Raw genomic sequence first — 144179 nt, 5'->3', positions numbered from 1 at the left:
GAGGCCGTCTTCGGGTTGAGACTCTGTTGGCAGCAGCTCTGAGAGCAGCTACCTGACAAGAGCTGAAATACGCATGTGAAGGTTCTTTCAAACGAGGCAGACAAGATTTCTGCCGCATTCTGTGCAAGAGCTACAAGGAGAAATGAATGATGGCAGCAGAGACCCCCCCCCCTCCTCCATCTCTTCGTATTTCTGTATCTCTCATGAAACCGCGGCTGCAGGGTTAACATCTTCACTGTGATCGGACGGATTGCTGCGACGTTAGCTCTCCGCTAAGCATCAGGACCAGATCTGGTCCAGATGATCCGGCTCGCCACACCATGAAATTTTGAGTAAAAGCTCTGGTACACTGTTGGATAGAGCTCCATAAAATTTGGTCCAGATATTTTTACCCCACTCAGGAGGGATTGTAATCAACTGATAAAGCTTTCTGTGTTTTATGTAAATATCTTCGCAACATGAGTTTCAGAAGCTGTCCGTCTTCTGCCCCGTCAGCTTCACGGGTCCACTTTTACTTCATCCCTGCGAACGTTTCAGGTCCATGTTATTTTGTGGACGGATTGCAGAGGTGACGTGGACCGAGACTCAGAGAAGGTTTCCTCTGTTTATGAACTCTGCTCTTCAGCGCCTCATAAAACATGGCTGTTTTCAAATATGCCACGGCTCCCAACATCTGTCTAAAGGTTAGAAGGACAAAGCTCGGAGACGAAGCCAAACCATGTGTTGGTCCGACACGCAGCCAGTCGGGGACGGCTGCAGCTGCTTTTCTCTGGCCAAACCAAATCCATTGACTGACGGCTGCAAACCTAAATTGGTATGTTATCGCTTGAGGCTACAGACACCGAACCAACAGCACTAGAGCCTCTAAGTAAGTGGCTCTGCCTGCTTCTCCACCTGCTTTGTGTGGGAAAGCGTCTCTCTCCGGGACAATAATCCTCAGTGATTGTTGGTCTGTTGGGAGAACATGCAGCTTTATCAGCCCCACCAGACTAATCTCACCTCGGGGGCAAAGAGTGCCGGCGGGTGGCCTGTTCCCAAATGAAGGCGAAGGGAGGTCACCTACTTGACCGCTTCAACCGCTCTCTGTCTAGATCCACTGGCCGCAGAGCTGGCCACAGCTGATAGGCCGACCTTTGACCTTACAGAGGGCACATATTTTAATCTGTGGAGCAAACCACTTTCTCCAGCTCCAACTCCTCCGTCCGCAAGCTGGATCCACAATCTCTAACGGCAAGATGGCGATTATGTGTTGGCCCCCTCCCCTGATGAAAGTCCAGCAGGCTATCAGCTGAAACAGAAACCTGGTTATCAGAGTGAAAGTAGTTTTCAAAGTCCCCGATAGAGTGAGATGGACAGACAGCGATGTAAATCGAGAAAGACAGAGGGAAAAAAATAAAAGGAAGCTGATTCAACCCCTTTTTATTTAAAAATTTTTTTCAAGACAAGAGAAACCTACCTTATTTAAAAGTTTGGAGGAAAAATAAGTGAGAAAGAAAAAGGAGGCACCTTGTGACACAACACTCATCAATCATCTGTTGGTTTGAGCCCAACGGTGAGAAAAGGGAGTCGTGATTAAAGGAGACAGAGGAAGCGGGAAACGAGAGAGTCGGGCTCTGGGATTTTCCCCGTTCGCCAAAGCTTTGGCCTTTGGACCGTTGACAGCAACAAGATTCCTATCGCTGCTCACATGTGGGCTGCAAGCCTGCACACACACACACACACACAGCTAAACATATGGACATACGGTATATACTTCCATGTACACACGATCCACACAGTCTTAATCCTCCGTTTCAGCAGGTTGGAGACTGGAATTAAAATAGCAGCCATGTCTGGGCACAATGTGCTGCGATACGATAACGAACAGAGAAACACAACTACAATTTGTCCGTATCTAAGATTTCAAGCCTGACAGGTTTTGTTAACAGGGGATATGTGTGTGTTGGTGTGATACAAGATACTATAGTTTTGTATTTCACATAAAATGGATAACAACCACTACAACAATAATACTGACACAACATGGCGCTAATTCTACCAGAGATTTTTTTTTTATTAGGCCATAAAAATATACCCCCAAATCCACTTGCTAAATTATTTACTATACATTAAAAAAACAAAAGCAAAACAAAAAACAAACAAACAAAAAAAAAACAACTCACAGATAACCTAAGGAGGAAAACAAATGGAAAGAAACATGAGATGTGCAAACATGAAAACAAAAAGTAAAGAAAAAAATGTAATCAATAGCATCTAAAAAGAAATGATGCATAAAATTGAAGCGCAACACAATAAAATTCACAAAATAAATGACAATACAAACACCAAAAAAGCTGCAACTGATCAGTTTATCAAACCAAATATGTTCTCTTATTGTAACACCAATAATCTGCAGCAGATATTATAATTACTTAATGATATATGATCCACAAAGAGCAAAAATGTCCTATATTTAACTTATATTTCTATAATCACGATGCCTTATGAGAACGTAAGCCTGTTTATTACAGATCAAGCAGGTCAATAAATACATTAGTGTATAATTTCAACTCTTTGCTGAAGCTGAGTGATTTTTTTGGTTCGATCATTAATCGACAGAAAAGCTTTGAATCATTTTGCTCTCCCCACATTCCCCCACAATTTAAACACTTGTAGGTTAGATCAGATAGAGGCCCCTGAGGCACAATCTGACCAATCGAGCGTGTTTCCAATCATGCCTCCTGATGCATGCTGGGTAGGCTCCAGCTCCTCGCGACGACGCCCTCATAATCCTGAAGTAGCATTAGAAATAATTACCAATGAATGACTCTGTGAAAAGACACTCCCCGCCACGTTCTTCTCCTTCTCCGCTAATTGGAAATCAACAAAAACGACCGGACTGGAGATCACACGGAGGGACAGAAATCGGACGAGAGGCAGGAAAGTGTTTTTCAGAAATAACAAAGCTCAGCGTGGATTCTTTGGACAGTGAAAATTGAGTGTTCAATAAAACTGTGTAATAAGCTCGTCTGGTAGCCGGCTGCTGTGTTTGCCTGTGTATTTATTTGCGGCTCTTTCATCCGCCCTCCCTCAGCTCGCCTGCTTATATCCCATTTGAAACATCACTCAGTCCCTGAGCCCCACTGTCCCGGCTCCTCCGCCCCCGCCTCGGAGCGAAGGATTCTGGGGGTTGGGCCCGGCTCTTCACCCATACATGACCCCATCGACTGCGCAGCTCTCCACTGGCTAAATGATTGATTCTAGCCTTTGCTAACTAGACTCCCGAGTCCAAAAACAACTAAAGCTGACCGGCCGGTCGGCTGCTGCGAGTGTGTGTCTGTCTTTGTGTGTGCGTACGTATAATCAGCCCGGGAGACAATGTGTGTTTGTGTATGTTTGGGAGAAAACGTACTTGCGGGTATAAAAGTTTAAAATAGCAAACCTTGTGAGTCGTTAAGGTGTATGTATGTACTATGGGAGTGTGTGTTTGTGTAAAGCATTGTTGTTTCAGCTTTGTGTTTTCCCCTCAAATCCCAACAGAACATGCACATTACATGAACTCTTTGGTGTGTGTGTGTGTGTGTGTGTGTGTGCTGACTTAAATTCAGCAGAGCCCGCACAGCATGCACTGATGGAGATGCGGCGCGGCCGTAATAAGGTTACCGTTTGGGCTAATTGAATGAAGGGCTTCATGCTTTGGCTCCCCAGTTAGCCTGCTAGCACTTTTTGAACTCATGACACCAGTCGTACAGTCCATTAAGCAGTTATAAAGGTCCAACAGCAAACATAGAGCGGGTCAAAGGGAGAGAGACGGGGGGGGGAAAGGAGCTTTACCTGGAAATATAAAGGCACAAATAACACGGAGTGACATTAACATGAAACCTGCCGTTCCCTGAAGATTTAACATTTTGGTTATCGGGAGTGTAACCTTTATTTTCAGCTCCGCTCTCCTCCCGCTCCCTGTTAACCCTCAGGCTCTGCGCCTATTAATAACTATTATTGCTGTATCTTTACCATCATTACTGCGGGTCAATGGACCTATCTGGGGAACGTATGGCTAGACGGTTACCGTGGAAACCGAAGCCTTGCCTCCAATTAATTGCCAATTAAACTGGGTCAAGGAACCTTTCTTTACAAAACAACGTAAACCAGCTCCTCGTCCTCGTCCGGTGGCCTCGCTCGGCCTCGTGGGTGTTTGTGATGTGACTGAAAACGCGGTGTCTGGGAGAACGGACGAAGTTTGGACGTCAGGGAGTGGGACGAAGAGTAAAACGCACTAATAAGCATTTTTGTTTTGTTGCTCACGCTGCTTCTTTCCTTTATTCCTTTCTTTCTTTCTTTGAAAAAAAAAAAAAACCCACACAAAAACACACTCACTGGGACAAGGCCTCCTTAGCTTGAATCAAGGATAAAATAAAAGAAGTGTAGCTACAACACAAATAATTCATGTTGAATCTCCTTGCCGACTAACAGGACCGATCCGGTTTGTCGTCATGTGTAGACCGTGCAGCTGCAGCTCTGGTCATTCTCAGCTTTTCTAACCTCGTTTGAAGGATTCTGTCTTTCCTCTGTGGGTCAAGAACGGTCCGTGACCCTCAAGCTGATGTAACACTTTCAGTCGGACGCAGACAAACGTCTTTTCCTGATGTCGTTGGCGGGTCGACGTCTCAACGTGGCTCATTTGGGAACACAAACCACTGACTCATTAGTGTGATTTTAAAATTCCTGCCTGCCTTGTTTTCTTTCCTCTCCGCTCGCCGACCTCTGCTTATTCTCTCCCTGTTGTCTCGGTGTTGTCTAAATAAAGTGTCTGCAGGGTAACTCGGTCCCTGAAACAGAGGAGATTAACATGTCCGCTGAGGACAACAGTGAGTGGAGGGAGAAGGAGAAGAAGAAAGTGTGCTTGCTGTGTGGAATTCAGTTCACTTAAAAATAGACTCCTGGTTTTTCTCTCAGCAGTTTTGTGTTGTGGAACAACAACTGAACAACAAACCCGTCCATCTCTAACAATATTATTAATATAATAATCTGCTGATTTTAACACAATAACCTGAGTGTTTTTTGTTTTTTGTTTCTCATCAGTTCATTCATTCATGAATATCAACATCTTGAAGAAATGTATAAATATAAAGTTTCTTTTTCAAATCTCGAATTTTGTAATTCCTTCGTAGGGGAAGTCATAAAAGGAGTACAAATTAAAATAAAAGCCTCTGATATGGTCCTTCTGATGTGGGAAACAAGTTGTCCAACGTCGGCTATTTTTTTCCAACCCGGAGGAATGTCTCCTGAAATATTGCCCCAACGGTGGCGGGCACACCGGACCTTGGCTACCATGGTCTTGGCTTGGTTAGATTTAGGAAAAAGAGCGTGGTTTGGGATAAAAAAAGTGCTTCCTCAACATTAGGCTACGTTTTTTTGTCTTAGTTACAATAATAACAATGCGGTCAGCTTTGTGTAACAGTCTCAGATAATAGAAGCAACAAACTGCTGGTTTCTCATGGGAATTGACTCTGCGACTCAATAAACGACATGAATACTCTTTTTCCTCCATTGCTGTGGGCACCCAGCAACAAAAATGGAGCTACGGGTCTTAGTAATGTCTTAAATTTTTACAGGAGAGTGTTGATATGGTTGAAATCTCTTTAGTCGAGAGTTCATGATAATCAGCGTTAAACCAAAATACCATCAAGTTTGTAACCGGAGTATTAAAATAGCAGTCTGATCCAGAAAGGCACACGTACGACCACCTTAGTGTGTTCACACTCATCAGCTAAGCCGCCACAGATAATGACATGCTCCCCTCGCCAGGTGTTAAAGCGTAACTTCGACAGAGGCCTAACTGTCGGGGCCGTCTGAGGAAATCAAACAGGCGGCCTGACAGACAATCCTCCGATTTATTTGGCTCTCAGCGTGCTACCGGCGGAAGGCGAAGCTAAAATGGAAACTCAGTAACTGACTTTTAATGTAACACAGCGCCGATGGCTCAGCAAAGAAAGCCTCTCTGGTTGTGTTTGTGTGTGTGTGTGTGTGTGCGTGTGTGCGTGATGAGTTATGACCAGCGCTCATGTCGGCATATGGGAAGTTGAGAGCCAAAGCCAGGTGGATTAGGACAAGTTGCCTCTGTGAGAATTCTCAAAGTGGGCTTCAGAAAGTGTGTGTGTGTGTCAGGGAGAAATAAATAGTGTGTATGTGTGTATGAAAACAGAAATACACAACACACACAGAGACATTAAAAAGACCAGGTCACACAAAAGAAAGCAAAATAAAGAAAGCAAACCGCTGGCTTAACGCTGAAAATAAAAGATGTAGAAAATAATAAAGTCTGGCCATAAAAAACTAAACACAGGCTGCTGTGGGAAAAGGAAACACACACACACACACACACACACACACACACGTCTGCACCTTCACTTACAGGTCACAACCTTTCTAACCTCCAAAACAGGTGTGTCAGCGAGCCCTTATGTCTTCTTTTTTTGTGTGCTGGAAACAAATGATCGTGGTAAACACGCTCTCTCAGTCTCTGAAAGGGAGACAGGAGGCAAAAGGCACCGGAGCGGAAAAAGGGAAAGTTTCCAGTGACTGAGCTCGGAGGAAGAAGGATTGACCCGAGAAGATTCCAGGAGGAAAACACATTCGGGGGAAAAATGAGGACGATTATTTTCACAGTAAAAAAGTATTGATGGTTACTTCGTGTAAAACAATAAAATACACTAAGTGAACATTTCCTGTTGCCTCCATAATGTTTAAAAATTATGTCTGCGATTTCAGTCGAAATGAGTCTTTCGGTAGCGAAATCCAGGAGCGAGCATTTATTCTCCAACCAGCCGTTTGGAGATTCAGCTTAGAACAAAAAGAAACTCCTCCCTCCAACTGAATGAACAGCAAAAATACGGAGGACACAGGGCAGTGACTATGACTGAAGGAAACAAATCGAAGAGTGTTAGAAATCATCACTCCTCAAACGGAGCTCCCTAATAAACAGACAAACTTCCTCTTCCTCTGAAGCCACAACTGCTCAGCAGGAAAGACCCGTCCGACCGGGCCGCAGCCGAACGCCTGATGTCCACGACCTATTGTCTTCTTTTTGTGATGTCCCGTTACCCGGGGCAACTAAACTGTTTCTTCCCCCCCACTTAGAAGAACTGACCTCTGGATGCTTGGAAATGACCCGCGGATGAATTTACCTGCCTGTAATGCCTCCTCTGCCAACATTTGGTTGTGGCCTTGTTTTCCTTGTTTTCAGTGTTGAATAGTGGCTGAAAAAATATGACGTCCTGCCGAAAGTTGACGTTTGACCTTGTGGATTTAACAATGTGGTCACTTAATTCATTTTTTTTTTTTTTTTATGAATACACAATTTATATGAGAGAAGGAGAGTTAAGAATATGGAATGGTATAAAAAACATTTTTAAAAAAGCAATCAAAAGGTGTTAAAGACAAAAATAAAAAAATTGAGAAAAAAAAAGATCAGTTAAACGTTAACTAGTTGGACTTGAGCCTGCGGGTCGACTGTCTCTGCGGCCCGGAGGTCCTCTGGCAGGCTGTTCCAGTGACAAGGGCCATAGAATTGGCTAAAAGGGCAGTGGGGTCCACGAGGGCCTGTAGTGTAGAAGTATTTCAGATAAATGAGAAGGGTTAGGGTTAACCCTAACTAGGGTTAGCTAGGGTTAACCCTAACCCTAGGGTTAACCCTAACCCTAACCCAATACTGACAAGACATTAGTTAACTAATAATAGAACATTAAAATCAATTCTGAAATGCACAGGAAGCCAAAGGAGCGGTTCTAAAACAGGTGTGAAATGCTCTTTTTGGGAAGAGCAGAGAGCAGGACATTACAGTCATCTAAACGACGAGAAATAAAAACATGCATCTGCACCTCCATGCTGGCGAGGGAGAGAAACGGGCGGCCACTGGCTATGTTTTTACATTTTTAAGATGGTAAAATCCTGTTTCAATAATTACAACCTCAGTTTCGTCCCGGCGGAGCTGAACTGAATATCTGAAATACAATTTAAAAGAGCATCAATCTGACCTGAGTCATCAGGAGACACAGGAATGTAAAGCTGCGTATCAACATAAGGATGAAAACTTATTCCACGCTTCCTGATGACGTCCCCAAATGGAAGCATATGTAGATTAAAAAGCATTGGACCTAAAATTGAACCTTGGGGGACCCCACACCTTGAGGAGCATGTGTCCACACTGACAAAGACTCTGCGATCAGAGAGATCGGAATAAAACCTGTTCGGGACTGTACCTGAGAGGCCCACCAGGTTTCTAAGCTACTGCATCAGAACTGAAAGTCTCTGTGTCCCTGATATCACTGACAGTTTTTAAAAGGGCTCTCTCAGGATTGTGATTCGTCCTAAAACCTGATTGGTATTCCTCTAAAATACTTTCCTTATTCAAAAAATCATTCAGTTGAATAAAAACCACTTTTTCTAGGAGATAAACAAATAAGAGTCTTCAAAAAACACTTCTCATAATGATAACACGCTGGAGATTTGCTTAACAGTAATCATCATCTAAATTAAACCTTTGATCGTCGGCTGTAATCCTGAGATTGCACGCCTGTTACGTGCCATTACATCAGGATCTCCGCTTTCATGGGGGGAGAGTCAGTCAAAGCTCCTTTCTTCTGCTTTCAGGCCATGAAGAGAATTTACTTCTTCATCTTTTTCTCTGTTCCGAGCGACACATAAATGCATTCATCAAAGCGTCCCTGTGTTTTGCTCACATGTGTTTTCATAAGCGGGAGTGATGTTGCGTTGGTAAACATTATTATCCGGGGACGGGGGTGTAGGACGACAGTGAGAGAGGGAGCGAGAGACACACAAGGAAGCTGCTTGGGGGAGATATCATTCGTGTCAGTCCGAGTGAACACCTATCGATTTACATCCTGCTCTCTTCTCTCTGCACCACAATGAGATCTCATGCATAATTCATGCCGAACCTACGAAGGAGAGGAGCCATAAATACAGTCGCTCCACTTGCCGGCTAGTTAGCAGAGAAAGTGGAGAGATGCAGGCGTGACAAGGAAGAGAAGATCCACTTGAGGTAAAGATTGAGATGATGAAACGTTCCTGCTCCGTCTCTGCTGGCTTGTGTAGGTTCGGCGTTCAGTGCAGATGCTGACCTTTAACCCTGGATAAGTCCTTTTGTTGGAGGCCCCAGAGTCGAAGCCCCCGCTCTGACGACCAGGAGGATTTACATCTTGCTCCCTCGCAGTAAAACAGCAGCTCGCCTTTCACCCCCCTAACACTAACCCTGCCTTTATGACCCGGAGCGGAAAAGGTGCCTGAGTTATGGGCTTTGTTTGGGACAGAAGAAATATAAAAATGCTATACAGCCACAGCGTGTCATGAATGTCACAGGGGATTGTATCCCTCGCATTTGTGGAGAATTTAAGATGAGGTGATCGTACTCTCCGGTGTGTGTTTTCATCAAACCGTCGTTACCGCCAATCAGATCGACAGTTAAATCAACCGGAGCAACTGTGAATCAAATGTTTTGACCTGAGAGGGAAACTCAGAAGACAGAGTTAGTGAAAGTTCAGGGCAGGAGCCCGTCGACCTTAAGAAGTGAGCAAAGTATAAATGGAGGACGCTCTCTCAACACAAGGCGCCGTCTGTTTTCCTCGGTACGGCTGAATCGGCCTTATACACGCCACTAAATCTCCTCAGTACTGAGGTCATCACCTCGCAATCGCCGTCGACTATCCGCTCAGGCTCGGAGAAAACCTCCCCTCATTCCTCCCCCTCCGTCACCCAGGACACTTTCTCAAACAAACATGCTCACAAATAGAACAAATATTAATTTCAGGCCGACTCCTCTGCACCGTAAAGCACCGAACGACTGCTCTGTCCTTGAGAGTGGAGGAATTAGGAAGACAGACGAGGTGTAGGAGGAGGAGGAGGAGGAGAGGAAGGCACGAGAAGGAAAACAAGGTAAAAGAAAGAGCTTTTTCATAATGACAGTCAGCTTCATGAAAAAGAAGTTAGGGCTCATATATCTGCTGGCCCCCAAGGTTCAGCAGAGCCCCCCGCCCCCCACCTCTCAGGAAGGCCAGCTGGGTTGAGACGTGCTGAGGCCCGGACGGGTGGCGGAGGGTCAGATTCAGCTGAGGAGTACCGAGACAGGGCTGGTGAGGGCGAAACAGAGGCCAGGGAAGGTCGGGGCGGCGTGGGTTAATGAGTGCTGAGCTGGGCTAAGTTGGGGGGGGCGGGGAATCAGGGCGAAGGGAGGGGCTGGGCCGAGTCCAGTCGGCCTTGGGTGCACTGCAGTCGGGCACATCAATCCACAGCGGCAGACAGGAAGGATGGGGAATCAGTCACCGGAGCTGCAAACCGCAGAAGGCGGTGAACAGTTACACACACCGAGGGACTCACACACACACACACACACACACAAACCCACCCAACGCACCACAGAGTAAAACACACCACCACTAATTACCAGCAAACGACGATATCGAGGAGAAGTCACTATCTGTTTGAAAACCTTCTTCCTTTTAATCCATCGGAGCAAATGACTCCGTAACATTCACTGGCACGTGAAACGGCCTACATGGCGGCCATATTGGCAGGCACGAGATGAGCTACGTGCGGATGAACTGGGCCAAGGGTATCTGCTGCAGTCAGATGAAAAGCCATCCGGCGCACAAGGGAGCCGCTACTCACGGAGGAGGAACTCATTTCTAGGCCAAGAAAGTTCGCAGTGTCTGTGTGTGTCTGTGTGTGTGTGTGGAAAATGAAGACAGACAAAGCTTCACTGTGTGAGCAGCAAAACACAAAGTTGGGAGTAGAAATCAATAAATCGTGTTCGTGTGCAGGTGGAAAGGTCTTAATGGGAGGTTCGAGGGGTAATTAGCTCACACAGCGGCCAGCCAAAACAAAATAAGATCGGCTATCTCCTCCACGGCCTTCAGACTCAGCCTGAATTCATTACATCGCTGCAGAAATTCTCAAAAGCATTTCGACTCAGAAAAACACAAGGTTGTGCAAAACTGATTGGTCAACATAGAGCTTTGAAATCTCTTTTGATCATGGAGGCCAAGGCCGGTGGGAGGACGGCGAATACCTCTTTATCGAAAGCGTGCCGTTTGCAGGCAGCAATAAGTAGAAGCAGAGCGGATGGTAGCAGACAGGTATGTCTGGAATGCGTTGGTAAATCAGCTTTCTGTAAACTGTCGCACTTTTTTCATCTTCTTCCACCTTTTTTTCCTCGAGGGTCAGTGCAGCCCCGTCAAAAAGCGGAATCATCCCATTCGGATACTTTCGATTTTATTTTTCCAGCTTATGAAGCTATCTGCTTCTGAAACATGCTGTCTTCATTAGCGGTGTTTAAAGACACGACAACTTATATTTTCAATAGTCACAGCGGAGTTTCTTTCCAGAGCGAGTGTCTGTTTTTGGGTTTCGCAACCTGATCGTGAGCTGACGGATCCAGTTTCAGTCCAGGCTCGGCTCTGCTGAAAGCTGCTTTGTGTTCCCGTCAGAAATGGGTTTAGTCTTTTCCAAATTCATTTCTCTTCTCGGGATGATTGTGCCAGTTGTCTACTCACTTGTAATCTATTGAAGGTTCATAAACTCAACATGGAAGAGCCAAATTGAAGCAGACCTCGGCCAGAGTGTCGTCTTGGGTCGGGTTTGTTTCTCATATTTCAACGAAGGCCTTAAATGAGTCCCGTTGGTCACAAACAAAGGAATAAAAAGTGATGTTATTATAAAGCCCACACGTCAACAGAGCGAGGAGGCTGGTGTGGGCTGACGGGCTGCTGCGCACTTCCCGCCTCAATATTAGTCAGTTTTTCTTCCACCTGCAAACATCAGAGGACACATCTAAGAAGCTGCTGGGTGAAAATAGGCCGCACTTATATAACACTGATGGAACAGCCATCAGAGGCAATCTTGGGTTCAGCATCTTGCCTTCGATATGCAGACCGGAGGAGCCACGGACCAAACAACCGCCTTCAGATTGCTTCCTCTGGTTTTCAGACTCTTTCAAAACATGCTGCGTCCTAACTATGATCAAGTTTGGGGAATTTCACTGATATGTGTGTGAGCAGAAAATGTAAATCAATTATTTATTTCTTTATTTTTTTGTTGGCACAAGCTTCAGCAGAAACCAGGATGAGCATGTGATTTCGGACCATAATGGCTTAGGCGGTGAAGAATACAGACACGACACTCACAGATTGTTGGAGACCTCGATGATGATGAATAAACAGGTTTAAAAATCACATATCAATCAAAACCAGGCTACTGGCAAACAACAAGCCTTCCCTAAATCTAACCAAGTTGTATTTCGTGCCTAAACGTTTCCAAACGTGAAAACAACAGCAACAAAAAAAAAAAAAAGAAAAAGCAGCTTTACGGTTTTGTGGAGGTTTGATTGGGCCTGACAGATTTTGTCAGAAAACCATGCATGCTGTGAGCATCTGGAGGGAAATTACGAGCGTTGTATTTTTGCCGTTTCGTTCGTAGGACTTGTTGAGGACAGCGGGTCTGGTCTGGGTCTCACTTTCACACCTGTGCACAATTCTAGTTCCTGTAACTCTGGATAATCCACAGAACACCCTGTCTACATTTTTCATATTTTCTTGGCAGCAACTAGTCCCACTCAAACACGCTGAAACAATTCCCCACATCCACACTTTACTGGGTCAGAGCCAGATTTTTCTGAGACAGACATAAAAAAAAAAAAAGCTGATCTGCATGGATTCAAACCACCAATGGAAAATGACAATATGTTTGTAAAAGAATTTATTGCTCGTTTCCTGCTGCCTCTCCCTCTTCTCCCCCTCTCCTGCCTCTATACTTGTCTTCATGCACGGAGAGCGTCAGCAATGAGTTTTCCATGCAAACTCCTGCGAAGCAGTCCATTTCATAAACACTGAGTTTCAGCCCGGGCCTTTGCCCCCGTATGCGAGCTATGAAAACGTAGGAGTGCAATAATATGTAAGTGCACAATAATAAACTTTGAGTACATGTCTGGGTTTACACTCCACTCCCGACCCTCGAAACCCGAACGTGTGATAAGACGTAATGAATTTCTCTGGCCTGACATAAAGCATGGCGCTGACTCCGTGTTTACCCTGCCGAGGAATGCCAGATACACCGAGCTGCTCTTTCTCTCTCTCCCTGCGAGGCCGTGCACCACCGCTGCTGCTGCTGCTGCTCATATCGGATGACTGCCCAAAAAAAAAAAAAAAAAAAGGAGCTTTTAAATTCGTCACATTTTATTCACGATCTTTTACAAGGCTGTTAAACCGAGGACAAGGTGTCTGGGTGTGTGGGTTTACATATGCATGTGTTTTTCCACTGTACGTACAGCATGTGCCTGTGACTTTGCTTCCTCCCATATTTGCCTGGGAACGTTTCTCCCAACCTTTATCTTTGGTGTCTTTTGTCTGCGACTGTACGCCATTGTCTCTAAATCAATTCGCCTGTGAGCCGACCTTCAGAACTGACTGTATGTACTTTTTCCCCTGTGCCAGGATTGATAACTGGATTATGGGCTCAGTAATAAGCACACAATGGCCTTCTTTGATAAGAGCAGCGCAGTCAGAACGGGGAGGCTGAGAGAGGAAACTGCCTCAAAGAAACCACTGTGGATTACTAAATAAAAGAGCCATAAAACACAGCCCTTTGGCTGTAGCAGAGGAAAGCTTATGCTAACACGCAGTGGTAATGATTTTAATATCTGCGTTTGGAGTGAGGGACCACACACTGTAAATTTCAAATGCACCTAAAGCCGTAGGATACATCAACACGACTCCCTTTTCTCCGGCCGCCCCGCTCTGGCTTCCCTCCCCTCCCCTCCGGGTCTTTCCCTTCAGTTTTCGAGGGAGAAATATGCAGAATCAGCTCCTGTGTTTCTCTTTATTGACACAGGAGCAGACGATCTTTCTATTATTTATTTCTTTTCCACCCATCGGAGCGAAAATATGGATTGCTTCATAGCCGCATAGGCAGGAAAATCTGACCTTTTCTTCTTGTTTTAAAAATTAAATTTTGCCTTTTAGTCTTAACGTCTCCGATGAGACTTTCTTCTTCTCCCGGTGCTCTGATCAGGAGCAGGCCTGGGAAAATGAATCTATTTAACTCTTGAACACACAAGAAGAACAAATCTTAGCATATCTTTGAAATTATAGGTTCACTTTGGAGGCTGTTCAGGCATCTGGCAGGTCACATCAAACACACCGGAGTGGTCGAAATGTTTTGTTCCAAGCCGTCTTCTATTAGCCCGCAGTTTTGCCAGAATTTGATAAGAAGTGAAATAAGAGCTGCGCCTCCGCTCGCTGCCCTCCGAGTTCTGCCCCTGCATCTGTTCACTGTTAGGCAGATAATGATTTCAGTACCCCTCCTCAGCCAACGCTGTTCTGATCCAACAGTCCAGGAAATGTTAAGATTTTCTGTGTGTCTGCTGATACTGGCACGGATTGTGCAAATAAACAGAACCAAAGAACACATTCACATGAAATTTTCAATTATCAGCTAACACTGAAAAATTGTTATTTTTCATTCTCGGGAGATGTTGGCTTTTTATAAATACCCACACAGACTTGTATTCTATCCAAACTTTCACATCAATCACTCACCGTGTTTGTTGTTTTATACTTTATCTTCCTTCGTTTTATTTCACGTCTTTCCTCGTGTCGCCTTGCGCTGTTCCATTGATTCAACATATTTTTCTAATGTTCTAATGTTTTTTTATTTAGACAAAAAAAAAAGAAAAAAAGCCACAGTACATATAAAACTCTTCTGCTGAAAAAATGAAAAAAATTAAATAACGTGCCATGATAAATATTTAGTTTTAGATTTTTTTACATAAAAAGTGAGGGAAATATTTGTGATGGCTGCGCTGCAGCTCCACAATGAGTATCTCAACACAACACACACGTCTGTTATTTATGCACTTTTTTACACATCATCGTGGTGACGTAACCCACAGCTTTCTCAATCTTGTTGCTTTGTCTGTGTCTGTTGTGTTGATTTTGTGTTACCTGTACGTCACGGTGGTAAAGAAGAGCCAGCGTCCCCAGCCGGGTTAACCCTAAACTGAACCCACTGAGATCTCCTCGTCATTGTTGAAAATATTTCTTCACTGAGTTTGTATATTTCTTATTGTCTTTCTTCCTTTAACCTAGACGTTTGTCTTATGTGCGTTGTTAGTGTTGTTACTGTCTACTCCCCCCTTTGTGGTCAGCCATAATAAAGACCTCAGTGTGTGTGTTTGTGTGTTGCTTAAGGTTGCGATTTGCTTCAGTTCTCTTTAGATGACCTTTTTATGGGCTTATAATTTTTTTATTTATTTTTTTTTTGCCTCATATTTTTTGCCCCATCTCGGGTAAATAAATGCCCCATTTTTCAAACTTGGTCCCCCACAACACAAAAAAAATGAGGGCTGGAAGCACATCTATCTCAGGTCATCATTAAAGCAAGAAAACGAAACATCATCACCAAACGTCCAACTGGAAGGCATCAGAACGGTGCATGTGTTTTGTTTTTATCGTTGTTGGCAGTGCGAGCAGCTGTATTAATGCAGATGGCTGGAGATTCAGCCAAAGGGACGGCTAGCAGCGTTGGCATATTTTTTAATGTCCTTTTGTTCACAAAGTATTAGTGCTTGTGCTCATTTCCAACCCTCCCTCTCTGCTCTGACAAGAACTCAGCCTTATTTTTCCCAACTCCACCATTCCCACAAGTTGATGGTGTTGTTTCCTTGGGTTAGAAATGTATGAATCCTTGGCTGTCTGGCAGGTTTTATGAGAAATATTGGTGTGCTGCAGTTTTAGCCTTGGCGTTCGCCGTCGTATACGGACACATTAACAAGGTTAAACTTGATTTTCTTTTGAGGGCATCTTTAAACGCTGCCTTAAATGTTTGTCTCAAGTTGTGTTTCATATGTTTACAAGTCACAAAATTTTGTATCTGTTTTCATGCTGACATTAATTCCGGCCTGGTTTGTTGTCAGAAGCATTTTGAAGCTGCTTCTCTGAGACACCGAATCTTTATTTCTGTTTTAACTTTATTTAAGTGGAATAAATTTAGCACGTTCCCGGCACAGAGTTTGGCGTCGCGTCACTCTGTGACACTGGTGTGGCAATCTCCCCAGTTAAAGGATATTTAGTGTAATTTCATGAAAATAAAAATATTATTCACTGTCTCAATGTGCTCCTAATGGCAGCTGAACACTTGTAACATTGTGGAATATTTCCAGTGTGAGATTTTGGTCCCAACACGCCGAGTCGGGGAGTCCAAGTCGGACAAATACCCTGATGTGAAGGAACAGATGCGTTGTCATCTCGCTGTTCCTCCAGACTGTCGCTGCACGGTTTCCCATTTCCCCCTCCTCTTCCTCGCTTCCTCCCACAAACCCAGATGCGCGTACACACACTGATGCAAACACACCGACAAACGTGCAAAACCTCACACACAGCACGGCCGCTCCTCTGGCTGTATCTGTCGGTAGTGGTTTATAGTCCGAGTCGGGCACCTCATTAGAGGACAGCTGCTGCTGCATCTCCTTCCTTACCTTCACTTCCTCCATCCTTCCATCCTCTCCCCCTCTGAGCTGCCCTCACCCTGAACTTGTCCTGAGGGGGAAGATGGAGAGTGAGCGAGGAATGAGAAAGGAAGGGAGGACAGAAGAGGAGGGAAGTCATTTCGCCTGTTTCTGCTTGAGTGGGAATGAATGTGAGTGTGTGTGAGTGTGTGTGTGTGTGTGAACATTCCTGCTCTTTATCTGTGTACATGAGGGTCCATTAAACTGTGATGATTAAGCGTCTGCACTGTGAGTCAAACTGTACTGATCACAGAAGGAGATGAATGAATCAAACTGTCGTTCTTTCGAAACACTTTGACACACGAAAGATTGAAAATAAAACAAAAGCAGAGTTTCACACGGACAAAGAGAGAAATAACGAACGTTCTTCTATGAAATTTTATCATGTTTTCAGCAACCAAACACTTATCTGTCCCACCTCTGGAATAAATCCAAGCTGTTCTGCTCGGAGAGCCTCATTTTGTCGAAAATCCTCCCCTGAAGCTGCCGGCGTCAATCCCAGCTCCTCTTTCATGTCTAATCAACTTTTACAAGCCACCGTCCCTCAAAGGCCGACTTTTACAACTTCTGCTCCTGATTGGCCGGATGACTGAGTGTCGCCGAGCGGCACAGGTGCAAAACATTACTCGGCTAATCAGAGCCAATAACAAGCAGGTGTGTCGGCGGCAGGGAAGGTGACTTTCTGAAAACGGGAAGCGGAGCGGCGTCTGAGGCTGGGGAGTCGTTACATGGCTGAACACTCTGGGTGTGTGTGTGTGTGTGTTTGGGGGGGTTCATGGAACAGACTGACTCATTTTAATAAGTTCTGCTTATTTCTGTTTTTACAAAGCGAGCCTGGGCGGACGCCAGCTCTGTTCGGGCGGTGATTTCGGCTCTCGTCCAGATGTGGTCGGGCTCAGGCACTCTGCCGTCGCTGCGGATCAAAATTAAATCAGCGGACGAAGTCGTTAACAGCTGAGGTGGACATTCCTCTGAAGTTTATAAAACCCTGCAGGCTGTTTTCAGACATGAGATTCCTTTTCATTGGAAAAGGACCGAGGCTCGGTCACACTCAGCAGTGTTTTCGAACAACAACATTAGTTATTAACGTCCTTTCTGGGCTCGTTAGCAGTATTATTCAGTTAATTTAGACTCATCCACCAGCGAGCTCACCTTGAAATGTGCGTGCTGGGTTTCAGCCCCGTTGAACAGCTAAAGCCACAGGCCTTAAAAATGCAAAATACGTTTTTTGGTGCACAGCTGGTGACACGAAGAGAAAACCCTCCGGCCCTCGCGGTTTATGACACCTTTGTTTGTGCACTCTGAAGGATCCAGCCTCTGAATCAGGGCGCTGTGGTGGACATAACATCTGTTTGGCAGCTGCATCGCTGAACCGCTGCGGCTCACCGTGTCGCCATGTTAGACGGTCAGTGGCTGCTGGATAACGGCCTGTTTATCTGTCGGATTCGTGTACTTCCCTTTGTTGTAAATTAAAGCCTTTTACTTCATCTAGCAATAAGGATGCCCACATGAATTCACGGCATTAAAATGAGACTCCAGGGAAGAATATTGTACAACAATGTGACTAAAACAAACAATAATTTAGTCAGAGGCCGAAGACAAAATCAAAAAGTTGAAATCTCAGTACGAGCTCTGCTCCGTTGTTGCGTCAGCGGCTTTGTTGATGATAATGAACGCTCCTGTCATTGTTGGTCTTCGAATATTTATGAAACTTCATCATCAGTTCATTTGTTCCGTGTCCATTAACGGCGCCACGAGTGCTCACGGCGGTTTGCGTTGCTGGTGATTTGAGTTATTGACTTTGCTGCCTTTTATTAAAATTGCTGTGGCAGAACACTCAACTTTTTTCTCCCCTCCAGTGTGAATCATCCTTTTTTATTAGTGTTTTTGTGCTTTGTTTTTTTTATGATATTCTTTATATATCACCAACCACGAAATACTAAGAATGAATCACTGAGTGACGATTTGGATGTTTAATAAGATAAAAGCCTTCGTTGAAACACATCTCAATATTGGCCTTGACGACATCAGATGCCAATATACAAATATTTTACTGGAAATAAAACAATAATTCATTAATGTGAATGATCCCACTGTCTTTTCTCAATGTATGATGTATGTTTTTCTACTGTAAACAGGAAAATTCAGTTCAGTGCATAAAATATATGTTATTTAAAGTGAACCATTTAAAGATATTAATTAAGCTCCAGTCCTTTTGTTGCTCACATGTAGATGTTAATAGTCAGCACCTCAGATGAGTCTTTGTGCAGCACAAAGGTTGTTGTGATAGTCAAGTTCAATAAATGATGATGTACTTGTATTGCACACGTCACATTCACTTTCTGCAGAATGGAAAGAAGGAACCAAGATTGATCTGTTTTGAATTGTCCATATTTAAGACTCATTGTTTAGTTGTAAAACATCTACTTACATGGGTTTTTCTTGGCTTTGTCTCTGAATCTGCATTACGGCTGGAACGAGACTGCTGAAAAAACAGCAACACACAAAAAAAAAAAAACCAACAAAAAATAGAAATAAATGGAAGAAATTAATTTTTTTTTTTCTAAATGTGAACGAGTTCTTTTGAATTTGTGTGAGCTGAACTTTGAGCTTCGCTCTTGTGAAGCCTGAAGTTGCACAACAGTGGCGGTAAGCTGCCAGAAAGATGTTCAACATGTTCCTTTTAGTGCTCTCACCCTGGGACGAAACATTCACTGCCAAGAACGCAGAAACTGTTTGTTTTGGTTTCAGAATCCAGATGTAAATACACTGAAGATGCACCCGTAACCTCATCAGTGGCACGTTTGGTGTCATGTGAATCCCATCAGGTGACAGCGAGCTTAGTAAGTCAAACATCTTGATCGGTACTGGAGTGTCGGGATGACACAACAATCATGGCGAGGTGTTTACTGGCTCTGCTTCGGCACGTAAATATTAGGAGAAAAGAAGACAGTCCGTGTTTTGGCGACGGAAGGAAAAATCCAATTTGACCACGTTGGAGGCAGATTTGACTGTCAAACGAAAATGTAATTCAGCTTAAGTAGACGTTCTCCAGATGCACCACAATACGTGCGTTCATGCCAGATAGAGAGGAGGCCAATCCTCAGGAAGGAACCTGAGTCCTGACCAAGAGCTCAGATAATAGAGACATGTGAAAGTGATGTATTATTCCAGTTAAAGATGCATGACGCAGACCTACCACAATGTGGCTGGTTCTGTAAGCTGGGACATCATTTCTGCTGCTCAGACTCTTCTGTTGTTCTACTTCAACACGCTCACTAACTTTTCTGTAACTGCATCTTCTCACCGCCCAGCAGCTGGAAAAATCATGAAGAACATCTGGGTTGACTTCAGACACACTGAAAAACTCTTTCAGGTACCTTTTCCAGTGTGTTCCTGTAATATCATAATAACTGTGCTAACAAACAGTAAAGGATTGCTCTTTTTGATTTCTGACATCCCTCCATGTATAAGTCATTTAATTCTGATATGCTCTCTTAAACTAATTTAAAAGCAATTGGTGGGAAAAAAAAAACAAAACAAAACGCTGCAGTTGAGCTCCTTGTTGGCACAAGCTGATGGTCACGATGGATATGACGGCAGAAGTGGGAGGAATTTGTAGGCAGCATCAGTGAAAAAGAATCAATTCCACAATCGAGTGTCACGGTTAGTCCGTTCATGATGAAGCTTCATTCAGCTGTTGAATGATGTGATGTGTGAGGTGGAATGTATTGATTAGAAAAGGCAGAAATCATCGACACAAATGCGACGCATTCCTCACACTTCTCTCAGAAACGCCGGATCAGTGGGAGCCTGCACGTATGAAGCCAAGTCAAGTTGTTTAACTTCTGAGTTAAACTCTCAACTCAAGCTCAACTCAAAATCAGATCTCTCTCTTCGCCCTCCTGTGTGCGTGGTGGGTTTCAGGATGATGCATGTTCCTCAGTGATAAATTGAATCTCAAACAAAAAAACATGTTGACTTTTCTCCATAATAAATCGCTGATCATAATTCATGCAGTGAAGTGGGTGTTGTTTACACAGCGAAGCGTGACAACATGAAATGTGCTGTCGATTAGACTGATATGGATGTCTTTAAAACGCAGAAGAGGGCATCTGAATCACTGTGAGGTTTTTTTTGGGTGATTTTTATTCGATTTCTTTTTACGTCTCTAAGTCAGAGTGGGTCTTCTCAGTCACGCTGGCTCCGTAGTCAACCAGGACCATTACTTAATTAGTTAGGTACCATACTGTAATTTACTATCCAGCAGATGTTAAATTGTTTTTCTACTTTCAGTAAAGCTCATGTGGAATCAAACAAACAACGCGGTGACTCATTCGCTGACTAAGGCCTGCAGCTGCTTGGAGCATAAGCAGTTTCACAAGATTGATTAATCCTAATTCCTTCACCCTGATCTGACTGGCTTTTAACGCGGAGTCGTACACTGGTGAATGATGTGAAAATGAAAGCTACAGATGAGTGTGTGTGTCTGTGTGTGTTTGTGGCTGGTGTTTGTAAGGCCTGAGGAGACCGGTATGGTTTACACAGAGCCTCAGAAACTTATATAAACAGACCAGTGGCCACAGCGGCTCCCCTGCCAAACACTGGGTTTCTCATTGACCTCAGCCAACTGCACACAAACACACAAACACACGGGGATACGAAGACAATGTGAGAAAACATGAAAAATTGAGCTGCGCACAATGTTAAGCAGGAAAAACACACACCTGCGCTAACAAACTGACCTTGTGGCTCACATCCCATTACATGACAACAATGTGAAATGTAGCAGAAGCCGAGCAAATCACTGTCAGAGTGGATCCAAACTAAACATGAAACCACATCTCTCGCTGACCTTCTGGAAAGCTATCCCCAAAAAACAAAAACAAATAACCCCTACACAAATATACAATATGCACACCCGAATGTACAAGCGATCCAAACCATACTTCACTTTGCACGTATTGGTTTAGACAAAATGAACCACAAACACCACAACGCTAACAGGAGAGAGCAGGTCCGACAGGGAGGAGGGTGCTGAATGAGAGATGGAGGGATTTCCCGTATGTGAGGGATGAAATGTGAGTTGGATCGAGCCAGAAAAAGGGAGGAAGAACGAGAAAGAAGGGGGAGTTATTTGTATCCAGCCAGAAAGTTTCAGAGAGAGAGAAGAGCAGGGAGGTGCCGCGTCCTATCCCCCGACCCCCCGCCTCTGACATTCATTCAGCTGCATCCTGGCCGGCAGATCAGAAGAAAGGGATTGATGCCCAGGGGCAAGAACTCGGGCATTGGAGTCTCATGAGCAAAGCCTGGTGCGACGTCGGGTGTCGGCTGGGCGCGGTGGAGAAACCTGGAGGTGGAGGCGTCGAGAGTTCAGAGAGAGTCCACTTTTTCTCTTCCAGGGTCCGGGGAGACAGATCGGTCGGCGTGCGTATGAATAAGTTGTGTCAGCACTTGTGCTCGGACATTCTCCCTTCAGCCTTCCTCATCTTCGACGGACGCGCTGCCAGAAGTTTTTGGAAATTGGCACGTGCCACAATGCAGCTCAGAAACAACTGACATGATCCTGCACCTACACACGCCGTCATCTGAGAAAAGATGTCTATAAAGATGGACGTAACGTCTGTGAGTTCAGCCATAGGTTTCTGAAGAGCGTTTTTCAAGCTCAGAGGGGGCTGCTGCACCGTCGCCATCTTGGCCAGTCGCAAAAATTGGCAAAGCATCATTCCTGTTAGCATTGTTAGCACAGCAGGGCGCCTGTGTGTCTTGTTGAAGGCTAACACCAAGCTAATTAGTGTGTCGGCTAATTAGCATGACACAGACACTAATTAGTGCTAATGTATGATTGGAATAATGCTCACCCTCTTAACTGCACGCCAACAATTTCATTTTGATTTGATTTTTGCATAAAACATCCTCCACCTGGCAAATACACCACAAACATGGCCGAAGGGGGTCACCATCGGTGATTTGAATTAGCAGGAGTGTTTCAATTTTGGCATTTAAACATAAGAGTGTGTTCATTTTAAGTCCTCAGTTGTTGCCGCCAACTTTAGCTCCATGAGAGAGTTGGAGGAGAAGATAAGGAATAGCCGTAGAGGACCTACCTGTCCCAAATGAGCCCAGCTCTGGAGAACACATCTTGCTGATCCTCCAGGAGGTTGAGTCAAACAGACTCTACGTGGGATGGTGGACATTTCATATCCCCGAATCAGCAGGGTGCCCAGAGTATACATATTTCTTCATGTGATCAACGGCTTAAGTGATTTTTCAGACGATTAAGGTAATAAATTTACTCTACGCCTCTCTGCCATTGCCTTCTGATTTAATGGCCGTGATGTTTGGTTTTGTTCGGTTGTGATGAAAAGTAGAAACCTATCCAGTTTTCTTCTCTTCACCTACGACGGACGAAGGGTGCCCCCTTCCTCTCGCTCTCTCTCTCTCTCTCTGCTCTCAGAGGAAGTGATGCAGCCCATCTGGGGTGTTCGTTAACATGCTCGAAGTGGTTGAACGTTTGGCATGGGACACGTGAAAACATCTTACACGCTGTATCCACAGCAGAACCCAGGGGTCCATTATAATGGGGAAAATCATTTTGTTCGGTGGGAGGGTGGGGCGGGGGGGGTGTCTGGAAAGACAACAAAGCTGTGGGAAATGTCTGTGAGACAACCGCAAGACCTCTTTATTTTCCTCTGGTTTCACCAATTGGAGCAGAAATCGTTCACGGGGAAAATCAAATCATTTAGAAAGTATCATTGCTCCAGTGTCTTTCCCGTGTCTGTGAAAATAAGTGGCTTAGATGTTTACTTGTCTCCTTCTCGCTGCCAGCCCCCTCGATCCACATAAACGCTGCACAGACGCGCTAAGCCGACTGAACCGTTTGGCACAGTAACACTACGTCACTGTCCGGCAGTAAAAACGCCTGCAGACTTTTAACACCGTCTCACTGCACCGCTCAAGATCAAACGACATGACGATGACCGTTTGGCACAGAGGCACACAATGTCTTTCAGCTCCTGGAAAGGTGATGGATGATGAGGTCATAGGAGTTTGTTTCCTTTATTAATCTTTTATGCAGATTTATGCTTATTAAACTTTAGCTTGCCTGCATAATGATCTCAGCGGCGTGTCACACCGGGTGCCAGTATCTGCCGTCATCAACCCACCGGGCCGTCGTAACCACTGCTGCTCTAAACGAAGAAGTGATACCCGACGTTAACATAAATATGCATGCACGTACAAACTACATAAAAACGTTTCGAGCCAAGAGTGTTTTCGTGAAATCTATAAATTTCTCACCAGTTAGCCACTTAGCATCCCATCAGCATCCAGATGTGGAAATGACATTTGCATTTATGTTTACTCATTTCTAAACTCACTCTGAGGAACATCAGTGCAGCCTTGGTTTGAGTAAGTACACATTTTAGTCAAGAAAAAGTCATCGAATTTACAATTCAGTGGGCTACAACTGCTGCTATGTTAATTATTCAATGAGATATTTTGGCTCAAATACAGATTAATTAAAGATTTTGTTTATTTTCACATAATGAAGAAATGTATCACATATCCATACAGAATAAAAGGCACATTCAGCAGCTGCAAAGAGAATCTACAGTTAAAGTAAATAATTTAATTAATTAAAGTCAACCTGTTGATTTTCTGGCTGACTAGAGTTCAAGGCTGAAATGTCTTTTTTAATTATTGATGCAAAAACATGAAATTTAATGCTGAAAATATCAAGTCAGTGATCGTCACCATTCGCAGCGAGAGCGAGCTAGCAGACGCGCTGCGGTTGTGGATGTGGTGTTTATGTTAACGCTAAAGGTGGATGGTGTGTGACACCACGGTGGTGCTGTGCCGGCTACGCTTCAGCTGTGAATGCGAGGTTAGAAGTTTGCATCCAGTGCGCTGTTGGTTTGTCCATTTCAGACGTGGAAAACACCCATCTGCCCGCTGGAGGTGCATGAATGTGCTCTTAATTGCTCAAGACTGCAAGTGTTGTCATTGGGAGAGAACCAAACAGCCTAGAAGTTTATCGAACACTCACAAATTCCCATATTGGGTTTGATTGAACCACACAATAACTCAGGAGTGTAAACGGGCCACGCTTTATTTTATAGCGGTTGCTGGAGACAAGTAGCCTTGAAACTGTCGGTTAAAGTCTTGTCGAATATTCTCTTTTCTTTTTCTTTAACCTCTTATTTTCTCTCCACAAAGCCATTTACTCTGCCGAGTGATGGCGCTCAAAAGATGCCTGATACAGGGGGATACGGGTTTATGTGCGTTCTTACGAGTGTCGGAGGTAAGAGAAGGCTTAATGATGCGTATTAAAATGTAAAACAGGGAAGAAACAGGCTATTTATATGGGTAAAGCAGCTGTAACCGGCAGCTAAGTGATTCATTAATACCGCCATAGGAAAAGCACCGTCTTAGCTTCGGGGAGTTCACATGTAAAGTGTGTGCAAACAGAAACAAGCGCACAAGCCCACACATGCACACAGGCACATTTGGAGGTGTACAAATTAACCTCAAACTATCATTAGTCACAAGGAGCACATTTGCAGCGTGCTACGGAGCGCGCCCGCTGATTAATTTGTTCCCTCTGTCAGAGTAAAATATATAGGTAAACACCAAAGAACCGGGCTGTGGGCGGCCGAGCTGCTACAACAAGAAGAATCATCCTCCATGCTGTGTGCTCCCAGAGGAACCTGGCGCAGGCTAATGCTAATGGGCCCAGTTATCAGTGTCTACTCAAAGCAAATAGGATGCTTAGAGTGATGCAATAACTTGCTAAACATGCATGCAGTAAATACACGCCGCAGTCTAACGAGAAATCTCATGATACTCTGTCACTTATGTGACAGAGGAGTTCTGACTTTTGTTTGTTGCCGGAATAATGAATCATCTGGAGTCAGTGCAGGGCTGGTGGGAGCTCTGAGAATGAGTAATGAGTGAGGTGACCTTTCAACTTGTTTGGCATATAGTTTTCATTAAGGAGAGGCTCGTATGTTATCAGTCTGTCTTAAAACAACATGGAGCCCGACTGATGTGTATTTTGAAAGCGTTATCAGTTTGCTGTTAGTGTTTCTTCTGTTCAGGCTGCAGAGAAAGCGACTTCAATGCCAGTAACACAAAACACCTTTTCTTTAATCTGGAAGATACCAACTTGATCTTTAGCTCCAGATACTAAAACCTCAGATGACCTCCAGGTGAACTTTAGAATGACGGCCAGCACTGGATCTGCTTTAACATGCGACCTCTCTGCAGCCACTGGGGAGGAACAATTACAGCGTAATTCTTGTTTCTATTGAGGGAGACTTGGAAAAAAAGAATGTGCCCAAACTATAACAGACGGAACTTACACCAGGTTCTGATCTGGACCTGATGCAGACCACATCGTCTCCACAACCGGTCCGGCCGATTGGACACAACACTTAGCATGCGATGCTCCTTAGCCGTATAAAGATTGAATTTTACGCCGGCCCACATGAGAATTAGGTCTATACGGTGTGTCTCCTTGTTTTTGAAGTGCTTATCATGTACAATACAGAGAACATACAGGGAAGCTTCATTATATTCTGCCCAGGGACAGAAAGCAAGCATCAGTCCTCCGCTGGAACATTGCAGTGATTTCAGTAAACACTAACATATGTATGTAGGAATGTGCTGTTAGAAGGAGGAAGATGCGTTTTTTTCAAACTAGCCCTCTCCAACTCCGAGTCCCTGAACACCTATTTCCCTGATCATCCTTTCACTCTGAGTAATTAGAGCCTGAACGGATGAACACATGAACACGGCATCGTCTGCCAAAGTCAGAGCAGCTTTGGTTGTTTCACATCAGAGCTCCTTTCACTGGTTTGAAGTGGGCAGCACTGAGCTCAACAAAGATGTTGCTCCATACTTCAGCGCCACAAGCACAATTTGGCAATATTTGAATTAAAAATTAATGACAGTTGTGCTGAATATTTCCAAACCGCTGTCATTCACATGAAACCACAGAGATGTTTTCGATGCTGCACAGAAACGCTTACCAAAGAGTTTTTTTTTAGACTTTTGGTATAAACGCTGCTTCTGTGACGTCTCTTAGCAAAGAAATTTGTGATTATTCCGATTTCTATAATTCCACTGAAGGATTAGCAGACCACCGTGACGTCATCTAACAGTTTGTGTGCTGCCTTTTTGAAGACTTAAGTTTGTAATTTGGGCGTCGGCATCTTATTTTTTCTTTTAAAACCCGAGGAAATCAGATTTACAAATCGAACCCAAACAAAATTTTTCAACCAGGGTGAACACGAGGAGAGGAAAAACCTCCTCCTCTCTCGCTTTGAAATGTTCTCTCCAAACTTCTCCCTTGTTATTTTCTCCTCAGCATCAAGCCGAGCGTTTCTGTGCCACTCTGGCTTAAACAGAAAAAACTTTCAACCTTAATTTGCCACTTAGACTGTGTCACATCTCCTCAGCCAAATCCTCAACATACCCCCCGCCCTCGCTGCCCCAGCGTCCACTCCCAACTGCCTCCACAAATGGTATCATTTAGTAAATCCATATTAAAGCTAGAATTAGTGTCTCCGTTTCAAGCGGGAGCATGACATTTTGAATTAAATCATCGCCGAGCCTCCTCCCATTCTTACTCTTTTCCCCCAAACGTCTTTGTTGCTTTTTTTTTTCTCTGCTTTTATTAGTTTCTGCAACCCCCCCCCCACCCTCACCCCATCCCATCCTGCCCTGCCCCCACCGGCTTCACCACGGGTCCGATAATCTGCTTAAAAACCTCTGGGCTGTGCTGTCTTTGCAGTGCGACCAGCCATGGCCAAACGCACCGAGACAAGGGAGCGAGGGGGCTGAGGAGAGACTAACTGGGGTGTCTGAAATGAATCTGGATTTTCTGCAGGGGGGGGGGGGGGGGGGGTGCAGGAAGATTTCCATTTAAATACGTCTCACTCACAGGATTTGGCAGGTTGTTCCCATGGCAACAGCGCCCCATCTTTGGATCATGTGTGTGTGTGTGGGTCTTATTGAATGTGTGTGTTTGTGTGTGAGTCGTGACCTCTTAGCTTGACACCTTTAGCCGGTTAGTTTCGCCGCGGAGGCCGGGGCCGACCGGTCGCTCTCTCCTCAGACATTCAACATGTCTCCGCTCTGCTGAGTGTTGAGATCCGCTTTAAGAAACACATACTATCCTGCAGTTAGAGCAACTATTTACTTTTCAACGTCGACTATACCGAAGATTAAAGGGGACCACCTGGTGTCAAATCCTGATCATGGATTGGACCTGACAAGCGTGAAAATAAGATGTACGAGATATTGTATGGAGAAACAAAACACCGGTCAATGTGGAAAAGCATCTTCTGAACATGTGCTGCAAATATTAACAAACACTGAACAAGTGTGCGTGGATCCGTTATGACACCAATACAAGTACATCTGCTATCATTTCATCCTCTGTAGAGTTATTTCTTCCAGTAGCGATGGGGAAAGTCGGGGAGACAGAGAGACGTTGACGCAACAAAGCACCACCGTCTGGACTCGAACCTGCGGTCACTGTGGTTTGGACGGCGCTTTCGTAGTATGCACTCTATCAAGTGGGTTACCCTTAATACCTTTTTGTGTTTCTTGGAAACTCTCCGGTTCTGTTGAGAGTATTGAAAGCACATTTGTGCATTTAGTTGTGTTGTGTGTATATTTGCGACCATAAATTTATGGGCCACTATAAAGCAGCATACATGGAAAAGAATATCTGGATGGATTGAAACACGATACCTGCCCAGAAGTGACACTTTCTATTTATTGAGTATTACCTATGCAAACTTCATAGAATACAATAAAAAGACATGATCAAAAGTTACATTAAAACAGTTCAGATAATAAAGAAACCTTTCTGCAGTTTGGAGAATAATCCTGGCAGCCACGTCTTTAGTTGATTAATAACAGGTAGATTTTAAGGGGACAGAAAATATCTCAATCTAATGAAAAAAAAAAAAAAGTTGATGCATGATGGATCTAGCGATCAGAGGTAAATGGTAAAATCTGTGATCTCCTTTGAATGTCGTATTATGAACATTCTTGAAATAACGACCCCGTGCAGCAGATGTTGGAGCATGTAACAGAAACTGACCCGGCTTCTTCTGCTCGCCGACTGAAAAGGCTAAACCAGCCGTACTCTGAGCAGTTCAGCCATGATTGAAACCCGTGGCTGCGAAATCATGAGACGCTGCAAGGCGGGAGGGGGAGGGGGGACGTAGTGATAAAGGCACCAAAATGGAGGCCGCGTGCACAATCTAAATGGATTACTTCCCCTCAGATTGAGAGATCACTGTGTCTCAGGAAACTGGGACCCCATGCTGGCTTTTGAGCCGGGGAGGGGGTGGAGGGGGGGTGGGGGGTGCACTGAAGGCTCGGGTGAGGGTGAGTGAGTGGGTTCATTCATTTACGGACGGAGACAAACGGAGCAGAATCTGACAAATCACATGAACGCTGAGCTGGAAGGGAGCAACCTGATAGAATGTCTCAAACAGAAGAGAAGCCGGTGAAAAATACACAAAGCCGCCCCCCCCCCCCCCCCCATCCTCGATACCCTGCTGTGAGCGTGCAGATGCTGTGCTGGTGCCTGTTAAAAGGCTGCTGAAGAATTGGGGTGGGATGGGGTGAGTTTAGGTGTGAAAGGAAATCTGAGACGATTATGTGTGTGTTGGATGGGAACAGACTTGTTGCAATGCAGCGATATCACAAAAAGGGGCAGTGCAGCAATAATTGCATTAGTTTCATGTGCGAAAAATGAGTTGTGACTTTGGTTATCACGGCTACTTAATGTCAAACTGTAAAATGGCCCCCTGCCCCTCTTTCCCTCATCCTCCCTCATCATCCTCACATGAGTTAACTCTCTTTGGCTGGAGGGATTCTCACTCGCAAGCAAAAAGATGGAAAACTAATAGAAAAATAAGAAAATTTCATCAGAGGAAACAAAGAAATGCATTGCATGAAATTGAAATGTGTTATTTTAAAGGTCTGTAATTGCTACATGCCTAACTTTAGCTCACTTTAACTGGCTTTGTCAACCAACAGCTTGAGCCATTGGTGCATTTACAAAAAAAAAAAAAAGTGTAGGCAGCCACGGACACACTGGATGGGCCACGGCTGTGTGGCAGGGGCAGAATGTCTTGGTTTTCATTTGGGTGTCCATGTTGAAGGGTTGGAGAGGAAGCACAGCAATCATGGCTGAATCACGTGATCTCGAAATTCTGCGTTATTTTTCGAATGGGATGTTTGGCAGTAAAATCAGACCTGTTGATCGTCACACTGCGACCGTAACCGTACCACTAAACCTTCCACGAGACTTCAGCAAGGAGGTGATAGGTGATAGGAGTGTGTTGTTTTCCACCTGGAGGAGCAACAAAATTGCTCCAATCAGTGAAGTCAACAGAACATATTCATCCCTTCATTACCTTTCATTTATAGAACCCTGAGGTCTTTGCTGACGTGCACCTGAAGACCCAGTCAGCTCGCCTCGTTCAGAAAGCCTGATTTGCACGGATCCCTGTTAATTTTAGCTTCTAACAACGACTTTAAGCTATTTGAAATTCCACCATCATCACGGGCCTTTCAGGCACATTTCTCAAGTGCAGCTCCAGGTGTCTCAGGTGATGAAGCTCAGGATGTTGAGTCAGAGCAGCGAGTTTACTGGAACTCGAGGCTACAGCAGCATGACACACCGAAATCTGACTGAACTGAAGAAAATGTAGGATACTAAAGCCATTATCTGTCAGACAGGCGCACGTCTCAATCCATGGAGTGTGGGACGCTTTGTAAGTTGTTTAAAATGAAGGATACATTAATATAAATCAGTTACTAAAGCAGTCACAGCAGTTAGCAGGCTGAACTGACTGCATGCAGCACTTCGGTCAGCAAATCTGACGCACAACATGCACTGTATGTCAGACAACTTTTGTGTTACCAACAACAATAATCACAGCTCCATCTCTGTCCTGAATGACTGTATATTTATAATGTTACATCACCTGAGCCGACAGCAGCCATTCTTATTCCATCCGCCGCAGGTGATTCATGTCTGCGGGCATCATGGGAAACAGCAGGGCTCCAGATAAACTGTGTGTGTCCTCAGAGGTCACGGGGTCACGAGGAGGGCCACCTGTGTGCCATTTCACCGCTCAGCCTCGACACACTCGCATGCTCGCACGGCGGCGCTGAATGACATGGTTCTCTTCCTCCCTGGAATGGCTGCAGACAGCGGTAAATTAAAAAGCTCTTTTCCTAATAATTAGCCCCTCGGCGGGGGCGACCTTTGTGCCTCCCACAGCAGGAGAAGCACACAGGTAATTAATGCCCCCACAACCCCACCCTCTTCCCCTCCTCACCACACACACACATGTAGCCTGGCCTGCGGGGCGAGGGCTGCACGGGCCAATGGCTCCCGCTGAAAACGATACCCCGTCCTCCATGCCCCCCTTCATGCCCCCCTTCATGCCCATGGGCATCCATGGGCAATGGCAAGGAAACAGTGTGTGTCAGTGTGTGCTTATAATGAACTGTCTATGCGAGGGGGACACAAAGATTACTTGCTTGATGGGTTATTTTAGAAATTACTTGGAAAAGAACAACGGGGTGTGTTTATGTGTGTGAGAGTGCGGTTGGGCATGCGTGTTGCAGCCGTTTGTGTCCATATGAGCTGCGTCGGCGTGCAGAATTTTCTTTGCTCACTAAATCTATTCAAGCATACATTCGCATGTGTCGTGTGTGTGAGAGTCTGACAGTGTGTATGTGTGTGTGTAATGGTTTTAGGCTGTCAGAATAGCTGTGTAATGGTGCGTGGTCTCTTTTGATAAGTCTTACAGTTGTGACCGCGGCCCCGTCCTCTTATCTCCAGAGGACAATGTCGCACTCAGTGCAGCTGCCTTCACAAGCTCAACACACACCGCCGCACGCACACTCCTGGCCGCTTCACAGCCTCTCATTCATCTACGCACACTCAGTTTCACACACACACACATAAATAAGCATGTAGTGTAGTAAGAACACAGTCCAACGCTCTGCTGCAACAAACACACACACACACATGCACCATCATCTCTCCAGTCTAAACAACTTAGTTCTTATCTGTTCAACTCTTTCTGACTTCAAATTACTGCGTCATTATCTGGCACTCACCTCCTTAAACGGTAATAATTGATAAAATGAGATTGATTAAACATGCTATTAGTGCAGGATAATTGGCTTGATAATGAGCAGATTGCCTGCTAATTGCTGAACAGATAATAAGCCTCAATGTTGCCTCAGGCGAAAACAGCGAAATAACAGATATGCTCTCAGTGAAAACTATCAAACTACAGGAAAATGTGGCCAGATATTCGCCACAGATTACGCGGCCGCCTTCCACCCGCCCCGGTTCTCAGATTGGACGTAGATTGGCTGGTGTTGCACAGCAGAACCAAAGTGAATCAGCACATCCTACGTTACAGTGAAAGAGGAAGAGGTGAAAACCAAAATACATCCGCACCGAAACATTTTCACGGCTCATTCACGTCAGGAAGCATCGAGCATTAGATCACAATTTTCACTTTACAGACTGCACCCTGGAAAGCCTTGGTATGCATTTGCTTTGGGTGGCTAATGTTTCAAGTTTTCAGGAATTCAAGCCCCCCCCGATTCAAATTTAAAGCTAATGATCCAGATCTGCACTGAACTTTATTGAGCTCCACTTTGGCCATTGTCTCGTCTATTTGTTGTCACTATGCAGCTGACCTTTGCGTTAACAGCTGCAGTCTAGAGGAAATTCAGCATCAAACCTAAAGCCCTTCCGCGTCTTTTCTTCGACTGTGCACCAACTTCACAAACCTCACTGCAGCCACCCATATCTTTAAGGAGCAGTGGAACAATCACCACCACCCGATCTCAGCAGGAACACACAGTCGGCGGCAAAGAAAACTTACAAATAGCCCCTAAATGTTTGTTTCCAGACGTTAACGTTACCTGGGGGGGAAAAAAAAGCATTCATTTCAGTAGCACTCCCTGCTGATGAAGGAGGCCTTTAATCAGCAGGATATCAACCGAAGAGGTGTTACAGAGGCCGATAAACAAAGTGAAGCTGACCTTCATTGTTATAATTAATTGCAAACTAAGAATCATCTTCACTGAAGCCAGCATTCCACATCCTGCAGGCATCTTTAATTAAACAGGTCAAAATATACATGGGAGCAAATAATCGCACGATGCAATTTCAGTTTCAGGCCCCAGAGTTGTTCCCGTCTGTGTTTTTGTGAAAGGCAAGCCGTCATTAACTGAGCTGTTCCTCAAACTAATCTGTTATTCCTTCATTGTGTTTTAGCCGTCAGTGCAGCTCTTTTATTTCAGGCCCGTTATCGGACTAAACACCCGGCATGGCTGCATTTAGACCTTCGGTTACTGGTTTTTCAGCTTTGCTGGTTATCCTGCTGTGCAGAGGTAAAAGCATTTCATAATCATTTAATCTAAAAACTGGCCTCTCACCATCATGTTTAATGGATTATTTAATTTTAGATAGACCTCTTCACAAATTAGTAGCCTATTAACAGGGCTGCTGGCTGATCCCGTTCTCACTGGACATTTATTTTTCCAGACGAATATCTTGTAAAGGAAACTGAGTTCGGGAGATTAAGGTTGGCTCTGCAAGGCTAATTTTAGCACCGCTGATCCCCTAAACCGACCACTTTGTTCTCAGAAACTTGGTCTGTACGTGAATATGTTCAGTCGTAACTGCAGGGACTTTGCAGTACTCATGCCCATGCAGCTCACCCCCCCGCTCCTTTCTCGCTCTTGTGTTGTTTTTTTTTCTACTCCTCCATTGGAAGTGTCTTTCGGCATCCCTGTCAATACGTTGGCCATCAATGGCCCACTGTCCTCCTGCTTGGGCCTCTGTTTGCCTTAGGGCTTCCCCCCCTCGCTCCGAGCTGCCACCTTTTGTGTGGGAGAATCACAGCGAAAGAAAGCAAAGATGACGGAGAAGTGTAAGGGGGTGTTGGGGGGTTATGGTAAACAGAGGCCTGTCACAGCTCAGCGGGAGATGCTATAGCCACTACCACCAGGGAGATTTTTAATCGCCGGGACGTCTTAAAGAGCCAATTAGACAAAGGAGGGTTTTGTGTCGTGTCTGCAGAGCGGACTGGACATTGACAAACAAGTGTGTGAGAACTGAGGGGTGTTTGGGGGGTGGCTGAGAGGGGGTCTGTTACGGTCAAGAGCGGTCTCATTAATGCCCGCTTGTGTACTGTACTGACAGATGGGCCTGGTGAGAGAGTTTGGGTAGAAATCACCTCCAGAAAAAGAATTAATATTTCAGGCATGTCGTCTGTTTCGGTTTCGGAAGCAGAAGCATTTTCCAAGTCGCTAGAAAGAAAAATAGGACACTTGTTCCAGGTTGATTTGACTTAAAAACGGGATAACGGGAGGTTGGAGTTGCTCAGATCATCAGTGCGTACAGTAAAAAAGAAGAGGATGTCAGATGTCCTAGTCTGGATTTCAGGCGCGTTCCCAGACACCAGGCCACTGTGGTCGACACAAGTCTCCACTGTCATTAACCTACATCGCTCTAAATTACCTCCTATTCCCAATGAGGGGGGAAAGACAGAGGGAGAGGAGTGGGGGAGCAGAGGGAAGAAAGAAGGAAGAAAACAGAGGACAAAGGAACAGAGGTAGAGGAGCGAAGGAAATTCAGGAGGTGCAGGCCGGAGAAAGGAGCCCAGGATAGATGAGGACAGTGATGGAACATGACAAGGTAGAAAAAAAAAAAACAAGGAGCGAATGAGAGAAGTAAGGCCTCGAACATTAGGAAATGAAAACCCGGCATAAAACTTTGTCATATTTTGTCACCGGATCCTGCATTAAAAGTGAAAAGTGTGATTTATTAGTGTTGTGTTTTCGCCATGAAAATGTAATTCATCGGATTGTAAATACCGGGCTACTGGCGAGTGTGTGTGTGTGTGTGTGTGTGTGCCATTTTCTCGACATTTGGGATTTCTGCTTTTTAATTAAAATGCTGGCGAGCGAGGCAGCGGCTGTGTGTCCGTGTATGTGTTTCCATTCGTATGTGACTGTGCCGTAGCTCTGCGTATTTCCATGATTCGTGTGTATGTGCGTGTTTGCTCTTTGTCATATTTTTATCAAGTATAATTAATGTGGTGTTTTATTGGCTAGCACGCTCAGGCTGTGCACAGTTTCTGCCACAAAAACACACAGACGCAGACACACACAACGCCTATGAGAGGCAGACTGATAGAGTTGACTAGACTCGGAGAAAAACACACTCACACACCCCACTGCCTCAATTACCAAGCAGAAAAGAACCAAAATGATTATTGAATTCCAAGACAATTGCAACTGAGGCAAACAGTAATAAGTAATGGGCATGTTGTGCAAATTGATTATGAGGGAGAAATGGCCATGAAATTGAAAAACAACAGTAATCAGAGAACACACACACACACACAAAAAAAAAAAAAACTGAGACAAAAGGGAGTCTGTTAAAAAGGCAAAGAAAGGAGAGGAAGAGGTGGAGGTAGTCGAGGGGCAGGATGGGTGACTGGCAGCTATTGACCCAATGATTGGCAGGTAATGAATGGCTCCTGCCCCCCCCAGCCCCTCACCTGTACACCTAATGCCTCTGGGCAGGTGGGCGGGGGCAAAAGGATCTCAGGTGACACTGTGAAGTGGGAGAGAAAGATTCAGACAATGATATACTGACCACACATGTGGGGGGGCGGGGGGGGTCACACATGCCCACACACTTTTCCCCACAAATACAGTTATGAATTGATCGATTGGCAGGAAAGAAAAATAGCTGCAGCTGCAAGTTCTTTGTTTTGCATGCAAAGAAAAAAAAAAGTTGATGGACTCGACCTTTTCTATTTTTTATTTTTATCTTTTCTGTCCCACCGTTGAAGATCGCCAAGTAAACTCAAAAGCGTGTGCCACATTTGAAATATGCTGGAAAACACAGCGCAGAGGTCACAGTTTAAGAGCAGATGTGAGTGAACATGTGTTACTGTGTGTTACTGCTTCACACTGTCGGCTTTGCCCTGAAATGGGATACGGCTTACAAGCAAATGGATATAAACAGTTATCAGAATCTGATATGAGCAGCATGTGGAACGCAGCCTCGTGGGAAGGCTTCCCAGGCAGAATACGCTTACACGTCCATACAACAAATCAGATGCTGTTCCGATTTGCCTCCTTTATACTTTTTTTTTTTTTTTTTAAAGACACCTTCTCCGTCTTTCACCACCTGTTTGGGAGTCCGTGCACACTGTTGGATGTAAAATCAACATGCTGCTTAATGCGCTCTGAAGCACATGTTTGTCAGGCGCTTCAAGAGGCGCTGGGATACCTCAAAGCTAGAAAACAAGCCCTCTGGAGGAAAGCTCCACATCCTCACATCTCCTTCCCTCCAAACAAGTCCCCATCCTTCCTCTTCCGTCCTCGCTCTCTCTCACGCCTCGTCCTTCGCCCTCAGATGTAAATGGAAAACAGTTCTAACCCCAACGCCGGGTTCTAACGTTACACTCGAGTTCTTTCAATCTCCCCCGCTGCTGTTTTTTTGTTCCAGGCTAGTGAGTGAACTCAGCGGGAAGACTTCTCTTACTAATGGTCAGTAGTTAGCTCACGCTGAGGAGCTTGGGAGGCAGAAACTAATTTCAGGGTTGCAAAGTCAAACAAGAACATTGCAGTGAGGACTGATTTCAATAAAATGGCATCTATCCACACACGCAGATGTCAGAATTTATGTTTGACTCCTCCTCCTCTTCCTCATATCAGCTTCACAGAGTCATAACAAAGAACAGTCAGCCACCCCCCTCAGCTGTATGTAAGAAAACAGGCGCCTGGGTCTGGCTATTACTCATATATCACACAGCATATGTGCAGAAGATGGCAGCGCCAGCACCCCGCTGAAGAAAAATAAGAAGGTTAACGGGGATCTTTCAAACGGGGCAGCGCACACACTCTTCCAAGCACAGGCGTCCTGAATCAGTCACATAAATGAATTTGTAAGATATTTGGCACACAGCGGGGAGGCGAATGTGCCGGTGGTGCATTGCGTGTTGTTATTGGGAGTGTTCTTTAAATGCACAGGTGGTGGTGGCGGTGGGGGGGGGGGTCATTGAAGATGACAGTTGGGGTCTGTAAAAAGTCCATAAGGAAATGAAGAGGCGGGAGGAGGGATTTCCTCCTGATAGGTGACTGCTAGCCAAACATACCTGCTGTAAAAGCACTCATAAATCACAAGTATGAAAGGGGAGGAGGAGTTGGGGGTGGGGTGGGGTGGGGTGGGGGTATCTTGACAGCTCACTGTACAAACCCAACACACCACAGTTCAGTAAGGATGATGAGGGCAAGTGCGATGGGAGAGACAGGAGAAGGGGAGACGATGTCAGGAGGTAAAAATAAATAAATAAATATAAAGATAAAAGGAAGATCGGGACGAAGGAAAGCAGGCAGATATGAAAAAGTTTATAAGGATATGAGTGTTAGAGGGCAAACAGAAAAACAGAATAAACAGCAGACAGCCGGTTTGATTGAAGAATGTGGTGGAAGCAGAGAGGGAGAGAATTAAAGGAGCGAGAGGACAGCAAAGGGAGGAAGAGGAGGGAGTGATGGATGAAAACACCGAGTTACACGCCCTCCGAGGACGAAAGGCCAGCTCACTTCATCACGATTTTTTTTTTTTTTTTTTTTTTGTCCGTGCCAAAATCGTGAGAAAAACCTTGACACCCTTTGATCCCACACACACCTCAAAAATCAGTCATGCATCCCCGTCCATACAGCTCTGATCTCTGACTGACCCCAGGTTATAACTGAGGTGTCGTGCTTTAATGGCTCTGTCAGTGCTCTGAAGAGAGATCTAATTCACTCATAAAGACACACAACATAAAGCAAAACGGGATGACGACAAAAACCAAAGTGCCTGTCCCAGTATTACACAATCATGCAGAAGCTGAAGGCGGAAAGATGTGACTACACAACACCTTTTTATTGAAACCGTGGAGGTATCAAACATGAAAGCTGATTACAGATCAGGAACATAACAGAGCAGTGCATTCTGGGAGGTTTCTATTAGAAACAACAACGAAGATTAGCGAGGACGAAGCGAAGATAGCAGTTCAGCCAGTGAAACCAAGGCCACATTATACATCAAAAAGAGTTTGTGCCTTCGGCTTGAATCTCATCTGTCACATTGTAGAGCTGATAATGCTGATGGCAGGCTGGATTAATGACTGTTTAAATACATTATTTAGCTCTCTGCGGCGCCTCCGGGCACCTCGGGCCGGTTCAACGGAGGTCGGGAGCAACCTGTAACATTCTTTGCTTTGTTCTTTGTCTGTTGGATCAGGGACTCCTGAGGTTTAACCTTTGGGAGCATTTATCGTCACAGCGGGCGGAAAGATGAGAAGTTACTGAAAGGGTTTTTGTGCTGTGATTTGAATATTTAGTGATTAACACTTCAGCTACTGAGTCTCTTAAAAAAGACATTCCCTGAGTATAGAGTAAGTTTCGCAGGATGTCAAGAGCTGTACGACAAATGTTTAAATCCTTCTGCAGTTTTGACCCTCCACATGTGATCCAAAAATTAAAAGAAAAAGAAAAAAGGATGTCCACAGCAGCGTGAGTTTTATTATAGTATCAAAGCGCCAGGTGCAATTTTGTTTCAGAAGTCCAGATCAGACAGGAGAGATGCTCAGGATAAATAATAGAACAAGCACAATCTCAGGCAAACAGAGCGGTGAGCACGGGGTCATCGCTGGAGCTGCAGAACAGAAGCCATGTCATTACGTTCCTGAGTTCAGCAGTTTCCCATTGACCTGCCTTACTCAAAGAGGTGCTGTCTTTTCCTGGCTGCTTCAAATAAACCTCTGATTTACTGTACATTTAAGTCTGACAACTCTGAATATGAAATGAGAGCTGCTGCAGATGTTTCATCTTGTTTCTGACGGTTTACCCTCAACTCTGGTGTTTCTTAAGGGCGGCTGAAGGCTTTATTAAATCGAAAAGTTGACCGGCACAATGTAAAAACAGTAGAATAAGTCTATTGCTCGACACCAGGTTAAAAATTCAGAATGTCCCCAAGCAAAACTGGCAGAAGGTAGAAATATGGAGTCATCACAGGTGATACATTTGTACGCCAACACACACACACACACACGAGTTTGGAGTCGGCTGACCACTCTAATGCGAGATCAAACAATGTCAGACACTTTAATCTTTTACATTTGGTGGCGGTGGGCCTCAGGTTGAGTGCCGTTCAAATCACTTAAAAATCATACAATCAACCGTAAAATGTTCGGCCGGTAGACACAAAGACGACCTGCGAAGGTGTTACGCAAGTCTGGAAAATCCACTTTCATCACTGACTTGTGGACTGACAAAACCTCAGCGTACAGACACAAAGCTGCAGACACAAATGCTGTTTGCTGATGCGCCACATCAAACGGAGCCTGCAGATGGGTAATGTGCACACACACACAAAAAAAAAAAAACATTGGAAAGGTGAGCGAGAGCACGGAGGAGAGAAAGCATACAAACATAGGTAAACAGCATGTGGGCTTTGATGTCGTTTGATGTCTCATGCATATCGGCCCATTCTCTGTATGAGGAGAGACGGCTGGAGGCCTGAGATGCAGGGAGATGAAGAGACAGACGACATGAAAGCATCATTAGACGGCGGTGGATTTAACCTCTCACTAAAGGCACATCCGCCGACACAAATCAGTGCCAGCAGAATGTCGGCCAATGGCACGCACACACACACACACACGGAGGGGAAAACGATGCCTCTTCTGTGTGTTCACACGTCGTCGACGATCTGCAGAGGAAAATCTGGATGGATGGATTTATTATCAGGACTATTTTTCCAACTGCCATTGAGACATGAGTTGCAAAAGGCCGCCGGACTGACCAACCACCCGATCACCCCTCCTCTCTGTCTCTCTCACACAAACACACACACACACAGACACACATGCACACAATGACCCTCTGATCTCTGCATCAATCCGTCTGTTAGCAGACCCAGTTGACCTCCACCTGACTGTTGATGCATAAACAAGCCCAGAGATCATCTTCTTCCTCCTTCCCTCCCTCCCTCACTCACACACACACACACACACACACACACACAGTGTATTGGCACATACATTGGCAGGGATTTTATCAATGTGGAACATTCCTGCCGTTCATTCTAAAATAAGGGGCCTCTGAGCCGGGCCGTAGTCCTCCACAGTGCTCCTGCTCAGGCCTTCTGAGCTTTAAGCTCACTGAGGTTGGTGCTACACTGACAGCAGCGGACCTTATGGGAATCTGGTGGCGTATTATGGTAATCCAAGTGCCATACTGATTATGAAACCAGGGCCAAGACCACAATTAGAGTGGGTTGGAGTGTGGGCACACAATCCTTGTATGCAGCCACACACACACTCGAAAGAGTTTCTGCATAAATACATGGAAGCAAATGCTCTGCATGAAGCAGCTGATTACCTAATTGTGAAATCACCGCTGAATTTTGGATGTTGAATATATAATAAAATATCTAGTTTAAATGCTGCTTAATGAATGTCTGTGAGATATCGAGTCTGAATATTCACCTAAATGTTGATTAAAATATGAATTTGATTTTTTGGATTTGACTGGAGGTCCAGGTTTTAGAAACCAGGACATCAGTTATCTGAGTCAGTCGCCCACATTCGACTTCTCACAGACACATGCTCTTATGTTGAAGGGGGAGTCTGACCAGCGTGAGGCTTGGTGAGTTGATCAGCTCCATATCTGTTGTTCTGAATCCTTAATGCACAGCACAACATGCCGTACGTAGGTGAACTGCACTGTAGAGGCTGACTGTGCTTACAGAGAGCACAGTTGGGTATAGCGGCAGAAAGTAGCTATCCAGTTCATCTCAGCTAATACAGATGCATTACAGCTGATGAGACATTTTACCTTGAAAGCTGTCCCAACTTCCCCTCTTTGAAAGAGTCACCTGTCAGTTTCAGGCTGTGCAATTTCACATTAGTGTGGAAAAGTTTTAGGCACTTAAGATGTTGAGATTCTGTCACATAAAAACCAACAGAGACTTCATCCTGCATGATGAGCCGTCCCCAGAGACAAGAAGAACAAAGACACGTGCAACAGATGGTCTGGTGCACACAAAGCCTTGATCTCATCATCACGGAGTCAGTCTGGGATCACTTGAAGGGACAGAGGACACGGAGACATTGTACGTCCTCCAACAGGCCTCAAACAGCATACCCGAAAAACTGTGTGCAGATGTACTGAGGAGAACTGAGGGGATTCAAAACTTTGTTCAGTTTGCTTCCATACAGATGCACATTATCTGTGCACCACACTTCTGCACACACACACACACTTTTGACAGCTCCCCTGAGGCCAACAAACTTTTCCTCCTTCTCCTTCCCCTTATCACGAGCCGATTATCAATGCCTACTGTATTGTTGCAGACGGGCACCCCATTCCCAGCCTAATAGGCTGCTTAAGTGATTTTGTCTTTGTCCTCTTGCGTCCTTGCCTTTCAATCAACCCTGTCTGATTGCAATCTAGCCAACCAGGTGAGTGGATTCGTCAGGAGAGTGACAATTGGATGCCGAGACGGGGCAGATCCTTTATCTCTGTGGGACTTCCTGGATTAATTGAGATGGGTTAAGTGGAACGTGGGAGTGAAATGTGGTGCGGAGTTGAAGTTTGTCGAGTTGGAAGATGATGCTGATGCGGGAAGAAGCTATAAAGTCTTTCAGCATTTCTCAGACAGGGGTCCTTGAAAGTGGGATGGTTGAAATTATTTAAACGTATTGATTTAGTTTGTTCAGAATCGTAGCTGTTCTCGCTTCATGTCCTGCAGTTGTCCATCTGTACCAAAGTCTTCGTACCACTATGAGAGGATTTGTACAGATTCGCAACAAGCTTCACTTGGTCTCGATGAAGTTACTGATAAGAGACTAGTTTTGATCTGTGAAAGTTATATCTCTTCTTCAAACTGGGCACAAACCTTCATTAAGGACCTCAAAGATGAACTTTGGTGGTCAAATGTCAAAGGTCAGCAAGTCAGCAGTTAACTTGCAATGGTCTGACAAACTTGTCCTGTTGCAGTTCATTTGCATGTCAAGTGTCCGTTTCCAGTTTTCAAATCAGAACCTCGGTAGTTTCATAAAAGAGCTGAGCGCTGTAGTTTTATTTTCAGCCGTATATTTTTAGTTTGGGCAAAAAAAAAAAAAAAAGTCAAAGAACGTTGGGCCCAAACAGAAGCAGACCCAAAGCTGATGTACGTGAATTGAGGTTAAGAAAAGAGAGTGCTGATCTGAAAGGGGGCTCAACCAGAGCTAGACTCCGAGATAATTACACCTTATCCCAAAGGTAGTCATCCCTGAAGAAAGAAAATGGTGGGACCGTGCTTAGAAATAACGGCGTGTGTGAGTAGGATCAGTAAAAAGAAATATAAATATATTTATATTACATCTATATCATCCAATAGATATCAAATACAACAAAGTACCAATAAATCACTGTGAGTCAGTCATAAACAAAACAAAATGTCATCTTCCTGTGACAAAGAAATGTCATGCTGGCTGTCACATAGTGTGTGTGTGCCGACACAGCAGCAGCAGAGGGGAGTGTGTTCTGAAATAGCGCGTGTAAAAGTCATTTCTAAACTCTCCTCTCCCCTCTGTGGCCTGTTTGCCTTCGGGCTCAGCGTGGCCTGGCATTTACATACTGTTCAGCATGTGCTGTGGGACACAGTCCGAGGTGCCAACACACACAGACACACGCATCCAAACATGCCACAATATATTTATCAGGGGACATAAAAGCCTCCACATCTGCCACCACTCACACACATCCAAGTGTGCTACCATAGACACATCTGGGGGAAGTGCGACCATGCACATCTGCTGACACACAAAGACAACAGACACACACACTCCAACCAGAGGATCAAGAAACAGGATGACAGCAGTGAAGGGACCGAAGGGGGAAAGAGATCACGTTGTGGTTTCCCCCTTCCGTCATTCTTGACTCATGACAAATGATATGTCACAGGCCACAAGTCAGCACATGCAGCCCTCTCCTTCCACTCTCTCTGCTTCCCTCTCTTTTATATTTCTCTCGTCTTCGTGTTTGTATTCGTCCGTCTCTGGTTCTGTTTTTGTTTCTGTCTCCTCCACCGCCCTCCCTGATCTTCCTCCAACAGAATCCCTGACCCTCTCTAGACCCCGTAAAACCTTTGGTACATCAACAACCCGTCCGCCCGGCTCACATGCGACGTTAAGTCAACTTTCCTCTGACACTGATCCAATGCTTCCCCCACGTTCCCACAACCCTTGTTAAATCCCTGGCTGCTCAGCCTCTCATTACACCATCTGCCCAGTTGTGATCCACCTCAGCGGTTTAAAGAGGATGCAGAGACCCCCAAAAGCTCCGGTCCTATTTCACTGCAAAATCAACAACGGCTCGAGAGAAAACCGATCAAATGCAAGGTTGCAAATGAATGTTGCAGGTGTTTACAAACGTGTGTCCTTCATGCGCATGAGCAACCCCTCCCCCCTTCCACAGCGTGCTGCATGCTTAGAAAAACAAACGTTCCCCTCGACTCGCCAGCAACAATGCGTGGCAGTTACGATCTTTCATTTTTTGGGTGAAGTGCATCAAGGCCTGGCTCCTCCTCCCAGACTCATCCCGAAGCACAGGCTCAGTTCTGACCTTACAGCAGTAAAAACCATCACTGACATGTGTTGCTGCAAGTCCACGGCTGTTTTACGATGCAAGGTTCAGGTACAAAAGACAATAAACCAAGAACGGAGTATTGTGCACAAAGGATGGGGTGTTATATCTCAACATGGAGTCTTAAAATGATCCCTCCCTGTTCTTTTATTGAGTAAATTTTGACAGTTTATAGTATTCTATCTTTTACTAAAGCAGGAAATGTGTAATGCGAGCCAGTCACATGTGTCTGGCATAAAACAGCTTAAAAACAGACACATCCTGCAACATAAAAAACCCTCAAATGGTCAACTGCACAGAAAATATTTGTTCTAAAGTACTTTATACTACTTGGCTGTGTTAACAGGAAAAACAGACAGTCTAAAATGAATGTGGCCGTCTTTGCTGATTAGTTGTGTGGGCTTCCATCCACTATTATTCAGCTCCTATATAAACTGCTACACAAAGTGTCAAAATGATTTGCAGACAGACGTCATGAAGCAAAATTCGATGGCACGAATATATCTCCAAATCATTTCATAAAAAAAAGCGCAGCAGCCAAACAAAGCGGCTCAACGGTAACACCCAATTCACGGGGAGAACAATGGAACAAAATGTGCTCGCTGCCCGGCCTGATTAACGGCAGCAGGAGACAAAGGTAGCCGGAGCAGCCGGACCAGTCGACGCCAGCTCCGGCACACCTGGTCCTCGCGACCTCTCACCTCGGCTCCACACATCACAGCCAAAGCCAGAGAAGCAGGAAGTGCAGAGATTACGACTGGCAGGAGAAGGATGATGAGAAGGAGCTGCAGCGGCTGCATGCTGGGAGGAAGGGAGCGAGAAATGAGAAGGGGGGGGTTCACCTGAAGCAAAAAGCATAACGAAGAAAAATAGCATAAACGATGTCAAGCATATCTGCACGCACAATATTTTATTCTGTAATGTTTGTCAAAGCTTGGCCTGTTTCTGGAAACCTTCACATACCGGGAACGGGTGGTGGGGGGGGGGGGTGATGCAGCAACACGTGTAAACTAATTTCAATGTATTTAAGATGAGCAGCTAAAGCAAACACACAACTGCCACACAAACACAGCCCTGATTTATCACCGGTTAAGTCAATATGGAGATGGATGACAGGCAACTGATGTGGGAGGGGTGGAGGACAGAAGAATGGAAGGATAACAGGTGGAGGAACTGTCCCTCCGGCTACGTCCAACACACAGAAAATGGCCCAGGTAAACACTGGCACCACGCCAAGGCATGACACACACACACACACACACCTCCCAAAAGTTTGAGCCAGGACGCACACAGTCATGCACACACACAGTCCAATAAACTCGCATAGGAGAGCCAGGACACACACACACACACACACACACACACACACACAGCCCACTGTAAAGCTGTCATATGCTCGGCTCTGCCGCAGTGCTGAACCCAGCAGCCCTCTCTTCTTCGGGCCCATCTGTCATTCTCCCCCATCTCTCCTTCTCCCTCCGTCTCTCTTCTCTTTGCTCTCCTCTCTCCTTGTAATAACTCTTAACCTTCCGAACATTCATCTTTGCCTTTCTCTCCCTCCTCTCCCCACCGTCGTCGTCTCTTTTTCTCGCTCTTGTCTCGGTTTAAAGTGAGAATCCAAACCCCGGATAAAAGAGACGTGAGGGGGAGAAAAGGGAGGAGAAGTCAGAGGTGGGGGGCTGGATAAGACAGGCTCAGAGCTCATGTCAAACGCAGAGATTCAGAACTACTGTCAGAAAAAAAAAAACACTCTTGACATCAGACGCGGACCGACTGGTGCACACGGTGGGAATTAGTGCTTGTGAAGGACTCGCTGCATTGCGCCCTGTAGCGCTACACCTCTGATTTGTTTTTAATGTGGAGTTGTGCGCTTCATGTCACGAGTTGTCATTAACACACGGCCTGCACTCCAAGCCAAGGCTTTTTTTTTTTTTTTTCTCTCTGATGTTTTGATGATGAAACCCGACTTTCTGTAGGTGTTGCTCTTTGTCTCTTCAGTCACGGCAGTTTGCTGCTGAGACCAGCAATGCGGTTCTTCCTGTATTCATTTCAAACAGACTGAAAACACATCACTACCTCACCACCCTCGCAAGAAGGCCCCAGACACCTGATTTGGATTAACAGTGACGGGGCAAACTAGAGTGAGCTGGTTTTGTCACTTGAAAAGATGCATTCGACTCGTCAGTAATTGACCTGAACCTCACAACCTCTCGGTGTTCCTGTAACTTCCAGTGAATATCTAACGTCATCAGCAACATCAGTGTTTGGGCTCATCACTCCTGCGCCTGCGGTTTGGGTTGTTTGTTGAGGATTTTCAAGCCTACACATGCAAGCCATCCTCAGTCTGAGTTCCTCTCTTGGAGTCGTATAAAAAGGAGAAAAACAACAACAACAAAGAAATGTGTTAATTGGCCTCCATTGTGTTTGTCGTGGCAGTATGGCCCAATTTGTGCCGCCTAACTCATAAAATGTTATGATGTGCTAAATACAAAAAGAAAGAATAAAGTCAAGATTCTGAGACATGAAACATCATTAAAGATAATTTAATCTTTAACGATGACAAAAAAAATTCCAAAATTGAGGGAAAATATATTAGATTCATAATAATGATGGGAAAGAATGTTGTTAAAATAAATAAAAGTCCAAGCATGACTGTTCATAACCCTAAACCACATGATGTCATGATGACAGATCTTTTTTTTATTCACAATTAGTTTAACCATGATACGCGTGATGAAACTTTGATGTTTACCTAAACCCAAACAAAGTCTATCTTCATTTTTTTAACGGAGGAATTTCAGATAGTGTTGTTTTATTTGGGGGACATAAAGGAATTCTTTTGTCTAAATTGAAGAAATAAAAGCAGAGCAAACACATAAATAATTTGAGTCTGGTTAAAGTCCACAGTCCCGACTGAACATAGAGGTCTAAGTGTAACATCTTATTCCATCTTTCATCAGTTAAAGTCGACCAGCTATCGTTCACCCTCCTGTTGACAAGCACCAGTTTTAGTGCATCTTAATCACGCTGTTTTCAGCGGAGCGTCAGTAGTTTGTTGAGAGAACGATTCTCTACAAATTAAAGCCCAACCTGCCTGAAATGTGACGCCTGGAAGTGAGCAGCAGAATGATCCGTCCTCACCTTTCCGCCCCTCCAAGGACGATTAGCCCCGTTAAGAGATGAACACAAGAGTGCACTCACACAGAGACACACTCAGTTTCCCTCCCCGACAGATACAGTATCCCAGATAAGCCATAAGGTACATGAGAGGGGGGTGGAGGTGGGAGGAAGGGGGGCGGGGGATGGGGGGAGGGGGGGGTTGACTGTCCATCTAGATAAAGTCCTGCTATTGATGACATGAGGAAGTCACGGTGACAGGCCGCTGACAGGAGGGTCAATAAGGGAAGGAAGGGGGAGGTGGAAATGGGAGGGCATTGTCAATCATTAGGCTTAATGATTGGGGCAAACATTCACACACACGCACACACACACACACACACACACACACACGTGTTAACATGCTTACATGCCATGACATGACCACACAGAGACATCACTGCTACAAAATCAAAGGTCGAGTGAGGTTGTCTGAGGGAGAAATGAGGAATTATTGATCAGCCGCAGGAGGGAGCGATGTGGTCAAACATGAGGTCACACGGGAAAGCGACGCCGTGCACGGTGAACTGTTCACGTTATTAACAGCAGTCAGGAAAAAGGGCTGTTGTGTTGTTTTTTTTTTATTATTATTAGTAGAGCGATTCGTTTTAGTGTTACATCACAATTAAAATGTAATTATGTTTAATCAAAGCATCGAAATGGCGTGGGTTGAAGTTACTGATGTTAATAGCAGTCATCACGGCAGGAAAAGGTCAGTTTTTCAGAAATTAAATCAATAAAGACAAATTAGAATTTATACAAATCACATAATCAGCATAGTTTGATTTTAGTTTTGGTTCCTCATTCATTTATTTAATTTTACTCTTTATTATCATATTTATGCTGCCAAGTCTGGTTGATATTGTATTGTTGGTTTGGTCTGCTGATTGTTTTAATACTTTAATACACATTTTGAAATAATTTCTTATAATATAAATAAATAATTTATTTCATTCTTTAGTTATAATACTCAATTCAACTTTGTTTTAAATGGGTGCTCCACTGCGGTTTTTGGGTTACACCTGCACAATGTAAAAACAAGATACATAAGTGAAAGTGCAGCAAAAGCAAATTGCATTTGTCACTCAACCCTTCACTCCACTGACATGTCAAGAAGCTGCAGGTGAAAACATCAGATCTGTGTGGAGTGATGAGGTTGTAAATTTCTTCCTTCCTTCCTGCTTCAAGCACTAAAAATGGGTCCTGCATTTCCCATCATGCAATTTGAGAGTGGCTTTCATCAGCCCCAGTAAAGAACTCTTTCAAACAGCAGCTTTTAACGGAGGCTCCAAGCCAAAGCTGATGCCGTCACTGTGACATCATCGGGGTTAACATCTCAAAACTTGTCCAGATGTTATGACAGCGACATGTTGAGCAGCGGTTACATTTATATATATACATATATGTATATATGTACATATACATAAAAAAAAAAAAACAGAGCATGATCCGTGGAGACTGTGGCGTTCCACTTTAAGGCTACTGTATGTCTCTTTCACATCTTAAGAAAACAGCAGCGCGACGGGAGACGATGACAAATGCAACCAAACAGATGTGATGATGAAGGAAAAGAGAGGGAGATGGAGTTCATTATTTGCAGCAGGATATGAGGAAAGACGTGTAAAGAAAGATGAAGGGAGCAAAGGGAGAAGGGGCGCTGACAAGCAGAGATACAGCGCGAAGGGGTGACGAATGAGGGAGGGAGAGAAAAGAGGTAGAGAATTGGTAATGACAGCGAGGTGAAAAAGGACAGGGGCGGAGAAGAGAGATGGCGAAGCGGCGGAGGAGAGGCGGCGAAACGTGTGGATAGAGTGACACGGAGAGAGGGAAAACAGAAGAACCACAAAAAGTCAGAGGCAAATGTATGACATTAATTGTGACAGGTGAGGAGAGGGAGTGTGCATGTGTGTGTAGCTAGGTGCAGAAAGGTGTGTGTGTGTGTGTGTGTGTGTGTGTGTGTGTGTGTGTGTGTAGTAAATTGGCGCTGACATGGCTAGCAGGTTGTGACATTAATTAGCAAGACTCAGTGATGGCTGAAACGCAATCTCCAGGAGAAAGGAGATACCAAGGGGGACACATCACACACACACACACACACACAGACACACACTTTCTCTGCGCTGACCTCAGTTCCTCTGACCGGGGATGAAGGGTAGACATGGGTAGGGTTACTGTCTTAATGTGGCCAACATGTGCGTGTTTGTGTATCTGCTGTCTGTGCAGCTTCCAAACCTCCACTTAAATTTGATTAATTTCACTTTGAATCGCTGAATTAAAACCAGCCCTGTGCGAATATTTTGGAAATTTCCACCTTTTTTTTTTTTTTTGTCAATTCGGTTCCTTTATAATCACATCGTCTTCTGTTTACTTTTGTCTCTGTTGACTCCGTGAAGGAAGCTTGGGTGACAGCTACATTAATCAAAACAACAGCAGAAAAATGATGATGACAAGATTACAGAGAGAGAAAAAAAGAAAAAGAATAAAAATGCCAAGTTCATGAACAGCCATGGCTCCCAACTCAAACCACATGCTGAGTATTAATTGTTGGCCTGGAAGTGTTTAGTGTTTGTTAGGCAACAAACATAAAATGTGAATCTTGTTTTCTCTGTCTCACATTGAAAGAAGAATTACAGAATCTGTCAACTTCAATCTGAGGCTCATATTTTTTGGTCCTGGTTACTGTCAGGTTGCAGACGGTAAAATGATTTGCTTCCAGGTTTTAATCAAGACTTAAAGATTTTTGAACCTAATAAGATTAACGCATGCATGTAAGATTGAAGACAATAAACATCTTCTGATTATATCGCGTTCTACTTCTATAGTTCAGATCAAACAAGTGGAAGAAGGAACTGGGCCTGGAGATATCGCAGGATTATTAAAACAATATTTGGGAGGGACAAAGCTTGGCTCTAAATCTAATTCTTGATCCCGGTGATACGTTTTCCTGGAAGAACTTATGATATATTGCGACCCCAAAAATGGAGACGTGTTCGAAGGGGTATCCAGGGACAGGACACATGTTGGAGACAATGCGGTGAAAGCAACGGCTGATTATCTCGATTCACTTTGGTTAATAAATTAGTTTTTAAATTGGATTTAGCAAATTAGTTGTTCTTTTTCTCATTCTATAATTCCTCATTAATTGAAGAGTAGGGATAAAACCTTTAGGAAAGAAAGCCATCATGCGGAAATAGCTACAAGGCAAACATGCTGTCAAAGAAATACACTATTTAATAAAACCAAAGCACACAATCTGGTCAATATGTTAGTTATTGGGGGGACTATGTGGGACGTAATTTTCTGTCCGTGTAATCAAAAGCAAAAACCCAGAGGATGTGTGGCCCAAACCTTGTTTATTGTTCCCTTCAAAAAAAAAAAAAAAGGAGTCTAAACATTTCTATACTACCAACTACAAATAGAAAGGAATAATAATAAGACCTTACGGCCTGGCCTGGATGGACCTGGTTCTACTCATCATCTCCGGTATGGAGGTTTGGAAAGTTCCAACAATAAGAACTACAAAAAAAAAAAAAACAAAACTCTCCAAAAGCCAGCAGGATTAATCTAAAAGACTGTGTCTGAGTCGGACCTGCAATAAAATACAGAGTAATAGTCTCCTGGAAAAATCCTCTTTCAAAAATGTTGCTGCGTACGTGACGCTGAGCTCTTGATATTTGAATCCATTTATAAAGCAATTAGGCGAACTTTATCACAGCGCGGCAGCCAGTGCAGAATGGAATGGGGTTCACCTTGACATTTTACTTCTGCAGTTTGAAAACAAATAGCCTGAATTCTTCACGCTCAGAAAGTGAATGGGAAATAAGCCACCAGATGGTTGGGAAATAGTGAATAACAGGGCCTGTGACGCCAGATGAGCTGGATCATGATCCCGCACTGATGGCGTTAGACCCGATGATGAGGGCAGATTCAGCTGGAGCAGGGCTTTTAATGAAAATTCAAAGAAGTACGGTGAAGCCAAGTTTCCCTCCGTGTGACCGCGAAGACTAGAAAAGCTGCAGCAGTTGAAACAGTCAAAACGTATTAAAAAAAGAAAAAAGAAAAAAGGTAACATCTAAAACAACAACACAAGGTTTCATTATCTCTTCAACAACAGCAGCAGTCTGCATTGTTATTATTCAGTGCCTCTCTCTGCTCTGCAGAGCAACTCTGTGTTGTTGTTGTTTTTAACGCAAAATTTCTAAAAAATTATGCATTCAAGGGGCACGAAGCAGGAAACGAGCAAGGACAAGCTCAACGGACACACAAACACACACAGAAGTTTTTTTCCCCATCCAACTAACAGTGAAGTGTAGTGGACTGCGTTAAATGTGTCTCACCTTTGGCCTCGCATGTCGCAGACTCACCTAAACATACGTGACAGCCCGCACGGTTCGGGAGGTCAAAGGGCAGCAGAGCGACACGGAGCGAGAGAGACATCGAGATAGAGGGACGAAAAGAGAGAATAGAGGTAGCCTTTCATTCAAAAGTCTGAGAACTCGCAGGACTCCAACATACACAACCATTTAGCGCTGTTTACAAAAGCCAGCAGCAGAACCAATGCAAACCATGCGGGCAGCGGAGACACCGGGGTGAGTGCATTACAGCATGTGCATCTGCGCGAGTGTGTGCGCGTTGTGCCAAGCCGGCAGGTCTTAACGCAGCAAAAGCAAAACAGAGCTTATGGTTTTGTTTTTTTTTTTCTTTTAAGTGCATACCTCTCGGAGAGCCGACCCCACCACCTCCCACTCCCATACCCCCGTTTCTCTGCTCTGGATTTGGTTCTCATCTATTCACTCTCCCCGTGGGTCCAAAAGAACCACTGCCACATTGCACGGTCTCCGTCCCCGCTGCGTCGCAGATGAAGCTGTTCTGAGTTGCCTTTCATCACGTTGAAACAAAACCAGAGCAGGAGCGGACAGGAAGAGTTGTGATGTACGAGACTGCTGTGATTAGGGGTTAAATATCACATACGACAACACCGGTGTATTCAATTTAGCCACATGTGCGTGAGGGCGGAGACAGATTGTATATCTTAACCTTCTAAGTTTGTGATGATGATATTCTTTATAAAGAGTCAGGACTTAAACCTAAAAAAGTGAAAAACCTGACATACTGCCTTTCCACAGCTGGATTTATTGATTGTTAGTTCTTGCTAACCGGAGTTTCATCGTCTGGCCTGATGGGGCAGTCAAAACCCCGACAGGGACAGAATCCGTCGTGATTGAAAGCTTATTGAGAACTTTTTCTTTGTTTTCAAACGTATGTTTTTGGCCCGAGCTTTTTGATGATGCTAACCGTGATCCACCTACTCTTACAGAGTCAAATCAGAATCGTCACCGAAATAACAGAGCTGGCGCTCGACTACGGGAGGTCATTGCATATCCAGCGCTCCAGAAAAAAAAAAAAAGTAAATGACCTAAAAATAATCAGGTTGAAATATGTGCTTTGAGTTGGGGAAACTTGAGCTACAGCAGACCTGCTGCACCAGCCCACAATAAAAAAATAAATAAATAAAATAACTCTGTTTCAACCTAAATGACCAAACTCGTCTCTTGTTTTCAACCCCCAAAATGCACATTCAAGTCTCATTAAGAATTTGAAGGGTCAAACACAAATCACAACGGCAGGGTGACTTCGGATAAATACAAAGGCAGGAAATCAACTTTGCTCAGGTCGCAGCTTTGACCTGGTCAATTTCACGCTTCTCTCTTCGGCGGGCAGGAGAGCGGGACGGCGTTCAGAAGACTTTGGAAAGGTTGTGCGTCGCCGCTGCTTCAAACTCGGGGCTGAATTCGTGTGTGTGTGTGTGTGTGTGTGTGTGTCTGGTTCCCTCTCTTCCTGGCAGATCTCTTCTGAAGTACTTAGCGCTCGTTTCTTTGTCCTTTGCAGCCCACACCCAAACAAATCAAACCTGCCTTTTTCTGCTCCTCCGTCCTCTTGGCACCTCCGACTCAAATTCCTCCACCCTCTCACCACTTTCACCGTCTGATTCTTCATACTGCCCCCCCCCCCCCCCCCCTTCCTTTCTACTCCTCTTTCACTACCTGTCACCCTACATCTATCTTTTACCCGCTATCACTTTCAGCTCTCATTCTGCTTCCTGCCTTACCTTCCGTCCACCGTTGCGCTTTATTCCCAGCGGGCTTGGCCTATGGATGGCAAGTGCAGAGTCTGTGTGCTTGCGTGTGAAAGTGTGAGCGAAGGATGAAGGGAAACAAGGAAGGAGGGAAAGCGAGGCAGAGGTTCCCTCAAGGCGGTGTAGATATAGAAGGACACTCCAGAGACCGAGACTGGAGGACTGCTGGCCTAATGAGGAAGATCGGATAGAGCTGGAGGGATGTAGGGTGAGAGAGCGAGGGAGAGAGAGGATGACTACATTATATAAATGATCCTCATGTGGGTCTGTCTGTGCGTATGTGTGCGTTAGTATGTAAGCAAATGCACATGGGAATGCTGTTTAAATTAAACTCATGTGAGCCGGTATATGTGTTGTCTCAACCCTGTAAGCTCGGAGTCGGCTGAGCTGGAACAGGCAGCTGCCAACTAATGAGATATGGAGTGTGTGTGTGTTTGTCCAGGTGTGTGTATATTGTCAGTTTACTCATAATCACCATTGTTTGTGCAATTTTGTGTATATGCATCTGTAGGAGCGTGCGTTGGCCGACCCCCTTTGTGTGTTTGCAGCGGTATCTAACTTAACAACTGCATTCGGAGAGAGAAAGACAGAGAGAGAGACATCTCACTACTGTCTGACACTCCAGCCCGGAGGCAGGACGGAGCTGACACACACACACACACACACACACACACACACGTAATCAAGAGTGAAAGGCCAACATTTGAGATCCGAGCAGACAGACAGAAATTCTGTTATCATGTCGACGAAACACAGACGCGGCCGTCCAATTCCTTCTGAGTCAAAGAGGGAAAGAAGCGAAAGGGAATTAAAAGCGTTTAATAAATTGCTGAATCTTATCAAATAAATTCTCTTTACAGGAGGTGGATTATGGGTCAGACTCCTCTGACACTGCTGACTGATTTTCTAATAGAGAGTTGACTCAAAGACACAATTTAATGAAGTTCTCTGCTCATTAAAACAAATCTAACTTCTTAATAAAGAGTTGTTAACCGTATTCTACTAACAAGTAGGGTCATCAGTGGATATATCTGATAGAGACTGTTTTTTATTAAACAGTAATTATCTTTGTAATCAAGTTAAATGTCTCTTGTTTCCCAGTCCATGAAGACGGATCTGAACTCTGAACTTGCTGACGTAGCTGCTCACCTTTCCACCATTCCATTCATCAATCAAAGTGCAATATCAGCTGTACTTTATTATCACAGCACCACTGAAGTCCTTCATACGTCCTCCTCCTCGGCATCCTAAAGAAGTTTGCTGCATGATCCGTCAGCACGCTGGCTCTTACCTATTCTTCTTCTTTCTGTACTTTTCCTATCTCCTCTATTTTTGCCCTCACCTGCAGCCGCGTCTTCTGCGAGTCCCGATGTCCCACCGCTTATCCAATCTGTCCGGTCCGCTGTCCCTGCTCCGCTCTGCCAGCTGGCCTCAGACAGCGCCTCCCTGAGGGGAGAACAGGTGTAGCGACGCACACTCCACTGAGCACACAGCTACCTGTGGCATCAGGTGGGCACACGCCCAACTATGAGCAAATGTGCGCACAAAGGTACACGCTCGCTTTTGGATGCATTTTGACTTTCAAAAAAAAAAAAAACAAAAAACAAACATACATTGAAATGAAGCAGGCCGCCCAAAAAACTCACAACAACAACAGTTACTGAAACAACGACACAAAGCTGCTGTCAGAAAACCGTGCAAACGCTAGAAATGACCAACAGAGCCGTCTAATGCGGACGTAGCTAACACACAAAAGGCCACGAAACGCCAAATGATGTAAATACTTGCAACAAATAAACCCCACAATGACGTCATGATACCTGCGCATCGGAAATCAGCTCAGCCACGGTGCACGGCGGACACCATCACTCCTCCTGCTGTGAGGGAAGATCGTTCTTTGTGATTCATTTCCTTTCGATCATCTGAGAAAGAGAAAAGGGGGAAGACATGAGATCAATGTGTCTGTGTTTACACCTCTCTGTCTGGGTGGCTGTGACATTGCTATCAGCTACTTTCTACTCAAAACAGAGAATACTAAACAGCACAAGAAGGGAAGGAAAGATGGAGGGAGAGTTATGTTCGTAACGATGACCTTCACGTGGAAGCGCGAGGCAGCGGGCCGTTCGTCAAGCTGCTCGGCATCGAAGGGTATTTTGGAGTGGATGTTCACTATTTTCAAAAGATAGACACGGTAAACAGGCAAAGACACGCACTCACTCCATCTCAGGAAAAGTGCCCCTTTTCCATTAAAAAAAAAAAAAAGTATTGAATTTTATGCTTTTTTTTTATCCATCTATTTCAGACTTGGAAAAACATGAAAGCTTGTGTGCATCCAGATAATCAATTGTGATCTCTTGCTAGAAGCAGAAAGATTGATTTGTTATGTCTTGGAGACGCGGTTTGATTTTCCTTTTCTCTTTTTTTCTCTCCTCTTCTTCTTTTTCCTCGTCTCGAAGGCGAAGAGAAATTCTTGTTTTGTCTTGCCTGTCTCTTTAGCTCAAAGGGACACTGACCCCTAACAAGTCTAGTCAGCAACCCTTGACCTCGACAGACGAAGGGAAGCATTGATCATTCCAACACAAGGATTAGCAATGCACCATGGGACTTGAAGTCACAAATCTCATGGTGGAAGATATTTTGCGATTCCCTGAAACAAAAGGTCCCCTTTTGGAGGAGCTTTGCAGCCGTAATATCTGGCCATGGGGGGATCTTGTGGGAATGGGACGACTTATCGAGAACAAATTACTGTCATAGATTTTGAAGCGGTAAATCCAACATCTACGATAAAGGGAGTCTGCTGTTTGGGATTAAATGTTATCTTAATTGCTGAGTGGGATATCCCCTGTTGGATTTTATTTTGATGTGGATCACTGAAGTCTGCAGTTTTTTTTTTTTTGATGTATAATGAGATGTAAGCAGTTAGCCGAAGGAGAGTTTGTTTTTGTAAGAGCGGTAATGTGATCGGAGCGGTTAAAGCAGGCGAGGCTTATGGGCCTTTTCAATCCAAAGTTAGTATGGGCTGTCATGAGGAAGGTTGGGGGGAGTGGGGGGGTGGGCGCTGAAATGGATGTGATGTGAATCCACTTGAAGTCTCTGTGGGGGGGTGTTGGGGGCTGAAAGAGGGAAGAATTAGATTAGTGAGAGAATGCAATCAGTGTGACTACATTAGTGAGTATGATGAGGGAGGGAGAGAGAGGAGATGTGAGTGACAAGATGCTGGATGGCAAAAACTTTTCAAGACTGTGCAGCGAATGCAAAATGGGGGAGGGGGGGCGGCAGAACAGGGAGGAAAGAGGGAGAGGCAACTCATAACCGCAGATGTGAAATATCACAAAAACCAAAGCCAGGAAATCGATTGAAAGGTTCTTTAAATATATGTATCATCCCTTCTCTCCCTCTCCTTTTTCTTTGCCCTCAGTTTCTCAAAAATCAAATTACCCAAATACCCGAGGAGGAAAAAACCTATGGTCCAACCAAACAACATTATGGAAATTACATATGACTTTGAGGAGAAAGAAAGCCTTTTTATAACATTGGATCAGAGGAAGGAGGGGGCCGGGGAGGGGGGGGGGGCACGGCTGGCACTAGTTTCAACATTTTGTTCTCCTGGTTAAATAAAAGAATACGTTTGGAAGGCAACAGAGGAGGTGCTGTGAGCGGGAAAGATCTTGCTGAATGTGCGAGCGGTTTCTTTTTACACTATTTACCCCGACTACAAACCTAATTAGCTCAAATCAGATTCAGTGTTTACACTAGCATCAGGAGATGATTAAGTGAAACTGAGCAATCCAGTCTCACGTTCCCTCTCCTCATCTTTGGACGGAGGGTCTGATGCACACATGCGTGCACACATGCAATAACATCCTGGCCAGACAAACAAATCCTGGCTTAGGAGGGAACAAAAATTGTTCCTATACGTTTTTATTTTTATTTTTATTTTTTGCACTTTAAAGCTATAAAATTTGGGGTTTATTATATTTATGCTCTCTGATATTGCACTGGAGGTGACACTTGAGCATAATACATATGCATGTGATTTTCTTTTATGTGAGTCATTGCAGCAGGATGGATTGTTGAAAAAATAAGTTTCATGTGTCTTTCGATGGGCTGATCTTCTTGACATAATTGCTGACAATTGAAAGCCAGCACTGGAAGATGACTTACGCAGCTTTAAAGTGAAAAATATATCTACCTAATGTATCGACAGGGTACGGATTTGACCCTAGTTTGGCATATTCTGGCTGATAAATTGTGTTTGAATATGCTGAGATTATGTCGTTATAGAGATGGATTACATTCTTATTTTTCTTTTGGTTCTCATTAAACAGCCGCATTTCAAACCTCCAGATGTTACGTCTTTAATATTAAACCGATGCTGTTTGGTCGGCGGATGATTTTAAAGACAATAGTTTTATATGAAAATTGGATCAAATCACTGTGTTTTGTATAAAAGGGGTTGTTCATAGTGATGATGCCACAAAAAATTACCACTCAAATGTGATAATTTTTATCATTATGTCAAGCTTTTAAGACTTTGCTTCCCTCCTTGTGGTTGTTTTCATCAAATGGTCTAAGAAGTCAGTGCAGACAACACGTCCGCCTCCAAACAACAGACAGACACAAAGCCAACGTGTTCCTAATGCGAAACATGGAGATTAAATGCCTGTTTAATTTATTAATTAATTTATTTATTTATTTTTAAATCTGAGGTTTCTTAGAGCTCGGACATGTCGAACCAACAGAACCACCAATCCCCTCGAAAAGACAGAAAAAAATCCCCCTTCATTCTTTATGTGCAGCTTAACTTTTCCAGCTCAAAATCCACCCCACCCATTTAATCCCAACATCTGCCCTTCCTACCCCCAAATTCCCAGTCCTCTATGCTTACACTTATCCCCCCGCCTAATGCCCCCCCCAACCCTTAATGTATGTCGCCCAGACCAACAGAGAAAGTGAACCAAATGAAAGCAAGTGGGCAAACACGGGTACAAACATTGAACTGTTTGGTGTGTGAACCAGTTTTTTTTTTTTTTTTTTTTTGCCTCTGTTGTTGATTTTCCACCGCAGCACGGATTAAGCTGTTTGCCTCTCCTAGAAACGAGAGATCATAACAAATCTGATGTACACGACAGAAACTCTACGTACACGTGCACTGAAGCACGTGAACAGATGCGAGTGTGAGTTGCATTTTCGGTTCAAACACAAAGCCCAGAATGAGCCGTAAGGAGACGTTAGATAGAATAAATTTCCACCTGTGAAGTTTTCCTGTCGACGCTTTTCATTCAGAGGCCTTCCCATGATTCCCGCTCCCTGAATATAAACATAATGGATTCTCAGCTAATTTGTTCTCTTATCTTTTTAAATTACACCCTGAGAGCTCCTCGGGCAGCATAATGACAGCTTCCTCTTGTGGTTTACATGGTTTACAAGGATCACAGGCTCTATATGCATGTGTGTGTGTGTTTGTATATGCAACATGCGTGTCTGCACACATGAGAGGAGGCATGTTGTGTGTCTAACTGTGAGAACTCTTTTGCACCACTACGGCACAGAAGTGGGGGGGGGGGACTAAAAACAACAAACCTGTCATTGTTTTCCCCCACATCAGCAACTTCTCTACACACACAAACATTGTCAAGGCTTTTCCTTGGTCTTAGATCAGAGACGAGATCCGAATGCATGACTTGGACTCTGGAGTGTGACAATAGCGGCACACACGGGTGTCTGTCTGTGTGCTTTTTCCTGCTCTGATGGAGCTGCAGCGCTCCTTCCCATGACCAAATCCTGCACTCAAACTGGGCCGCTCGCTGGATGTTTAAGAAAGGAGCCAGATCTTGGACAGACCTGCTGGAACGAATACGTCTGCCAGTGCGCTTGAGTCTCGGTTCCAGTCTTGTGTGGCTGTGGTGGGGGATTTTTAACAAGGCAGGAAAAGAAGAGCAGTCCAAGATGAAGACGTTTTGTTTTAACTCTCAGTCCTAACAAGGGGGCCTTTGGGTTACCATGCAGATTTAAAGGTCAGGGGTCTCCTCAAATCTAGGCAGTCTTTGAGTTTCTCTCTTGTTTGTAAAAATCCTTCATTCCCGTTCCCCTTCTTATTTTGGCTGAAGCTGCTGTGACCCAGATGTCTTTGTAGCACTTAGCTTGTTATTTTTATAAGAATTTTATACGCTGTAAAAGACCGTTATAATAAATTCTGAGGAACATTTTATTACTTTTTTTTTTTTTTTTTTGAAGGTTTTTCCTCACTCCTTTCTTCCCACCCTCTTACCGGAGAGCTTCATGTGTCATCCGTGGGGTAAAGATATGAACGAGTTCCTCGCCATCAAGGCCAAATCATATTTAGTGTAACTGGTTAATTCCTTTAGTGTACTGCTTCTATCTGTGGAGGTGTACGTATTAAACATACATGAGAAACAAAGCGCTCTCGGAATCCGAGTAAACAGTCGATTAGATGTGTGTTGTGACAAACAACAAAAAAACAAAGAAGTTTTATGTCACTATCAGAGTGTTTCCAGCCGTAAAAAAAAAAAAATAAAAAATCACGCTCAGAAACTTGTTGTAAAAATATGGAAAGCCTTCAAGTTAGAAACTGCTGGTGAACATTTCAGCGGGATTAGATTTCATAGTACGAACAACAACCGTCCGTCTACCTCGAAGTTTCACACACATGCACAAATGTTTGCTCATTGAGCGGGATGGATTCATGCTTTTAGCACTAAAGTTATGACAGAACACTATAAAACAACCGAGAGGCCCCAAAAACAGAACGAGCCAGCTGGATAAAAGGAACTATATGAACTGTTATTAAATGTATATTCACAATCCCAGAGAAAGTCCACATTAATCCTGAACTGCATGAAGGAGGCTGAGGAGCCTTAAACCTGCAGTCTAACCGACGGCCATCAGGGGGCGACGAAACTGGCCTTAGAAAGAAGGTAGATTGTATTGAATTCAATGGGAAAATGGCTCAATGCTCAATGCTCTGCTATGTGATTGGCAGGCTGCCCACAGGTCAGATCCAACCCAAACATTTCAGAATATGGTTTAAAAAAAAAAAACCCAAACAAACAAGACGGCCTCATTTTCCCAAATAAAAAAACTGTATTTAATGTGCATCCAAGATCACAGCTGTCGGTGAATTTCGAGATATTTTCCTTCAACCTAAGATCGAATAATTGATTTAACATTCATCAGGTGGAAACGACGCTAATGCTCCCATATTTGCCGGAGATGTAAACAAGCAGCAGCGTAACGTGCTGCTAATGTGTTTGTGTTGCATCGTTCCCGTGTGCCGACGCAGCTTTGAGTCATTCTCTCTCTCACGAGAGATCTTAAGTAAATTAAATCTCAAAAACACTATAGAACATTTTGTGGGCTACTTAAAACATTGGTAGCAGAGACATCAGACTTTTTACGCCCATTTCAGACTGGATCTATAAAAGTCTCCCCCCTCCTCTTCTCTCTTGCCCTGCCCTTCATTCTTGCAGGTCTTACCCAGAATGAGGGTCGTCTTTCCGGAAGGTCGCCAACTTTTCACCTCATCTGTTCTTCCCCGGACATTGGGGGGTGGGGGGGTGCAGCATTGGCGGTCTCTTTGTCCTCTAGCTGTTATCAACACACCTGCTCAGAGCGCACGGCACGAGACGGTAAAACATCAACCCCAACGCCAACACTCCTCCGAACCTTCATAAAACATCCCAAAGAATATGCATAAGATTGAAATTTAGCAAGAAACAGCACACAGGTCGCGGAATATAAATAAAAAGGGAACTTTAAATTTAGTAAATTATGAAATACGACATCGGACGCATGAGTGGCTGAACCCACGGGAGCGAAAATCCCCCACAGCCGAAACGAATAAGTCAGCAAATCCCATTTCTCCTGCTTAATTATCATTTGCCTCTCTTGCTGGAACATAGGTCAGTATGGCGACTGATCTCATGGATACCCAACCTACACACACACACACACACACACACACGTATTGTGGTGAAGTGCACCTCAGACTGAATACATGGGCTTTGATGTTCCTGCTTTTCGTGGGCAGCTTTATTCCCTCCATCTCTCCGTGGTCTGAGGAGGGGAGCGAGCAGGAATGGAAGGTCCTGACAGCTTTGTCTCATCGAACTGCTCACTGTTATTGAATGAAGTGTATGTGTGTGTGTGTGTGTGTGTGTGTGTGTGTGTGAGAGAGGGAGACACATGCTGAGGGATTAAAGAAGGCTCACTGGGATATAAATAGAAAGCGATACACTCCTGCTCTCATTTATATCTCAATTCTACTCATGTGTTCATCTTCCTCACCACTTCTTCTTTCTATTCATCCTCCTCCTCGTCTTTCTGACCCCTGTCCTCTCCCTGAGAGTCTCCCGCTCCCCCTCCTCTCCCCCCTTTTCCTCTCCTCTCTCCCCCTCTATCCATCCTCCTCTCATCTTCTCTTTAATGTGGAAATTCGGGGTTATCTAGGGTCTCTTGTCTAAGAGGAAAAGGTTGGGGGGTGAGAGTGGCTGAGTGGGGGGAAAAAGCAGGTGAAGCAGCAGGGAAGGCGACCTCACCCCCCCTTCTTTAAATTTTCCCTCCACCTTCACCTATTTAATAAAAAACAAAGACATGGGTAGATAACAATAATAATAATAATAAAAAGCATCCTTGTGTCTGCACTGGATGAGAATCAGGTCAGGACGTTGTCGTAGCTGCTGCGGCCTAAATCGGCACACTGTGCTGAAGATGTCTTTTCCTCTGTATATTTATAGATGCTGTTTTTCCTCATTGAAGAGCTTCACCATGTGCCTTTAGCTAACTCACAAAGTGTGCTCTCTGCAAATTCCCATGTGCTTTCGCTCTGGCAAGCCTGTCACATCCAACTTCGTGGAAAATACACAAGAGGAGTATTTTCAGCTGAGAAATCCTTTTTAAATTGAAAATAAACCAAAATGAAAGTGCCTCCCTCTGATTGAATGAGAAATTCTCAGAGTAGCTAAGAGAAGAGGAACGCAGAGACTTTGTACTTTTTGTTGTTGTTGTTGTTTGTTGTTTATTGAACCATTTTGAAGGAACATGAGTGAGTCTGTGAGGGGAGGAGAGAGTTTTTCTCTGTCAACTCTCTCCTCTCCTGGGGCCACCAGGGTCACGAAGCTGCCAGCCAGCCCACCGTGTCGTCTGCCAACTCTATTTAAACGCACACATACATTCAAACACACACACACACACACACACACAGCGGCTGCTGCCACCGCAAATACACATGCATACACTTAACTCACACACACAGAAACAGGTTGTGAGTTGCATTTGCCTGGAGAGTATTTGCTAATTAAGAATCATTCAGCTCTGTGTAGGGTGATGCCGAGAACCGAGAGCCGACTGCCGACCAGCTAATGAATTGATCAAAGGCCCACAAGCGCCTGATCAATATCAGCGCCTGCTCTCACATGCCATGTCCATAATGTCATTAACACACACTTAGATTACTACACAGGGACGTTTATGTATTCAGTGTTAATCTGGGCTCAGGTTCATACAGAGCTACATGGAAAACACTGAAAAAACACTTTCATCCGGCGTCATCGGGTCAATGTGATCTACAGCTGCAGGTATCGATTATTTTGGTAATCGATTCGATTAAACAATTATTTGAATCGACCCAAATCATAGTGAAAGTGTTCGTGAATGAGGAGCAGCGTATGTTCTGTTACAGCAAAACATGAACTAAAGCAATTCAGCGTCATTTCGTTTTTTCTTCAGCTAACATTAATAACATAGCTAGCGACCGCTACATACGCTAACATATTAGCATTCATTTTAACGTTATTCCCTTGTGTCGGCTCTGCTGGCAGTTTGGACAAATGAGCTCCAAACAGTTAATATGTTGTATTGTTTTTTTCACACTTTGCACATTTTCTGCCTTTTTTTTTTTTTTTTTGCTTCATGTGTGTCACAATAAGTGTGATAAGTGTGACAATAAGAAGTTTCGATTCAGGAAAATTGTAATTGGATATTTTTTTTTCTTTCAATTATTAATCGTTTTAACAATAATGTGATCAAAATACCAACAATGCTAATGCTAACATGCTATGTTGCAACTAATGTTGTGAGCAATCTAACATGCTGGTGTTAGCATTTAGCTCAAAATAGCATTATATTTGAATTTTAATACATCAATCTATAAAAAAAAAAACAAAAGCAAGAAGGTTGTTAAATATCAGTCTGTTATTCTGAAATAATTTTTCAAACCCTGAAAAAGTTTTCTCTCACCATCTGGATGAAAAATGATCCCATCTGTTTCATGATAAATTTGATATTCAGCTAAACGTTGCATCGTGTTCCCCGATGCAAACCAAGCCGGAAACTCCATCTCACTTTGCACAAAGAGAACCAAAATTTTATCTATTTATAGATTATACTACATTATGCTGTAGTGATATTACTTTCCGATACTTGATCTTTTCAAGGTAATGCTGCATTTTGCTTGTTTTCCAGGAAGACATATCACATATGTCATTCGCAGCTACCTGTATGAGGACCCCGCCAGAGAAACAGGATGTGGGTCACAGATGGTCCCAGCAGGTTTTTGAGTTCTTTGGAAACAAATCCAGAAAAACGTCAATTGTGTTTAAAAGTTTGGGATTTTTACCGAGTTTGGCAAATGTGTTTCCCGAGGCAACAATGAAACCACTTTTCAATGTTAATCCTCACACACAAACACAAAACACACACATCGGCGCTCCAGTCACTTTTGGTGTGGCCAGACCGTTGCTGTGGTAACCGGTCCGGTGAGAGATGTCACACGGCGTCCTTCTCACTGACACAGTGAGCCATTTACAGTCTGCAAACGTGCTCCCATTTTTTTTTTTTTGTGTGTGTGTTAGTACGGATGTAAAGACCTCACGATGGCCGGCATTTTGCCGCACGTCTGTCTCACTCTCTGGATAGTCGGTCCAAGTGCGAACCCTCTGCTCTTTCATAGCAACAACAGGCGGTTTGCACAGCCGTGGATCTGACCATGTGCTTATTACCTCGTGCTCACTTGGCTGAGCTCAGGTGTGCGGGGTCTTCCTGCGGTCTGTCAGCGGGGGGAGTCCCGTGTCCCCCGCAGGATGCGTTGATTAGTTTGGCCCAGGCTGAGCCAGGAGGCCTGTCGGGTGCTCAGCGGACTGTACCAAAGTGACGTGTGGGTGAACCTGTGTTAGCACAACACAAAGACCTGCTGGGAAGCAGCACAAGGGCACAACCGGAGAGGCTCCGCTCGCAGAGAAAAAGGAAGTCTTTGGTTCTGTGTCTTTTGTCCCGGCCGTACGTGCCCACACTGTAAATGTGCTGCACAAGCAAAACAAAAGTGAAACACTTGGCCGAGCTGACAGGTATTATCTTCCAGAGTCCAAGAAAATGTCCCCCATGACGGTGAAATCTTAAAGTCGTCAAAGAGATTTTTCCTTCAAGTCCAGATTTGTCTGCTGCGGCCCGACAGCCTTGGACCTCGGTGCTCGTCTCCGTCTCTCAAAGTAAACGGGCCACTTTGTTGTTCCTCATCAGAAGCCCTTCTGCTAATGAGCTGCTGTCCCACTTGGCAGCCAAACCGGAGAGACAGTTAAGTTAGAGGAGTCCCTCGATTCCTAACAAGTCCGCTGACTGTTTAACCGGCGGAACCCAATCTGACAGATTTGCACGAAGCACCGATGATTGTTGCCGTCTCTGAGGAAGCGCTTCGCTGGAGACGCCATCCTTAGCCCAAAGGCCTGTGAAGACTGAGCAGCGTTAGAACGGGGTCGAGCCAGATGTTGTTCTGCTCGTCATTTACTCAGCATGCCTGTGTTTGTGTTGTGTTAACATTAATTTAATTTGCCGCCACTGGATCCTCGATCCTCCGGGGACGGTGTGGTGCCTTAGGTGAGATGAACCGTTACGCTAATTTTATCATACTTCATTATTCTCAACGTAACTTTACTCAACTTGTGTTGTCATTATCATCGTTCTGTTCGTGTTAGTTAATGTATTATTCTGTATTTCATCACATTCGGGTTATTTGACTCTTCTGCGTTATTGAAGTGAGGAGCAGGTATTAATTAATAAAACACTCCAAGTTTTGATTGTGTTTTAAAACCCCGTGTTGCATTTTAATTCTATTATATCTGCCCACAACTACAGAGAGAATATAAGTGTGGGTGTGCACTCTAGTGATTGGAAAGTCTGGACAGGATTTGGACACACACTCATTAACCTCATCATTAATTAAGTGCCTGAACTGGCGGCACTGCAGAGGTGTATTCACCTGTTAAATATCACGGGCAGACACTAATTTATTCACCGCCGCTGTTATATAACAGAAGCGGAAACTAATTTAAAGCTGATAGGATACTTCATACTGACATCAGCGACATGATACTTTTTTTTCCCCTCAAAGGTTAATTTCAACATTTATTCACTATTTAAGGCCGAAAACATCAGTGTTATTGGATGTTTCCCAAATAAAGTTATAGTGCACTGGTTTGGATGTTTACTTGTTTGTGTGTATATTAAGTGTCTCTTGTGATTTTTTATTTATTTCTTTTTTTTAAAAGGTGTTTCAGTCATCAGTATAGTTGCGTATAGAACTACGACTCCACTGAAAAGACTCTTTAATTCAATTTTTCTAAGCAGAGGAAAACTGCTGAAGGAGATGAGGAGACAAAGAAAGCATATCCAACACTGACTGGGTCGGGAAACTGAGAGATCCTTGAAAGAAGAGAAATGCAGGACTGTGAGAGAAGGACAGAGAGAGATGGGGATGGAAGGATGGATGGAGGGAAGAAGGAAGCGAGTGATGGAGGGCTCTCGCAGTACCTGTGATGGATGAGCTTTAGCTCAGGTGTGACGGCGCAACCAAATTAAATCACTGAGCAGACAGCAATGAACGAGAGACAAGGTTATCACTTTCCCCTCCCTCCCCTCGCATGTCTGCCACCCTCAGTGTGAGTCTCAGCGGTCCGTTCTCACTTCACCATCATCAGCTCTTAGTCTGCAGAGAGAATTGGCCTTCACTCCTGAGTAATGGTAGACACACTTCAATCATGTACTCTGGAGGACTGTTTTATGACATCACTTATTTTCAGGCACCGATTTGATGGATAAGCCCGTCCACGAGGAATAATATCCCCAAGGTAATGCACAAAATGCATATTTTTTCAGAGATGTGCAGCCGTCATTTCAGAGCAAAGCCAAACGTTTGTGTCCACACTGCTCCTTCTCGGTTGGATTTCAGCTGAGTCACTTCATTCCTTTCCTGTTTGAACAGGACAGCACTGTCCCAGTTCCATGAACAGGTTTGAGGTTGACTGGCCTGCACCGACCTCAGTCCCATCCAACACCGCTTGGTTGAAGTGAAAGGCCAAATGCGAGCCAGGCTTTGTTACTCAGCTTCTGGCCCGACCTCGCTAATTCTCTCGTAGCTGAGTGGGCGCAAATCTCCGCAGCCAGGTCCCAAAATGATGTGGAAAGCTCAAAACCAGACGACTGGCAGCAGTTAAAGCAGCAGACGTGGGTTTGGGAGGAGGTCAACAACATTCACACTTGGGTCAAGTCCAGTTTCCTGTATTTCTTGACTTGGATCCCCGTTAGCTTCCACGAGGTGAACGCAGGTCTTCCAGAGCTCCACAAAGAGAAACAAGAAAAATTTAAATCACAAAAACCTATAAAAGCCAACGTCGTTAATGTACCTTTCAGAATAGAATTAAGAAGCAGTCCATTAACATCGAGTGCAACACTTTCACAGTTGGGCAGAATTTTAAACAAGATGTCTTTGATTGTGCTTGTATGTAATATTGGTATATATTTAATGTAGAGAGTATGAATTTGAATAGAATGTGGTCATGGCAGTCAAACAAAACCATAAATGAAGTTAAAATGCTCGAAATAATAAAAGAAATAGACTATTAACTCCCTGCTCCTCCAACCCCTGGGGCAAAGTGTAACTTTGCTTTGTAACAATTTAATTTAACAGTTAGGAAGAGACACAACACAAACATAAAACTGAAATACTGGAAATGGATGCCCAGCTTCTCAGCTGTCATCGACCTAAACTTTGCATCTAAAAGACATCAGAATAAAGGAAAGTTTAAAAATATAAACGTCCCACGACTTCAACTGTCTCTGTGATTCGAAGGGGACAGATTACAATCGTCTAAAAATCCACGACAAAGAAGGAAATCCTTTGTGTGACATGTACGAGAGATTTGTTTGAAGACAACGGAACATCAGACTGTACTGTATTTCCTTTCCGTCATCATCACTCTGTTTCTGTTCATTTCTCTTATTATGTGCAGCACTCAGAGTGACTGATGGGAAATGCTCTGTCCCTTCCTGCTATATACAAACGTGTTGACAGAGGAGTCTCCTTCAATGGCGACCTCCGACCTTTCCCCTTTTGACCAACCCCCGTGGCCAGACATAATGATCCCCCTACCATACTGTTGGTGTTGACATCGACGTCCCCTTGTCACCGTGTCACGAAGACAATGACGGGCTTGTACGGCAGGACAATGGACAACAGTGAAGACTGTAAAGGGTTGTGACTTGAAACTTTTAAAAAGATGGATGTTGCAGATAGAGAGGCCGAACAAGGGCAAAGGAAAGTGAAGAGAATTTTGAAGGCGCCATATGGAAGTATTAGCTTTCGCTGCACAAAGATTTAAAAACCGTTCGCTCACTATTTTCCTCTTTTTGCTGCGGAGCATTGTGATGAACTGAAGTAGAACTGGCTGTTACTGTATGTTTAGTGTGACGTGGTATTGCAAGTCAGGACAGATTGTGGCTAACAGGTTAGCATGCTAATATCTCTGCCACAGCACAATCTGCCGAGAGTTTAAGTTCTTTTAAATCTTTTAAACTAGAAATACTTAAATATGGAACTTTTTAAATAAAAAAAGTTTCAAACTTTTGAAAAAATGCAGCTTAAGAACATTTAAAAAGTTTGCGTAGTTTCCTTCACTGCTGCACTGAAAACATAATTAATGTTTCTTTCATCTGACAAAAATATAACATACACAAGACTCAAGCAGTCAAATCCAGCCGTAGAAAATAAAATAAAATTCTCAATCTGCCTGGATTTCTTATGCAACTCTTCCTTGTGGCTTCTGTTGCAACTGATAAACAAGTTAGGAATAAATTAAAGGTTTTACTTAATAATATATTTCTTTCAATGCGTTTTTTCATGCTGTTCGAGGTCTATTCTTGCTCCCTTGAGTAAGGGCTAATTCAAACCCTGATCTGAGCAAGTAAATTCCAAGCAAAGTACTTAAACCACACACACACACACACACACAGATTGCATACGCACAAACACCGAGCTCATCATCAGCAGTCTCATTATGCTGTTGATTCTTCCTCTCCCTGCAGACAGTGCTATTTACCCAGTGTCTCCGTGTAGGGGGAGATGGGTAATGAGGCTGATGTGTGCAGGGCTGCGTTCTAGGTAATTTGTTTGATAGAAGACCTGATGGGAAGTGAAGGGAAGCAAAGATTAAAACAGTGTTGTTGGGTTTTTTTTTTTTTCTTTTCTACCCCCCCCCCACCCTTCATTTTTTCCTATCCCTCCTCTCTTCATGTAAAAATTATGAGAAACAGTCTCTCTCATTTTCTCTCTGTCTGGTTTTAACTCTTGATGAGATCCTCACCTTGACTCTGCATGTTCCCACAATCACAGTGAAAAAGAGGCAAACCTTCCTGAGGGGCTGCTCCTCACCTGCGACCTTCTCCACCCTTCATAAGTTCAGTCTGACCCCTGAACTCATCTCATGAAGGCCTGGGGGGTCAAGCCTCCTTCAACAGGTGGACTCAGGTGTGGTTTCCCAACATTTACTCTTTTATGTCCACTAAGTCTAACCCTGAATGTTTTCTGCCTGCTTACACAGCACAAAAATGATTACAGCTTCAGCTTCCCCTCATGAGATTTACTATTTCAAAGCTCAATATATTATAAACATGGATGAACCACAAATAACAAAGCTGCTCTGGAAACAGTCTCTTCTCAGGCCTGGTGAAGGTTTATTTACAGGGTCTAATTCTGTCATTTATTCATGTATTATTTAAATGCTATGATTGAATATTTTAATTTCAGACCACAGTTTTACATCTATTTCAAAGACACAGCCACTTTCCAGATGAACAATTTGCAAATAAAAGATGACGAGAATATTAATAATGGTGTGAAGATATAAATGCAATTATCCAAATGTATATTAAATACATGTGCATCATTAATTATCACATAACGGAATGCAAGCAAACATTTTTACTTTTGATAAATTGTTTGATTTCTAAAATGATTGTTTCTCAAACCACTCAAGTAAATGTTTTTAATTATTTTCCCACCAGTGGAACTTTTACTATCTCCTAAAATTCAGTTGGCTTTTCACTCTTCATTCGACAGCTTCAATGAAAATATGACTGCGGCTGCACTCTCTGCTTCTCTGATGAGTTTCTGAAAAGATTATATTTCCCAACTTGGTATGCTCGACATCTCTGGAAAAGAGAGAGTGTTTTCTGAGCCAGTTGCAAATGCACGTTTGAATCATATTCAGGACTGTGAATTGAGCTCAGGTGTGAGCTTTGATAATCTATTCCATTTTCATGCAGACTGAACAAAACAACGATGGCTCAGTAATTCTATTTCCTTTCCTTTGCATTTTGCTGTTTTATTTTTTTTAACCAATAATCAATTAATCTATGCGGTGGTTGGATTTGACAGTCTATTCCTCTGCTTGGAAACAGCAGCTGGAAAAAAATTCAAGTTCTGGAGCTTTTCGGGTGAGATCATCAGCGGCTTCATCATCAGCAGATGGAGTCATCGAGGTTTCCGCAATGATGAAACGTTTGAACGTCACCGGCACGTCGGCGAACTCCAAACACAAGTGAAGACCGTCTGATGGAGCTGAACGCTCCAGGGAACGTCAGATCGATGTGAAGTTTCTCTGTCCCCTTGAACTGCAGTAGGTGTTCCTAATATTTTTTCCACCTCATTTACACGTCATATGACATAAGTGGCAGTTTACACAGAGTTGATAGAACTTTACACGGCGTGTCTAACCTCAGCCAGGAGCGGTATCAGCAGGAGCCAGCGCTTCAGTCGTCTATCACCATATGAACTTTGCAAAGCAGCCAAAGGCAATTTGAGCCAAACTACCCAAAAATTAATGCACGGCAGCCAAGATGTATTCACAGCAACAACATAAAAGGTGACATTTGAAAGGTAGCACATTAGTGAAATGTACTGGATACATTAATTCAGTGTGGCTAAAAGCCTTGTTAGCATTCAGAGTTTGAGTCTGAATGTACAATTATTAGACAGAGAGGAAGGATGGGGAGGAGAGAGAGGAGAGCAGATAGAGAGAGAACAAAAGGAAGCAGAAGAGAGGAAGAGGAGAGGAAGAGAGAGCCTTTCATGTCTCCCTCGGGTTTGAAAGGCTTCTCTTTCATGTGAGCATTGTCATATTTTCTCTGTTCTCATTCCATTTGCTCCACCTCTCTCCCCGTGATTAAGACATCACTCTTTTAGTGCAGAGAGGGCAAAGCCAACGAGTGTGTAGTGCAGTGTAGTGCTGCGTTGTGTAGCGTGCAAGAGGGAAATGCTTCAATCTCGCATTCATTTATATTGTCATTAAGTGCACATGCAGGTGTAACAATCTGTTTTCTTTAAAAATGTGTTTTCGCTGTGAGCTACAGCATGATGATTATTTTTATAGACATTTTATAGCACTTGGTTAAGGTCAGAGAAAAATTTGTGCTCTGTCTCTCTGGCCTGGGGCAAAAGAAAGGATGAATTGCCCTTTCCCGTGCTTAACCAAAAACCCTCAGTCTTTCTCTAACCTTTTAGCATAACGCAGGCCATTTTCTTATGGTCAACAAATCTCATTAAAGGAGAGAAACTAACAATTAATCCTACTGACATGTGCTGCTTTTGCAGCCAAAGCCAGAGCATATATTAGTCTTCTGTGCAACAGAGCTCCACTGCTGTCCAAAAACTATGAAAAAGACGGCATTGCGTAACGCAGCTGAGCCGACCGATGCTGTAGGAAAACATACCTCTCCTCCTACACCTTCCTGGTGACGCACCAAGTCTGTAACCGAACTTTCACTCATTCAGTGCCCACTTTTCTTCAAACAGACTGTTTGGACAATTAGCTACCGTTAACATTAAGAGCTGTTTATTAACCATTTTAGTTCAGTTCTTTACTCACCAACATCTCTCCCCAGAAGTGGAGAGGAACGCCGATGTGAACGTTTGCGTCCATCTCGTCTTTTCTTCGAGTGCAGTTGGCCAAAGACCTCGACAGGCGACAGCAACCTGGATCAGCAGAAAACAACACTCAGCAGAATTTCCAAATAGCCCTCTTTAAAAATTGATTTCAATAGATGAGATCTCTGTCTCCACATGAACTGGGGACGTTGGGGTGCTTCCCCTTGACATGTTTTTAACCTCCTGAGAGCTGAGCTTTTATTTGGCAGGCATCTCGGTGGGAACCGTTGGCCTTTTTGATTGTACACTCATCATTATAATGTGCAAGTGTCCACGAATGAGACCAAAGGAGGAAGTGGTTGAGTGGAGCTGAATGCATGCTGGGTTGTGTTTCTTTCTTCGTGGAGTTTATGGCCAGTAAGACAAATATTGAATTCCCTTTTCTGAAACCAAGAGTTTTAAACACTGGGAGGAGAGATCAAACGTTTCTTAGAATGAAATATTAAAATAAAATGTTACAAGTAGCCTTAGACATGCCAGCTCCAACACATGTTCAACAAAAGAAACGGAGGTATGTGAGACTGGGTTGGTGGAAGTGTATCAAGGTTTTAGTGAGTGTACTTGAGACAGCCACATGCCTGCTTTTAATTTTTATTTTGAATTTTTTTACTGCACCGAGAGATAACTGACATTGAGACTCTTGCAGAATATCTTTGTTCATTAGTCACCGTTCGATTGTTGGAAAAAGGACAAGCAGACCACAGAGAAGAAAGCTGCCATTCAAAGCTGTGAAAATTGCCGCAGTGTGTAAAGATGGCCCTTTCAGTGGCTGCAAAAGAGCAGGAAAAACATGGCAGTCCATCTTTTGTTCGCTTTCATTCACGTGCTCTTTTTATTGCTGCTCCCACGAGTCTTGTAGGTCGTGAACTGGCTCGATTGGTCTGCGTGTTGCATCCTCGTAAGGCACGGAGGTCAAACATGTTGCATCCTCCAACTAGGCCGTTGACGTGTTCACATATGGAAGTGTGCAGCTACAAACATAAATAGATAGTGTTTGTGACTCCGGCCAACACTATCTCTCCCTCACACCCACCAATCCTTTTTTACGACCCCCCTCAGGGATCCAACGCAGACTGAACCAGGTCTTTTTTTTTTTTTTTTTTTTTACTCCATTTGATGAGTCTCACTTTCCGTTAGCCTGCAGGGCCAAGTGTTTCACAAAGCCCCTCTTTCTGTTGTCCGCGGTATCGGGGGTGTGAGTGTGTCACAGGTTACAATAAGTTCCACCTACTGATCTTAATTGGACCTGATGTGTTGTTCTGCTCCCAGGACGCCTGTTGAGCCCAGTTCTGTTCAGCTTCATTGTAAAGCAGGCCAAGAACTCTTGGCAGCTGCTAAAGCTATAAAACACTTAGGGCTCAAAAGCTTTGCTAGAAGAAGCTGGCGAGAAAAGGAAGACCTCAAAATAACTGTTATTGTTTTGTTTTTTTTTTTTACAGTTTTTCTTTTTTTTTTTATCTCATGTGCTCGCCCACTCATATACATCTGCTCGTCGCAAAATAGAGTCGTGCAGTTGCAGTATCCTTCAGCATTTTGCCCCCCCCCCATCCCCTCCCCCGACCACCGCCTCCCTCCAACAACTCACAGTTTTCTTTGGGTGATGTTTTTCTCATTAGGGATGTCATTTAAAAACACTTTGTCTTTATTTTTATGAATGCTTTTAAAAGATTATGGATGGGGGCTGGTGGTGGAATGGGGTCTGTAAAGTTTGTGTTAAGATTTCACTACACACACACACACACACACAGATATGCATCTTCCTGCTGCAAAGGCCCGACGCCCCTTCCCTGCTGTGATGGTTTTTGCTGGAATTTCCCACTCTGGTGTGGAATGGCTTTTGGACGGATCTGGAAAAGGGTGATGGAGTGACTGTAATTCACAGGGAGGGACGACTCACTTCCCTTTGAAGCGAGAGTCACAATCTGTACGTGTTGGTTTTTTTTTCACACGCAAACCAATTAAAATCTGTTACTGCAGGAAAGCAGTATAAAGCAACACAATGAAAAATATTTCCAAAGTAGCAACACAGCCTTTATTCTCTCATTAAAGTGATTATAGATCAGACACAATTTGCACGCAACACAAATTTAAATGTTCTTCAGGGACTCGCAAAGCAGAGGCAGTTTTTATTTTTCTGTGACCGCATGGACGTGTCCTCTTTGACAAGTGTCTCATCAAGTCTTCATCGCTGCTGTCATTACAAGATCTTTACAGTGCTGCAGGAAGTCCTCACATCAGGTGTGATGTAAGAAGGCCGACATAGAATCGGGAAAAAGTGCTGAGCCACACTGTTAGCATTAAACGTGTGAAGGTATAAGTTGGATCTCAGTTGGTAAACTGGGCGACACCTCCACTCTTTTCAATCCAACCAAATAGTCAAAAGGAAAAGCAGAAAATCCTCAAATTTGGGGATGTGGAACCATGAAATCAGTTTGGACATTATCAAAATAGCGGCCAAGTTTTAGTTTAGGTTTTTTTTGTTTTTTTTTTCTTTCAATTGACTAATTGTGAAATGCAAAGAGGTAGAATTGTAAGAGGCACTTCCCACTTCTGAAAACAACTGCTGTGGTGGTTCTGCAATGATACCTGGAAATGTCTTTGCAGAGTGCGGTGTTATGGGTACATTGTGCACACATGGAGCTCGGCCATCGTCCCACATGTCAACAACGCATTGTGCCGACTTGTGTAATAAAGCTTGGGTGTATTTTTGGACCCATAAACAGAACAAAACATTGTAAGTAAAAGCAGAATGGAGTTATTTCATGGACAGTTTGTGGCAGGTGGGGGATAAATCCAGGAAAAGCAGGCACACGGACAGTGTTCGGGGAAAACAGGCTGGCAGGAGGCAGCAGGATGTGTCGGGTCGGAGCAGGTCTGGATTCGGAGAATCTCCTCAGAAGAAGAATCAGACTGCCTCCAAAAGACAGACGGGATAACAGACCGGACAGGTTCTGTCGTCCTGTTTGGACCTTTGCTTCACTTTCTACGTGGAATTTTTTGTAACATTTTTTGTACAGCTAATAAATCAAACTAAGCGCTGTGGGAAATAAATATGATCACCAGAGTCACAGGATATAACGGGCGATATGCTGTGAGTGCTGCATCCGAACATCCAAACATCGGGGAATGAGTGAGGCTGTCTGAATCCGGCTCTGCCACTCTGGGCAATACATTAAAGCTTAATGTTATTTTCCATCATAATGTATTATGTAACGTTTGTTATTATGTTTAGTAATAAAAATCAAACTGTTACAGGATTTCTCTGTTATTGTTTCCAAAAGCACTTACTGAGACATTAAGAGGCTCTAAATTTGGCTGGAGGAGCTCAAAAGGAACACTTAACGGCAGCATGTTTGCGCCTAAGTGAGTGCACATGAGTAATATTGTGTTTCTGTGCGTGTGGGCATTCTGGTGCTGAGGCCGTCGTTATGAGAGTGAAAAGGAAAAACAAAAACTGTAAACATGACGACGGAAGTACTTTTTTCAATTCAATCCATGACATTCTCCTTTCTGCCATTTTGTGACTCACCAAACTGTTTCACGGTGGCGGCGCAGGTCGGGAACGTGTCTCGCTGCTACACTTGATTCTGCAGATTTAAGATTATTACAGCGGTCCAGTATTCCTGCTGCTCATCGGCTCTGCGGGGACGAGCGACCCCACGAGCTGCCGTTCTCGGACCAGCTCTAAACCAGTCCGTCACATCTCCTCCTCCTTCCCCCTCAATCTGGATTTTCCCGTGGGACCCGTGTGGTGAGAGGAGGACCGGGGAGCGGTCTGTCTCCCATTAACATTATCTCTATGTGAGCCCAAAATGGGCTCTGTCAGCAGAACAACCAACCTGCTGTCGGGAGAAGAACATGAGAAGGAGATGGAGGGATGAGAAGAAACGAGGGCAGGGAGAGGTATTACCGCAGCGGCCTGCACGTCTGCGTTTTATATGGAACACTCTATATATCACTTATTACAAGAGATGTAGTCAAAACACACGAGCATCGCACAACCCTGTGAGTCAAATAGTTCAACATGTGAGATCCCGCCACCCCCTTCACGAGTTGTCAGCCTCAAAACTGAAACCACTGCAGTAGCTTTCAGTCGGCTGACGTCTCGACGGCGGAGAGCTGCTGCTCTCTGAATTGATTCTCCTCTCGCTGCCCAACAGTAAAGAATTGATCTGCAAATGCTTCGTTTCATTCGCCTTTGTAAAAATGACAGCTTTGTGGGCAACAGCACTTTTCTTTAGTGCGGGCCAATAAAGCAGCTTGTTTAATGTACGAGTGTTGGCTCAGGTGGAGCCAGACAGAGTCCAACTTCAGACGCTGATCAATACCAGATTTAGTAGATGTGGTCCTATAACGCTGTCACTTCGACTTATTCACTTATGGATATCATTACATTTAAGGTAACTAATCAAGATTTGCGCCACCAGTAGTTGGACTTGGTGAACTTTACAGGCCTGTTTGATGGATTTCTGTTCAATCTGGGCTCAAAGTCAGTTTTTATCCAAAACCATCGGGTCAAAATTTCAGTAGCTTCTACTTTCATTGTATCGCTGACGCGCCCATCAGTCTCAGCTGTGACCAGACCGATGTGATCATGTGAGCATGCTCATATTTTAAACCAAAAAAGGAAAAGGCAAGTACTCCAACACAACAAAGATGATATATTTACAGTAAATACTTTTCTATTTTGGTTTTTCTGCGTTTCCACTCTTGGCAGGTTTCTGTTGTATTCTGGTAAGAACACAATAAGAAAACCTCTTAATATCTGATATCAGATGGTCCCCATGCAGGGCTTTATTTACACTCAGGGTCATCCACGCATGTGATGCTGCTTGACCCCTGTGTGTTTTTTGGCGCTTCACACTCGAAGCAGAGAGGAAGACGGATGGAGGTTGCGCAGGGCCTCAGAGCAAGTTCAGCACACACACACACACACACACACACACAAAACAACATTCAACAATGTGGAGGTTAACAGAGGAGAAACAGAAAGTGAGTCACATGCCCTCTAATGAAAGAGATGCAGCCCGCTTCCTCTTAAACAGACACCATTAGAGTCCATAAACATCTCCTGTCCCCTGCGCTGTGCCCATCTGTCTTACATGTATGATGTCTGTGTTTGGACTCTTGTACCATTAACGCCAATGATATATGATTTACGATGTGCTGTGTTCCAGGAGGCTACACAATGTTAGATGATGACAAATGGATGTAAGGTGGTTATGACATGTTTAAAACCAGGAGAGCTCTGTTTACAGTCCAGGCCTTTCATTCGAGCCCAGTGTTTCTGGCCTGACAAGTGGGAAAGCAACACATTGTCTTGGATGTTCTCTCTGAGGAACGCCACGTACGCATAGATTTTACTCGAAAAAGGACGCACTCGCTCGTTATTAAACACATGTATGTTTTCAAAGTACATTTTCATCAGAGTTTACACATCTGAACTCAATTTAGAAAAGCAGAGAAACAAGAACGTAGTTCGGGTATCACATATACATTTGTTTGCTAAAGTTTGGCATCGAGGGGTGAAGTCCATATTTTGTTGATTATTGGAGGGGAAACAAAGTGCAAGTGAGTGCTCTAAAAATGAACCCGTCACAAAGTGTTAAACCGATGTTAGTTTTTAATGCGTGAGAAGAATCTTCGTCACCATAGATGGCCCGAGTAAGAGGCCCAGGTTTCAATAAGGACAGTGAGCGGAGATGTTCTACAAAAAATCTCAAAAAGGAAATGAAGGGGCTATTCGTAGGTTTTCTCTGCCAATGTGGTTTTCTGAGCAGGTGGGGATGGAGGAGGTTTGTGGAAAACTTTCAGGTAAAACTGTGGGTGTGCTGAGCAGACCCCCATATAACTGCACCTTCAGGAAGGTTCAGCTGCTGCTAAAATGTATGCACAAACAGAGCGGACATTGAAGAGTCACCAGAGGGAAGCATTACCTGGCCCTCCATCTGGAGCAGAAAAACAAGGGAAGCAAGTGCAGACGAGTGAAACCACAGGTGTGTTTGAAGCTTGCCAACTTCTTCAGCGTAGAAGTGAAGTATTCCAGTTTGCTGTTGTGTGGCAGCTGGCGGCAAGGGAAACATTAAACAGTGCGAGGGAATAATGGATTTGACAAAAGATCTCTAAATCAGTAAGCCAAGAGACTTAAAGTGAAAAGAGGCTGGCTCTTACAGCAGGTCGACAATCCAAAGCAAACCTCAAAATCCACCATGAACTACTTCAAGAAACACAAGATGATGCTTCTGGAACGGCCCGTGTCGTCTCCTGACCCGAACGTCGCTGAAAATCTGTGGGTAGGTAATCGACATGCTGTGCCTGCAAGGCCGCGTAAAAATATTCCCGAACTCGAGGTGAGCTGCAGGAAGATTGTGTGAAAACCCCCCCAAATCCAAAAATAGAAGGAAAAAAATATTTGCAAGCTGAGATATCTGCCAAAGGTGGATACTAAATATTGACTTAGTGGGGACAAGTCGCAATTTCTGTTTATTTCTTTCAAAGAAATCCACAAAATACATCTTGTTGCTTCAAAAGTCGACAAAACATCTAATTTCCCAGACGTGCCCAAACTGTTTGGATACACAAACAACCTTCAACACTTTGTTCGAAGAGTGTTTACTGTGACTCCAAACAAAGACTGGAGCTTATTTAGTGTTTCAGATGTTGAACTTTACTTTAAAACTATCACCACATGCAGCCAGAGGAATTACACTGATTGTACATTTCAGGTGAAATGAGATAGATTAGTATGAATAATAATAGATCTTTGGAGTTAAATAAAGAAAAACCTCTCTGCTGGAAGACAGACAGTAGAGGATGAGATTCAGATGATGGCGCACAGCTCACATGCGGATGGTGGCATCTTCGCAGCAGAAAGAAAAACTGAGTGTGTTTACACTTCAAATATCAGATGGCTTCATTATTTATGAGCACACTCAGACATTTTACTCTGCGCCGGATTGGGTCATGAAGGAAAGGAGGGGGTTGGAAGTGTGTGGGGGGGATAAAAATTAGTCTTCTGATGTTGCAAAACATGTGGTGCAAAAACCTAAAACCACCGTCTGCCTGTCAAGGAGGGAAGAATCATGAACTTTGGACTTGTGTGCTGGAGTGTAAATTCAGCATCGTGGAACAAAAGCATCGTTTGGACATGGCTGCCGGGCTGCTGATCCAACCATCACTCACTATCTGTCCCTCTCTCGTCATCCTCCGCTAATGAGGGCATGTTCGTTACAAATGCACAATGTCATGGAAGAAACCAAAAAGCGTGAGAAAAAGAGAGCTCGTTTCCCAGACAGAGCTCGTATGACTGAGGCAGAAAAAAGGTGAAACGGGGCCAACAACAAAGAAACGAGGTGCAGACAGAAGCATCAAATTGGGAGGAAGACGCATTCCGGCCAAGTGCCTAGCTTCAAATCTCAAATGTGTTTGACATCAACGTGGAGCCAAACAGATTTTGTTAATTAGGCACCGAATCAGACATGAAACACCACATCGTTTTGACGGAGGCCTGGAGAACAATGTGGAACAATAGAAAGAATGTTTGAGGCTAAAGCGGAGGAAGGGAGACATGAGCATGTGTTTTATAGCCTCCATGATGTCTAAAACATCTGGATGCACAGAGAAACAACAAATCAAGTTAGTTTTTGGTTTGATTCGAGCTAATGCTTCCAGGAGGACCAGGTGTCTTGGACCTTTCACACGTAGTGACAGCTAATACAAGAGGGGAAAACCCGAGTAACAAGCATGCTTGGTACTCTCACACATCTCTGTGATTTACTATGATATGGCAGACTTTTCTCCCACTCAGCACGATCATCGCCGTGCACGCTTTTCCCGAGGAGCATCCCGGCACCCTGCTGCTGCGCTCTCACCATTACGGCGTGCAGGTGTGTGGAGTGCACGCAGGGGCATTTCTAGCTGCCGCGCCTCCATTAGTGCCGTCGGGTTTTTCTCTGGGGTCATCAGCTGGAGACAAGCAGTCATCCACATTTTATTCCACACCCTGCTGCCTCTCCTGGACCTTCTCCACGGTCGCCTGGCTGCTCCTGGTCTCCGGGGGTTATTAGTGGAATACAGTAGAAATAGCACCAATGTCACAACTCAGACCAGTGAAAGGTTTCGGCTCTGGAACTTTGTTGGAAACTCCAGCCTACTTTAGTAAAGTCAAAGTTCAGGCTGGGTGTTGAACCCAAGAAGCCTTTTTTTTTTTTTTTTTTTTTTTTTATGTTTGGTCCTGACTGAATTTATCTCAACCAGCAACGAAGACGTCTGATTACTGAAAATCGGCACAGCTCGGTCAGATTTTTAAACTTGTTTACTTCAGATTAAAAGACTTTTCAGAATATGTTACTTGGGCATGTTAAACATCAGACTGAGAGTCCGAAGGATTACGATATGATACGATATGAATTAGAAAGACCAGCTCTGGGCACCAATGGGTGGCATAGCAGAAACTGCGTCCATCTTTATGTACAGTTGTTTGCTTCAGCCAATGAGAGCTGACTTGGACAGTGAATGCGATCACAGTTCCACTTTTCTGTTGGCACACACAAACACTGGGAACGAGGATGGAACTGAATCCTGGAGTGTTTTCAAGACAAATAGCTGCGTCTGTCTTCTGATAATGATTGTTTAATATAGAAGGCTCGCTTCCAATTTCTTTTAAGCATGACCACAATTTTGCACTGACCTTAAACGTGTTATTGGAACCACATTTTCAAATCTCCTCAGACCTTAACAAAGTCGTTTTAGCAACACTCTCTTTCTCTTCGCAAACTAACCTAGTTTTTTTTGTGTGATAACCCTAAATCTTAACCATGGCATTGTCATTTTTATCTCCCATTTATTTTTTCCAACACTAATTTTGTAGCTGAAAGGAAAAAAATTTTATGTGGCCATCGGTATTTATTGAACCAATCTTCTTTTTTATGGTTTCTTATTATGGCCTTTCAACTGAAAACCGTAAATTGGAAGGCAAACGGAAAAATTCAGACGTTACTCCAAGTATGACGTTTATTAATCACGTTTGAAATTCACCAAATGCAACAAAAACCTCTTTTCACTTTGAAACGGGTTCTGTTGTTGTTTCTGTTTCTGCGCTGGTTTATTTGATGGACTCACGATCATGCTGCGTTCAGCGTCCGGAAGAGGCAGAAACGGTTAAGAGCAGAAACTTTAATGTTAATGTTACCTACAAATAACAAACTGGAGCGGCAGGAGATCCTGACTGATTTATCTGCCAAAGACCACAGGACCGCTGCAGGAAGCTTGGCACCGTGTACTCTCTAGACAATGCGTGTATGTTTCACAAAGTCCAGGGCAACGATCAAAGACGTTACAGATGAGATGCAGGTTATCCTCTGCGATACAGATGTGAACTTGGCTCCGACTGAAAGAGTCTCATCGCCGCCTCATCTGCTTTCTGCTCCTCGGCCTTCCGTTAATTGAAGGACACTGTGTGTTTGACTGACCGTGAGGACTAACAGGTGCCGGCCTGTCCGCGCTTTGGGCAGTTTGGAGGCTCGACCTCTCCTTACCTTCGAGCTCCTGTGAGAAACACATGCTCCTGACCATCGTTTCCCGGACCGTGAACCGTGACCGCGATAATATTGACATGTCTAATGGAGGTCAAAGGATCTCCTGCGCTAACAGGTTTGAATTGGCTTACCACAATCCTTTTCAATAAGTATCCAAAGCTGCAGCGTCGTCATTGAAAATATACACAGGCACGGAGCACCAAGGCGAGAATCTTCACTGTATGTGTGCTCTCAAAACATTGATGCTGCCTTCCCTTTATTTGGATAGTTTCGCGGCGGGATCATTGCTTATTTTCACTCATAAGTGCCCGGGAGTAATCAAATCCCAACTGAAATATTTTCTTTGCCGCCAGTACCTCGCTGCCTGGCCTCTCTCTCCTCCCAGGGAAGTGTCCCATCAGACCCAGACTCTCTTTCCGAACCAGGGATTTACTGAAGATTAGGGAAAACTATGTAAATGACACTGCTCCTACGGAGTCGAGTGTAATGTTAGACTCCAAAAAGATGGAAGTTGGGAGTGGGGGAGGAAAAGGGACAAGATGAGGGGTGGGGGGAATTTCCCTTGGAAATCTGTGGATTATCCCACCAGTTTTAATGAAAGTTGTCAGGATTAAACATGCCACAAGTCCACTGTGACTGGAGCTGAAGATGGAGCACGGAGGAAACAAAGCAGGGTGTGTGATAAAAAGCAGGAGTCAATTGTATTCATACATACGCTAATTTGAGGTAAAATTTCCATGTCGGGGGTTTAGTGATGGGCCTTTTGATGAGATGCAGAGGTGAATGCATGAGATGATGGAGGAGAGAGTGAAAAGGGGCAGATAGACGCAGTCAGAGGCTGAAAAAAACACATCTATCAAACTTGTGTCTCGCTAAAATGGCTCTTAGACGATGTACGGCAAGTCCTCTTACACATACTGATTAGCTGAGCGTCACTCCCTCTCCCTCTCTTTCTCTCTGCTTCCCTCCCTCTCTCCACCTCTCCTTCCCGCCGTGATGAGACGGTCACCTCGGTGTTGGCGGTGATGGCTAAGTGGGAGCTGGAGCACTTCCTTAATCAATCTGGGTAATAGAGAGAAGCTTGCACGGCCACACACCCTTTCACACACACACACACACACGCCCTCCAAGACCTGTCAGCTCTCATTCTCAGTCATCAACCTGATACGTCGAGCTCTCGCTCACACACACAATGGAGAAGGAAGTAAACAAATATGACACATTGCTGTTGATGCACCTGCGCGGCCGAGAACAAGGCCCACCGAAGATAGATTAGCACGGCAGCGCTTGAACTCACAAAATCACACAGGAAATTACAAAAGGCACATAGCCGACACTCAGACACGCACAAGGCACGCACGCCGCTGTCAGAGGGACGTGGACAGACAGCTGAGAATGCCATACTTGCACAGTGAACATGCGATCCAATAAAGAGGAGGGGACACAGCGAGGGCGAATAACTGGATAATCTGTGGTATGCTTTGTGTAAACACTCGCCTCTTTTAAAGCTGAGCGTTTCCAATACGCCGGCTCAGAGGAGAGCGCCCATCGGAGCTGTTGTGACGGAGTACGAGAGAACTGAGAGGCAGGCAGCTGCTCGCCAACATCATGGCAATGACACAAAGTTGTTCGTGGAGGTGTGTGTGTGTGTGTGTGTTTGCGTGTGTATTCAATGCGTCAATGAAGACGTTTCGCCTCAGACGAGTTCTATCAGCAAATTCCGACCTTTGTGTGGATATCCGGGCAACATTTGTCCCAGCTCCTCGATATCTTTCCCAAATCCCGCTCTCCCTCACTCTGCCTGTCTTTATTTGCGGCGTCTTCCTGACGTCTCCAAATTTTTTTTTTGTCTCTGTCTCATCACAAACATCTTTCTCTTGTCTCTTCTCACTTCATCCCTCCATCCTTGTTCTCACCCTCCGACCCCGTCCAAATGGCCTCAAGATGTTGCTGCAATTCATTTGCATTTACTTACATCTCAACAAGGAGTGCAGCCAAAGAGAAAGAGAATATGTCGACCGCACACTGCGCCAGGAGAAAGTCTCTGGTCGTGTTGTCATCCAAACCGAGGCCGTGCTCCTGTAAAAAACAAAACAACAACCATAGATCGTCTCCGCCGGCAGTTTGTTAAAATAGTTAGTTAGGAATCAATTTTATTGCTGAGCAACCTCCGGAAAGAAGAAAGCCATGTTTGGAAAAGGAGAAAAGAAAATTTGTTTAGTTGTAATGTAATTTTTGGAATGTAATGTTTTGACTGAACTTTAAAGTTGATTGGGAAATAGATCGATGCAGCCAGACAACTCCTGTATATTATTAATACTTCAATACTTTACCAGACGCACTTGATGTCAGTTTGGTCTGTGATTTATCTGCATTTGTGTCGCTGCAGCCAAATTCTGACAAACAATGTTAATATTTTCTTCTATTTTACATCAAAACCTCATTAAGTGTACTTCCCGGAAAACAGAAGATCTTAAGTGGTGACTTCATCGGGCACTAAAGAGGTTTCACATAAAAAATCCAAACTTTCCAAACAGACTTTCAACTAACCCCCCCCCCTCCGGATCTCACCCATCAAAGAAAAAGAAAAAGGCCTATCTCTGGCTGATTTCCCATGAAGTCACCCGTCCACCCATCTCTCCTCCTCCTAAAACCTCCCCTGCATTCGGTTTCTACGCTAAGCTAAAGCGACCTAATAGAGCTACAGGATGGATTTTGCCGACTTCTGACAGTCTGAATGGATTTTACATGTTCTTAACGAGGAAAGCGTCATCACGTCGGGACGCCTCATTGTTCGGCCTTTTAGAGGCATTCCTGTTTCGTTTGGACTCAAAACGCAGTGAGTAAATACGAGCGAGCTGAAGCAACGGCAGATTTGGATCCTTCTCGCCTTTTTCTTCTTCTTCTTCTTCTTCTTCTTCTTCTTCATCCTCCCTGTCCTCCGTCTGCTGTATGCCAGCCTCCCCTCTCCCTTTCTAGGGAAAAATTCTCTGCCATAATCCATCCCAGCTGTGGAAGATTGCACGGCCAATTAAAGAAAAACCGTTTGGCTCGCCCCAAACGAGCCGACCACATGTTACAGCTCGACCTCCCCTCTGCTTTTTTTCCTTCATCCGCCCCTCCCCCAGGACCTCACCTTCAAAGGGTCAGGGGTCACGGCGCCTGTCGTTTCTTCCGCAATGGAGCGGGGAGGAAAACATAGAGACTGCAGACAAACAAGACAATTAGCCGCCGCTTTGACTGATCCCCCACCCCTTCTGACCCGCAGACTCAGAAGGTCACGGAGGCTACACATCCCACATCCACACCTACAGTAGAGGGCAGCTGTCAACAAGGTGATTTACCCCCCACACCCCCTGTGCTACCTCTCCTCTCCGCTCCTCTGGTGATCATCCAGCATTATGTTTTGTTGCTCAGGAGGGGGTGTGAAGTTTGAAACCGCAGGCTAACCGCAGAGCTGGATGGTGCGGATTGCTTGGGACGTCGAGGAAAACAGCTCTGCCGCCGCGACAGGAATATGGTGTTGTTGTCTCAGAAAGTTTTGGACGTGAGGATGGGCTGGAATGTGCATAGCTGGGGGACTTGGGGTGACAAATGGAGGTCAGCATCAGCGAGCGGGGGCGTCACTGAGGCTGTTTCAAGGAGTTTACAAGTTTGTAACGATATTGAACAAGAAGGTAGGTGGCTGGTGTGTGTGTTGGGGGGGGATCACTGAACAAAAACAAACACAAACATCAACAGAAGGGACCTTTCCTTTGCTATTGTGCTTCTCATGACTCAAATGTGTGTGCGAACGAGAGCCGATGGCTGCGTCCACGTTGACTACGGTGTTTGTTTTCCTGTCTAAGCCCGGTCGGCGCCCCACCATCATCACCACCACCGCTGCTGGCCCCCCCTAACCCCTCTTCTCCTTAACATCAGGGGCATGAAATTGAAGCAGTGCACTTTCTTCCCATAACACACAGCATAAACAGGAAATCTAATCACAGCACCACAGCAATGCAAACACACATAAGCTTACAGTGTGTATCCAGCAGGGGCATATATGGGGATCAGGGAAAAGTGCCCAGTATAGTCCAGATAGTCTGCTTCAGCATTCCTGCTCAGTGAGGTCTACACAGCATCGTGCGGCCTAGTAGAAACAGATGCGCTCCATGTAACCGTATTCGATACAACACTCTCTTTGCATGGAAAAGTAAGACCACTTGTGACCCCAATGACCTTGCAAATAATAATATATGTTGTACAACACACGCACACGTGTTCGAGGTGGTCATTTTTACTCCTGCATGATACATAAAACACGGCCCGAATGCAGCCGTCATTACTCAGTCCCAGGTTGCTCTGCTGATTTTGGAAGCAGTCTGCTGAGTTTTTTTTTTTTTTTTTTGTTCTGTTGGCATGAGGTAAGGCTTAGCAGCATGCCAAATAATTTAGTCCTGGACACTTTATGGGGCAGTACATCAAATGCAGACAGAGCAAGCAATGCTATCAAAGGTCTGAAAAGCAAAAGGCATTTTAAAGTTCAGCTGCAGCCAGCGCTGCGTACGGTCTATCGCCTGCGAAAAATGCATTATCATTTGAGTGACTACACGGCCTCCTTTAGGCAGAAAACAAAAAAGGTTTAGAGGAACATTTGAAGGAAAAAGGAGAGAAGGCGGTGAAGGGTTGGGGGGGCGGGGGGGGGGCGGACAGATGGATAAAGCCACCCAAATGAAAACAGACACTGTTGCATTCCCCATTACAGTCTCAGACGTTGATATGAACCAGAGAGGGGAAAGTGGTGGCTTGCATCAAACCTCGATCTCTCCTTCCCTGCTTCATTTTTGCAGTCATCTGTGTAATAGCAAGTTCAATGTGAATGAAATCAACCAACTGTCTCTATTACGACCGTCCTTCTGTTATATCTCGAATGAAAACAAGAGCAGTCCGCCGAGCTCCCCAGGTGGGACGCTTAAGCTGCGGACCAACTGGTTGACAAGCCCCGATTCATTCAGCATGCTTTTAAATTGGAAAACATCCTCTTTCCTCTATCTCTGCACAAACGTCAGCGCCCGCTGTTTTTTTTTTTATTCCTTCCCTCTTCTCTCCTCCTTTCTCCTCCCCGCTCTCATCCCACTCTCAACTCCCACCGCGTGATGACAGACGCTCTCATCTCGACGACCTTGCCTTCTTCCTGTGTTTCCACGGTGGAGGGGGAGGTGGGAGGTGAGAGGTCAGCCTTGTGCTCAGTGCTGTTTCATCCTCTGTCAACACAACCTCTGCTCTGTAATACCGTTTCTCCTGGATCATGCTGAAAAGGGGGGGATGGCTGATCAAGACAGTCAACACTTGAGTAAATGCTTCACATCATACCACAGGTACCGAGTCCGAAGCACGTCATGGGGATTAATGAACTGTTTTACGATCACTGCTGTACACATAATGCTTACTGATGCATTTCACCAGCGCTCATAAAATATCACAAACATTGTTGATCAGTCACAAACATATAAAATCAACAACACATGAGATTGACGGACCGGGCCGCCAAACACTGTGACAGTTTTGAGGAGAGGGCCAAGCCTCACTTTTTAGCGTGGTGCTGCTGGGGAAAACAAAGCTGAGAGAACGGCGCTGACTTTGGAGAAGGTTACATCACTAAAGCACAGTGAAACAACGACAACAACAACAACAGCATGCAGAGTCTGCAGCAAGTCTGTCTCTGCATGGAAAAATATAAAGCCACATCATCGCACAAACACATAAGTCCAGCAGAATGACCACATTATCGCACTGACACATGAAAGCGGTGAGAAAATCGCTTTGTTGTGCGAACACTGTTCATATGACTAGTTTAAGAATAAGTTTTAATATGAGATGGATATTGTAGTTTACTTTGGCCTTGGACAGACAACTACTGATTCTTAAATAATGTAACCTTCGCCACAAGTTTCTCTCCAACGAGTCGCACAACTAACAGCGGCCGAGCTGCTAAGCTGTGAGAATCACGCAGCAATATTAACCCGAGCACATGTTCAGGAGCCCCGATCTCACCTCTAGCCTGACCTTTCACCTCTGTCGGGGGGGCGAGGTATTTGTGAGTGGGATCTTAACTCCTGTTTGGAGTTGCACGTCTTTTTAATCAGACTTCAAGCAGACCATCAATAGGGTCAGGGATTAACACGTCCCTACCGTACTCTCTTGACCCCAGAACTAAATTTAAGGCTTTTAATGATCTGTTCAATGCGCTCTGATCAATCCCATTTAACTGCCTGGAAAAGGTCAGAAGGTCACAGTGATTATGACCGAACCACGAGTGGCATCGCCCCCTTCCCCCCGTTCCCTTCCGGAAATCCCTCTATGTTTCCTCTTTGACCCCGCCCCTCCAAATAGGCGCTGCCTGTAACGGTGCTGACTGATTGCTCTGCGGTCGGTTTCCGTGGAAACACAGGAAGCTACCTGAGCGTTTGCATATGCGCAGGTCGCGGATTGGTTGTCCACACGTAGGCAGCTCTCACCCTAAAAGCCTCCCTGCACACTGCCAGACAAACCCAAATATTGGTTTGTCATCTGTGTGCTGCTGCGTGTGTGCGTGTCTCCAAGCATGAGATGAGGTCTCAGCGACAGAGGGGGAATATGTTTTCCTTTCCATTGCCAGGGGAATGGAAAAATCTCGGGTGTAATGACGCTGTCCGTGAAATGGGAGTTAAACCATAATAATCATTAAAGGGCGACCACACACACACATGAATAGAGACGCCACATATCACCAGCTGCTTTGTCCTGCCCCATATTTCCCCCGTGAAAACAGTTCTCAGGGACAGGTCGCACACACACACACACACACACACACCTAAGAACAGAAATGCAAACACACAGACACACACACAAAGAAAAAAAAATGCTTTCAGTTACAGTCTGTAACTTGCGTCCCCGAGCTCATCATTTTTCTGGCACCTTTAGCTCTCCTGTGTCGGCCAGAGTCAGGCTTCAGTGAGAGACCACGAGGAAAAAACAACACCTGTGCCACATCAGTCAAGCTTCATCCTGCACAGATTGACAAAACCTGATCCGCGATGATTGAGGATGAACTGAATATTGAACCGCGCCCATCAAAACCTTTTCTGTTTTTGATTTCGTAGCTTATATTTGTCACGTCACAGATCTTGGCACATCTGCATCATGTTGCTTTAGGTACTGAAGGCTCCCCCCTGAGCAGATACCCAGAGTACAGAGCTTTTTCTCTTTTTTTTAACATATAAAATCTAAACCAGGTTGTGTCGGAGTGAGTCGCCGCTATGAGCGGTTACTGATTGTGGCATTTTGTGTAAATCTGTCAGTGTGTTTCGATTTCACTCATAATGTCTGAAAAGAAGAGGGAGGTCCACGATGGGGCGCATTTGGAAGCTGCAGAGTTCACATAATACAATAACATAAATAATGCATTCATTCACATCCCTTTTCATGGTGGAAAATGTTTGTCGTGGATGGTGAAGTGGTCCAATGCTTCCATATTAGCTGATGATTAGTAACGACTGTGGAAGCACCAGCCAGCTCAGCATTAAACTCAGCTCATTGGGATTGTTTTTGCTCTTTCCATTCATGTCTGCCTCGTCCTCCTCTCTTTTATCTGCTGCCATGTAAATCGTTTGGTCCCCAACGTGGATCCATGTGGGTTTGATAACCAAAGATATCTCTCTGTCTGTCTGCGTCTCTTTTCACTTCTCTTGTTTCATCGCAGCTGTCCACTCTTTACCCCCCCCCCAGCCCCCCCCGTCATTTTAACCTTCCCTCTCTGTCTGTCTGTGGCTGCCAGTCTTTCTCCTCCTCCTCCTCTCAACGTTTCACTTTCATCATGGCTCCTTGTTACTGCTGAGGTGAGTGTTGATAGCTCCCATATTTTCCCCCAGCTCTGTCCTCCTTGTCCTCCTTTGCTGCCCCCCTCGTCTTGCTGCCCGCCTGCCCCCTCCCCGTGTTTCCTTGCCTGGTACGAATCAGACAACACATCATTGCCAAAAAGGTGGTTTTCACAAAGGACACAGCACACCACCATCGGACTTTTTTTTTTTTCCCTCCCCCTTTCAGACTGCAGAGCTATCAGCGACGGTGTCATCATTATCTGGGACCATTTTCAGGTCAGTCAGGGGTGACACACTTCAGTTGTGTCACACTATTATTGGGGAATCGGGCTCAGGGAGTGGTGTGAAGATGACAGAGTATATCTACGTTTTTTAATATTTCTGGGCGTAGGAAGTCTTGATTGCAGAGGATGTTTCAAATGATACAGCTGGACAGTTTTATGGCAGTTTTTGGATTTGCAGGAGTTTTACATGAATGATCTGTCAGGTATTTAATTCCCTGGATAAGCCAAAGACAGACATTACCATCTGGTTATTTTATCATAACATAAAATGTTTCTCAATTGATTTTCCAGAACATTTACTCTAACATGCTCTTATCGCACAGCGTAAAATTACACATACTCTAATGCGACGGAAGGATTTCTCCAGATTGTGCAACCTCCATCACTTATATCTTCCTCTCGCTCTCTCTAACTGGGTCATTTCAGACCCAGCCCTGCAGTAACCTCACCCCCCCCCCAATTCACCTGTTCCCGTTGCTCTTATCTTTTCCTTCCTCGTGCACCGGCTCATTTCCATCCAGTCTCCGCTGGATTTGCAATGATCCAGCTTTAATCCTCCGTCTCTGCCTGCCTGTTTTCGACCACCTGTCTCTTTTATAGACTTACCTGCTCCCTCTACCTTTTTACCTGATCGTCCCAGCTGCCTGTTGCTGACCCCCTGACCCCCCCCCTGAATTTCTTTATTGCTTTTCCCCCTCATATGTCGGTCTGCTGAACCTCAGCGCGGGTAAACTTTCCCTCTCCTGAGTCTCTAACCCCACGAATACGGCTGAGCACCGATCAGGATGCATCAATATGCAAATTGAAACACATCGACAGCTGTGTGGTTGTTTACTGAGCTTTCCGGGCAACTGTCAAACAACACTGATCAACTCGCACGCGCTCAGCCCTGATTTATCTGAGTGTTAAACTCTTAAGAAATGAGCCAAACGATCAAAGGATGTTATCTTTCAAAAGCCGCCTTGATCATCACACGTTGACACTAGAGATTCAAAACCGCAGTTCGAGAAGCGAAAACATCTCAGAAAAGATCAGCCTTGTTAATTCTTTTCTTCATTGTTTGGTGAACCGCAGTCCTCAAGGCTGGACCTTCTGACCTCATTAAAACCCAAGATGCAGAAAAATGCCGACTTGATATCCTTCTGCCTTTAACTGGTTTGAATCGAGACGATAATGTACAAAACTACGATAATGAGTTGTTGTTACGGCAAATACTGACGTCTCTCAATTTTATTTCAATTATATACGTGACAACAGCAGCAGTTTTTATGCTGCTCCATTTAAATAGCTACAAGAAAGGCTGCAGAGCTTTTAAAATCAAACTTAAAATACTCATAGTTATTGATGATCTGATGTTTTTTGTAGATGAACTTGATTCCTCAATCGTCTTGTATCTGTTATTTACATTACAACTTAGAATATGATACACAAAAAATAAACAGTATCAAAATATAAAGAGTTTGGAGGCAACGTGTGTGTCTGTGGAAACTGAAATAATCTCTGTTGTAACAGATCTAAAAGTAAAACAAACACACATGAGGGTGCCAACGTCGTCTCGATGGCCTCTGATGAAGAAACATCTAACCAGACTAACAAATAAATATTGGCTGATAGGAGATCTGAGCCAAAAACAGTAATTTGGCTCGTGATTGGTCAGAAATGTTTTCCGAAGCAAACTGGCCGAAGACGCCATATTTTAATCGTCTGTCGTCCACGTGCATTTTGTTTATCGTCTTTTATCGTTCATGTAAACACTGCGTGCAACTGTATCCAGAAATAATAAATAAAAATCTCAATTCTCATGGTGTGTGTTCTCTCCCATTTCTTCCTCCTTTACATGTAACTGCAAAGATCCAACAGCGTCACCAGTGGAGAGTCCATCGTTGTGTTTTGGGCAGGCAGTTATTCGTGCCTGGACGTCCACGCTCTTGAGTTTTGGGATCCCAGGAGTTCTTTCAACAGGGCGTCCGAGTTGGAGAGAGCGCGGTACATTCCCTCTGTGCCCATGTCTGTCTGCTGCAGCCAGAGCTTGAGTTACATGCATTCCTCCAAAATATCGCCAGGAAAAACAAATGACATCCTTTTTTAAAGTTTCAAATCCAGCGTGCGCGCACACACACACACTAAATCACCTTCCCCTCAATTCTCTTCCAGTTTGGATCGTGATAGATCCATCAACGACTGCCTTGGAGTTTGAGCCAATTGTTCTGCCTGGCCATGATTTGATGGCTTCCATATGAGGGGGTATCCTCTTATATTATAATGGGAACAGCAATCAACATCAGTGTGTGAACGGTGGCTGACATCCTCCCATAAAGTACAGTGGAGCAGATGCTTGCAGGCACTTGGGTGCACACAAAGATTGTGAAACACACGCACACACAAAAAAATCCGTGCCTGCGCACTCTTACTTTTGACTGAATCCAGACTACAGTTTCTCATACACATACACACCCCGCGACGCTGTTAGTAGTGTCATTCTTCATCTCGTATCATTGGTGCGCCGTCAGCGGTGGTTTTGGTCTTCGGGACGGGGATAGTTCTTGAGACAGCACTTTGACCGTGAGGTAAAATGGCCCTGTCATTCCCAATCCCAGGCCAAATCCATCAGCTCCATTGCTCCTGTCACAAAAAGAAACTGTGGAGAGGGAAGAACAGTGATCACCAACTTGGCAGGTAATAATTTGGAGAACGTCACAAAATCTGGTCCAGAAGCAGACTCCTTAACAGCGTAACTCTGCAGAAAGAAAGCCATAAGTGGAGGGCTATTGGAAGCGCAATGAAAAATAATACACTGAGAATGGAAAGCTCAGATCCTGAAGGGTTATTAAACAGAGACATTTGTGAGATGACTAAATACAGTAAAAAAAAAAAAAAAAGTGTAGCAGGAAAAGTCAACTGTGGATTGTAAAGAAAGAAGCCTGGATGCTGTTTAGCAGCACATTGGCACAATGGAGCAGAGGACGGTCATGGTTCTGAATTAACAAACGACAGGTTTGACAGCAGTTTTCAGTCTGGATTTTAAAGAGAAAAACTGCTCATTGTTTTCTCCTTACTTAAAACTTTAAATATTCATACCAAATACTTCTAATATGGAGATTAGAGAATAAATGCTTAGATTCCAACAATGTACAGTCCAGGCCAAAAGTTTGGACACACCTTCTAATTCAAATGAATAGGAAAGTGTGTCCAAACTTTTGGCCTGGACTGTATTTAATTTGATAGAGTCAGTGTTTTTCATGTCGATATCACTTAATGTCTTACAAAGGGAGCTAATTGCTTGAAAAAGCTTCCATCAGTTTACAACATCCTTTGAATTTTCCCATCCTAGATACAGATTATTTTCCAAATTTCAAATTCCAAGTTTTATCTGTAGTATTAGTGCAGGTACAAGTATCACAACTAGAGTGGTGTGATAGTATAAATTGGCACAATACTTCAAAACGGTCCAGCTGAATCATACTTAAAAGAAAATAAATGTGATGGTAATATTGCTATAATAAATCTAATGATTTTTTAAATAGAGGGCTGTGACTCCTCCATTCAACCTTGAAAATCCCTCCCTCTGCTTTCGGTGTCAGAATAAAATTATGACCAAAAAAAAAAAAAAAAAAAAGCTGTATTCCAGTTACAGTTTAAAATCAACTTTTTGCGAAGACTTAAAAAAAAAAACCCAAACAACTTTTAACTTTTTCATTTAGATTACATTTCATGATATTAAAATAAGAAAGGTCACAGAAGCTGTGAAGGAGAAAAACAGCGATTCTATTCGTGGTGTTATATGAGGTTATTTCATTAGTTTATCACATTAGCTTGGGGTGTGTCTTTGTTAACATTGAGGACTAAATGAGATTCTGCCCGCTCAGGTTGACCTGAGATTCTCCTGCAGGCATCTGCTGTGTCTCCCTCACACACCACTAAATCTGGGCCATAATCACACCCTAATTCACACACTCATAAATCTTCTCCCCGAGGCTCTGATGTCAACCCTCGCCGCTGAAACATACTCTCTCACACACGCACGCACATAATGTTCATCATAAACTACTGCGGGAGGATATTTTTAACAATTCATTTCGATGCCTTTCCAGTGCCAAAGTTTGGGTCCTTTGAAGTCTGAGTGAAAGTGCAAGAGAGGGCTAGTTTAATTTCACTTAACTGAAAGGCTGCCGAAGTTCACAGAGGACTTTCAAAATGCATTCATTCAGCTATAAAATTAAGCTCTGCTGAAAACACGTCATAGAAAAACAAACAAGCAAACAAAAAAAGGTCGATTTCAAGTGCTCTGCATGCGTGATGTTAAAAGAGGTCGAGATAGTGTTCCCGAGCATTTATCAAATCTGTTTCAGGAAATAACGTTCATCTGTTCATGATAGAAGGATTCAGAATAACGCGGTGCAGTTTGTGAAATGAAGAACAGATCCGTTCATTTAGGACGAACTGACAGGAGGTTTCATCTGCGGGGATACAAAGTTCTGGCACATCTTATGCTTTGATTGCTTTGAAACAATACCCAATCAGCCGTTCTCTTTCTATTTCATCTTTGAGAAGTGAGAGGTCAAGAGAGCAGGGGATGATATAAAGGGGACGGGTGACGGATGTAACATCCAGATGAATACAGAAAGTTAGAGGCACCTACGAAAGGGGATCTAAGAAAATACCTATATTATATTCCCATCTTTTCACAGTCATCAGTCTCCTGATTCTGCATCTCTCACTCAGTTTTTTTTTTTTTTTTTTAAGTATCCTGGAATAGAGAACTCTTTTATATTTTAAAGCTGCATCAGTTAGCGAAACATTAAGGAAAAGCAAAAAGGTGCTATCAATGTCTTGTGTCAAAATCCTAATTGATTTGCAAATTAGGAAAATGCCGTTTCTGTTGGATTACACTGTAATGGCTTTTGCTCATTATACACTTCATTTCCATTCCCCGCTTTTCATTAATTCCAGCGGCCCGGGAACAAAAAGAAATAAAGAAATTTAACTGACCGTTTACTAAACGTCGTCCCGAATGCAAAATTCAGCACTACAGACCCGTAAAGTTATGAATTCAACATCCAAAGATTGATCTCTGAAAAACCTAAGAGAAAGAAGGACTGGAGTCAGAGGTGTATTTGTTTGAGTTGTATCATGTATAGCCTATATTTTTTTTTTCGTTCCATGAAACACAATGCTGTTCCAAACTGGCAGACGAGGGTGAAATGATGAGGGAAGTATATTCTACACATCTGACAGCGAGACAGATCTATGGAAATAGATACACAACAGTTAAGTAGATGGTGCGGCGTATAAATAAAGCTGAAAATTGCTGCATGCGCAACATTATCCATCATGGCTCTAACCAAATGCAGGAGAGGAATGAGCATCATCTGTGTGCGATGCAGAAGAGATAAAATGAAGGAGGGAATGAAACGGAGGAAGAGACAGGTCCTTCTCTTCCTCCCCCTCCTCTCCCTCCCATCGGTCTCCAGCACATTAATTGAGTTTGGATGGATTGAAGATCGATGGCGGGGAGGCCCCGCGATCACTCAGTGGTAAGAGGGATTAAAATTTGAAATCAATTAGTTTTGTGTCTGCAAACCCTTACCTCTGCGGGAAGAGAAAATCAATTAAGGAAATTAAAAGTTGAAGCAGCGACAAGAAAGTCATTTTCAGCGAGCTCTTCGGCTTTCATCTCAGCCGGAGCCGGGGCGCCCAGCGGCACTGAGGATCAGATGGTGCCTTTATCTCCGCTGCTCAGAAGAGGTATCTGACCTTTGAACTTTTGGCCTCTGAAGTGAGGGAGTCCCAGGCACACCTGGCTCACCGTGCGGGACACAAAGACCCACACATAAAAACACGCACGCCGATAAAATGAAACTCTGGTTCTGTACGGAGAAGAAAATCCATCGTTGCTGTGTGTGCAGCAGGCAAATCTCCTCAGCTTTTGATCTTCAAAAATATAATTTGACTTCATACAATCAAACCCGAACTTACAATCTCAGTCCCCTGGATGTCCTCCCACCTGGCAGAGAAGTGTATATGCCTTCTGTCTCAAACAGCTCCTCTATATGTGCGTGTTTGTTGTCAGAAATCACCTCTCCAGCTCCTCGGTGGCTCGCAATTCCTGCGGCGAGAGACAGACGTGCGGTGATAAAGGCGGGTGCCGAGATAGAGGGGTTAGAGGTAAGGAGACGGACTGTCTCTTTGAAGATGACAGTCTGTTCTGCCTGGAAACAGACCACACAGCTCAGCCGGCCGATAGCCATCATCGTCCTCTCTGCAGGCAACGTTCACCAAGGGTCAAAGGTCAGTCGGCGACAAAACAGCAATAGATCTACATGCTGGTGGTGACAGATTAAAGGCTGACTCCAACTGGTGTATGGTTCATCAAATCTAACCACGCATTTGCAAAATAAAGGAATATTTCACTTTAAAATCAATTCAATATTTTGTGTCTAATACAGAAATATTAGATAACATTTAGATTGATTTTAATACTCTTTTAATGAATGTGTCATTAATATCAGGAGCAAAAAAAAAAAAAACTCACCTTTAAAGTTTTCCAGAAATTTGATTAGTAATAAAATCTCTTTTTCAAAAAATGAATGAATGAAAGGAAGTAAAAAAATAAAATAAAATAAAAACTGAAGCTAAAACGACGCAGAACAACAGCTACACTCCTCAGTGATGTTTTTTTTTTTTTTTTTTAATTGATCTTATTTCATGATCAATACACAGTTCTAAAATAAGGTCAAAAACTGCTGTGGATTTTCTTCCCCCTCGATAATGGAGAAAAACAAAACTTTTCCTCTGCCCATTGATCTACTACATAACAACTCGGGAGGCTTGAGTCATAATTCATTAACCGCAATTACTGACAATTTTCTCGCTGTTTCTGTTCATGTTTCCGGGGTTGTTTGTACTAAAATGGCCAAAGTGCAAAGTTTCCCCCTCACTGCTTTAAGATGGCAACTGTGACTTCAAACTCTTTCTGTGTTTATTATATCATGCTCTGATTGTAATTAGCATGCACTAGCAATTTTTTTGATGCCTCACTTCAAGAATTACCCATCAAGCTTAGCGGAACACACACACACACACACACACACACACACGCTGGCACAGACAGACACACTCTGTGAATAAAGGAGCTCTTAGTTCAGAGAAAAAGCTCCTCCACTCTGCCTCCCCACAAAAGACGCAAACAGGCTTTGATATTGCTGAAGAGAAGTTTCCCCTGAAGCCGGTTGGAAGTAATCTATTCTATACGTATAATGACACTGAGCCATTTCCCTGCCCTGCGCTCGTCATACAGTGGAGAGTCCCTCCAGACGGCGAGGGAGACAAACAGAGAGCCTGATGGAATGACAAGAGGGGTGAAAGGATATGAGGGGAGCGGGGACGAGAGGGGTGCAGGAGGAACTGGGGGAGAGAGAGAGAGTGAATGAATGGAGACAGTGCGGAGAGTGCTGAAGAAAAATCATCTTATCCCAAAGTATCTGCACCTGAGAGCAATTTGTCCCCAATTTTGGGAGCTTAATCACACTATTGAAGTATGTCCACACAAATACTGACGTGCACACACACACACACACACAGCGGCAGCAGCATTTGCCAGGTCTGGAGGGAGTTAGACACGCGGATGATGTCTTCTGGGAAAGCTGCAGGGGTCTTTGAAGAGATACCCAGCTCTCCACCACTTTGCACGCTAGATAGTGGGGGCCCTCTCAGTTTTAGGAACGCAAGCGTATGTGTGTGTGCATCAGAGAGAGAGGGAGGGAGGGAGAGCGACATAGGCTCTGACATGGTGTTTTTTTTTTTACTTAATACTCCACAGGCTCTCTTTCATGGTCTGGGCACTGAGATCTCCCCCCGTCTCTCTCCTTTTTTCCCCTCTTTCTTTCTTTCTGGTGAAGTAGCCTGGGTGGAGTTGTTCTTGTGGGTGTGGGCGGTATGGAAAGAAAGAAAGAAAGAAAGAAAGAAAGAAAGGCAGAATTAAATAAGCTGCACTTGCAGAACTTCTCTCTGTCTTATCTGCGTGTCGGAAACAAAGCATTAGCTTCTGGAGAGCGGCCAACGATGGATCTTTATGACTGAGTTGTAAAACAAAACAGAAAAAAAAAAAAAAAAAAGATCAGATGAGATGATGGAATGAACATTTGAGATGGATGTGGAGGAGGAAGAGGAGAAAGAGTAGGCACTACATGGGGGTGGGGGGGTTGCGGTGAGGAGAGTTTGCTTAAAGCGCTGAGCTGTTATTGCAACGGGTGGCTCAGGAATGCAACCGCTCACTGCTCCCACCAAAGAGCGAGGCAGAGCAACAGGAAAAGAGAGAGAGAGAGATTGGTAAACCAGAGTGTGACCAGGCAAACCACATTATGTCATCAGGGCTTTATGATCTGCTAATAATCAAATCGTATTGAAGAAAAACACTCTGGTTTCAATTAGAGTCCACAAAGGCAGTTTGGCTTTAAGATAGAGGCTCCGTATCTGGGAATGCTAACCCAGGGCTAAATGTCAAAGCATGTGGACGTAAAAATCTGAGATGGGCCAAAAGTGATGAGAAAAGTTGGCACCAGTCCTGATTAACAAATGCATGAAGTCTAAAATTCTGCATTACTTACGTTTTGTCCAAAGCGGCTGACGGATAGTTTAAATATTATCAGTTGTGCGCATGACATTAATTTGAAAATGGAGGAATGGCCACGTAATCCCGTTCTCTTAAACTGGCAGTTTTAGGAAAACACGTCGACGCCAAAATACCAAACGCTGGAAAAGGAAAAACTATTTGACGTGCAGCTGTGACCTCAGATTAATTACGTCCAATCAAACTTTTTTTTTTCCTCAAAAGGAGAGAATAAAGTTCGACTTTGCAAATGTTTAGACTCAACATATTTCAATTTGACGACTTAATACGCCGACAGAGAATAAAGGCTAAAGAATACAATCCATTACAGAGCTCATGCTAACGTTCATTGAGTCATTATTATTAATGATACAGGAATTATGAAAACTGGTGATAAATGCACCTTTCTAGCTTTTGAATATAATTTTCAATTCTGTTGAACTTGGACTGTGACGTTTTTGTTGAATCTGGCTTCAAACAGAAAATACGTTTTCAAAGATTACAAGAATTTTTTTTTTTTGTTTAATATTTTATATTATTAAGAAAAATGTAAATTAGGGTTGGTTTCTATTTTGACAAGCACATGGCAACTTTGCTGCAAGTTAGCTTTGCAGGTGTAACGCGATCATCCCGATGTGTTGTAACGTCCAGATTCAGCTGCATCATAACGAGCATCGTAGCATGTAGAAGCTGTGACGCTGCAGAAAGGGCAGACAGCGGTCACTACATTTCACTGCAGATCTAATTCAGCTAATGTTTAATGCTCTCCGTCACCTCGAGAGAGCCTGAAGATGCCGCCCCACTGTTTCCCTCAAGACATGCCAACTGTTGATCATTTGATTAGCTACTTTCAATTAGCGGCTAACACAACCAGAAAACATCCTGACAAGACAAATCACTTGGAACAGCAAAAAAAAAAACGGAGGTGGGTGGGAGGGAACTGGGCGGTACTAACACATCCATCAGCCTGTCTCAGAAGGTCTCTAATTAGCCGGGGCCAATCAACAGAGGCAATCCATCAACCCTCGTGTCAGCCTGGCCCAATCCTGGGGCAACATCAGTCACCGTCTGATGCCGCCCCAGCCAATGGAGGTTAGCGAGGGCTGGCTGCCAGGGGTGCGGGGGTGTTCAGAGGACGAGGGGGTGGAATGGGCCGTGACAGCTTTATTCATCCAACGCTTAAACGGCCTCCGAGGAGAGGCAGAGAAATGTCAACGTGGAGAGGATGATTACGAGAGATATCGATCCCCTCTTTCCTTCCCTGAAAAGAAAAGAAAACACTCCTCCTCCTCCGTCTCGACGCTCCCCGAGGCCTGCCTCCCTATAGGCTGGGAGACAGGTGAAGAGAAGAGGGAGGACGGGAGGATGCTCCGTCTTTCTCGCTCATTCATTTCTGCTTTTTTTTTTTGCTGGCAGTGCATCTGTTTTACAGCAATACAGATAATGCTTACCCAAGACTGCTGTCTGGCACTGGAAGGCCAGAAGTACTGTGGCAAAGGAGACATAGGCTGAAATAAAAACGCTCGCTGGGGACGGAAAAATGGATTCTGATTCATAAAAAATGCAAAAGAAACAAGCATCATTTAAAAAAAAAAAAAAAAAACAAAGCACACACCAAAAAAAGAAGTCCTTACATAGCAGACTTGTCTGCAAAGTTTAATAAAGCCAAAAACATTAGGATTATATTTTGTTAATGGTAATTGCTCGCTCATATAGCTTTTTAAATGTTTCTTTCCGTTCATTTAAAGGCCAGACAGGCTTAGAGGGATGAAGTGGTGGGAAGGGAATGACAGTAACAGACACACACACTACTTTCAGTGTGTGTCGCTGCTGTGAGTATCAAACTGCACGCACTACAAGTCTGGTTACAACTTTATCAGTGTCGTTAAACTGCACTCACACACGCGTACATTTTAACATGGCCAAGAATTCAGTCATATTATTTTTGAAACGCTCGACATTTCTCGGCCCAACTGCTCACTGAGCCCTGATAAATATTGTTAAGAATATCACAGCATTATGGCAGAGGTTAATAAAACTATCGTACTATTGGAAAAACTGCATTTTCAGGATAATGTGCTTACTTAGATATAAAACTAAGTCTAACATGTTGCAACCGTCCCGGATCCGTTGGGATTAGTTCTTCATCTAGATTCTTCCATTCAAATAAATAGCATGAATGATTTATGATACGTAATCATCTTTAAATGGTATGGGTAATTAGCTGGCTGATGGATATTTGATATTTGAAAATGTTGTGGCTCCAATCCAAACACTCCCTGAGTGATTGGGTGAAGTGAAAAAAAGCCCCCCATTTTCCGCCAACAGCAACGTTTTTGTGTATGTGCACGAAAACGCACAATTACACTTACGAACAAACTTGCATGACTCACATTTCTACCTACGTTTTTACTTCTAAACAATTACTGGTGGCAACACACACACACACACACACACAAAAAAAGAGAAAAAGAAGCTGAAATAGATGTAAACAATGGGTAATTTAAAATAGTCACAGCAGGTTTGCGTTTGTAAATGTTTTATGTGGAAGGAAATTGCATTGAAGCCATTTTTAAATGACTCACGGTTTGATTGGGTTTAGTTAGATCCATGTTAGCCACTACATTGTTACAGTGGTCACTCCTCCTGGGGTCAATTTATTAAAAAAAATACATCAATATTCATCTGTAATATTCGTACTCACACATCACAATCGCTACAATGTGTGCGATTGTTAAACCACGCAGGGCACCTTTCATGTCAGCTGCCTTATTTCTTCAGTTTTTCGCTTTCTTTGGCAGTGAGAGTTCTTGAAAACACAGTTTCAACTGCATAATTTTAAGTACACCATCAAACTGTTGACTAAAAATGGTGGCTTTTTCACAGACTGCTGCATCATCCTGCCCGGGAGTTTCCACTGGTTTGCCATGTTCTTCTAGAAAATGTGCTCAAAACCACAAAAACACAGAGACAAGTGCGTCTTACAGATGCATGTACCAAACCGATTTACAAACGCACGCCTCATCCTGTTTTCCTAACACTCGTCATGTCAGAACACACACGGTGGCTTCTTTGTACGCTATTTCCAGCCACTTTCCTCTCTCTCTCTCTCTGCTACACCCACACACACGCTCCAGACGTTGCGCTGTGGGTAAACCTGGGCGGCGTTTCCTGGTGTCATTAAGTGTGGCTTCTCCGGGGCCGCATTGCCACATTTCGCTCTACGACAGCTGCCGCTTGGCCAAGTCCAGTAATCACTACTTACCAGTCACTCTGAGCCACAAAGCACGGCAGCAGGAAAAAAGGCTCCAGGACCTGCACACGGGGGCCAACTCGCTCAGCCGACGTCAGTCAAGTCCACTCGGGAGTGAGCCCGATACCAACAAAATCTCCTCTGAGCCCAAACACATTACACGAATTGAGAGCGTTAGCTCGTTCACATGAATTGGCAACACCGATGAACAGATGTCTACTTGCCAGTAAATGGGTTCTTGTGACTGTGTGAGCCAAATGTTGAGAGGATTTTTGAAGCCCGACATTTTGAAAAGAAATTGTCCCCTCCATAAAATGGTGGACAGCTGAAACCACAAAGCCCAATAACAGCCCTCCGGGTTTCCTCGCGGTCCTTCTGCTTTCTTCATTTCTTCCCCCCCCCCCCGCTGCTGTTATTGGAGCTGACCCCTCATCACCTGGCCTCGGAGGAACTACTGGTTCAAAGCATTTCCTCCATCAGCCATTGGTTAAACGTCTGAGCCAACAGGATGTGACCACACAGACGGGAGCCATGTTTGAACATAGGAGTTCACTGACAAAGGAAAAAGCTAATGAAGAGAAAAGTGGACAGGCAAACGCAAACAGTCCTAATACTGTTTGTTTTTGTTGCGCCTCAATCTACAGGAAATGTATGGGCTCCATTCGGCGGGCAACCTTAAAGTGTTTCCAAATGTTCTCCAGAAATAGTGTTCGCGTGGCCCTCAGCATCTGGCTCCGAACAATGGAGGATGTGTAATTATACTGTATTTGTAGATAATTGGAAGGACGTGGATACGTGTGTGAATGGGTGTGTGTGTGTGTGTGTGTGTGTGTGTGTGTGTGTTTGAAACTCAATCTAATGTGTCTCTGCTGTCTGGAAAAATCTTTAATTCCAACGATCCTAATAAACGTCAATAAATTGAACTTGACGTGAAAGAATATCTTTGACATTATGGAAAATAACTTTCACTTGCTTTCTTAAGAGTTACATGAGGAGGTTGTAAGCACTAACTAGTAGGTGCAGCTATCAGCGGGACTAAACTTTCAGCATCAACGCACAATCTGCATTCAATTCTAGGTCAAATGACTCAGCAGCCTTAGCAGTTATTTACAGTTACAATCTCCAACTGAAGTGTCTCACACGGAGGATCTGACACTTACAGGAGCTCGTGTGTGTCCTGAAAAACTCGCCTCTCAGCGGTCTGAGCTGCGTTGAAAAAGATCATTTTGGTATAAGGTGTTCTGGATTAGGCTGCTCTGTCTTCCTCTTAACCACACAATCCACATATTAATGTTGAAATGATCTTTCACAGATTATGTTCTGAGGCAGGTGTGTAATAGCTCACTTCATTGACAATCTGTAGATTGCTGTATATGAAATCTACCAAACTCTATTTGTTGATGGCAAAAAATCTATGATTGTGAAGTTAAAGTAAAAAAAAAAAAAAAGAAAAGTTCTTGGCTGGTCTGAGAATGTTTACTAGTGTAAGACACAAACTTTTCCTAAGACATGGCTGATATTAAAGAAAAAGGGAAGAACAGGAAAAAAAAACAAAAACTCTCTTGCCAACCGCCTGCTGCAGGGCTAGTGGAGTATTCATTTCATACCTGGAAAAAGAAAACTTCAATAAACGTCCTCAGAAAACATCAAAACACTGTCTACTTCTTGGCAGACACGACTCAAATCCGAGCTGCCAGCAGCACCGGAGTCCAAAGAGGACCAAACGGAAAGACAGAAAAAGAGCAGAGAGAGAGAAAAAACATCATCTCAGGTTTACTGCCTCGGAGCGAGAAGGATCGAAATACAAGATACTGGCCGAGTGTGTCACATCAAGGCCGAAGTTTATACATTAACTGCACGAGCGCTACTCCAGACTGAAGAAAGGAGACAAAGAAAAGAAAGACGGGAGTAATTTCATTTCTTCTGCGCTAAAAGACGGCGAGTTGGCACCGGTCAGTGATTCGCCTCGTTAGCTCACTACCTCTCTCTCACGCCAGCCGATGCATATTTCGCTCCTGAGTAATGTGGAAGATGGAGAGTTTGCACTCTTCCCTCCTTTTCCCTCCTCCATCAGCCCCCCTTCTTCTTCTTCTTCTTCTTTGTTCTACCTCTCATTTATCTGCTCATCCCTCAAATTGCCCTCCCACTGTACGAGTTTAAACATTTCATTCAAAGTGAAGATAGATATCTCAAACTGCTGTATAACTTCTTTTTATACCAGGAAGGAGTGTGTGTGTGTGTGTGTGTGTGTGTGTGTGTGTGTGTGTGTGTGTGATCCAGTTCAGTGGGTTATTGTAGCAGCTCCAGGAAGTGTAAAGGGATCAGCGACATTTAATGGCCGACAGGGTTGACTATCACATTCCCTGAAGACAAGCCTGGGCAATTAGACGGGAAACAGCACAAGACACACACCCGTTTAACAACAACACACACACACACACACGCACATGCTTGACTAACTGACTGACACAGTGTGTGAATCTGATAAAAAGGCGAAGATACACACCAGTCACATCACACAGGGACAAAACGCTCACACGTGCACTAACCGCCACACACACGCTACAGGCCAACAGCTACACACACTTCACACTTCATCAGCCTGCGGGCTTGTTAAAAAGGCAGTTTGCAGCGTGCAGTAAAGCGGGGCTGCCTACGAGTTGCCATGGCGAGTCAGGTAACAAATTGGCAAGGATGTTTGTTGTTTAGTTTTTGTTTTTTTTTTTACTTCGCCGCCGATCATGGGAGTGAGCGAGCCGACGCAGAGTCACCCTGCTGAAGGTGTGGGGGCCTTTGGTGGAGCGTGAACGAGAGGAAATGATGGGAATACTCTTCATGCCCTCTCTCTCTCTCTTTCCCTCCATTTTCTTATACACCCCCCCTCCCTCATAATTTCTCCTCCTGCACTTCTATCCGTCTTTGTTTGTCCCATCTCTTCCTCCTTACGCTCCCCCTCTCAGCCTGCAGGCCACCGGCCTCGTTATTAAACTATTACACTCCCCTTCTCCTCTTTTGCACTGTCATCAGGCTTCCTCCGCTGTGTTGTCTTTTTTCTTTCTTCATTCTCTCTCCGTGGCTGCATTCAATTTCAAAAGTTCAAACTGAGTTTTAATTCAGTTTCTGAAGGTGAGGGGGGCAGAGAAGACAGGGAAAAACACCGGGAGCTGTTAAATTGTGAGTCAAGTCAATGACAGCAGGCTGTGATCTAAAGATTGACTGAACACCACAAAGGTCTTTTGTATATTGTTAAATTCAAACCTGCATTCATTTGTTTTTCTATAATTACGTCCCCTCTGGCCTGAGCAGTTTTGAGCTGTTTCTAAAAGAAAGGACTGTGCTTTCAGTATGAAGTCGTGTGTGAGTGTCCGAGTTCACAGGAACATTCAATGGTTGAGTTGTGCTAATTATAACCTGCTAAGCTGCAAATTGTCTTGGTGAGTATAATACTGCTAACTGATAATAAGCCTTCATGTCTTGCTGAGACGTCTGGCTGCACTTTAGCATCTCAAATTGAAATAGACGGGCACCAAGACACACATCAAATGTCAGCTCACTCGGAAATTAACTGTTGAAAAGAAAAAGATTTGACTGAATGCCATACCAACGACCAATGAGGCAACGCTGCAGGTCTTTGGGAAAACATTTTAAATGACTTGTTTTCCGATTCACCGTCATCAAAGTCGAGAGAAGTGCATTACGACATATCTCCAAAAATGACAGCAGTGCATGTGGATGGAATGAAGTCAGTTATCAGAGGATACGGTCAACTTTTGCAGATGTTGTTAGAATTGGTTTGTGCCTTTGGGGGGAGGAGGTGCTGCAGACTAATCTACAGTAATGTATGCTTTCTCTTAATGCAAATGCATTTAATTTTTTTAAATTATTCATTCATTTGTAGCTGTGATGCACTTTTGCTGAAAAGTGTGATGTGTAAAAATGCTAATACAATAATGCATTATTTTGGTTTCCTTGGTTATTAGAAGAAAATAAAACGACTGTTAATGGAAAATTAGCATGCATTAGCCGAGCATTGGTACACTAATGACGCTTATTGAAGTTCTTTTCAGACGTCTTTGAATAAAACTGATGCATAATTGTAGTTTAGGGCACACGACAGGAGGCGAACGGAACCATATCTCCATACGGTGAAGAGATTTTGGTCCGTCCTCAGCAGAGCTCTTAAAAAACGCGACAAGAACATAAAGTATTTACTGTATTGCTTCATCAATAAAATAACTTTTCAAGACTTCAAGACGAGGACAAAGATGAAACGGATTTTGTCCGGCTTGCTTGTTATGACTCTGTAAAGCAGTGTCCCACAACAAAGGCCTCCCAATAACACCGGGTAATTTCACCATAAAACCCTAAATGGGCTGTCGAGAGGAAACCGGAGAAGAAAGAGCTCAGTCTGAAATCTCAAGACTGCAGCGCGCCACCATTTCCTGATGGGCAATCACAAGCTGCTTGTCCAGGCTTCAGTCACTCTTCAATGTTAAGTGTGTGCGTGTATGTGTGTGACTGGAGGCCAACCCCGAAAACACCTACATGATTACAGCCTGGCTCCTCAAACCTCTTCTTTCTTTTTCCATTCAGAGTAATGACTGCAGGCCCAGACGGGATAACTGGCCCTTTGAATGGACGCAGGGCCAATCTGAGGACGGCGCACCAACAGATGGACGGACAAACAGACAGCGAGGTGCGGACAGGAGACGTTCCTCAGTCCAATTATGCGAGCCTCGCTCTTTGTCTCAGTCTTTCTCTCCGTTTAACCCCACCATCCATCATCATGAAGAGCGTCATATCAGTGGGGCTAATATTAATGCCATCCCCATCTCAGCATCCCTCCCCGTCCACACACACACGTATAGATGACACGTCGCAGTGACAGCCCATAATTCTGTGCTCTGACCCTGACACAGTGAAACATAAAACGCTCTATTTAAAGAGTGTAAGCCAGTTTTATAGCAATATATGTCACAGGCCGAGCTCCTGCGAGGCATGTACACACAACAACAACACATGCATAGATACATCTGCACAATGCATTAGCGCACTTTATTTACCGCTCTGACGTTCACGTCATGATCATTTTTATCCTTACTTAGGCTTCTTAAGGAGAGAAATCCAAGAGCACGGTTGCTTTTTCATGTCTAAAAATATTGGTTCTGACTGTGTGCGGGCAAAAATGCCCGTTTAATGAAGCAGATGGTGACAGAGCGAGCAAGAGAAGGAAAAAAAGAATACTTAGGAGTCTTGCACGGCGGAGTTTGTACTTTATGTCGCCCCAAATTGGGGGCCTTGGCAGTTCCTGCTCATACATAGATGGCAGCACATCAATCTCTTCAACTCTTTGCAGACATTTCCTATCTCTTCCTTTAGGTAGTGAAATTCGCCTGTGCGTGTGCACACAAGACGAGTTTTAGAGCGAGAAGGAAGAGCGTATAAAAGGAAACGAGAGCACGGAGAAGGCCGGCACGTCGAGGACTCACTTCAAGTCTCTCCATACTGGAACACTTGACTCCAGATCGTTGGCATACTTCTCATGACGCACGGCTGCCAATTCTGATTATTATCCGAGTGTATTTGGAGAGGGAGAGTTTTTTCCTCTGCCAGTCTGCTCCTCGGGATGTGATACCAGGATGGGGGGGGGGGGGGCACTGCCTGAGCCTGATTGTCCTTCCTCTGTGCAATCAAGAGGGCTTGATTCAGAGAGATGGCATATTTCCTGAGCCAGTCATTAGCAATTGAACACAGAGTCATGACTAACTGTATTATTTTAGCTTTTCCATCCACTTTTACTTCAGCTCTAATGGCCACGAGTCATTTTGGCTTTCCATTCTGGTGCGCTGACGTGTGTTCGTGTGGATTATTGAACTTCCTGCAGGACTATTGTTTGACTTGATCCACACTTTTCCTGTATTTTCTCACTCCTTACATGAACACAGCCCGGCGTCCAGGCAAAGGACAAAAACGCAGCTCGCAGTGTGAGGGCCGAGGTCTGTCCAAACAAACCGTGCAGAGATTAACTACCTCTGAGATTTGCTTTCGCATCAACAACACAAAGGTTGATAACAGCGGGCTGCAGGGAGACATGCTAACTCGGGGGAGAAAGCAGGAGAGCTGTTGTGTTTGCTGCTGACATTTACAATCTTTCAGTGTTTTACAAGATGAGTTTCTGGCAGAACTGGGAACTGTTTTACTCTCACAGGAAAAGCTGGATCCTTGTTAGCTGAGCAGTCAAATTTGTCTTTTTGGAGCAACTGAACACCAGAAATTTCTCTCTCTCTCTCTTTTTTTTAGCATTTTTAAGAGAACAGCAGGTGGATACTGGCAATCACACATCTCCACTCGTTGTTTTACTGCAGAATATACTGGCTCATTGTCTTTTCCATCATGTTATGTCTGCAGTAAATGCAATCTGGTATTAGCAAAGGAACATTTAAATTTTTTCTTGTGATAACAGATGCCACCTGTTGACAAACTGCTGATATTTATGTGATTTGAGGAAAATCAAAACGAACGATTAAAATAACTTAACACAAGTGGAACTGAAGTGCCCGAGCAAACATTGGCATATAGAGGTATTTTGTGTTAATGAATAAAGCTGCAAATATAGTAAAGTTTCACATTATATAATTCACGGCCTTGATGCTTAGAAATCATAAATGTAGCTGCCAAACTAAGATGGCAACCATTGTAAATGTAATTCCCAATACACTCCAGCAGGTAATCTGTACCGCAGTGATCACCCGCCGGTTTGCAAGCTGAACCCTCCAGTTTGTTGTTTGGCTGTTGGCCAAACAACAAAGATTTGGAGGAGAAGGCGGAGCCGAGGAGTAGCGAGGGGCAGACCTGACCGGCTCTATTTTCCTCTAAATGCGATCATCGTTTAACAAAATGAACATCAAGGTTTTAAAACAGAGATTAATCTGGCAAAGGTTGACTGAAGTAGGGCCATTTCCCCATAGATTTCAATACAATGTGGTTTCTTGTTACAACCAGTGGAGACACTCCCTGATGGGTTTATATTGAAGGTTTGATGCTCTTTCACAGTCTCAGTGTTTAAATAGTGAATCTCTTTTTCTTCCAAAAAGTCTATCTGTAGTTTATAAATCCGATCTAAAGGAGCTTTATAAACAGGTTTTTATACCAACGTATATAATGTAGCCTAAAATTGTATCCAGACAACGTGTGTGAAAGCGGCTACCTTCACCCCAATGAGCAAAGCAGCAGGACGAAGCAGAAGCCATTATTTATCTCATGTAAGCAGCGAGAACACAGAGGAGCTCGTCTTACTCAATTAACCTGATCATTTCCAAACACAGTGCAGGAGACTTAAACAGCCCGAGATCTCCGACTGCGCCGCACAAATCTGAGATAGCAGCACCAGGAAGCCGTGAGTCGGATCAACGCGCTGCACCTCTGGCTTCGGTCTCCTTTATGATTTTTGTCATGTAATTTTCTTGGTCAAGCAACCACAATAACACTGACAGAGAGAGTTTGCAGCTCCGTTTTTCTACGGCCTCTTTTCCACCGGTCAGAAAGATCCGCTAACATCTGGCTTTTGTCTACAAGTGGGAAAGGCTGCAATTAACATTCAGACCTGAGTCCAACGCAGTAAACACGGGTGTCTGCGGGCTTCGGCTCCGATCGGCACTGACGTAATTACAACATGCAAATTTTCCCATTTTTACTGCTGGAACCTCTTCGAAGGGGCGCAGACGCAGACCTGTCACATGTCCAACACACTGCGGCTGCACTCAGCTCAGAAATACACAATTACCACTTTTATCAGTTTGTGCCCTTTCCGGAGAAAAGGAAAACTCGACCGAGGGTCAAACAGATTTTATTTGCAGGTTTTAATCTCTGAAACGATTTGCTCACACAACTCGTACAGGCCGGGCCGTTAGTGATGGCGTCATGGGAGAGCAGGCATTTCGAAGCGAGCCTCAGCTGCCGCCGTCGAAGAGGCCGCGTTACAGATTTCAACACAGCGAGACATGTTGCATTTTAAGTGAGTTTGCTTTTCTTTGACTGCAACAACTTGCTCTTTTGCCCTCAAAGCGCTATTACTATTACCCTCTGAGGGGGTTGTGGGAAAGCAAGAGGAGGCTTGTTGAGGGTAAGTGAGCACACGGGGCGGAAAAAAAAAATCACTGACAGGTTGCAAAATATCAGCTGAAATCTAACATTGTGAAACTGTCAGAGGGAGGATTTCAAACCAAACAGATGCTGAATTGCTGATGTAACCTTCAGCCTTACATGTATTTGTGCTTTTTTCTCCACTACAGTATATCGAGCATCTCAGTTAGCTTTACGGCGTCTCCGTCGGCTGCACAGTAACACAGGAAACGCAATTTCACACGCAGGAGTCCACATTTGGCTTGTGCGACTGCTGACGGATGGGATGACAGTCAGGCCCGGGTTCTGTCAGCGACAAAATGGACGGGGGGTCAAAGTTCAGTCAGGAAGTTATGGAGTGATGCTGTCAGCGACGCGGGAGGACAAACACCAAGATGAAAGGAGACAAGAGAGATTGATGGGAGCTCGTGACACTAATGGAAAACAAGATATGTTTTTAACATAGAAAGATGGCGGCTGTTTACATGAGACATGCTGAACATGGACAGACGTCATTTCCTCCACGCAGCGCTGTAACGCACTTACAGCTGCAGCAGCATGCGAGCAGACTCGGTCGTAACTCATCATCCATATTCCACATTTTCTTCATTTTCAAGTCGTGAACTGTGCTGTTTCAACCTCCAACGAGATCTGCTCCACTTCGTCCCACCGTTATTACTGAACTAACCGCAGCTGTGTCCAGAGGGATTATGGGAAATGTTTCACCGAACAAACACAGAAGTAATAAGAAATATATTAATATTAGGACATTTTTTCAAAACGAGGAGGGAAAAAGGAGGAAAAAACTGCAGTTTAATCGATTTTAATAACATGACATGATATTTATTAAGTTTTAACATTATTACGTTTGTTGTTTTACATATTTAATTTGCCTTTTTTTGCCTTTTCACAAAGAGAAAGTGTTACTTTATTAAAGCTAGCTGCGGCGTACACCTGCAGTTTTCAGGTTATTGTGCACTCAGTGTGTAAGTATGAAGATCATAAATTAAGATGGTCGGAGTGATGTCATGTCAAGTTGATGCATAGAATCTGGTATGAACATCGGCTGGCTGACTATTATTAGAAATGTGTCTTGCACAGATGTGTTGAAACAGTTTAGACCTCGAGTTGCGTTCTGAGCTGGTAACAATATAAAAAGTTATTATTATAATACACACCAGGTACAAATGGAAAAACTTACAAATGATAAAGAGCCAAAAACTAAATCTATTTGTTTACAGGAAAACGCAAATTATATTGTTTCTATTAAGTAACTGCTTCAAGGACGAGGAGTGATTTTAATTCGAGTTTTTATTTCTCCATAGTGATTTTTATGGGATGTGAATGTTTGTAATGTGTCGTGGGGTTTCACCATATGTGGCTGAGAATACGGGAGAGTCGTGCTGCTCGTTGGCTTGTGTACCGCGCACAAACAAAACCGGATTTGCGAGAAGTAGGCCGCCATAATCAATCATCTTCAAACTTTTATTTACCAGGGAACAGTGTGTGTGACAAGCGAGATCAGCCAGCTGTCTGAAGGGGATGGTGGGGAGGGACACACACAGGGCTCTTCTTGCACACATGCACGATGCAGGGGGGGTAAAAACCTTTAATATTCACATGCTTGAACACAGAGCAGGCAAACAAGCCGTCAGCAGCACTCATTGCCAGTCAAGTGTGGTATTTCCTGCCCCGCTGACACACATTCACGACACACACGCCGTCCCCTTCCCCGGGCCGATGTGCAGAGAAGGCCCCCTGGATGTATACAGCCGTGCTAACAGTTAGGGCTTGTTGATTTAACACTCAGGGAAAAAGCTAAGACGTGAGTGTTATTCTTAGCTTTCTTCAACAATTATAGACACTGTATATGGGGGGGGGGGGTTAAAGTTGATATGGCTCGAGGGGACGTGACGACAAGGGGGCAACATAGAGATTAACACGTAGAAAATATACGGAGCTAAATAAGTCTTCATCCAGAAAGTGGTAGTTCCTGTCGTATTCTGTTGACGTTGGCTTCACCGACTCCCGCAGAACCCGCTAAAAATAAAAACAGCAACGGAATTAACCTTTTCATTTTATTTCCCTCGTACATTGATGATGATAAAACCTGATACGTACAGAAGGGGTTGCAGTGCTACCTCGGTAGTCTGCCACAAACCGAGCTCGCACATTTGAGGGAAAAGCAAACACGAGAAGAGGAAGAAACAGCGAAAACTAATACAGCAAATAAATAAATGATATGCATTGTATGTTATACGATCGTGGGGTGTGGTAATAAACCAAAAAGGCACATAAAGCAGAAATGTATGTTATCTGATAGTGACATTACTCACTCTGTTATTAGCTTATTTTTGGGGGGCTTTTTGTCTTTATTTATAGAACAGGGGAGCTTGGGAATAGCGGCAAAGAGTCCACTCAGCCAGCAGTTGAAATGGGAACTTCCTGTTCAAGCCCCTTTAAAGATAAATCGTTCCATTAACAGTTTGGCCAGATGAAAATCCACAGAATAAAAATCAAGTTCACGAGCGACTCCCATAAAATAAGAAAACAATGTTTGTGAGCCGTTTTAGGTGGAGTTCTGGTTTTTACATTTTATTGCGCTTAAAAAAAAAAACAACAAAAAATAAAAATCTTATTAGTTTAGTAGGCAGCAGGTGTGTGTCATTTTAAATGATAAGCCTCTGAAACGATCCAATTATGAAATAATCTCAGAGTAGCTGTGAGTGTGTGTTTGTGGAAGCCGAACCAACTACTGCTATTTTTAAAACTACAGTTTGAAGTGCGAGGTGGCGGGCGTCGTTTCCTTCTGGTATTAAATCTAAGCAAGAGCCTCAAGGCTGAATCATTTATGTGTATTTTTACTTTTTGTGCAGGGAAAGTGTCGAGTAAAAACTCCTTTGTTTTTGTATTTAGCTTCCATGATTTATTAATTTTTTTATACTTTATTTAATTTAAGGTGCGGTCCCGACTGCAGAGACTCTTTAAATCTTTAGAGTTATTATCACATTGGACATTTGTTGGATATTTGTATTAAATTATAAGCAGTGGGGTTAGAAGTGAGTCCAGTGAATGGAACAGCTCTTATATCACCGAGATGAGGTGAGCGATTTGTGTCAGTTCATTCGTTTCTGATTTAATGCTGTTCAGAAGAGACGGGCCAACAACAACAACAGGCGTCTCAGGTGATTTCAGAGTGTCACCCCCCCAACGCTGAACCCGCGTCAGGCATAAGTAAATATAGTGTGAATCGATAGCTGTCATTAACAGTAACCTTATCTACTGAGCCAAGACGCTCATACAGTAAATCTGCCTCATGTCATGTCTGGACATGAAACACAAACTGAGCAGCAGCAAGTCGACAGTGCTGGAACTGAAATCTTACCCACTTCGCTGCCTCTTACAATTTATCTTGAACAAAACAGAAAACCAGGTTTACCTGCCACTTATTCAATAAAGTCTGACATAAAGCAATGTTTTGTTAACTGGCACAGTATTTGCATCGTAAAATATCAAAAAAAAAAAAAAAAAATTCCCTGTACAGACCCGATTTTGTTTAAACTGTGTAAAAACTCTGCCATGTTTAATACTTTGCCGAAACTCGGATCGGTCCTCGGGCCCCGCTCGCCGACCTCTGCTCGTATTAGCAACGTGGTTAGCATTAGCATCAGAGGAACACGGCCAGTCATTCGGACCAGATTCAGGTCAGGAATCTGTCTTTAGTCAACACTGGCGACCAGCAGACGTACAAAAGGGGAACAGCGGTGGAGATCTTGTGTTTGTTGTTTGTTAGGTCATACCTGGCAGACACACAGTTAGCTGTTGTGCCAATTCAAAGCCAAACCCCCCGTTTTTTCAAATATGACTGCATGAATCTGTGTCCTGACTGAGTGTATTTATTTATATATATAACCATACACATACGAAACATTCATTTTAGCTGTAAATATACATTTAACTCACCCATATCGATGTGATATCAATATTTCTGACCATCTAAATGATTCAAGGCTCAAACTCTGACTCAACATCTACTTCTGTTCTTCTTTTGAAACGTACGACTGGACTGTTAATTCCCGGGATGTTGGCTCAGATCTTATCGCGCTGTGTGTATGGATGCTGAATAAAAGCAGCACATACAGAAGAAAACAAAAATGTGTTGGTTTTTTTTTGTTTTTTTTTTATGGCATATGGTAGCAGGAAAGGAAATGCATTGGCCCGGCTGCCTCGGATGCAGAAAAGACTTGGCTTGAGTTTATGGAAGAAAAACACAATCAAGGCTGTAGATTGGCAACACACGTGATGGACACACACATGCTCTTCCCGTCTCACACGCACAAACACACACACACACACACACACACACAGGCAGTGATTTCCCCTCAGACTCCTTGTCCTCCACAGAAGAACACATGTCATTTGTATGCCGCCCCTCCAGCACGCTGACAGAGCGGCATTTGGAAACACTCATCTCCTGATCACATCCCTGCTCTGCTCCCTGTTATTCCCAGACAGGTGTCCCAACACACACACACACACACGCACAGACTCACACATAATTCAATACTGTATTCCCACATATTCAAATATAATCTGATTAAAAAAGCCTCATGCATAAGCCGACGTACTCAAATAAACACACTCTCATACATACACATGCTGATACTATCTGCTTCATAATGCTCCTCTTGCGCACCACACACACACATCTATCAGGCCGTGAAGTCCACAGACTTATGTCTCCCCATTGCCTTGTTAGGTCAGTACTTTGTGTGTGCTTGTGTATATGTGTTTGCACGCAGTTGTGCATTAATGTGTGTTACCCCCAATACATACACATGCAGTAATATATTTGTATTATGTATTCCTATTCTGACTGAATTTTCTGAAGGAGCGCATCCAAAGAAAACATAAATCTCATCACTTGTGCATCCTATTCTGTGTGTGTGTGTGTATGTGTGCGTGTGTGGTTCTTCTTACATCTGCTGTGCGCTCAGTTGGTTTGTGTGACTCCTCCTAACTCAGGTCACAAGAGACGGGTGGCTGGGTGATACGGCGATATGTGAAGGGTCACGCACAATCGCCCCACCCATATGGACATTTACCACACACACACACACACTAAACAGAAATGGGGTAATTAATAGCCCCTCCACGCATCACTGATACCCCCAGGAGACCTGGCATTCAGAGAGAGTCTCGCACACACTTTGTCAGAGCAGGTGTGCGTTTTATTGAAGGGCAGGCCGAGGTCAACATTGTGTGTGGCGAAGACATTAAAACTTTTTCTTTCCAGTTGTTTACAAAAAAAAAGAGAGACATTCATTCCTGTCAGACTCCAGAATTCAAAATGAGAAAGACGATCGCATTGATCAGCGGAAGTGATGATAAGTGTGACTGACGCACATCAACCGTGTAGCTCTTCAGTCATACAAACTCTTTTCTTGCCTGTATACTTTGTACTTTGGGCTTCCTAAAGAGAAAAACTGTTGAACTTACCAGAAAAGCACAGAGAAAGGTCAAGTATGTGCTGCTCAACCAAATAAACGCAGCGCAGAAAATCAAGGTTTCCCACAAAACTAGAGAAAACGCCGGCAGGGAAATTGGTCATAGGAGGTAAACAGCATCAAGCCATCTTCCATCTGTGGCAAGTTAAACGGCAATCTGCAACATGGAAAATAAAATAAAAAGTGGACCCTGTTGGTAACAGAAACAAGACGAGCCATCTGCTTTTTGTTTTTCTTCATATAAAAATGTTTTGTCAATCAGAACATGACTGGATGAATGCTGCAAAGATCCAACTGCAAAGTTATCTCATGGACCGGAAGTTCTTAAAAAGCAGTTTATTAAAAATAAATCGTTTGCTTATTCGTTTTTTGTAAAGGTTTTAGGAGATCTAGCTGTGGTGTTGATTTCCTCCAAATAAACTGGATGTGAACATCATTTATTCTACTACTCTTCAAATATGGACAAGGCCGGTTTACAAAAGGGTAAAAGCAAAATATGCAGATGTTCAAGGTATTTTTTTCACGCTGTGATCCCAATAATGTAAAAAAGAATAGATGTGCTGCACTTGAACAAAAAAAAAAACAAAACCCTGCAGATATGGCATAAATTTAATGATAAAGTAAAGTTGGATTAAAAGTCACTACATATGCGATAATGAGATTTACAGGATGTCGTGAATCTGACATGAGCAGAGTTTAGTGTTTCCAAGAGTTCGGCCATATTTTATGTGAAATATAATAAACTTTTCAGACCCGCTCTGAGTCAGCTGCTATTTTCAGTATGTACAGTATGTCCGCTCCGCCTCCTGCTGGCCCTCCCTGTTCCTTCTTTTTAGTCCGGCCCGGCAGCTGCTGAGCAGATAGGGCAGGAAATGTATGGGGCGGGGGAGACGGGGGAGACGGGGGAGGGAGTGTGTGAGAGACGAAACTGAAAATGAGATTGGCCAGATTAGATTCCCTGATTGAGCAATTAGTTAACGTCTCCATCATTTGGCTGAGGCATGGCGGCATCTGCCACTGTGGGGTACACACACACACACACACACACACACACACATTCACAATCCTACACATGTGCAGAAAGCTGTGCGTCTGTGTGGGTATTTCAAGAAAGTGTATCCCACCAAATGTGTTCAGCTTTGTCCAAATCCATTAAAAAAAAAGCCTGCTTTTGTGTGCGTGTGTGTTTCTGTGTGCGCCTGCCATCTCATTGTGGTTCATGACAGAGTAGCTAACACAAAGTCTGTCAACCACACTCTTATTTTCACTTTCTTAATATTCCACCGTGTCCATCTCTCCCTTCCACTCCCTCCTTCTCTTATTTCTCCGTGGCGGCCTGCTCACTCGCTCATCGATGTGTTCTTTCATCGCCAACGCTCTTTCCATGTGCTCCACTCACTCACTTCACCTCGCCGCTTTAAATTTAAAGCTTAATTTCTTTCCCTCTCATTGATATATAAAAAAAAAAAGTAGAGAGAAATAAATTCAAAGATGGAGTAAAAACTTCTTTAAAAAAAAAAAAAGGAATGAGAATGAGTGTCTTTAAATCAAGGCGCCATCCATTTCATTTAACTCACTCCTGAGGCGGGTGAGATTTCAAACAATACCATGCAGCGGGCCATAACTCTCCTTTAGCACCCTGAGTTTTGTCCCATATCCAAAACCGGACTGATAACTCTTAAGAGGTTCTCCCTCTCTCTCTCTCTCTCTCTCTCTCTCTCTCTCTCTCTCTCTCCACAGTGGCCCACTAAAATGTGTTTGATGAATTGGTCTCCATCGGTGCTCACTTATTCTCACATAAAGGGGTTTATGGCTCAGGAAGAAGGAGGGGAGAGAAGACGGGGTACCGCTACATGTGTTGAAGTAAAACTCCATCATGTGGATGGCTGGAGAGAGAGAGAGAGAGAGAGAGAGAGCGAGCAGGAGCCCTCGGGGGTGGATGTTCACAAGTGTCCGTTTATATATGTGTGTAAATCTCGGATGGAGTGCATCACTTGGGCTCATGTGCTAATGAGCGTGTGTTTATGGGAGTGTGTTGATGTTTGTACCCGGCTCTTGTTGGTCCAACTGTGTGTGTGTGTGTGTGTGCGTGATCACAGTTAATCTCCAGGCCGGCATTGACAATGAACGATGTCGAACGTCCCTCGCAGACAGTGGAGAGTTCACCTGTCAACGTGGGCTACTATAAGACAGATGGACATCTGGAAGCCATTGGTCTGCAGCTGTAAGAGCTGGACACACACACACACACACACACACACACACACACACACACACAGCTATAGATTTCAAGAGTGCACATAACTGTTGAGAGAGTTGACAAGGGCCAATGTAGATCTGAGACCAGGAGACACTGAGTTTAGACATAAATCACAGAGCTCTTGTTCTGTTCTTCCTTCTTATAAACACACTCACTCACACTCTCTCACACACACACACACACACACACACACACACACACACAAACTCTTCCAACTAATAAGAGAACAATGAGTCATTCTCTGCTTGGATTCCTCGTTTCTTAAGTGGCTGAGTGAATCACTGGCAGGTGCCTTCATTGCAGCAAAGTAAAGTGAGCCAGGTGAAAAAAAGGTTAGAGCGATGATGATGATGATGATGATGATGATGACAAGTTAAGGGAATTTCGATTACGTCAAACTAGGAACCGGACTGTCTCAACATGGGATCAACTTTGACGAATGTTGCTAACAACCGCAAACACGAGACTCAATATACACATAAAAAAAAAGCCACTTTTCTTTTTTAAAATAGATATGGATGGTTACACACATGCATAAATGCATGAACTGGAGCTGCTCAACTGACAGTATACGCACACACACACACACACACACAGGGGCAGATAAACAGGTTTAATCAATATCAGTAAATCCTGTGGAATGTGAACGGTCCCCAGACACCGCAAAGAGCGTGAGCACTGCGACATCAAACACCTCTGAGCTCCATTTGATCCAGGCCCCATATTGTCAAAAACACACACACACACACACACAGAAGTGGAAGGCGACGGACATCTGGCTCTGCTCCTAAAGTGCTGTCCCGTTTTTGTCTTGATTTCTAGTCTTCACGGTGAAAGAGAAATTCACTGCGCTCACAGTTTCTGTTTGCGGTTCATTCAGGGACTTCATTGATTTGGAATAATGAACGGATGCATCGAGAGTTTTTCCACATCATTGTATTATTGTCAAATGGAATGAAATGTGTGGGTTAATAATTAAAACAAGCTAAAGAACAGCGGTGACCTGTACCTTATACAATAAGCACTCTGAGATCATTCAGCTGATCTAAAGTGCATTATAAATCAAATGTATTATTATTATTACAATAATGTGTGGATAACATTACCCATAATCCCCTTTTCCTTCCAGTGCTGATGCCGTCCAGAGGTAGAAACTCTGAATGACTTCCTGAGGTGTGAAAGCAGTTTATCCATCTACATCTCTGAATATTTGAATATGCTTAATTTTTTTAATAAAAAGAGCCATAAAAGCAACTTACCAAAATCAGTGTTTAGGAAGAATAAGTGCCGACCTGCCTTGACGTCGGTTGTGACCTTCTGCTTTGAAGCCTTGATTTTGTAAACTGGCTTTCAGCCATCTTGATTTTGTTGAAACAGAAAGAAGATTGTCTGATTGTCAGGCAGGTCACCATGTGTGGTGCAGCTACACAATAGCAACGATCTTAAGCATTCTGCCCTTTATGGTTCATTTTCCTCTCAACGGGACCATCAATTAAAAGTCTGAGACTCCCGTAAGCGTTGAGCCGCCCCGTGATGGTCGCGACGTAGAAAGCAGACGCAGAGTTAGTGTTTTGATTGAGTTTATGGACAGACAGGCATTTTATCACCCTTTAGGTTAATGAGACAAACCTGTTAGTCCACCAGTATGCGCAGCCTTTTATCAACTCCTGAGGAAAACAATGTCATGGGAGTGACAAACCAATGAAGCTGCGTGCTGTAAAACAGAACCAATAAGATAAAAAGTGTTATAAAGCTTCACAGAGCTGAGCTGCAGAAATCTCTGACTGACAGGTTGTACAGTTGAAGTGAGTTAAGATCATGGTTATTGCTAATAAGACCGTTTCTTGCACCTTTGTGCTGACTAACCGCATCCTCCTCCACCTCCCAGACTTTAGCCTCCTCCTCTCTGCATGTGCCCAACTCTGGGCTGTGTCTGGGACCTTGTTTTCTGATAAAGCAAGAATACGAAGTGCACTTTCATGATACAGGTCGGCAAACACCTCAGAGATGACCTTGTGTGTTTACAATAATTACACTGCTCGTCTGTGAATTTGCACGCAAATAACTGATATTGAAATGTCACATGGTGCAGTCTTAATAGCATAAAACCAGCAAGGTAACAAAGCGAAGGTTTGTGACTAATTCCTGCTTCATTTAGTGGATAAATAGCAGGCGAGCCCGAGACAGCATGAGCCGATGCAAAACATGAAAACATTATTCACCATTATACGCAACATTCCGGTCCTGTGATTGCTTGCTCTTAATGTATTTTCCTCAAGAGCCACTTTATAAAGCGTCTCCTGAAGCTCGCGCATGTTTTGAATGAGGCCATCAGCCTAAAAGCCTCGACTGCAGCGTAAATGGAGCGCTCACGACTCGCCGTCTTCATTCACGGAGGGAAACTTTGAGCGCCGATGACTTTGGAGAAAGTAGCCAGGACTTATAACGAGGACGGAGCTGTCACAGCGGGAGATGACACACAAAATACGCAGACAAGGATGCACAAACAAACCCACAAACCCTAATTAGTTTTCTTAATTTCCCACTCATGTCAACATTACGAGGGCCCCCTGTTCAGATTTATCTCTCTTCTCTTCTGCCTCCCATCCATCAGCCATCTCCCTCCTCTCCCTCAACCCAACCACCCCTTCCTTCCAGGGACTCGGGCTACAATAGACGAGAGCTCCCCTCTCACTTTGCTGCACAGGCAGGATAAGAGAAACTTAAACCGCGAAGAGAACATATGGCCCCCACCGTGCGGCCAACAAAAAAACCTGCATGTGTGTGATTGTGTTCGTGCGCGCAAGGAAACCGGAGATAATTAAAGGGTAATGAAGTAGACAGCGAAAAGGGGGAAGCAGAAACGGTAGAGGTGGGAGAAAGCGCTGCAGGAAAAAAGAAGAAAAGAAAAGAAAAAAGCAGAAAAAAATAGAAATAATCGATAAACTGTCAGAGACCACTAATGCTCCTCAGTGTAAGGAGCTGTAACTGAGGAGACCACATCGCAAAGTGGTGCAACAGAGAGAAGATGAAGGGCTTAGACCTGACAGTTCACACTATATTAGCAGTCCACAAAACCCAAGAAGGATTAATAGAGCAAAAATCCTATTCCCCTGCCTGTCAGCTGAAATAGACATATAAATTAGCCCATATGAACAAAATTCGATTCTGCATTGACCCCAATTAGTAGGCATTGACCCAGAAGCAGAGAGAGTCAAAGCTTCTGCAGAAAGAGAGAGAGGAGGAGGAGGTTTGGAGGGGTGGGGGGGGGGGTAAAGAATATGACAGCAAGACAAACAAAATGAATTTTGTAACTGCGAAGCCACTGGTTAGATTTCTCACCCCGGCAGGTTGTCATACTTCCAACCCCCCGAAGAGAAAATTGTGAGGCTTATTACACCGATGGGAAGATGCAGTCCATTTTGGAGGTTCACGATGTTCCGGAGCACTTAAGACGAAGGTACAGCGGCTTGTTTCCTCCTCGCACTTTCCTCCCCTCATCCTGCCAAATCTGATATTACAGACATTTTTCTCCGGGGTGCACATGGGGCTGGCAAACGCGAACGAAGGGGTGCATCTGTTTGTGCGAATGCATGAACTACGATACCGGGGTTGAGTCCAAAAAATGTTCATCAGCATGCGGATTTAAAATGCTGGTTAAAATAATAAAGACCTAAAGCTGTCATTTGGAGAATATGTACAAACTGTATGTGTGAAATGGATGCTGGCGGGCAAAAAAACTTTCCTTTTTACTTAAATGGGATTTATGCTGATTCATTCTTTATGCACCAAGATGCCAATTTTTTGCAATTAGCAAAGTTTTTGCTGCATTTAAATATTTAATTTATTGGATTTCAATGACAGAATTTGTTATATCCAAAAAATTCCAAAAGACTTTTGTGCTTTAAATAGTGAAACCAGCCAGCAGAAGTTGTGACGCGTGCAAACCAACCACGCTGACCACCACAGGGATATTTTTGTCAGACAGACATGAGTTCCTTCATAATTCTCTCCCAAACCTGCTTTCAAGGGGCGAAAGTGAAGCATCACGCTGTTTCTGAATCATTCAAAGTTGTGAGATGAAGATTATTTTCAGATCTCAGATTTCAGATTTACTCCAGTATATAAACCCAGATGGAGATCTGAAAGGGTCCCCACTCCGGAGCTGACTGGGCCAGATTAACAAGGAGGATTTAAAAACTTTACCTGGGACCTCCAACAGTAATCACACATTTTGAAAAAGAAAAAGCAGAAGTGGCCATTAGTTAGTTCAGTTCTTTTCTAAAAAGCGAACACCTTTCCTTTACCTCGAGAGTCTTCCCCTCCATACTTTCCACTTCTCTCAGCCCTCTTTCTTTCCATCCTTTTAATCATTTTAATAGCACTCCTAGGCTACTATAACTTTCCACTCTCCGCCGCTCGAGCGTGCTTCTTCTCATCACGCTCTGCTTCTCCTTTCTAGAGTCTCTCCTCTTCTCGTCCACTTGTCTCCGCTCTGCCTCTAACGCCTATTTGCTGTATGGGAAGTGGGTGGTGGTGGTGGTGGTGGTGGTGTGGAGGGTGGGTAGGAGAGGAACCTCAGACAAGCCTCTTCACACCAAGGCAGGCGGGGAGAGAAAGAGCATGGGAACTGTTCGGCACCAGCAGAAAAGGATTGTGGGAGTGTAAGGGGGGGGGGGCGCATAAATAAAATTATGAAAGCGATTTTCAGAAACTGACTCCAGGCTGCAGAGAACGGGCTCATGTGTAAGCTGACATGTTTTAGTGTTACAATTTCAAAATGGCAGTCAATCAGTGACTTGTAGGTTTTTTATTTCTGTTTTATTTTATTTTTTACTTTCTGCTCCACATTATGCATCACTTGTTCCCTTTCTCGTTATCTGCCTGTTTCTCCATGACGGTCCTTCCCTCAGCAGACGCACACACATCCCTCTGGTCATATCTTTTTGTCTCCCACGGGTGCAATGTAACACTATCTGCCTCAGCCACTCTCCGGTCCCAAGCAGACAGCTTGGTCTTGAGAGACCCCCCCCCTCCTCCTCCTCCTCTTCCTCCTCTTCCTCCTCCCTCCACCGCTGCAATTTTCACTCCATGGGGACCAGAAACTAAATATGACAGCTACACCGGAGAGACAGAGGCGAATTTTCAAACTCCTCCAGCACAGATGATGAAGCTTTTCCTCTCATCTGACTCACACTGTGTGGATGATGAGAAGACACTGCCGTTTTGAGTATGGAAGCGGATAAAGTTGTTCCGGCAACACAAAAAAAAAAAAAAAAAAAATCTATATAATAAAGCAAAATTTGGAAACGCTCATCGCTGCTTTTTGGGAGGTATTGTGTGTTATTTGAAAGAAAAGGAGCCGGACCTGTCTACATATCCTCATCTGAGGTGGAGTGGAGGAAATCACTCATAATTATTATTTTTCCAAATTAAATGTTCTGCACAACGCAGCCAGACACCAAGGTCTGCAGTAATGCTGCTATAATTCATACAGTTTTCACAAGATTTCAGAACTCCGTGAAGCGAGGTCAGCCGCTCATGTTGAGAGATAAGAGCTGGATCGCATCCCAAATGTGTTCAGGACGGGCTCAAAGGCAGGGCTCTCTGTTTTCATCCACCAAGCTGAGAAAGCCATTTCTTTATGGGCCTGGCTCCGCGGCAGCCGTGGCAGGAAAGGGCCGTTTCCAAACTATTGCCACAAACTTGGAAACACGCTACGGCTTAAAATATCATTGTACATTGTGTCATGAAAATAAATTCCGTATTTAGTGCTGAGGGTCTTAGCTAAGGCCATTAAACCAAGCCCAGACCGAACACACTTAAAAACGGTGGCCTGTGTTTTAGATTGTGATTCCAATGAACTATTTTCTTCTGTTCAAAGACTGTCGATGTTGTTCTGTTACTGAAATCACACCACACCACCAGACTTAATTATTATTTTATTGATTACTTTAAAGGTTTAGTTTTAAGGATGCATCACATCAACCCTCTTCTACATTAGAAGGGAGATCCTTTCATCTCATTTTTGTAGCTTTGGCCAAAAATTACTTTAGCTGCAAAAACATTTTGTTTGAGTAATTTAGGGATTACCTTAAAAGCTGCTTTCTGGTCTGATAGCTTTTCTTAAACTGTCAACACATTTTCAGATCTTTGTGCAGACACACTTGTTATTTCCAACAAAATGATAGAAAGAGAAATCTGACCAGTATAAATAAAGTCATTCAACTCAATATGCAGTTATATATTTATATTTTAATTACATTTTATGGTAATAAATGCCACATTAATGAAAACTACACCCCCAGCCCTGAATTTATCATGTTGAATGAGTTCAGTGTATCAGGGCTGTCAGGTTGGTATTCATTTTAATGCCATAGAAGGTCAAGCTGGACTTCGAATGACTCGCTGCCAACCCAGTTTGTCAGATTTGACTGAAAAAAGGGTGAGAGGTTTCAGCCTCCATCACCAGCTGCGCCTCTTCATTCATATTCTCTCATCTCCTCCCTGCCTTCTGTTTTTTGTGGTACTTTTCTATGCGTCCTATCTGTCCTGTTCTTCCTTCCTCTTTTGCTCAGTCTCTGTTTTTGAGCTCAGTGACTCCCCCGTCGGCTGTGAAGGCAGCTTTGGCCCGATACACTACGCAAAGAGGTGACAGTCCAAATAAACAAAAAAAGTCAAAGGAGGAGGAGGAGGAGGGATATAAAGAGATTATTGTAGGAGGCACTTTGATTGTTCTTCTAATGCATTTTGCTGCTATTCTATTTCGAGCCCTGGTGCTAGGCAGAAAATTCAGCTGAGTGGAAAAAGGGTAAAGAAAGTGGAAAGGGAGAATGGAGAGAGAAAAGATATAAAGTGGCAGCATCAGTCGATTCGCTGCGTGTGTGTTTGCTTTGAACCATGTACATCTACAGTTTGTCACTAATGTGTCCGTGGCTGGACTGATAGTCCTGCGTGCAGGTGCACGTGTGGAATAAGATGTTATGGATGATTGCCGGTGGCAGTGGAGCCAACATCCGTACACACAAGATAGATTCAGATTCAGAAGCATTAAAAAAAAACCCTGATTGTTTGAATGTATGTAGGTTTACTGAAATGCTCCTACACATTTGTTTTTATTCTGCACGCTACCCGCAACGGAGTCAGAGATTCTGGTGGCTACTGATGCCCTGAGCTGCCAGCCTCAAGCTGAGATCAGAAGCAGACTACAGAGCTCTGGAAAGCTCACTGCTTTCTCGTCCAGTTCCTTAGATTAGATTTTTTCCTTCCAGCTGATGGCGACTTATCGGACTTCAGGCTGCTTCCTCTGGATCCCTTAAAGACACTGTTTTCTTTTGCTACACAGAGAGCGTTTAAGTTGACTGTTATCTATACTCCGATTTAAAAAAAAAAAAAAAAAAGCTCTGATTTCCTTTTCTCATCAAAAGCTCTCGTCAGTTCATGTGAACTCTTATTTCATCTAAGGTTAGCATGCCAAACAGTGAGGTCCTGCTGGTGTATTCCTCATACTCATTGTCTTGGTAACACAACACAACGCAAGAAGCCACAATCTGCATCAGTGTAAATTTACGAGCTGCACCTTTAATATGTGCGCGTGTGTGTGTGTGTGTGTGTGTGTGTGTGTACACAGTGGGCATATTATCAATTTTGTGTCCTCTGAAATCCATGCACACTTCCTTTGTGTGTACTCTGGCATTTCATCAGTAACTCAGATACAGCCCTGTGTGTGTGTGTGTGTGTGTGTGTGTGTGTGTGTACCTGTGTGATTAGATCATAGAGCGCTGACGCACGGATGTCCTTCAGGTAACCAGATTTGTCACGCCGCCGAGCGTGGCCATCAGGTGGCGACGCTAAGCAGCTCAGCCCTGCCACAGAGGTCACCGGGACGGTGTCCCAGAAACACCCTGGAGAGGCAAAAAGGGGGTGGGGCAGCAGATGGAGGGCAGGCAGCGACACACTAATGACAAGACACTAATAACACGATGGCGCCGCTGGGGTCGGTGTACAACATGCCATTAATGTGCACCACGCCAGGCTAGCCCGATTACGCCAACCTACTAAAGCTATCAGGGAGGCATCGAGTGTGCTTCCTGTAATACTGAAACGGGAAAAGGGCGAGCTTAAGGGATGAGGGCTGGGCGCTGCAGCTGGGGGGTTTAGAACGGCAAGAGTGACGTGTGTGACAGACTCAAAGAGATTATGATGAATATTCGAAGCAGGCTAAGAGACGGATGAGGAACGAGATTCCTGTCTCTTCCCGGAGTTCGGCTGATCTGTGTCGGGTCATTACCATTAAAAAAAAAAAAAACTCAAACTCAACCTCTTCTCCCCTCATGAGTCCCTGATTAGTAGAAAATTATTGCTTTATTGAGGATTTCTGTTCATCTCTCACTGATATTAAGCCGCTCCAGAGGTTGGTTATTAAGAGGCGAAGCACGTATTTTGAACTCTAATGTGGATCCAGCGTGGGAACTCAACATTTTGCAATTAATGATGATATACAAACGCATTTAAAACTATTGGTGGAGAATCCGGCCTGAGCCAAAGGTGAAAAAAAAAAATCTTAGTGCATTATCAAACCGTTTCAGGAAGTAAACGGATGATCTTCTGCTGAAATCCCGGATGAGGATGAGCTCCTTTCCACACCTGACCCCACCCACCCACCTCCCTCTGCAGCTTGCCTATCTCAAAGCCAATAAGAAGAGGGAGACAGAGAGATTGACCAAAAAAAAAAAAAAAAAAAGGTATCGGATGGGGAAGAGGAACGGCGAGAAAAAATGACAGAGATGGACAAAGGTTGATTAAATTGGTTTTCAATTCTGGGTGTCTCTGTCTGAGGCGACTGCATTAATTTGCTCTATTACATATTTGAGAAGCAGTGAGTGTATTAAGAGCTGCTGTATATCATATCAGTGACTGCTCCGAGAGCCCGCTGCCAAAGTAAGAGCCCTGGGTCCATCTATTGGAGCATTAAAAGAAGTGACTCAGCACTCCCCGGCCCAAATACCTCTCATACTTCATATGTGAGGGATTCTTTGTTCGCTGCAGTTGTCTTGGTGGCTGCGGGGACGATGGCGTGAGTCCGTTCGCCGTGCCAAGCTTAACATGCGTGCTGATTCATGATGAAAATGTTTTTGCAGCTTAGTCCAAGGTCTACACCTTTTGGACCGAGGGGGAAAATTAAAAAAAATAAAAGCCATATTGAAGATTTCCCAGCACAGCAGGAGTAAGATATTTATTACATGCGAGGTTGCTGGTTTGATTCCATAAATGGACCTTAAATCCTGAGCTCTGGGTCCGTGTCAGATTTATTTCGTCTTTATCTTCCCCTCATTTGCAGTTCAAAAGGGCGAGTAGTAAAAATGTTATCAATTTAATTCATGGGAAAATAATCTCTCAGAGGTTGCATAACAACTCGGCGGGTTAAAGGCGAACCTGCAGCGGTTTTCACTCACTGAAGCTGATTAAAGGTGGAGCCCCGCCGCAGATGCACCTTTCCTTCACAGCTGCCATTTTGAACTGCCGAGCTGCGTTCACTCTAAGAAAGGACCCGTGAAGCCCTCGAAAGCAGCCGACTCAGGGGGATTTACGGGGAAATCGAGGGAAATTCAAGCCGGAGTTAGCTGAGAGAGGAGGCGGTTCGCTGTCAGTTATTTCCTGCAACTGTGTCATCTGGGAAGACGGATCAAGAGGAAATGAACTGTGTGCAGGTCCTGTCCGTCTCCGTCAACACCCAACACACACACATCAGCACGCATGTCAGCTCTGTTCTGGCTCCACTGCTTTTCAATCCAGAGCATTTTTATTTATGAATAGTGTTACCATAGCAACCACTACTTCAATAACTAATAATGATAACGAACGTTATGAGTGAGTTTCATCTGTGCATGCGTGTGTTTTGTAAGATCAAACTAGTGAGCAGACACGCAGACGCGCTGATGCTGTCTTTGAACCATCCTCTTTCAGGGTTAATATAAAAGCCTGTTCTGCAAAGCCAAATAAATATTTGTCTTCCAGCTGACATCAACCTATGAACGTGACATAATACGGAGCAGAGAGGCGGAAGAGCTTAAAATTATCTCTGACAGAACATTTTTTGAGTCCTAAATGGGATGAAACTAGAGAAACCACAAGAAATATCATTATTATCAGTGAGTTGTCTTTGAAGGGAAAATGGAAGGTGTTATTAGACTGATAGGATCTTGTAGCGGCTTGAACAGATATTAACCCAACAGAGAGACACAGGCAGTTACTCTTTCTACTGTTGCATTGATGTTGGCCTGACGTGAACAAGCAGTCATGATCGGACCCGCTCAGGACGCAGGGGGGGGGGCATAAATCACTTCATACCGCTGACTCAGCCTGCAATACACCATCCTCTTTGTCCAAGCGGCGTTTGTCTCGTAGTTGCCAACAGTGGCCGCTGTTGAGAAAGCTACATGCTTTCCCCATCGGCTGAGAATCAGTCCAAGCTCCAAACTCCAAATCCTTCAACTTTTCGAACCAGACCTCGACCTTGACTGTTGCGCCCGCACGACAAGGAAGTCGCTTTGCCAAAAAAGTAAAGACAACAAAGGTTTCACTGTGATGGATTAGCCATCCCAGGCATGTTTCAAGTCTCTCCGTGTTGATGTTCGTATAGAAATGAAAGAAACCCTGCAGCTGCCATGGAAGGCTGGGTTGGGAAATCAATCCAAAAACTTACTGTATGTTTTGGAAAACAGCAGGAATGTGAAACACAGGCGATTTGTACCTAATGGGCTGAAGCATGTAAAACATTGGCACGGTTCTCTTAAATAAGCAGTTGGGTTAAAGGCTTGCTGTTTGTTAAAAGTAATAATAAATGACCAACATTTTGTCTGGTGATGCACTGCAGGAGTTTCTCTATTTTGCTTTTTATGACAGAGATAAAATTTTGAGTAATTAGACTGAAACACCGACAGAGATTTTATTCTTGAGTAACTTGCGATGGATTAAAAAAATTGAAATGTTGTTACCGCAATAATCAAAATACTCGAACATGACTGAAAATGGCTGAATAAGAATGTAAATGAAGGCCATGCCTACCATCACAGCCCCCTTAGACACACATAAACACACACATATCCCCCCCAGCCTCCTTCTCAGTATTTGTGCATGTGAAAGGGATCATTTCAGAGCTGTCAGCACTCTTTCAACGGCGCTATTCATCGTGTTTTTCCTTTCAGAGAGTGTGCAGGTGTTTACTGTAAGGACGGTGGAGGAAAAAAGGGAAGAGAAAACAAAGGATGGAAACAAACGTCACTGTCCTCAATGCCTGGACGGCAGATGGAGAGGAGGACGGAGACCGAGAGACAGCGGATGGAGTAAAATAAAGCAGAGAGAGAGCGAAGGAGGCAGAGAGAGGTCAACCGAGTCAACAGTCTCAAACAAATGTTGTCTTTGTATCAACAAAATCTGAAAAGGAGAGAATCTGAGTATGATTTTTGCAGACCACCCATCTGGTTGAGGGCCACTTCCAGAAAAGGAGAAGTTTGGAGAGGAAGTGACTTTCACTGTTCTGCGGAGAGGCGAAGCTCCAGACCTCCAACTGTGGCTACTATGTGTGTAAATAAGTGTGAGGAGGCGGCCGGAGCCTTCAAACATGGAAATAATTTCATTACAAAGTCACGTAAGACTGAAACAGAGACGGAAGTGCAGCTTTGCAGTGTTGACAGAAGCCCAAACCTTAATCCAGAGGTCCTAGATCGTGTTCTGCACGAACATCAATGCTGCTAATGTGCATCAGTGTAAAATGTCTAAACGTGGAAAAAACAAAAAAGCTGCATGTGTACATTTGGTACATTGCTGCTAAAGTCTCCATCTTAGCTAACACGTCTCGTCCTGACGCTGCTTATTGAACGAGTCCCCGCTCAAACTGAAAAGGGGCCTGTTCGTGTTTTTAGGTCAGATGGCTGCGGCAGATTAAACACATGCATGGCAGATTCTGGTGTGCTTCTCATTCATGAATACCACCAACAAGTTTGTTTACTTTGTCTCTTTCTCTCCACTATTTTCCTCAAAGACCTTTTTTTTTTTTCTATCCCTTTTCTAAATAAAAAACTATTAACAAAACATCTGAAAAACCCATCGATATATTTTACTGCAAAAAGGGATGACTAAATGTGATTTCAGTTGGCCTTAACAAGCTCTTTGAGGCCTTTGAAATGGGAATGGAGTCAGCAACTCTTTCCACTTCAAAACTCTGCCCCGGCCCACCCCGCGATATGGCTCACATTAATGCTTCGCCCAACTCCAGTCCAGCCATAATCTAATCTAAAAGTGAGCCCAAGCCATACATCCATATGTCATCGCCTCGCTGGGTTTTCTCCGTCTGTGTGTTCTTCTGATGACATTTGGCCCAAAGTAAGGAAATACTATAATACACACAAAGGAACCGGAGCCACGTATGCCACTCACGACGGCTCTCATTTCCTCTCCCCTCACTTCTTGTTGACTGCCTGGCTTCGACCACTGCCGGGGGGTCAAAGGTCATACCCACAAACCCCCAGGCAGTCTTTTGAATCCTCGCCGCGGTTCCCCCCCCGGTGCAGCCGACGAACCTCTTGATCAGTAAGGAGTTATTTATGGGACTGTAATCTGCATTCCAGCAGCGGGTGAAAAGTTTGCAGGTTCAGTGTTATCTGAAACTGTAGAGAAGATAACGCCAAATTCAACATGGAAGCAAACACACACGCAAGGGCTGCGGCAAAGTGTGTCACAGTGCACAGTGTGTGTGTCTGTGCGCGCCTTCCTCCCTTGTTGTAAATCCCCCCCATCCGTCACATTAGCCTAATGAAAAGTAATAAGAGCGCTCCAAATGATCTACTCCCTGAGGTTGCCTCGGAGCTGTGTGAAATAAGATAACATTAACCTGAGTTATATAGCCTGCCAACAGGAAGCGCCATAACAAGACACACACACACACTGAGAAGCACACAGACACGTGACCACACACACTCAGAAGCACACAGACACGTGACCACACACACACACACACACACACACACATGCATACATGCATTCATCTTATCTAGTGTTTACTCTCCAACTGGGAGTCGTGATGTCACACCGGCACCATAAACTAGCAGAGATATGAAACAATAACAAACACAGTTCATTCAAGAAACTGAGTAAATATACATGTTGTCTCTTCCTTGCTGTGGGTGCGTGTTTGTGTGTTTTACTTGCTTGAACAACATTAACATTAATTTGGAGTCACGTTCCCGGTCACTTTGTCCCGACCGACCCCTCTGTCTCTAAATAAAATGATTATTTATTAATATTAGCGAATGTTCCATTATGTTCACCAGACAGCTGATAACGGCGACAAACGACGCTAACCATCCAAATACAGCTTTGTTAGCATCGCTGAAGATACAAGCTGCAGGTTCCACGTACCGACGTCATATTTCTGCTTCTGCTGCATGAATTCTTCTGCTCACCAAAAAATAAAGAAGCCATATTTATGTTCAGCATTTTAAATACGGAAGATACAAACGCTTAGTAATATTTCGGAATTACTTTGCGATGCTTTGAAATTAAACTTGATAAATGATGGCACTTTAGATGAAGAACGATTCGAACCAAACCGAAACGCACAAAACTTCTAAACACAAGGAAAAGCTGAGAAATATAAAATATGAATATGCCCACGAGGAGAGAGGCATCAAAAACATCTTCATCATCCACCACACAAGTTCAAAACAGCAGGTAAGCCAATGCAGGGAGACTCCGCCGAGTCCTACATCAAGGAGGAGGAAGGAGAGAGGAGAAATGGATCTGCACTTCAAACCACCTGGTGAAGACCTCTACGGATGGATCCATCTCTCCCCCTCCCCCTCCCCCTCCCCCTCCCCCTATCTCTCTCTCTCTCTCTCCCTCTCCCATGCTCTCTTTCTGTCTCGCTCTGACAGATTTATTAAGAGGCAGGGATCAAAACGAGTCCCAAGCTCCCACCTCTCTTCATCCCTTGCTTTCTCCTCTTCTTCATCGACTGACAGCATCTCCTCCCTCCCTCCTTCCTCCCTCCTTCCCTCCCTTCCTCTCTACTTGTCCCGCAGCCCAATCCTATATTCTTCAGCCCTGAGAGGAAATAAGAGAAATAGAGTAGGAGGAGAAGGAGCAGGAGAGGATGACTATATCGTCGCCGTCCCCGTGGCCTGCTTTAAAAAGATTCCTCTCCGCTCACGTATGCACACGAACATGTCGTTTTCTTCCCTTTAGCACACACCAACTTGTCTTTTCTTGTCATCTTTCGAACAGTCTGTACTTCCAGCGAACTTCAAGGGGGGATATTTTGTAGTGGAATGAAAACTGTATGTCACCATCAGCGGCGTGCGCGGGGCTTACTCAGGCAAACGTTTCCATCTTTCCATTTGCGCCTGCTGATGATCTGTGTTGCGTTCAAACCCTGTGGCATGTCAGAAAATAAAAAAAAAACATCCACCGCTGACAGATGGGCTTTTTTCTCAATCACTATATTCCAGGGGAGAGATGCTCGACGTCGCTTCTCCCGACACGGAGGAATGTGAAAAACGGGACAGCAGCCACCTCGCCTCCTGCTCTGTTCACGTAAGTTATGGAAATATCAGCGCTGGTGATCATCAGAAGGGAGAAGAAAAGGAAGGATCCGCTGACAAAAACAGCTAGAACGGCACAGACCTTTTTCTCTTTGTCCGGAGCATTGAGCTCGTATTGTTTACAACCACATGACATTCATTGTATTCCCGACTGCACCTTGACAAAGCTGTCCTTTAATTTTAGAACAGTGAGCCTTCACTGAATCAAAAGCAGCAAAAATAGAAGTCATCTTGCGATATTATCAAACCAGCTGCAACATGCCGATGATCGTCAGGTCGTTATCGTGGCTCGGCCCACACCTGTCAAAGTTCAAGACACATTTTGGACGCCGCTGTAGAAGGAATTCATCTTTCTGCCTCTCTGTTCCTGTTCATCATGTTGAAACACACAGATTGATCCTCTGACCTCCAGGCACCAGTCAGAAAATCTCTCTTTAGTTCCAAACAACAATTAAAAACTTAAAACCTTTTTTCCTTCCCTTATGTTCGTCTGTTACGTAACGTAGCTGTAATTATTTTTATGGAGGGTGAACTGTGTCCTATCTGTCCTGAGAAAAGGTCGAAATGGAGCAAGAACATAATATTTGCGTCATGGTTTGAAATATGTTGTATTTTACAAGCGGAAAAAGTAATAATTACTTAAAAGGAAATGTACCAATTGAACACTGCCAGCAGACTTTGAAAAGGAGATATTCATTGGAAAAGCTGCATATTTTATTAAAGTTAAGAACAGAGGAAGTTATTCAATCATCAGGCTCCACAGATTCGATGCAGCTTCACAAAGTGTTGGGATTTTTTGAAAGTAGAACAATAGAGCAGGCGGCAGCGGCGGTCAAGTGCTCATCATGTCTCCCTCTGCACGCCGCCATCATCAAATGCTAATGGAGTCCTCCAACGAACTCGAAGCTGCATGTAGAGAATGTCATAAAGATTTCTATGGCCCTGAAAAATGTGGTTCAACAAACAAAATTCAATTCCTGTAAACACACACGGACGACGGGCTGCAGGGCATCGTGCTGAAATTTAATCCCCCTCCCGATGATGCTGAAAAGGGACGAGACAGAGATGCCAACAGGGGAGAAAAGAAAATCACAGACAAAGAGGGATGAAGACGGCGAGGGACGACCTGGCTCCCTCCATTACCCCCCTGGCCTCTCCGTCTGGCAGGACGTGAGCAGCAGCGGTGGCTGGACCGAACTCGTCACCTATCAAAGCCCGCGTAATGAATAGTCCTCTAATCCCCTCATTGAGATACAGAGAACAGGCTCAGTGCTAATGCTCTCTCTCTCACACACACACACACACATATGCACACTCCATCTCACACACTTGCACTGAATTATACAAAAAATACACACAGTGAAGGGGAAAAAAAGCACACACACACACACACCATTCGCATGCAAACACTGTCTGTATTTGGAAAATCATACAGGTACCATGGCCTTCCTCTCTCTTTCACACACACACACACACACACACACACACAACAATACAACGCGACGACATTCTGCTTTTGTGCGCTGCTGTAAGCCACATTAATTATTCCCGAGCAGTGTGGATTTCAAAGAGGGAAGACAAGAGGCCCTTGTCGCTTTGGAATCGGTTTAACATGTTTGTTTTATTCCCCGCTTGTTTATGAGCTGGTCGGGGGAGCGAGCGAGAGATATGAAGTCATTATGTTTAGATTGATGGAGAGAATTATGTCCTGCATTCTCTCTCACCCAGCAAATCGCTCATACACTCTCAGTGAGTCTGCCTCTCATTTCCCCCTATTACGTCCTGTCCCTCTTTCACTGTGTGAGAGTGTTTTTGCATGAAATAAACACACCCATCTCGGCTTTCACTCTCTTTCCATTTGGCCCTTTTTTTTTTTTTTTTAGCGTGTGTGTGTGTGTGAGCTTGTTCTTTCATCTTGGCGGTGCATTCAAACCAGATATCAAATAAACACTGAGACAAAGTGGCCACACAAGGCCAACAACCCCCCCCCCCCCCCCCCCCCCCCCCCCCCCCAACACCACCACCTTTTACTTCCATCACTACCACCTGGTTTGGCGTGAGCACCGCCCACTGGATCAACGCCATGGGACAGAGGAAGACAAATGTTTGATACCTCAGCTTTGTGGGGAGCCACCTGCCTTTGTTTTAAAACATCATATGATCCTGGCACACTGGGGAATCAAGGGGGAGGGGGGCAGACATGCTGATCAGTGGGAAATGTCAGCCAAGAACCAGGTAGCCAGACCTGGACCTAAAAAACACTGCAGACAAAAACACAGCTGGGAGGCAAAAAGGGGGGACGGAGGGGTGATGATGATGACGGTGGAGGGGGAGGAAGTGAAGGTGCAATGAGATTAGAGGCAGATGATACAGGACCAGACGTGAGTTTTAAGACCTGAAATTGTGAGTGAAAGAAAAAGTAATTAGAAAAAAATGGGCTGAATTCTATTTATCCTCCACGGCAGTGACCTAGAGGGGGTCCGGGGACCCGAGCTCTTTATTTACATTGGCACAAGCCCCACAACCCCCCCCCCCCCCCCATTATCATCCTGATGAATATTTATTTATATATATTTCTGGATTTGTTCTGCTCGGAGGAGTCCTGTTTGTGTTGGCCCCGATCCGACTGGACCATCTGGTTGTCCTCAGGTTGGTTCTAAAGGACCGGACAGAGTCCAGAACCTTCAGCGTGCTCCAAAAACAGGTCCAAGGAATATTTTTCTGATTCATAATTCATGCGGCCAAAGCTGAGGAGAGAGCTGCAAAGCTGTGCTGTGCTTTAGCTGCACGGTTAGAGGTGGGCGATGACTAAACACGGCCTGCTTTTTGTTCTTGGAGACATTCCCCTGAAACGGCAGAGTAGCAGAGCGTTCACCTTTTGCAGCTTCGTGGCAGTGACTAATTGATCTGCTGCCAGATTTGGGGGAAAGTCTGTTTACTTCAAGCGTTTTGTTTTGTTTTTTTTTTTTTTTTGGTGTGACCTTCACGGGTTGCGTAGGTTTTTCGCTCAGGAAACCAACAGAAAGTCAGATGATTCACATCTTTTTAAGGAGATCCACTTGTTGTGTCTTGGGTAAATGGTGTGTGAAAATTTAAGTGTTCAAGTTTGCCATCCATCATCTGACAGGAGGGGAACAGTTGGGTTCAACAGGACACCTCGGAGCCGCTCAGTATTGATGACAGTCTGATGGTTGCTGCTGAAGTTAAAAATAAGGCCGCTCATGAGTGCTAGATTGATGGTTGACATTGTTGTATTACCAAAGTAAAAGTCAAAAGGGCATTTCAGCGATTAGTTTGCCACTTCCTGCTTTCACCAGGAGCAGAATTTAAAGAATAAATAATAGGATTCAGAAAAAACTGGAAACGCAGATTTTCTTGTGTGAGCCAAGAAGCTGTACTGGACCAGGTAGCCAGTTCTGGACCTAAAACAGAAGACAATAAAGCTCAGAGGAAAATGGGGAGAAAGGAAGAGGACGGTGATGACGGTGATTGAGAGCAGGAAGGGAAGGTGCTCTGAGATTAGATTGATGGATGACACATCAAGTGAGATCATTATTTTACAAATATGAAAGCCTGAAGGGCCCTCCAGTGATTACTTTGGCGCTTCCATAAAGTTGAGGCTTTCGGGCGGTGGAGAAAAAAAAGAAATAAGTCAGGAAACTGCATTTGAGCAGCAGACACTGACGTCCTTTGAGATTCAAGAAGGGTTTTTGGAAACCTAAAAAGAATTATTGATATTATTGCGCAGTCCAGGACTGTCAGGAATTACAGTCTGCATCTCACAGCATCTCATATTTAGTATCCATTTAGCTGGTAATACTCCCCCACACATACATAGCTAATGAGTGGACTAACTAAAATATATGTTTAAGGTATCACCGGACCTCATAAGCATCCATCCATCCAGCCACATAATTCCCATTATCATGATTTTCTTTTTATGTCAACTTGATGTACATTGGGTGTGTTCATCTGTTGATCTACTCTCTTTTCTGCGCGCTAATATTTGGTTTTTAGCCGTCCTCAGGATGTAAATTGCTTTTATTGCTGTCTATGTTCACTGCGTACGCGGCGCTGAAGGATGCACGAGCTGTAATTGCAGCATATCGTAGAATTGTTGCTGTAGATCATATTTATTGTATTTGTCGTTTTTACACAGACAAACTAAACAGGCTCGTGCCCCAGAGGCCTTAAGTATCTGATCTTAATGGTTTAGTCTTTAAGCTCATTTGTGTTGAAGCTCTAGTCCTCGTTCCAAAACCATCAAAACGCTCCAAAACGGATTTTCAACTTTGCTTCATAGAGCAGTTTGGTGCTTCAACTTTCCGTTGCTCCCTGATGACGTCCAGAACACAGTTGTTGGACACGGACTTGCAATCCAATCTTCTCTATTCTTGAGTCTATTCTCTCTCAGGGTCGTTCCAGACAAACAGGAAGGGGCGACTGGGGGGGGGTGTGCGTCTTTATTGTGCTCGCCTCTGTAATCACACTGGAAGGTCAGCACTGGGGGGTCATTTGTGTTAACAGGGTGATCAATGTTAATCACAGACAGGACGATCAATACAGATGAGTGAGAGCAGCATTAGTCAGAGCCTCCGGTTACAGGCAACAATTGAACCTCATGGCTTTGGGAGTTTTCTTCATGACACATCTAATCATTGATTAGGCGTTGGCTCGGGAGAATGTGTAGCTGCTGCACTTTGTCAGTCCCCTTAAATCAGCCATAATGTGCACTATTTGTGTTGTTGCTGGTTTAATACAGTGAAGAAAACGTGGTTAAGAAACTTTGTCCAAAAAAAAAAAACAAAAAAACAATTGATATTAGAAAGTGAGTCCAGGAGATGACAGAGGTAGAGCTTGGCTACAGCTTTGATTTAGATTTAGATGTTTTTTAAAAAGTCAGATGTGCTGATTCAGAATGCAGCCAAATACGCATTTTTCATTTCTTAAAACAAAACTAAAAACCTAATTTGGTTTTCAGTGTCTTTACAAGGTCAGAAAGATCATTACAGCCTTATTCCAAGATGTGACAAACTCTTCACTTCATTGTTGGCTTTAAAACTGGTGTTGTGTTTTCTTTGGTGCAAGATGTGCATCACGTCTGTCTCTTTAAGACATTTAGGATTGATTTCAATTAACTGTATCGTCAGCATATTTTTTTTCTTTCTTTTGTTGCTGTTCTGATGTGATTTATAAAGACCGGGTCCTGACACGGAACCTTGCGGTATCCCTTTTATGATCCTCAGAAGTGCAGGCATGTAGCTGTCAACCTCAACGTTTTGTCTTCTGTCAAAGAGACGGTTTCTAATCCGGCCATAACTCATTTCCACTGACGCCAATTGGCCTTAAACTCTGCAACTCAACTTGTGATCGACTGAGTTGAAAGTCTTTGAAAAATAAACAAACACAGCTGCACTGTGTTGCATCTTGTCAAGAGATGCGGTGACATCTCTAACAATAAGTGCCCTGATTTGAAACCAGGCTGAATATCACCGAGGATATTCTTGTCTGTCGGAAACTGTTAAGTTAATTTGTGCTTCGAGTACAAATAATTGTTAGATGGGAGCATAATTACTGGGGTTTCATGGCACCCCTCCCTTTAGTGGTTACCACATATGAAGAGTGTGAGTGCACACATGAAGGGTGTGTGTACTTGTGCGTCATTAGGTTTGTCAAAATGTGACATATGTCTACACAGCACAGTTCGGCTGCAGAGACATTTCCGTCCTCCAGAAGAGCCAGACCTTCACTGGGAGTTTACAAAGAAATCCTGCCTCGCTGTAAAACACTCTGTGACGTCGCCGCTGACCCAATTCTTGCAACAAACCCGCAAGCAGCCTCCTGCACTGCTGTATCTGCATATTTAACAGGAGGGAGCAGAAAGGAGGGGTCGGGGAAAAGAGGGGAAAGAAACTCGATGCCCCCTTCTCGAAGCTTAGATGTTCCGACGGATGACGATGAATTTTTTTCGACCGTCATATATTAGATTTGAAGAGTAACCTCAAGAGTCCCCTATGAGTCCTTCATTCTGTGTGTACGGTTGTGGTCGGGAAGGAATCAGCTGATTAATATGCAGCCAGTGAAAGAGCAGCAGATAAATCTGAAGGAAGCTGTTTGTGTAATCACATCTGTCTACATCTATGTATTTTAAGTAGCAACTTTATTGTCTGCTACATATTAATACTTATTTTTTTGTCATTGTTGTCGTTGCTGAAAGTACAAGAAAGTCACGCTCACGCGTGGGAGTGCACATCGGTGTGCACATTTGAAAGTTTCTATTTGACAAAACAACCGAGTGACAGCAAGCGGCAGACTGGGAGGAAGAAAGCGATCCTGTTTGACATGCTGAAATCCAGCCTCATCCTCAGCTGTCTGCGAGAGCAGCAGACAGAGATATGGACAGAGAGGAGAGATAAGTGGAGCGAAATGTTCCTTTAACACATCATATATTCCAGACTATCGCTGCGCATTTCATCCCCTTTCTATCTCCTCTATCTCGACACACACCATACACCAAGGGCCTGGGAGGTACACCACATGAAGCCCTCAGACATATTGAGCAAATTAAGCGCAGTTAAAGATGAAATGTTGCAGTTAAGATGCTATCGGGGTTGTAAACTCTCCTCAGGAATCGGAGCGGCCAATTCCTGGTTATATAATACATCACAGGAGACTGGGGCCATGCAAAGACTTGAGTGTTTTATGGGATGAACTGCGCTCTTAATTGTGCGTGAATTCATTTCTAAATTTTGGCCGTTTTTCTGTCAAAAAGCTCTAAATTGTTTTAAATATGTTAACAACTGGGAAAAACATGATAAGCTTCTAAAGACGGTCTTCGTTGTTCTCGGGAGCTGTATGTGTGGTGTGATAACGTATTTGTGTTCATATTTACTGACACATTATTCACTTATTCTCCTCATTGCAGAGGGATAAATGTTATGACAAACACTCTCCTGCCTGTTAGCTAAACATGAAGCTGCAGATTTCAGCTGATTAGCTCAGCCTGTTTGAAAACAGTCTCATGTTGGCTTTTTTTGGTTTAACCTGCCATCTTTACACGGTTTTTACATTTGCATAGTTTAAACAAAGGAGAAATGGTGCAGCAGTTATTCGGGTCAGTACTGGAGACAGACATAGCCCGGCTAGTTATGCTACACTAAGCTAACTGGCTGTTGGCTGTAGCTTATTATTTGCTGTAAAAACTACAATAAGCAAGAAAACCTACAACCCTACAATCCGAAATGTGCGTTTCTAAGTTGTTTCACAGTTAACGGTCGCATTAACACGTGTTTATTTACCAGAAACATCACAAGTCTATAAAAATCTGTTTCTGTCTGCTGAAAGCAACATCACTTTTAATTCTTGTCTCTATCAGGCTCTTCTTCTACTGAGGCCCCCGGCCTTCAGGACCAGTGCAGCCTTGCCCCGCAGACGCACAGCGGGTGTATTATAAACTCTTATATACGCAGCAATGACCACCCACACCGTTTAACAAACCACACAGAGAACACTTAGAGATAGCCCTTTAACTTATCTCTAGGATTTACTGCACTGGTGAATATCCAGAAACCCAAAACAAAACCCAGAATACGTTGAAAAGGTCATCGGCCAGAAATAAACGCAGAGATGGAGGGAGAGAAATGTGGGAAGAATGAGGAACAATCTTATTTTACACTTCTAAAAGTGTTTAATAGAAAAATGGAAGGAACCTTCGCAACATCAAACCTGACATATTGGACTTGTAATAAAAGACCAATTTCTATGTGACGTATCGATTACACCCTCACAAGGAGCGGTTTAATAACTCCATGAGATTGTCTATAAAATCCACCTCCGTCATTTTCCAGGAAACATGCTCCTCTCTCTTAATCTTTTTGGGCTCGACGGCTCGGGTCAAGAGTGAGCAGAAATGGCACCTAAGTGGACGCGTCAACAACGTGTCTCGAGATGGCCTCCGACAAACTGCTCCTCCCATGTGCTGCGCGTTCCGTAGAACTCAAACAGAGCTCCATCAATCTTCCTGTCCAGATGTGGGCCTTAATTCAGGCAGCACATACGTTTGTCACGCATTAGGGAGTCTGCATGTCGTACCGTGGCTCAAAACCAGCTCGCTAAGTTACAAATGTGGGTTACATGTGGGCCTAAGTGGGTGTGAAAAGGGAATGCTAATCAGTTGGCCGCTTTTGTCTGCCTCGTAGGGAGGTGCTGCATGTGCGTCTGCATATATGGATGCATCTGTCTGTGTAACTGTGGGATTCCATATGCTGCCATGCTAAGCGGTGGGGGGGGTGCATGTCAGGACATCCTACATCAACAGCTGGAGGAGGTCAACTGCGAGGCAGTCACAGGGGGTGGGTGGCAGCTCATCATCATCGCCGGTGCGACTGCACAGCCGGACCGGGGAATTTCTGCAGTAATCTGGTGTGGCGAACCAGGACGTCCTCTTCAATCACTCCCCGACCGACCAAACTCAGTCTTTAAGACAACGCCAGGGTGCAGGTTTAGTGCAAGTGCAACTCGAGGAGGAGACACCGGAGACTGTAGAAAGAGAAAAGGGGGGAGAAAAAAAAAAAAAAACTGGAGCTGGAAATGATCCAAGATTACAAAGCAAGTGTTATTGCACAGATTCTGGGCTGCAGCGAAAGTGTTTGTGTTTCTCATTTGACTCTGGTTTGCAGCAGGGGTGGATTCAGATGGGAAATATTGAACCCCCCCCCCCCACCCCTCCCCTCTCCTCTGCACTAGTGTCGTAAATCCAACATCCCCCTGTCATTCTCCTTCTCTTTAAAGCTCTCCCGATGGTGACATTCAGTGTTCTCACCCTTTGTGGGTGTGCGGCCCGCTCATTATTATTTTCTCTTCTTCGCCTTCGCCTCTCTTTCCATCAGCCTCTCGGGGCGCCGCACTCATCCTCAACACCCTTGCCTCTCCCATCTCTGCCGTTCTGAAGAGTTGTTACTCTGCTGCTTCCACGGAGTTTCCCTCCAACAGGCTGTCTGGAGTCAAAACACTTAAGATACTTTTGGAAATAATTAACACCCTGCTAAGCTCTCAGAGACAAAGCTCAGCTAAAGATGTTTGTGCATGTGTGTGTGTGTGTGTGTGTGTGTGTGTGTGCAGACTAACAATCACCAAAATGCTTTTCAGTTATAGATCCATTTGTTTTGCAGTGATCAACCTTCGTTCAGGCAGCTGACGGTGCTGGAACTGCTGGTTTGTTTGAAGAAATATTTGTATGAACTGGGAATGAAACGTTGTTTTGCACTTTGAACAGCCAGCTAACAGAACGCCGCGGTCCAGAAAAAAGGAGGGAAATGTTTTGCTCTCCAAAAAAGAAAGAAAAAGAGGTAACAATTCAGTTGCTAACATTAGCACACTCAGCTACCGGCTTCTGCTATGAATGAAACTAAACCCTAAAAACAAAACTACCCAACAGACAAATACAGCTTCACTAAAACTGTTTGAGAAAAGACTAGCTGTTTGTAGTTTATTCTTCATGAAAATAAATAAAATGTTTATTCACTTGATTTAAAAGTCTGCTTTCATGTTAGCAATATGCAACTAAATCTAAAACTGTGGCACTGAAAAGTCATGAATGGACAGGAATTAGACAAGAGAATAAATAAGTAATAAATAAACAACAACAAAGTCATTTATTCAGATGTACATGGAGATGAATAATCGATTTATACAACGTCACATTCACTACGGGATTTTTACAAAAAAAATGCAATAAATTGGTATTTAAAGCTACTACATCTATCAAGAGAGTCGCTAAATTGACAACGCAAATGCTAATCTGTCATATCAGTCAACAGCTGCCACCAGAAACACCCACAGGGAGGACTGACTCCCAGGCGACGTTTCCACACACAGACACAAAATCTGTTTTATTCATGTCACTCCCGTGTTTTTATATTTAACGTTTCCTCTCACAAGACCGTCGGGAGAATTCAAAGCATGTTGGTTTGTAGGAGCGTTCCATTACCGCCGACCTGCATTTCTCCTGCAGCTCAAAGTGGAAGTGTGTACTCATTACTTGGTGCTAGCGTGCGTACCTACATGTGTGAGTATATTATTGTGTATTTGTGCGTGTGGGGGGCTGAGTCCTGACAATTACAGAGAGACAGCAAGTGGCTTTGTGCAGCTCCACTCTGGCCATTCAGTCCAACACAACCGTGACCGGCAGTTGGACCATTCAACAAGCGCTCAGAAGGCCGGCATTCATGCGTGGCCCTTAGAACTACACACACAGACACACAAACATACACCATATGCAAACACATGGATCTAAAGATACAATCTGAGAATATGGAGTCCATTTTACTCTATTTCACCTTACGTACACACAGAAAGGCACTCTGCTGGTTTCTCTTGTATACATATTCACTTAGATATAAACACGTATGAAACCGGAGACACCGGTGATTCAATCAGCAAAGAGAAACACACACACACACACACACACGCATTTCCAGAGGCCCTCAAATGCAACCCTTTCCTTGTTTTGTCTGCAGTGTAGCTAAGTAGAATTTGTGCTAAAATAACTTCAAAGGCTCCGGAGAAGGGGCCACTCCGAGGAGTATGGGTAATTAGGACTGTGGAGCGAGGGAGAGAAGAGAGAAGGGGAGAAGATGAGTGAAAGAGGGGAAAGAGAGAAGGATCCTCTAAGTCACAATGGATGAATAGGAGGAGAGCGACGGCTTGGAGAGGAACGACGAGGGGGGGGGCACTTGATGATAACACTCAAACGCGCACACACAAATATACACACACGTACCCCAGATTGGCGATGCGATAGCTCGCCACGAGACAGGAAATTTTAGCTGTAGAATTTAGTCTCAGCTGCAAACATGACGCTGGGTATATAGACACAATCCACACACACACACAGACACACAAAGAAAGTCATACAATCAAGTGGAGCCAGACAAACAGACCAAAAGCAGACATTTCTACCTCTGCCTCTCTCTGTCTCTAACACACAAACACACATACACACACAAAGTGCTCCTAATGGCAACGGTGCAAACAGCAGTGTGTTTTCAGCCAGCCGTGCAGCCGGTCCACCCAGCCATCACAGCAGCCCCGGCCACCAGCTAATGCACTGCTATTTATAGCCCATAAACTACACTAAACATGTCAGGATTGTCCCTTATTGCCACTCGAACAAACAGCCTGATTACTAAAAAGCTATTGTCAACAAAATTAAGCTCGAATGTGGTGCTACATTTATTGTGAAGCTCCTAATAAATCCGGGCCAACAGAACAGTTTCTGCCTGTAAGAAGTGTTTACCTAAAAATACATTCGACACCTCAGTAAACAATGAAATGAAACTGGAGAAAATGGAGAACTGAAGCTCGGGAAGCAGAAAAGGGGGGAATCTGTGTGTGTGTGTGTGTGTGTGTGTGTGAGACGAAGGAGAAAGTGGACACGGAGAGAGGAGTGAGAGTGCCCTCTGTTGACTGTATACATTATTGTGTCCCCCCCCCCACACACACACACACACACAATCAGATAACTCATGCAGTAGAATATTTAGGTTGCTGTTTAGTCTGCAAACTAAGATGCATGCCACCGCAGACCTCAACTACACACAACTTACATGAAAAAAAAAAAAAAAAAGCCACATAGGAGCTGACTGTGGCACAACAAGAACGACAATGTGTGCGTGGAAACCCATGCATGTGTGCGTTGAAGTGTGTAGTTGTGTGTACGTAAACCCCACCGGACTGTCAGCCGCTCTGCAGATCTCAGGGATCCCCGCTGAGCTGCAGCTGCCTGAGTGACATGTGCTGGTTGAGCCCTAAAGCCCCTTCAACTAAAATCACTTATCCTCACCCACCCAGCCACACACACACAAACATATACTGCCCATCTGCAACTGTTCTTTAAATTGAAACGGTTGTGTGTTGGAGTGGCATCCAGCCGTTTCCTGTTGGGATCAGAGGAGAGTCAGGGAGGTTGATGGATGACGTCAGCTGCCAAAGACTCAAATACACGTTTTGGTGTTTTGTTCCTTTAACGGTGGCTGCAGTGACATCATGGTGTGGGTTTGGCTCCTCCTTTTGTCCTGTTAGGTTGGGTGCTGCTGGATTCTGAAGCCCAGATATGCTCTAAAAAACTCACACTAATATTTTTGGTCATCGATTCCCAGGGTTCTCATCAGGAACGCTGCTGACGGAGGCGATATAAATCACAGATGAAATCAACTCAGACCTGCAGACGTTTGATATCTGTTTGTGCAGTGACGTTTTCATCACCTGAATGTGACTGACTGAGCCCTCTCTTTTCCCACAGTGTGGAAACAACGGGGTTTTCTTTTCTCCTTCACACTGCAAGCAATTTACATAATTAATCGCCACAAACATCAACTGCCATCAATTACAACTTTCAGTGGGTGGGTGCTCTGATACGACTATTTTTATTTAGAGAAGAAAGGAAGAACTGGAAAAAAAAAAAAAAAAACTAAAAGGATTCTTCACGTTACGGTCAGAAGTTAAACACGCCTACAAAACTAAGTTATATTTAGTACTTTTAAAGACAGAAAATAAAATTCAATACCTGTTCCAAAACTCCAACTGCCAAAGTATGAAAGGAAGCCAGTTGTGACAGTTATTCAATTTTTGCAGTGCTTCTAAAAACATTCAAAACAATAATAACAGTAATAACTATAAGTCTAATGATAAAATCAATTTGGACTTGGATAGGCGGCGGAAAATCGATGGATGGATAAGCCAATGAAACATGAAACTGACACTTATCATCTATGAGATGAAGCACCAAACAACTGCAGCCATCCGTTTCCGACAGACGTGATGCTGCACAATAAATCTCAAAAGAGTTCTCAACAACTAGCAACCTTGAAACAAACACCTTATGACAATAAGCTTAGTTTTACATTTTGTGGACTTTTATTGTGGAATCTATGTCAACTTTTTGGACTCAACTGCACCGCTCTGAAAGGTTTAGCGGCTCAAATTCAGCTCTCTATGTTAGTTTTGGAAACGGTTTTAACATTCCGTGTTGCTTTCAACTGAAAATAAGATTTCTGGATATGGCGTTTTGGAAACTTCACTGACTTCCTGTGTTGCTGCGGATGTTTTGGAGCGGAGCTGCAATGACAGCCAGAGCCGCAAATGAAACACGGGAGGCAAAGTCACAGCTCACAAACACACACATATTTAACAAAACATTTCAGAAGTGCAAAGCCGGCCCGCTGCTAATGTTAGCTCCTCTGTCACCGTCTAATATTTCTTCATTAATTGATTCTTTTGCTCTAAACTGTAG

This window comes from Echeneis naucrates, chromosome 13, assembly GCF_900963305.1.
Source record: "Echeneis naucrates chromosome 13, fEcheNa1.1, whole genome shotgun sequence".
Taxonomy (NCBI): Eukaryota; Metazoa; Chordata; class Actinopteri; order Carangiformes; family Echeneidae; genus Echeneis; species Echeneis naucrates.
Note: the sequence above shows the minus strand (reverse complement) of the source record.